The sequence below is a fragment of the Eleginops maclovinus genome, chromosome 21 (genome assembly GCF_036324505.1).
Source record: "Eleginops maclovinus isolate JMC-PN-2008 ecotype Puerto Natales chromosome 21, JC_Emac_rtc_rv5, whole genome shotgun sequence".
Lineage (NCBI taxonomy): Eukaryota > Metazoa > Chordata > Actinopteri > Perciformes > Eleginopidae > Eleginops > Eleginops maclovinus.
Genome location: NC_086369.1, coordinates 9,241,712 through 9,374,276, shown reverse-complemented (window position 1 = coordinate 9,374,276; position 132,565 = coordinate 9,241,712). Strand labels below are relative to the sequence as shown.

The 132,565-nt window shown below is 39.8% G+C and overlaps 4 protein-coding genes across 7 annotated transcripts; 3 read left to right on the top strand and 1 right to left on the bottom strand.

The window, feature by feature from the left end:
- Nucleotides 1-1,572: 1,572 nt before the first annotated feature.
- aoc1 (amine oxidase copper containing 1) lies at nucleotides 1,573-7,563 on the top strand. The gene is made up of 5 exons (XM_063912406.1): nucleotides 1,573-1,687; nucleotides 3,657-5,195; nucleotides 5,699-5,987; nucleotides 6,482-6,614; nucleotides 7,036-7,563. The coding sequence occupies exons 2-5, from the start codon at nucleotides 3,659-3,661 to the stop codon at nucleotides 7,303-7,305; spliced, it is 2,229 nt and encodes a 742-aa protein (XP_063768476.1). The 5' UTR covers nucleotides 1,573-1,687; nucleotides 3,657-3,658; the 3' UTR covers nucleotides 7,306-7,563.
- Nucleotides 7,564-11,435: 3,872 nt separating this feature from the next.
- zcchc2 (zinc finger, CCHC domain containing 2) lies at nucleotides 11,436-30,911 on the bottom strand. 4 transcript variants are annotated; one of them, XM_063912401.1, is made up of 14 exons: nucleotides 29,921-30,911; nucleotides 27,739-27,859; nucleotides 27,214-27,284; nucleotides 25,313-25,384; nucleotides 24,984-25,087; nucleotides 24,024-24,127; nucleotides 23,095-23,157; nucleotides 20,153-20,213; nucleotides 19,747-19,858; nucleotides 18,114-18,175; nucleotides 17,807-17,880; nucleotides 17,120-17,236; nucleotides 14,254-15,984; nucleotides 11,436-13,082 (listed from the first exon to the last, which is right to left on the bottom strand). In XM_063912401.1, exons 1-14 carry the CDS (start codon nucleotides 30,722-30,724, stop codon nucleotides 13,021-13,023), a joined length of 3,558 nt encoding a protein of 1,185 aa, XP_063768471.1. In that variant the 5' UTR covers nucleotides 30,725-30,911; the 3' UTR covers nucleotides 11,436-13,020. The 4 variants fall into 4 exon arrangements, with proteins under 4 accessions (XP_063768471.1, XP_063768473.1, XP_063768472.1 ...); XM_063912403.1 differs by having other exon boundaries at nucleotides 17,813-17,880; XM_063912402.1 differs by having other exon boundaries at nucleotides 24,984-25,084.
- A 3,515-nt stretch (nucleotides 30,912-34,426) lies between these two features.
- On the top strand, nucleotides 34,427-98,174 carry si:dkey-225n22.4 (collagen alpha-1(XXI) chain). The gene is made up of 32 exons (XM_063873976.1): nucleotides 34,427-34,508; nucleotides 41,010-41,118; nucleotides 41,303-41,439; nucleotides 41,604-41,723; nucleotides 42,488-42,604; nucleotides 42,932-43,118; nucleotides 44,341-44,506; nucleotides 44,612-44,834; nucleotides 46,242-46,415; nucleotides 48,792-48,869; nucleotides 48,973-48,984; nucleotides 49,522-49,611; nucleotides 50,898-50,951; nucleotides 51,067-51,120; nucleotides 52,942-52,995; nucleotides 53,081-53,134; nucleotides 53,607-53,660; nucleotides 53,940-53,993; nucleotides 67,983-68,027; nucleotides 73,961-74,005; nucleotides 74,106-74,159; nucleotides 77,389-77,442; nucleotides 80,366-80,419; nucleotides 82,100-82,171; nucleotides 83,018-83,053; nucleotides 84,434-84,478; nucleotides 90,522-90,554; nucleotides 91,614-91,769; nucleotides 92,054-92,108; nucleotides 93,064-93,258; nucleotides 94,886-94,963; nucleotides 95,415-98,174. The coding sequence occupies exons 2-32, from the start codon at nucleotides 41,049-41,051 to the stop codon at nucleotides 95,600-95,602; spliced, it is 2,808 nt and encodes a 935-aa protein (XP_063730046.1). The 5' UTR covers nucleotides 34,427-34,508; nucleotides 41,010-41,048; the 3' UTR covers nucleotides 95,603-98,174.
- A 9,697-nt stretch (nucleotides 98,175-107,871) lies between these two features.
- Nucleotides 107,872-110,693, top strand: LOC134858131 (C-C chemokine receptor type 3-like). Its single transcript, XM_063874036.1, has 3 exons — nucleotides 107,872-107,997; nucleotides 108,232-108,416; nucleotides 109,164-110,693. Exons 2-3 carry the CDS (start codon nucleotides 108,259-108,261, stop codon nucleotides 110,011-110,013), a joined length of 1,008 nt encoding a protein of 335 aa, XP_063730106.1. The 5' UTR covers nucleotides 107,872-107,997; nucleotides 108,232-108,258; the 3' UTR covers nucleotides 110,014-110,693.
- Nucleotides 110,694-132,565: the final 21,872 nt, after the last annotated feature.

The following is a 132,565-nucleotide window of genomic DNA, read 5'->3' as shown; positions in this document are numbered from 1 at the left end:
GAGGAGAGGAAGGAGAAGCTACTGATGTCACGAGGGTAGGATGTAATGGTATAACCAAAGCATAATTGATTTCCAGCAAAATCTTCACTTGAGCCTTGGCTACATTGTGTTATCTTTATAGGGATAGCAAAGAGCTGTGTCGTGTTGTTAGCTCACTATTTCATCACCATTTCTAAGAATCAGGGTGAGGATAGAGAAATGGAGGAAGCTTGGATGTACAGGTTTCAGTGGTATATTAACAAGTACTGTACTTAAGCACAATTTTGAGGGAGTTGTACTTTCTTTGATAATTTTTGCTTATTTGTACTTCTATCCTACTATAATTCAGAGGTTAATATTGTACCTTTTCTCCATTACATTGAGGTAGTACCTTTAGTTACTTTGCAGATATAGAATAATGATAAACAATATAGGATCAACACTTAAATCTGACTTTAGGTACACATGGATTAAACTACCCAGCAGTAAATAAAGACATTGAAATGAGTTCAACCTTTACTAGTTATGATAAACACATCAAACTTCAAACATTTTAATCACAACATATCAAATATAGGATCGTGAAATGGGCATAATGAGTACTTTTACCTTCGATACTTTAAGTATATTTTGATATCAATCAGTGCTTTTACATGAGTAACATTTTGAATGCAGGACTTTTCTTTGTAACAGAGTATTTCTACACTAGTACTTTTACTTTTACTTAAGAACAAGGTCTGAGTACTTCTCCCACCTCTGACGGGTTTTATTAACCTTACATCCATGACAACAAACAGGTTTCAGACTTCACGGCTGTGCTCGATGAGGCTTTACTCAGACGCAGATGTGCTTTCTTGCTAATGCAAACGAATTGATGCCAATTCTAATGCTAATACTGTTGGCTCATGCTCACAATGGACATGGTAATGTTGATCAGGTTCAATGTTTTCCATTTTCACCATCTTTTTTTTGTTTTTTATAACAAACTCCCAGTCAATCTGATATCTGTGCAAATGTGTATGGGTTATTCCACTGCACTAAAGCTGAATAATTCTGTTTCCTATTGATTTACAGTTTGAATACATCATATCCTTTATTTAGCTTGTTTCAAATCCTTTGTATATGTTTCTTTTTACATTTCAATGTGTTTCTATACTTAATTCTTTTCATTTTGCACTTTGAATTGCCTTTATGTTGAACGGTGCTATACTTTTTTTTCAATTTAGCAGTACATTACAATGTCTAGTAAGAATATTGACTTTGCATTCCTTGATACGAACAGACTCAAAACAGCTTGGCACTATTAACAGTAATGGATGTAACAGTCCTCATCTAGATCTAGACTTACCATTGTATCACCCACATTGAGACTTTCTTATTTTGTCATTTAATGAAAATTGTACAAACATTTCAGACATTAACCTGACATAGTGGTTCAGAGACAATGATAGGAATTATTATTATAGAAAATTACAATTAGTCCCACTTTTTCAAAGAAGTAAACTTGCCTTGCCTTCTGCACCTGTTCTTTCATCATATTTACAACCCACTGTCGACCAATCAGCCTGCGTCACTGCAAGGAAGGTGGTTAAAAGCAGCATTCCATTGATTCTGTTTTCATAACAGCCTTTTCTCCAAATGCTGAAACAGGAGACTGGACTGACCAACTTTGTTTTACACACCGCGTGAACCTTCAGGACAACTCAAGGTACCGTAGCTTAGTTTATTTCTTTGATTTTCATTCAGAAGTGTTTCTTGAGGAAGCATGGAACTACTCCAAAGTTCAAACATTATACACTGTATCAAAACATAATTACATAATACTGTGGGAAATAAAAGCTGCAGAATGTTTGCATAGAGACTTCTTAAATTGTGTGCAGTTAATCTATTTAGTGTGCAGCACAAACGGTGCAGGAATATAATCAGAGAGCAGAGATAAGGGCAGTGTTGACTCTGATTGTCGTCAGAGGCTGACAGATGTGGAGCTACTCCATAAACAAACTAAATATGTTTTGCAGATGCCCTATGAGCACAGTGTGGTTTGCAAATACAACACCATCTACAAACTAATGCATTTTGTTTTGCAAATAGGAAACGTATGTATCAAACAAACACATATTCTCTTAATAAATCATGTTTCAGAATCAATACAGCATAGGTCTTACAAGCAAACTAAATATTTTCAACGAGTACAAAAACCAAGAAATGCTGTGACTTTTGGCGTAAATATTCCGCCGTTGTTGTTGTGCTGATTTTCTTACATATGTCCTGAGTATTTTAGCCTTAGAGAAATGAACTTATGCTTTAAAGGGAAAGCCTGATACCTTTAATAAAATATGTGGGAAATTCTTACATATTTTGGCTATGAAGTAGATACAACTTTGTCAATTTATATGCAAGTGTTGGAGCTTACTTTTAATTTCATTTTCTTTTATAGATTCTAGGATTTTGGCCACTACAGCAAGATATGTGGTGTAACTTCTTGTCTACCAGATTTTTAACTTAACGTTGAAACCTTTTGAAATGTCACATGTCCATTTACATCATTTTCTGTAATTGATGTTGTTTTGAGTGGACACACTGTCAAAATCTGTGTATCATTGTAAATTTGCTATGTATTTATTTGTATTTCTTCTTTGGGGGAATGTACGTGTCTTTGGCTAAAAAAACAAACAAATGGCAACAAGTGTGTTTGTTGTTGTTTCTGGTGAAAAAGCAAATGTTGACTAAACTCTACTAGATAGATACAGTTTCACGAGTATAGGATGATATGTAGCAGACCAGGGGAGTTAGCTTACACCACTTATATATATATATATATATATCAATACATGTTGCTTTTAACCACCAGTGCTCAGCAGAGGAACAAGTGTTTTCACTGGGTATTTCTACTGAACCAAAATGAAAATTAGCCTAGCTTGGTATAAGCTAGCTCCTGCAGGCTGCTACATATCATTCTAGTCATTAACAGCAACTTAATTTAGTTAAGATTTGATTTTTCAGCAGAAACAACAACAAACTCTCATGTTGACCGCTCCAATTGGTAAATGTAGTCTGGTATCGCTAGAAAGAGTGCTGTCTTTTTTGGTGTACTTGAAAGATCCATGCTGTATTTGTTTCTGAAACATCATTTATTAGAACAATGTAATGTGTTTGTTTGATGGATACGTTTTTTATTTGCGAAACAAAAATGCATTTGTTTGTAGATGGTGTTTTGTATTTGCAAAACCATACTGTGTTTTTGAGGAATCATAGGGCATATGTAAAGCATGTTTAGTTTGTTTTGTTTTGGCAGGTAATTAGCTCCAGAGACACATACTGTTTGTTTTCTTGTGGAGAAGTAGAGAAAAGACTGATATAAAAATGGACGGAGCAATAATTGCTTATCCAGCTGTGAAGAGAACACGAATAGAACAGATGGCCCAAGTTTGTCTAACATTCTGCAGGAGATAAATCAATACATTCTATGTTATAATAGGGATAAAAACAGTGTGAAATAAATGTTGTATGTAGAAACAAGGCTTATCTTTTTGAATCCCTCTAATTCACATGGTTGAATACAAGATCTGTTGTCTTTCCAAAGTCAAACTCATCCATGAAATCATTCAACACATACATTTTCACCCCCTTCATTCACTCAATTCATGCTGGATTTTACTTTCTCATTTATATTTCAGCCATGAGACTTCTCTGTCTACTGCAGCTGGTCTGCTTGGCTGGTTGTAGTGCATCCAGATCAAGAGACTGGGCTTATCATGGTGCCCCCATGTTTGCTGACCTCACAGTGCGTGAGATGAAAGCTGTCCGGGCCTACCTGCACGGTATCCCAGAGCTGGAGCTCACTGATGCTCATAGCAAGACTCTGATGAAGAACAGCATCCTCCTGATCGAACTACATCTGCCAAGGAAGCATGAAGCCCTCAGAGCTCTGGACCGTGGACAGGCCAAACCCCAACGTCAGGCACGTGTGATTATCCAGTTCGGGAACAAGACCGAACCCAACATCACTGAGTACATTGTCAGTCCTCTGCCATCCCCTAAGACCCACGAAATCAAGACGTTCAAGGGTGCTAAGCCTATCCGCTTTGAGTCAAGGCCTATTTCTGCTGTAGAGTATAGTTGTATTGAGAATATACTTGGAAAGATTGCAAATAAAATTCACAAGCTTCTATTTGAGACCACTGGAGGGTTTTCCTTTACTAACTGCTCGGACCGCTGCCTGACGTTCTCAGATATAGCGCCCCGTGGGCTGGGTCCAGGTGAAAGGAGAAGCTGGATAATGTTGCAGAAATTTGTGGAGGGCTATTTCATCCACCCAATTGGGTTTGAGGTACTGATTAACCACCAGGACCTGGACCCAGAAAAGTGGAATGTCGAGAAGGTCTGGTACAACAGCATGTACTTTGACAGTGTTGAGGAACTGGTAGAAAAATATGAATCAGGCGACGTGGAGAAGATCAAACTGCCCGAACATGACGACAATGACCTGTACTCCACTTACATCCCCCGGGGTCACAGTAACACAGCCACCAATATCCATGGGCCAAAGCTTGTTGAGCCTCAGGGCCAGCGATATCACGTTGACCGCAACTTTGTTGAATATGCTGGATGGTCTTTCGCCTACCGAGTCCGATCATCGGCTGGGCTTCAAGTTTTTGACCTGCGTTTTAATGGGGAAAGGATTGCCTATGAGATCAGCATACAAGAAGCTATTGCCTTCTATTCTGGTGATACTCCTGCTGCCATGCAAACAAAGTACATTGATGCTGGCTGGGCAATGGGCAGCTCATCCTTCGAACTGGCACCAGGAATAGACTGTCCAGAAATTGCCACCTTTGTTGACCTGCACCACTACTATGACACAGATAAACCATTGCGCCACAAAAATGCACTCTGTATTTTTGAGATGACCACTGCTATGCCTTTGAGAAGGCATTTCAACTCCAACTTCAAGGGGGGATACAACTTCTTTGGAGGGTTGGATAACTCAGTGTTGGTGTTGCGTACAACCTCAACGGTTTACAACTATGATTATATCTGGGACTTCTTGTTCTACCAGAACGGAGTGGTGGAGGTAAAGGTCAGCGCTACCGGATACATCCATGCCACATTCTTTACAGCTAACGGACTTGAATATGGTGCCAAGGTGTATAACTATGTGCTTGGTAACCTGCACACGCACCTAATCCATTATAAGGTTGACCTGGATATTGCTGGTAAATATAACAATCAATTTGCTTTTTTAATAGTTATGTGGTGCAGAATATTCTAATTGTGATGTTCTTGATTGGCATTAGGATTGGGAGAACCCATTACACCATATTTTATCTATACATAAGAAGACTTAAGGTTACAAAGACACTCTAGACGCATTTTTCTTTTCACACCACTTTTTCAATGTTCATTTTGAAGCTTTGGCGTGTGATATGACGTCAAAGAAAGTGCAGACAGAAATGTAGTCTTTTATTGATGCCAGTCCAGATAAAACTGTTTTCTGGACTTTACCCTGTGGTAAAGCGTAGCTAGATTGTCGATTCTTTTGAAATGTGCCATCAAGGCTATCTGTGATAAAGGCTTTGGGCCATAAATAAGTCAAACAACTTAATGGAGACTTTTAATGCAAGAGTAAATGTACTGTAGACCAATATTGCCTCAACACAAGGCCTTTACCTTGATCTTGAACTTCTTCTGACAACTCTTTGCCTTCACTCTGACACAGGTCGAGAGAACAGCTTTGAGACGATTGATCTGAAATATGTCAACTTCACAAATCCCTGGAGTCCAAAGAACTTCATCGTCCAGTCCAAACTCCACAGGACAGAGCAAAAGACAGAGAGATCAGCTGCTTTCCGCTTTGGCAAAAAATTCCCCCGCTATGTGCACTTTTACAATCCCAATGAGAAAAATAAATGGGGACACCAGAAGGGTTATCGGATTCAGTATAACTCACATGCGCAAAGTGTGCTTCCAAGAGGCTGGAAGGAGGAAAACGGCATCAGTTGGTCAAGGTATTAAAATGTTTTCCCTTATGTTGTTAGAGAAAATACATTTAAAACCCTATATGCAATGTTATTATGGGTACTACAATTGCAGGTGTTTTGTTCATCTTATCTGCAAATTGAGTCATATATAGTGACCTTTCGAGCTTTGCATTCAAGAAATGTTTTGTATAAAATCAGTTTGTAATGATTGACCCAGAGAAGGATAAGTAGGGCTAAGGGGGTTAATCCCTGCACATGAAGTTTTGTTAGAATTCAGGTCAAAGTATGATTTGGCACTCAACAGAGGTGCAGCAGATAGTAAAACCCCACTTTGTTGGAAATCGTCTTTTGGATTGTCATCACCTTATAGTGAATGATAACACTTGGACTATAAATAGTTTGCACTTTAAAGCTGAAGAACAACAGGGGCCCACTTGTGAAATAGCGAAATGAAAGACTGGCTGGGGAGTTGTTATGAATTATTTGTCTCAAAGCTTCACGGAATGAACAAATCTCCACAGGTATCCTCTCGCTGTGACTCGTCATAAAGATAGTGAAGCCACCAGCAGCAGCATGTACACCCAGGGTGACCCTTGGGAACCCGTTGTGTCCTTTGAGGACTACATTCGCAACAATGAAGACATAGTAAATCAGGTACGATTTTTCCACAATGCACATAAAAGTCAAGATGGTTTAGATTAGATTATTATAAATGTTCTTATAAAAATACTTTAAAAAAATAAATCCCAAAATCAGTGGCGAGCCGTGACTTTTATGCCTAGGCCCTCTGATATTATACAAAGTAACTCCTTATTTACAAATTAAAAATACAAATAATCATATCATCACACAAGCTGTGTGTACTTCAGCGATATATTGAAACCACCGCCCGGGTTGCAAAATGCATGAATGAGAGATTAGTTCTTTCTTAAAGAATAGTTTTGCTCACTCGACATCATGGTAACTCATGAATGCTGATATTTACCTCTGTTTGTTCTTTTGAATGGATACAAAACACCTGTAATGTGTTCTTTTCTAAAATTGTCTAATGTATTATTTGCTCTCCTGTGTGAAGGACCTGGTAGCCTGGGTGACAGTAGGCTTCCTGCATGTGCCTCACTCAGAAGACATCCCCAACACGGCAACCCCTGGCAACGCAGTGGGCTTTTTCCTCCGACCGTTCAACTTCTTTGACGAAGATCCTTCGGTGGCGTCCAGGAGTACCGTCATTGTCCGCCAGGGAGAGGACGGCAAGCCCAAGGTCCAGAGGTGGACTCCTGAGGTCATAGGTCACTGCGTGTCAGACAAGCCCTTTTTTTACAATGGCACTTACGCAGGAGTCTAGGTGTTTTTCTTTTGTTTTTGTTTATTAGCTCAAACTTCCTTTTTCTCAGTTTTAGTAAATTACACAATGCGGATCTAAGATTAACAACAATCACTTGTAGTGCATATGGTCAGATATAAATGAGCCTGGTAACTAATGTTTTTATATAAATGTCTACAGTAAAACTTAATTCTGTCTCATTTTGAGTTAAAGTTATTAAATTGAATTTTTGCTAGTGAAACTGAACCCTCTGTCCCAATTAAAGAGTAACTACCAAGACAGTTGTAATGTTAATTTTAATGCTGAAGTTAATTTACCACACCCAATCAAACCGACATGTAACCCGGCAGAGGTAAAGGAAGGAAGACTGTGTGGGACATGGGGGCGGGGGGGGCTTTGAGAACTCCTTTAATCCCATGTTGGGTCTCCATGGCTGAGGCTTAGCAGGGGCGAGCATCCAGGATGCAGGATGCGCTGTATCCGCCCTGCTTGTGGTAAACCCTCAGCATGCTCCTCCAGCCCCCATGGTGGGAATGTTTTTTCTAGAAAGACAACAGGCCTTACAAAGCAAACAGCCTGATTCCGGATCCTTCCACGCAAACAGTCCAGGATACCACCTTGCTGCGCCCAGCGCCCCTGGAAACCTAACTTTACATACAGTATGACTCAATATCAAAAACAGCACATGAAACATCTGTGTCTGTTACACTCCAAAAATATGTAACCATACAGTTAAAAAACTAAAGATTTAATAAAGTTACAAAGAAACCATCCAACAGTTATATTGCAAGCACCTCTATTTAATATCAATCATAAACCCTTCTTTGTATTAGCCAAAAACACTGAATATAACTGCTGAAAAGGAGGTGGATATTGCAGAAGTTGCTTTGTTTGTAGGGTAAATAATGAGCGTTTTTGGAAAGAGGAAAAGGAATCCAGTCAGCAACTGGCGTCAGGACTTTCATCTAAGAACACTTTTATAAGTGTGTGCTGATGTTTTACAGTGCACATGGTAAAAGAGGGATAGTATGAGAGCTATGCACGCAAGGCTGAATGGCCAAAGTTAGAGGAGAGGACAAAAAAACAATGTGAATTGGGTAACAAGCATTCCTATAGCTATTCCCATGGCAATGATGGGCTTGACGTCACAAACTATAGAAAAGACGAGGAAAACACACTTTATTTCTTGTAAAGTGGCCTTATGTGACCGAAAACATGTAAAATAAACTGTGTGGAATTTTATTTCACTCATGCCGCAATGCTTTTAAATCATTCTCTTAGTTCACATTATGTTTCAGTATCATTCTGAGCAGTTTAAAATGGATGAAAACATACTGTTATAAGGTGCCAAACATGTCAAATATAATGCTGTCAAATACGTTCTTCAAAACAGCACAACATAGAACATTTCTTACAGAGTTATACATTTTACACTGTATAACGGGGTTTAGACGTAAAGATACCATTAAAGAAGGCTTCAAAAGACAATCTGCTCAAGATGAAATAAATATGACAGACTAAGTTTTGATATTTTTATCCAATACTCAACAAGAATTACTGTATTTCCACAGTAGATTGTAGAGAATAATAAAATACTACGAGGCTTCAATTAAGGTCTCGGAATGTAGGTAATGCTTTGATGCCACCTAGTGGATTCTTACATAATTGTTTTGTCTATTAACGTCAGTTGAAATATGGTATGTCATTAATGGGTCCTTTTTCATTATTATTCAGACATTAATACAGAATAGAATAGAATTACTTTATTGATCCCAATTTGGGAAATTTTTATGTTGCAGCAGCATAAAAACAAGGCAATATAGTTACAATACAAACAAATAAAAAAGAACACATTTTTGACCAAATTGTACAAAAAATATGAACAAAAACTAAATACAAAATATAAAAAACAAAATATAAAGCACAATGTTATATGTACAATACGTGTGTGAGGTGTAGAATATTATTAGAATAAGTATAGAATGTACACAGGCTCGGCCCTGAACAATGTGCTGCCCTCGTCAAGATTTTAGCTTGCGCCCCAATCATGCAGTCCGTTGAGAGTCCTCCTCTCCACCACAGCCTCAAAGTTGTCCAGTTTGATGCCGATGACAAACTAAGTGCACATTGTTTTTTAACAATCTTCCAGATGAATCATCGTTTTTGATCAATGCCAGATTGCAAAATACTTTTTGGGATGTTAGATAAAGAAAATATAGAACGTCATCGAACTGCACACTGTAGGGAGTTTAAAATGTGTCAAGTAGAAGTTGAAAAACAGACATTTCAATTTCTAAGTAGAAACGCTCCCAGTTAAAGGATCATTCCACCAATTGTAGACATGGTTATCACTTTATTCACTAAAGGAAGACTCTAAAATAGGTTGTATATCTAATGTCTTTTGAAGCTCTAGAGAGGGTTTATCAAGTCTGAGAAAATCCAATTTGCCATGTCAACGTTGTTAAATCCACTCATCAAGGCTTTGAGACACAGACTAGGTAGGAGGCATCTCAAGAAAGACCTCATTAAGTAGTATCCCAGTACAATGTATCTTTCTAGACACCTATCTAAATACAACTTGTGAGGATTATCACCTGTATATAAAGATGTAATGACAAAAGGAAAATATCCCGTTTGATATTTATTGCTTTTAATTACAGAAAAAACAATTTGCATAAAATCCAAATTCTGCTCTAGAAATATGTTTGACCTTTCAAGTACATAGATATCAAAGAGTACAGTAAACATTACAACTGAGGGGGGCAGCGGAGTGACCCCTTGCAGTACAGCATTTTTGCAAACCATCAACACACTCGGGTTCTTCGGTGCCTCCTCAGTATTTACACAGGACCGCCCTCTGACTTGTGCTGACTGAATCCAGAACTCTGCAGGATCGGACCCGCCTCCACTGAAAAGGAAGAACGTTCAAGGAAGCAGTTTTGGACACAAATAATGTTCAAAGTGGAACTGAAGACAATCAGATCTAACAGCAGTCAGTTTGAGGGTGTGCATCCTTTAAAAATGGACATCAAATATCTCTGAATCAGTCACTTTTTAGAATTCAGGAAAACAAGTGTTCACTTAAATTGAACTAATGCACTGACAGTAGGTGAAACAGGGATGGCAGACAAAAACAAGCATACACAAAGCCCTGAAAACACCTTAAGGGCAGAGACTTGCACACACCCAGAAACAACAACCAGGCGGGAAGCATTTAATACCACATTAATCTCGATAAAATTAGAAGAACTGGCATCCTTCGGTAAAATATATTTCTGTTGTCTTTAGAGAGACAGGCATATAAACACACATTGCTCGTAATGTACAAACACTATTAACAGTCCATGAGATGTTATCCCAGTACATTTTGTTGTATGATAACGGTTACCTCCTTACACACTTTCCCACACGGAACCTCAAATTGTTCAATATTAAATACATAAAAAATCCATTATGACAAAAATAAACATGATGAATTAAACATGTAAAATATATAAACCATCTACTTATAAAATTGAATTTTCATAATGGCCTTTTATTTTCAAAATGAGATACTTTTTATGTAGCTTCTCTTTGCCCGACTAACAGGCGCTAACTAACTAAACCAGGCTTAAGCAGTTGATTTTGCTAGTTTAATAGGCAGGGAGGCATCTGACTGGCTGAAAACTTGGAAGGTGGTGACAGGTCGGGTTAGAAAGGATCCGTCTTGTGTAAATGTGACGTCACGTTTTCGTTGTAATCGGAGCGTCTCGGAAGTGTTCGGAAAGGGTCGGGGTGGCTATTTTGGGACTTTTGTTCTGCGACAACGTTGCCTTTAAATAAAAAATAAACCATAGTGTTGGTGATCTACAGTGTTGTCATTCTTCTTTCAACAGCAAGAACGCTAACATCCTATTTTAACAATCACACTCCCTGAGTTTTTTTGTCGGACAATTTACGTAATTAATAGTTTAGCTACTCACAATCATTTGTCGTTGCCACCAATGTTAACGATCGTAACTGAAAGGGTGCTTGCCAAACGTAAACATTCAACCGCTTGACTTACAAACTCTCGCGAGCTTTACACAAGACGGATCCTTTCTACCGACAGGTCGGCTGTTATGAAAGCGGACATTACAAAACAAAACATTCAAGGAAAAATAACTATTAAATTACTTCAAGAACTATGTTCAATTTATTGTTTATTACTGTGCACACTTGGACATATTCTTACATCCTGCCTCAATTCATTTTTCTTAAATGTTTCCCAAAACACTTTTTGAAAACCTTCAAAGACCTGAAAGGGTTAAAGAGCTTCAACTCAAATTAGCATTACAGTAAAGGTGGCTTAGCTGACTGCCGTTTTCAGTTGTCAAATGTCACCAGGTTTGTCTGACATCTTGGGTTAGTTGACAACAGTTGTGTAAAAAGAAGAAAATACAATTAATTAAAAGATATATAGAAAAAGTCAGGTATTGCCCCCTCAGTTTTAGCTAGTTAACGATTACATTCCGCTCTTAAATAGGCTTAGAATGGAACTAGCTGTGTGCCATTAACTCTTAAAGAAGCAATCTGTCATACAAATACAAACAAATTGTATTCAGTTACCAACAGGGCAGGAAAGTGGTGCTTGTTATTTCTATATATAAAAGCATACATTTTTTAGTCTATACAACTAGAATTTCATTTTTTGTCCATCTACCCATTATAAATGAACAGTTTGACAATGGTTCCACTCACTGTCTGCGGAATTACACTCTGAAGACTGAATAAAAGAAACAGATGACATGTATGTACTTATTTGTCCTACATTTAAACAATGTAAGCTTATATATAAATCCTCTAGAGAACATTAGAGACCCAACACTACAAAAAAAAAAAAAGTACAGGTAGATATTAAGTGTCTTGCAAAGACGTCTTTACTCAACTGGATCAGGGTAGAATAATTGTCTTCTCTATTGTATTTAGACTCTTTTGTCATTTCCTTTAAATTCAGAAAGTGAAAATAAATAGATTCTAAAATCTGCTTAGTTGTGTTGCCGACTATTTAGTGCAGTTGTGTTCCTGCGCAGCAATAGTGCATTTCACCGAGTAAAACAAGTTTAACGAAAAAAAACAACATTAAAAAGCAGCTATTTCCTTCTAACCACAACATATCAAGTGGCAAAAAATGCATGAGATCCATACACTGACAGTCCAGAAAAATAAGTACATTCAGAAACAGCAAAGTTGAAAATGAGAAACATAAAATCCTTTTTTGCTAAAATTATTTTTTGATTTAATTTTTCAACAATGCTGAACAATTCTGTCCGGACAAGAACATCCTAGACGGACAGTAATAATGAGGACAAAGCTTAAATGTTACTTTTTTAGAAATAAGTGTATAATAACTTTTTTTCAGTTGAGACTAGTCTCCACTTGAATGTAAAAACAAACAAAAACATCTTCCTAGAAATTAAGTAATAAGTTAATTGTTTCCAACCATCAGTGCAAAAAATATTTTAAAAAACTTAAAAAGGTAAGGGACCGTTACTGTGCACGAGAAACTGATCATCTCTATGGGAACAAGGTTCTCTCAGGCACAAGTACTTAGGCTTTGTCCGCTGAGCCCTTGCAGGTCACCTTCTTTTTTAAATGTTTTTTTTTGTATCCTAATGTACGAGAGGCTTCAGTGCTGCTCACACAGTGCTTGGAGAAGAACAGCAGCCGTCACTGTGGACACCAGAGACCAGAGGAACTCTTCATTATCCTTTCTCTTCAGTCGGCATTGTCAAGTGCTTCTGAAATGTGGGAGGCTGCATACTTTAACCGGAAGCCACCTGCAATGTCACCACAAACACACAAGCAAACACATGCACACATACAGAGATGCATCCAAACACACAGAGGGTATAAAATCAGTGGACAGTTAAAAAAAAAAGGAAAAAAAAGAGATAATGATTTTCTAAATTCACCTAATTTAAATCAACTGAAACTATGATTGAACTGTCTTTTCAAAGAATATCATGTGTGCTATTTATGTTGTCAGCATTTAGTGAAGGATGGCCTGTCACTGATACTGCTTATTGATTCGATATCTTTACTATTTTTTTTATTAGTATTTTGTTTTTTTTAGGGAAAAACTAAACAAATTCGAAACAGAATTAACATTGCTTGAATTTATGTAAAACACATCAAATCTATGTTTTTTGTATGATCTTATGATGAAATTGCAAAGAAATGCAAATCAAGTACTGTACTTAAGTACAATTCTGACCCATCTACCCGTCCCTCGCACTAACACTGGTAGTGACAGGAGCTATGCTTCCCAAAGAAGCAACCCTTTGTAATACTATTCCAACGTTTCAAGCATTGCTGCAACTTGTGGCTGATGGGACTCAAAACCTTTACATTGGGGTTCCTGAGAGTTCAGTATTTAGCCCATTAACGTTTGGCAAACAAAAATAAGGCATAAAAAAAAAACTGTGAAATGACTATCAGAACAGTTTTTATACATTATATTTTCTTTGTTTCATGAGAAAAGATTTAAATGAACATAAAAGTGCAGTCCACTGCATTTACTTGAACATTTTCAAAAGGAACCCACTACTGTATAACTTCAACTATAAGTACAACTTTTTTCTTGTCTCTAATAAGCTAAGGGGGACAATGGGTGGTTGGGTGTCTGCTCTTTGCAATGCTATCCTTTTCTGGCAGTGATTCCAGGTACCAACACTCTGTTTCCTACCATAACTTATTACAGGTTTCCCTGTAGATAAATACACAAGTAATTTTAAGCATTTAAGTGCTGTTATTGCACTCAATTTGAATGTTTCATTGGCACTGCTTCTCTTCTGGCCAATAGGGTAAACCCGTCAGAACTGAAATTAAATCAGCTCAAAATATACTTTCTGAGCATGAGCCCTAATGTAGTCATGTTGTAGTGCTGGGGTTCTGGGGTAGTAAACTAAGGGGTTCTCTGTTTCTCCCTGTTCCGTGTAGCTGCACTACCTTGCTGTGTGGAGTCTATGGAGGGCTGGTTGCAGTCCTGAGCGTAGTGGCCACTCACACCACAGTTATAACAGGACACACTGCCGCTTTTCTTATTGACTCCACCTCCGCCCAGCGCTGTAGCAGGCAGCATCCCCAGGGGATTTGGGTACATGTGCTGGTATAAACGCTGGAAAAAAGCTGCTGTTGGAGCCATCTGCTGTTGGAGGTTGTAGTTTGCAGCAGCGGCGGTGCCCAGCATGTGTGATGGCACGTCTGCGTGGCTGTGGGAGTGAGTGTGCAAGGGACCGTATGGGGACGGGTGTGCAGGAGGTGGAGCGGTGGAGAAGAAGGGGGGCAGGGGGGTGGCACCGTTTGCTTGGTGGGGGGGCTGGGCCTGGGTGAGGTAACTGTTGCTGCACAGGCTTGTGAGCTGAAAGACAGGTGATGGGACGCTGAACACCTGTCGTGCTGCCGCCATCTGGTGGGGGAAGAATAGGGGTGCTTGGCAACCAGGGGGCATAGTGACACTGTTGTTGTTACTGAGGCTGCCTCGGCTACCGCAGTTGTTGTGACAGCCACAGGTCCCACAGCCCATTGCATGCTGCTGCTGCTGTTGATGTTGATGTTGATGTTGTTGTTGCTGATGTTGTTGTTGCTGTTGTTGTTGTTGGTGCTGCTGTTGTTGTTGGTGCTGCTGTTGTTGTTGCTGCTGCTGTTGTTGTTGCTGCTGCTGTTGAGGGGGGGATGGTTGATGGGGGGGCAACTGTTGCTGCTGGGCGTGCTGAAGAGTAATGGGGTTTCCAGGGGTAACAGAGGCACTCCCACAGGAAGCACTGTTGTAGCTGTAGGATGTACTGTCGCTGTGAGCCATGCTGAGAGTGAGCGCTGGGCTGGGACTCAGAGCGGGCCCAGGGGTGTGGGTGGGCACAGCTGGAGGAACAGCTTGTATGTGTCCAGAGGATGGAGCTATTCCAGGGGCTGCAGGTGCGGTAGGCATGACAGAGGTGGGGACAGGGGGCAGGGTGTAGGGAGAAGGCAGGCCAGAAGGTAAGGTTAAGCCGGGGAGCTTGGCATGTGAAGTGTCCACATGTGTCAGAGTGGAGGCCAGGCCGGGGCTGACACCGGCCGGGTCTTGGCAGAGCAGAGGCTGCTGCAGAGGGGAGGCAAAGGATGTTGGGCCAGGAGACATGACTCTAATGGCTCTTATAGGAGCCTGGTGTGAAGCAAGTGGGGCAGCAGGAGTAGAACAACTCCCTGTAGCTCCATCCGTGGCACCATGGCTGGGAAGCATAGCTGTTTTGAACCTCTGGACCAGAGGTTGCAGAGCAGGACCTCCTGAAGGGTGGAGGCCAATAGGGGTGATCCCAAAGGTTGGGAGCACGTCCCTCTTCTCTGGGTCTCCTACAATCCCAGGGCCTAGAACAGCTTGAGGCACTAGGGGCATCATCACAGTCCCAGACGTGGGAATCACATCAGGGACGATGCTTTGGCTGGGAGGAAGAGGGGCCAGTGGCTGTGCAGAGTCAGCAGCTCCATTAGGGATCACATAGGGCAGGGAACGCATGAAGGAGAAAGGGGGGATCTCTGTGCTGGTCTCTGGGCAGAGGGGCCCTGCCTGGGCCTGGTGGTTGTTGGAAGACAGAGGGTGGACAGAGGAGAGCTCCCCACCCACAGAGGGATCGGTCTGGAGGGTGAAGAACATGTCAGGGCCCGGCCCTTTGCTAGAGTCATCAGAGTGGCTGCCTGCATCTAAAAAGAGAAACAGGTTCATGTTAGACCAACATGCGACAATAAAGCCCGCTAACACATCATATTGGTGGGAAATCGTAGTATGTAGCATACTACAAGCTACATAACAACATCTTCAATTTCTCAAGTGTGTGTGTGTGTATGTGTTTGTGTGTGTGTGTGTCAGTGTTGTAGTCAAGTCACTATGCCTCGAGTCCAAGTCCAAGTCTCCAGTGTTCAAGTCCGAGTTGAGTCCAAGCCATTAAAAAAAAATCCAAGTCGAGTCCGAGTCGAGTCCATTACTCATCCAAGTCGAGTCCACTACTCATCCAAGTCAAGTCCGAGTCGAGTCCCTATTGATCGAGTCCGGGGGAGGGGGAGGGGGCACGATAGCAGAGCGAACAGGTACAGGAGGCGTAGAGCGAGGAGATCATTGTCCACTAGTTAATCGATCGCGGATGGCGTCGTGCTCGCGGAATGATTAAGAAGAAAAAAAAAACTAAAACTATAAATGGGTTATGAAATACACTTGGGCGACCGTTAATATACCTGGGCGGCCCAAGTAAAGTCTATGTGTGGGAAACCCTGTGTTATTAAAAACAGAATAGCTCATAGGCGTGTCCTAATGGCGGGCGCTATGAGCTTTCATATGGATTGAAAGGGCGAATAAGAGAGCTTAGCACTGCACAATATCATCCTAGTACTAGGATGGGTTAATGCAGAGGACCAATTTCACTGTGTGTGCTCTGCTGTGTGCACGTGCGTGACCAATAAAGAGGGTTTCATCCTCCGATTCTATCTATCTATTATTGCCCCCCTAGCTCCGGCTGTGAATCACGTAGGATCTCGCGGGGGAATGCATCGGAAAGAATTGAGTCTACCGATTCCGGCTACATTTCTACGCCGTATTATGGCATAAATATTAATAGAAACATATCGAAAACGCGCCGGCGCGTTCGTCGACCTCAGGGTTTTAATGACAAAGTCAAGTCATTTCGAGTCATCACGAGTCCGAATGCACGAGCCCAAGTCCGAGTTCAAGTCATTAGTGCTTAAGTCCAAGTCAAGTCAAGAGTCTCTAAATGTAGCTCACGAGTTGGACTCGAGTCCGAATCCCGGACTCGAATACTACAACACTGGTGTGTGTGTGTTTTACCTTTGATGTTGTCATCCTCACTATCCAGGCTCTCTGGTCCTCGGCGTTGAGGGCTGGATGGAGAGCTGTAACTTTCTGATGATGTTTCACCGAATGTATCTGGACCAGAACCTCCATCTGAAACAACATGTGTGTGTTAACCTAAAGAAATGTCCCCATGGTTACAGAGCCATCACTTAATGAATGCACCGGTATATGTGTAGTGCATTTGAGGGAAGGTACTGTTGTGCAAGCCCTATGGTTTAAAACAGTATGGAGCCCTGTGGAATTGGTTCTGACACTATTTAAAGCACGGGTGTGTTTAGTGTCAATGTTTATTAGCCAGTTACTTTAAATATCCAACAGACATGATTCTTGTACAATAAGAATGAAATGTCCCTTACACTCTGTGGATATGTTAAAAATAATGTTAAAACGATGTTGTATTTAGGTATTATTGTGTCTGTGTAAATGTATTACATTTTATATGCAAATCAACTTGGGTTAATAGTATGGCATTGTTATTGGATGCCACCAATACAATATATCTTTGTTCATTTTTACCATCTTGTTAACTAATCCTGCTTGTTGGAGGCGCAATTTCCCGAAGAGTGTTTTAGATTTTTTAACATAATGCAGATGATTTATTTTGACAGATGCAGCTTTCACATGGAACTTCTTTCAGGGATTACACAGCCATGCACTTACACACACCTTTCCTCTGAGCTGCTACCAATCTACCGTTGGCTACAAAGGTAGCTCCTTTTCCCTTCAGCTTATCCCTAAAAAGACAGAGATGGGACAGGGTAAGGAGCAATGTCAACAGAAAAACACAGCAACAAAGAAGTACAAACGTAGCAGCAGTGACATTACACACTCTCTCATTCCCATACAGAGTAGATGGGACTGCAAATAAAATTTTTTTTAAATCCATTGATGGCGATTATGCTACATTTTTAGATTTCTTTCAAAGCAGCTGATACCTACAAAGGCACCATGTCTGTTTTAAACCTACCTGTCTGCGGGCAGGCCTCTGGTCTTTGCTTTCGTCACTGGGTGGCTTCTCTTCTCGCTGTCCTGTTGCAGTGAGTCACAACAATGAGTCAGAACAGCTTGGCAAGTTTACACTGCAACACTTTACAACAGAGAAAACCACCAGGAGGCAGGTAACTCTTAACTTAATTGTCTTTATGAAGTTTGTCTTCTACGTACAATCATCCTGATAAAGCCGAACCCACAAATAAGGCCATTAAAGGGACCGTATCAATTAACTCACTACTCACTAGAGATGAGGTGTATTGGCTCATAAGTTAAGTTATAAGTTAGCAAAATCAATCAAATAAATTACATTTCCTTGATACTTGAATATGCTTTGAGAAATAAAACCCCGCTTCATCACAGCTCTCCATAGGGTTTTATTTATTTTGTTACAAAAAGCTCATTCCTTAAAACAGAAGCTTCAGATTGGTTATAATAAAGGGGAAATAGGAAGGGCATATTTCAAGCTTGTTATGTAAATACGGTTACTTGCCTTTAAGATTTTAATTAAGTTATTAATTGACTACATTTATTTGAAATGTGGGATTATTAACACATGAATACTACTGTGTAATATATGTTCTCATATATATTTAAGTACAATATAAGAAAAGCACAGGTTTTAGGTGTGGGCCATATTCCATACAAATAGAAAGAGGACGAAGACTGTCTTTCGAGGTCAAACTATTCACATTACACTGAACTTGTTACAATAAAACTGTATTATTGAAACCTAACATTTACTACTCCATGTAAGGAACATCATATTGATAAATATATTGATTAAGACTAGTGAATGTAAGGAGGGTTTAAAAAGGACACTGTTTGATTGTTTATCAGTATGGAAAAAGACAGACAAGTGTTCTTGTTGCACGCAATATTTTTAACACTGTTCATTTTGTGTTGCTTTTAAAAAGAGACAGAATACTTTAGTCTTCATTCAATAAATACCATTTCTGCATTTTCAAAAAACCCAAATAAGGGGATCTGTCCCTTTAGACATGTTATGGAAAGAAGACAAGACTTCAAGATGATTTGAAACAACAAAAATGTTGAGCAGCGCCAGCAGTACGGAAAGTCAATTGCAATGTATTAGAGAGAGGGGGTGGGGGTTGCCTGTCCTACACTCATGCAAAATTGTTGCCTTGACCTCAATCAGTAAGATTAGCAGTGAGTTCACGTGGCAGTGTGTGACATATCGACCCAAACACCCACACTCGCCCCTACACACACTGCTCTCCCAGTCGTACGAAGGAATGGCTGGGCTCCTGTAGGCCTTTGTGCGACTCCATCCTGTAATGATTAACTGGTGTTCAAGGAAATGTCCATAACTGAACTGTGCTGCTGCTTTCCAGTGCAGTTAATCATTAGACCGACACTGCATAATAACCATGCTGCTGTTACATGAGAGGAAAATAACACCTTTAACCCGACTAACTACAAATAAACATCAAGTTTGGAGCAAGTCCTCATTTAAAACACATTAGTTGGATTCAAGTAATGCCTTGTATTCTGAATTTCTTTGAGCTTATTGTTGTTAATATACTGGAAATTATAACTTTGAAGGACAGTAAATATGTAAACGCAAGGATTAGCCCTCAACCCCTCACCTGGTCGGCGTCCTGGCTGCTTCTCAGAGTGCAGCTCTTCCTCCTCTCTGATGGACCATTGAGCTCTGCAGCGTGGCCCCCCCTCCAACCATCCCCTTGAGGGCCCCGGCCGCTAGAGAGACACATATATTAGAGTTAGCCTTTGTGTGTTTCTGATCATGAAAACCTTTCAGGAATAAAAGGTAGTCCAAACATGATGAACTTATTAAGCCAACTCCTACCATCAATATTTTTTGCTATCAAATTAGACTTAACGCGTCCTGTTGCTACTATAACAAAACCCCTATGCATATTTAGCTACTGGAGAATATAGATAAGTTATATTATTATTTGCTAAAGTGGTATTGTGCTTTCACCAAAAAATGGAAGTATTTGCGAGGCCCAGATCAGGCCACAGTGTACTTACCCTGGACATGGACTTTTGGCCCCGTGCTTTTTCTTGTGTCCCTGAGCATACAATTCTAGATCTGAGGGAAAAATCAAAAGACACAATTGTAAATCACTTTTTTTTAATTTAACAATGACATATTTGAAGACATTGAATATATTAACTGACGCTTGAGGACATAGAGAAAGAAATCATGTGAAAAGAGAACCTAACCTTTAAAAAGTCAAGACATACAATACTGGACTTGTGTTTAAACGCTGTATATACAGTTGGGAGAACAAGTATTTGATACACTGCCGATTTTGCAGGTTTTCCCACTTACAAAGCATGTAAAGGTCTGTAATTTTTTATCATAAGTACTCTTCAACTTTGCGTGACGGAATGTAAAACAAAAATCCACAAAATCACATTGTATGATTTTTAAGTAATTAATTAGCATTTTACTGCATGACATAAGTATTTGATACATCAGAAACACAGAACTTAATATTTGGTACAGAAACCTTTGTTTGCAATTACAGAGAGCAGACATTTCCTATAGTTCTTGACCAGGTTTGCACACACTGCAGCAGGGATTTCGGCCCACTCCTCCACACAGATCTTCTCCAGGTCCATCAGGTTTCGGGGCTGTCACTGGGCAATACGGACTTTCAGCTCCCTCCAAAGATTTTCTATTGGGTTCAGGTCTGGAGACTGGCTAGGCCACTCCAGGACCTTGAGATGCTTTTTACAGAGCCACTCCTTAGTTGCCCTGGCTGTGTGTTTTGGGAGTTGTCATGCTGGAAGACCCAGCCACGACCCATCTTCAATGCTCTTACTGAGGGAAGGAGGATGTTGGCCAAGATCTCGCGATACATGGCCCCATCCATCCTCCCCTCAGTACGGTGCAGTCGTACTGTCCCCTTTGCAGAGAAGCATCACCAAAGAGTGACGTTTCCACCTCCATGCTTCACGGATGGGATGGTGTTCTTGGGGTTGTACTCATCGTTGTTCTTCCTCCAAACACGGCGAGTGGAGTTTAGACCAAAAAGCTCTATTTTGGTCTCATCAGACCACATGACCTTCTCTCATTCCTCCTCTGGATCATCCAGATGGCCATTGGCAAACTTCATGACGGGCCAGGACATGCGCTGGCTTGAGCAGGGGGACCTTGCATGCGCTGCAGGATTGTAATCCATGACGGCGTAGTGTGTTACTAATGGTTTTCTTTGAGACTGTGGTCCCAGCTCTCTTCAGGTCATTGACCAGGTCCTGCCGTGTAGTTCTGGGCTGATCCCTCACCTTCCTCATGATCATTGATGCCCCACGAGGTGAGATCTTGCATGGAGCCCCAGACCGAGGGAGATTGACTGTCATCTTGAACTTCTTCCATTTTCTAATTATTGCGCCAACAGTTGTTGCCTTCTCACCAAGCTGCTTGCCTTTTGTCCTGTAGCCCATCCCAGCCTTGTGCAGGTCTACAATTTTATCCCTGATGTCCTTACACAGCTCTCTGGTCTTGGCCATTGTGGAGAGGTTGGAGTCTGTTTGATTGAGTGTGTGGACAGGTATCTTTTATACAGGTAACAACTTCAAACAGGTGCAGTTAATACAGGTAATGAGTGGAGAACAGGAGGGCTTCTTAAAGAAAAACTAACAGGTCTGTGAGAGCTGGAATTCTTACTGGTTGGTAGGTGATCAAATACTTATGTCATGCAATAAAATGCAAATTAATTATTTAAAAATCATACAATGTGATTTTCTGGATTTTTGTTTTAGATTCCGTCTCTCACAGTTGAAGAGTACCTATGATAAAAACTACAGACCTCTACATGCTTTGTAGGTGGGAAAACCTGCAAAATCGGCAGTGTATCAAATACTTGTTCTCCCCACTGTAGATACTTAACATTTACTTAAAAATAAAAATGCATGTGAACGGTTAAGGAAAAAGAGATATATTTTCAAAGTAAGTCACAGAGGTCCTTCTGGTAGTACATTGTTGTTGTTGTTATTATTATTATTCTTGAAACCATCAGCATGGCATCGATTTACTGTCATATAGCTGCTGCTAGAGCACATTTCTTTTGACATGTAAAGCGTTGTTAAATTAACCTAAATAAAAGAACACTAGTACAGGTTATCATATAAAGACAGAAATGAATGTTTTGTTAGGCCTATTTAACTACTTTTCATGGGGCAATGTTAGCAGCTTACCGTCTATCATCCTTTGTGTTAAACTAAGCTATACATGGCACAGACCTCTCTCTAAACTGCACAAATACAAAATGAGTAAATCCTGAATTCCTAGGAAAGATACGATTTCTTATCATAGCATACTTCACATAATTTAAGCCTTTCTCTGTTGCCTCCAACTTTGTTCTTGGATGGTCATTACATCATAAGCTATTGAGAGATTTTTATATGTTGCCTTCCTTCTTTGTACTGTACATGGTCCGTTGCTTTGACTCTGCTCTTTCCCACTTCAAAAATGCACAAATTAAAATAAACAAGTTAGTTTTTTCTATTACACAATTGCACTAAGGTTAACTTAAGAATATCATAAATCTAACACACACACACACACAAGATTATCTAACAATAATAATTGCAGTGTGAGGCAGGTCAGCTCTGTGGTTACTGCTGCTCGAGCTGACCCCCAGCACGTGATCGGGCAAATATAGCCGTGAAATATGAGGATTTGAACCAGACTCAGCCTTCCCAAATGAGCTCCAAAAATAAACGCTAGTTAGTTTTTCATGTTTACTGTGTCGCTGCAGCTCCGACTGCAGACCCGGTTATTGGGCCATTCCTTTGTAAGTCTGTTCACTGATTATACATGCTCCTGTGCATTTCTTTTGTCCTCTCTGCTGCTCTCTGCATGCCGCTTCAACTCTCCGCAGAGAATAAACATTTGTCCGAAAACATCACTGAGAAATGACTGAAATGTTTAAATAAGCAAATGAATAAAAAGTTGCTCCCACCTTCCTCCTGACTGGAGGCATCAGAACAGTCTCCTTGGTAGGCCTTAGCCAACTGGCAGTTACCTAGGAATACAAAGATACATTGTTTAATATATATAAAAATAACAGCATTAGAAAAATGACTCTACTTCAGTTGAACTCAGTAACAAGTTCTCCCACAGTAACAGAGGAAACAGATCCTGGGCATACGTCCAGAACTATTTAGATACTGACGCAAGAGGATTTAATAATATTGCACAATAAACACAGAGACCCCAACACTCTGCCTTTGTTCCATATATCTGACTGTAACAAGAGGCAGAGTTTTTATTTAATCAACTGAAAATAATGCTAATAAAATTAAGGATCATATGAGTTAACATGGTATCCTTGTGAGGAGGTCAGGTCAGTGGGACATCTACGGAAGACTCACAACTGCTTAAATCTGCTGTAAAAAGCACAATGTTATAAAGGAGAGCTTATTTCCTTAGGCCTATTTCACGGAGTCTGCGGTCCTCGGGCAGTGTCGCATTGCAGATGATGTTATAGCAGTTTCACGCACATCGCTATCAGCTAAGAATCCGAAATATATTACCAATGTACTATCTGTAGTGAAAAAACAGTTCCACATACAGATATAATACAATACAATACATACAAATCTCAAAACGTGCCAAGGACCAAAATGGAGTTGAGTCGTGACACCCTCCCTGTGCACTCGGAATTTAAGCTTCTTCCTTCAGACCGGATGTTAGTTGTCCCAAAGTGTAGAACAAGCAGTATAAAAACAGCTTTGAGTGTTGTCTGTGTTGTTTTATGAATATGTGTCAGAAAGGATCCCTTGTCTTTTTATCTGCAAACTAAATCTACCTACGGGTACTATTAAATAACCTGGACCTGAGCTGGAGCTGTGTAATGCACTAAAAAGAAGGCATTAGTCCCGTACTCACATCTGCAGCAGGTAGGTTTTGTAGAGTAACTGGAGTCACAGTTGAAGAAGCTGCACACCTTCCTGGTCTGTCTGAAGACTGGAGGCGCAGACAGGAACTTTTCCCTGAAGGCAGACGCAGGGGAGGAGGCAGAGACAGAGACACTGATCGTTACGGTTTATTCAGGAGACATTAAACGTGATGCAGCGAAATACTTACAAGCATCTGAGTAAAGGTAAACTCATACCCTAAACCCATAGCATAAAAAAGGAGTTTTTTCATAAAATGTATATCTCCTTGTTACAAAAATTAGTAGGGTCTGAAAGAAATGTCAATATCTGAGAATTAAGGTACTTTTGAGTATAAAACAAAAACATTTACTATAAAAAAAAATGTGAAAAGATGACCAATACTACTATATATACACAATACTTGTCCTGAATTTACAAATAAGTGCTTAGGAAAATAAACTTGTAGAAGTCTCTTGTACTGTCAGCATATGGGAGAAAATTAATAAAGCATAAAGCTTCACGATAGAAAAGGTTAAGCCTAAACCCATACAACGTGACAGGATATCGGGAGAAAGGAACAAACAACAAAGATGATAACACTGCAGAAGGTTTGAGGGCAGGGCTACTGATGAAAAAGCTAGAGTTACAGTTGATAAGTTTCACTTTCCACTTCAGGGAAAATGAAACTGATGGACACAACTAGTTCAGTGTGTGTGTGTCTCTGTGTGTCTGTATTCTTTGGACTTGCAAATGCTGTTGTTCAAAGATATTGTGGACCTCACTAAAGAAAAGCAATGGACAAACACAGATACATCTTTTATGCACTGTCCCAAAAAATCACTAAAGGCACCTAAAAAAAAACAGAAAAAGTATATCTATTACTCATTAGTCAGACGTTGTTTGTGGTACCATTCTAGTAATCCCCCTTATTTGACAAATTAGGTTTCTATCTGGTTTTGATGTCGAGTACCTGAGGTTGTTCTCTACTTCTCTGCTCTCGTTCCGCTCCCCCTGGCTCAGAAGTCTCAGGATGCTTTTCTCAAAAGACTCAGTACTCTGATCCTTAGGGAGCTGCTGGGAGGAAACAATGCAGGATAAACAAGGAGTGTGTGCATTGGGCTACAAGTTAAACTGAAGGCAAAGTAGCAGGATGGAAAGAAAACGACATCATCATATATGAAATGTGTCTAGTGTGTCATTTTAAAGAGTAACATTAAATTAAATGTGACATCATTAAAACTGAGAAAAATGTATAACTGTACTGAATTTGTGAAAAATGACAAAAACTAAAATGGATACCTTGAGAAGGAAATTCTCCAGTTCCAGATGGGTTTTGGTCACACTACTAGAAGAAGAGTCAGACCACTTGACCTGAAACACATCAGAGGACAACCACAACACTGCAATGAGAAACCTCACAACACCAACAAGGAAATAAGGCCATGCACTCTGGCACTTCACAGTACAGTAAAAACTAAATACATACACCCAAACAGACAGCGTTACACCATATTGGTTTAAGGGATCTAGTTTAAGGATCATCTGTAGCAAAAACAGATATGTAAGACAACAGACATACAACTCACACACTAAAATCACTCTGATTTTAAAACACTAACAAAACAAAAAAAGTGCTACTACCCACCAACTACACAAACATGTGTCCTAATCTCCCTCTATAATCATGTAGATAGAGCAATAGTTACACCAACTCCAGAGCCACATGTGCTTTACTGTAGTTATGCGATGATTGAGACATACACCTGTACTTTCCCAGACATATTCTCATTTATTTAGGACTTTCCATTCCTGGTTTTCTACAAAAAGCATGCTTTTACACAGCATCGTATATGCAACAACTGCAGGAAAGCATTAGTTTTCATCCCTTAACGCTAGAATAATTCATAAAGATAACTGAGTGAGATGAGGCAGGCTGTGTTTATAACGAATGCATGCTAATACTTTAGCAGGCATACCATCTGCTATTGAAACTGGAATGGTTTTGCCTATTTATTTTGGGCCAAGTATTTAAATTCTTGGTTTTAAAAAAAATTAAACCCAACATTGAAAGTATAGATAACAATTGGACATGAGGCAAAAGGTGTAGCGTTTACAGTCTCTATTATATAGAGGTTCAATGATCAGGAACAGGAAATGGTTGGTGTCAGATTGGCCTGTTCGACTTGAATTAAGTTAGTAATTAGAATTGATAAAAAACACTTCAGACATGAAGATCCTTATAGCACCACGGAACAGTATTATTATCTATAGATCATCTAAACGACACTAATGAAAAGACACATGGTTTGTAAGGTCCCTGGTGCATTATAAATACATGTGTTACTATGTGTATCATGGTGTCTCCGTGGCAGCACAAACAGATGGAGTGAGAACGCTCTCTGTTGCGAGTGCAGTTGGCTTGACTGCCGCAGCTCAGTCAAGCCAACAAGATAGTCTCTCCATCTGTCATAGTGATTTCTTTTTCCTTTAATTGAGCAATAAATACTCCCATGAGTTAATGTGAATCTGTATTTGGATGGCATTAATTCTTGAATGGAAGGGCTCATTAGCAGTGATGAGCTGCCTCACTAGGGATTTGGAGTTCGGGATTAGTTTGATGCAAGGGGCAATAGCAATAAAAATAACAAATAATGTGCCCAAAATTGCCTAAATTCCTGGCAATGGGCACCAAAGGATGCCAGAGAACAAGAGTACCAGAACACCTTTCGTAAACCATAACAAGGATATGAATTGATTGTGTAATAAATGGGGATAATCCATGATTTTTATGCAGATCTGCTTGTGATTCAGCACTGGCACAAGTTGTTGTCTAACAGATTACCTATTACCATGCTTATAATTGCTACAAATCTATAGTATAGGAGGAGCAAACATGGAGCTTTCTATCTGTCTGTGCATACATTTGTTATAAAGAATGGCCTTTATGTGTATAGTTCTGAAGTGTAAGAACTTATTTGTTTGACCAAAAAAAACAAAACATGTGTGCGTCATGAGCTGAGAGCACACATGCAGGAAGGTGTTACGTAAGTGTGTATGCGTCTGTGGTGTCCAGCAGGTGACATAACTACAATCATGAGTGTCAGACTTGTTACAAATTTAAGATAACATGGATAAATACAGTATCACACAACAAAAAAAAAAAGAGCAGAGCAGTGTGTGCATGCAGTGTTGATACCTACTTCAAAGTTGTATTCCTTGTCTACTCTGGTCCGAGTGATGCCCCTGAGCACAATTCCCTCGATATGCACCGCTGCAAAACAGAGAGCAGGAATAAACCATTATGACTCACTCCGATAAGTTCACTAGGAGAGTAATAAGTTGGAGTAATGTAGCTATTAGGCCTTCAGAAATATCGACTTTACAAACACAATAGACCTATATAGATATCATTTACTAAAGCACTTACAGAACATCCATCAGTACTTTGTATGCAGCCAGACAATATACCTCGTGCAAAGCGATTTTTAAAAAATACAGAAAAAGAGAAGGGGCTGCATTCTTTACATAATAGAAAAACAAATACAGAAAAAACTACATTTAATGTGTCGAAAAATTCAAGTTTAAGTAAAAAAAAAGTTGCTGCTTGATTTAAGTAACCTGTGAGTTTCGAAGGTATGTGTTTCCATCACAATGTGAGTGAAAATCTGTGAAAATGCTGCCTCGTTCACTGTTGTACCTTGCAGCAAATTAATGATTATTATCACCTTCTCTTTGTGTTGCCCAGCGGCTGGAGCGACGGCTCTGGCAGGGAGGATGGGCAGCAGTACAATCCCCCAAACCCAGTGCTGGGGAAGGCAGGTAATCCACCTTCTGACTCGTCAGCTTCTGGAGACAAAAATACACCAAGTTCGTTTCTGGCTCTTACTGGTTTGTTACCATTTTAACCTTCAGTTAGAACATGACTGGTTATAATGCAGCTCTAAGGTTTCATATACATTTCATTAAAAAAAGCACCACCAAGATGAACCAAGTATTTGTTTTCCAGAGTTATAAATGGAAAGGAAATATCAAAAAAGCCCCAAACTTTTTTTTCTAACCATCCTCTCATTCATTGTTTTCCCTCCCTCTATCTTGTAAAAATAGTACAGCACTAAAAATGGCATGTGTGATTTTATTAAGGGCAGCTCATCTTCACCAGGCCTAGCTCTGACTCACCATGACTTCATGGATTCATTTAGAACAGCGACAGACCCGAAGTATTGTACCAGCTACATGCACGTCGAAGTCACTGTGATAGGTCAGCATTAAAAAAAATAGTGGGAAAGTGTAGCATGAGAGCTGGCATTTATTTATTTTCATTAAGAGCTACATTCAACTTTTCAATCATGTTTTCTGTTTGGATTATGACTAACTGTAATAGATACTGAATATCAATAATTTCCCAATTAGTTAAAGCATCCCTAATGTAAACTGACTTATGAAGAACTATATCACAATAAGGCGAACAGACACTCATACAAGTTAAAGTTATATTTCAGGTTGACTCTTAAGGGGAGGAGAGTTTAACTTGTGCTGGTTGGAAGCTCTGACACTTGAGTATGCTGCAGAACAGCTTTGCATTCCTAACATGACTTCAGATTAGGTAAGTGATTTTTCCGTGTTGACGTGCACATACATTTCACAAATGCCAAAACAACTTTTGTTAGATCCTTTTCTGGGACTAACCCTGGGTTCTCTGTCAAAATTCCATCAATACCTTTGAAACATACAGTGATGTGACGATATTTATATCTGTGTTTTAAAAGACTTAAGGCCAAAACTATTATGAGTCTATACACTGAGTAATAACCCCAACCTGAGGGAGGAACAGGTGTTATCTGTGAATAAAGCAGTTAATTAGTTGGGAACTAGATGGAATAAGAGCATGGTAACTCCATGGACAATGGTTCAATACTGATAGAGGAAAGAAGAGATTGGCAAGTGGAGACAAAAATAGGATAAGTGCTTAAGGGAGGAATACCATGGCTAAACAGTAACAGTTTTCGGGATGCCATTAGAAACCATTTCAAGAGATTAGCATCAAACTCTTAGTTTGAAGCTCAAACATAACTTCAATTTAAAATAGCTTATTTCAGTTTTTCATTTTTGTAATATATATATATATATGTTTCTGGCTTCAGTAAATGACAATAAATGCTATTAACTAAACCCACTCAAGGGACCTGTTCCACAAATAAGTTGTTTTTTACGAGGCAGGCCCCCTGAAATGCATGTCATATTTTCCACCAAACCCACTTTGCTTGACCATTTGGAATGAAAACATCCAGTGTCATAGCGCACGTGGTTAACCAGCCACAAGTGAATCATTACTTTATCAAACTCCTACTGCAGCAGTTACAGTATCCGCCTTCTAGAGCTGCAGGCTGGTTGATGGATGGATACAATACCTGAGAACAGGGCTTAGCATTTAATGGACGTAGCATTAATGGGGGCACCGCTTGGCAACCATTAACCTTGTTAATGTCTTTCTCTGCACAAAGCATGTAGACATAGGACGGTAGCCAATATAGATCCACAGAACTAAAGATGCAACTTAGAACATGGGAGTCAAAATGAGTGAAAATGGCTCTAAAGTCTTAACAGTTGAAACCACCTGCCTTACAATATGCTGGCAGATTAACTGACCAACATTAGCTTGATAGCTAACTCTGTTTAGCACGAGTGAGCTGTCCTGCCATGGACGACAGACCATGGTCGGAAAAATAAGTACATGGTACACTTGAGAATATGTAACATCACACTGAGTGCATTCATCAATTAACACGTGTACTTTTAGACAGGCATGCTATAGATATCTTCCTTAAGAACAGAAAGTGTAGTTGAGTACTTTTTTCACCTAGCTTAGCATTGAACGATGCTAGTGTTTTGTTTTTTCTTTCCAATTACCGTTATCTGGGAGTTTATTCTGAGCTGACTTTGACGTCTCTCCTCCTCGGCAATGGCGAGCTCTATTTTGTCAAGCTGGTCCCGGACGATCTCCCGTTGGTGGAAGTGGAACGCTGGATGGAGAGACGCCATGGCAAAAAGCAGCGCCAACTGCTCCAGAAGTCCTGCCGCTGTTTCATTAGTGGAGAATCCGCAGGTCTCCTCTGACCGCCCGTACACATTCCCATCCTGACACGGTGGATGGAACGAGTGATGGTTAGGGTCGGTGAAAGGAGGAAGGGAGTAGTCATATTTTTTGTATAACAGGGCCGGATCTACATGGCTCAGTATCCGAAAGAGTATTCCAGCGCATTCCCTGCTGTCAGACCCGAGGAGGGACAGGCATACTAGGAGTTTGGACCTAACGACTGGATCTATAACGTCTGTTAAAACTCCCAAGTCGCCTGGACTGTTAGCCCGAAACTCAAAGTCTCTTAAAACATGATAGTCTTTCTTTGCAAGATCCTCTAAGTAAGATCCCAAATAGCGGAGCTCCAGGGGTTGGCACATATGTAGCAGTCCGCACATGAACTCGATCCGCTTAGCAGGTTTTAGATGTAGGCCAAACCACTCAAAAACAGTCTCCTTGTCCAGCTGGAATGGATACACACTAGGTCTGGGCGACTCATCCAGACGGTCGGACACCGAAGACGGAGGTACCGCCCTGGGAATATGTTGGTGCTCCGATAGATCCAATGAATCGTCTTCGGCAGTTTCGTCGCCTCCTTCCTCGCCCGTTTTCATCGGTAGCTTCATTTTCAGCATTATCAGCGCAGCGAGAGAGGCTTCAAAATGTAAATAACGGACCAATATACATAACGGCCGACTTACGACTTAATGCTGAAAAGAGAGGTGGACCGTCAGTCTTTTAACAGTGTTTTTACTATTAGCTAATCATCTGACGCGGCGATAGTACTGTAGCTTTTTTCCCAACGTTACATTCTTCTTCTACTCCTCATTTCCGGTAGTACTGCTATGTACCATTAGCATACTGCTGCCACCTCAAGGCTGTTAGTGGACTAGTTCTAACTGAAGGCTTGAATATAAACTAGTCACTGTTATATTCAACTATTCAACTAAGATGGTTAAACTATTACAATTTAACCATCAAAATAATCATAAAGTGTAAAAAATAAATGGGGAAATGAACTATCCTGCAATATACCAGTAGCAGATTGGGAATAAATGTGCAAAAACATTCATAACACATCCAACTCAAACTACTGGAAAGAACACACATGGATGATTTTAATTCAAAGTGATTACAAACAAAACCTCACTTGGACTTGGAGAGAATGCAGTGAGCAGAACCATGCTCATATATTTTTGATCTTGTAACGTTTTCTGTGGCCTCTGGGAAACAGTTATAAGAAAAATGTCAAATATCTTTGGCATTTCTCTAAACAAGAACAGATCAACCCTATTACGGGCAAAACACAAGAGGCAAAATTCCTATTTCTTGTGATAAGAATAGCGATCATTAAACAAATTACAAGGAATTGGCTAAAAGGTAATAACGTAATCAACTAACAATGGAAGAACCTAGTAAATGAAATCTATAGAATGGTGAGAACAACTATGATAATTAAAAACCAAATTCACATCTTTGTTGAAAGATGGGGAAAATGGGTTGAGTAGGCCTATAGAACACTATAATGAGCTTTACAAGGAACATGAGGTTAGAATTGACAATAAATGTACACCTGGGTATTAATATTGTATCCCTTCTTTTATTTTTATTATTGTTATTCTTATTATTTCCTACCAGATTTGTCCACTGTGGGAACTTGATTAAAAAACAAACACTTTTTTAAATGTCTTTAACCAGATGTACGAAAAAGTAATGCCTGACTTGATATTTGATACTGACTTTAGTGTAGTCCAATTCAAGCAGAGTATATACTCTTTATATTTATAATGTAAAGAGTAAAAAAAAGACTGTCAAACATATCGATTTACCGAGTTTCATTTAGCCAACACCGCCCCCCAGAGGAAAACGTAACACTTACAAATAAAAGGACAGCAGAATGGGTCAATGTGGCTGCTTGGTACTGTACAGCTTCATGTCCTCTGTGTAGATTTGTAGGTTGTTGAAAATGGCTTGTATAGTCTGGATCTGATTGGGCAAAGAACAACAATTCCTGAAGCTCAACAAAAAACTACTCGGTCAGATATAAAGAGATAAGAAAAGGCACATGGTCCAGATAGAAACCCACTTGAACTGTCCCAGTGGAAAATAAATAAACTGTTCTCCATTTCAAACCAGTATAAGCCGGAAAAAACAAGTGGTCTTTGCTGATTGATTACAACACTCCCTTTAGTAATTGCCGAAAGAGGCAGCCTCGTACACACTCCTCTTAAAAAAGTAGTGAAGTCTATTCTAGTCAACTAATATTTTTATAATCCAGAGCTTTCTTTTATTCATTTCAGCTGAATTCCTGAAAACACTCCTCTCTTATTACAGCTTTTCATGCGTGTTGTCCAGCCTGATGTGGTCTGTTTGGTTAGGAAGTGAGGGCACATATTTAGAAAAACACATTTTTTTGTGCTATGTTTTTGCTTTCTTTTTTATATGTATTTATTTACAGAGCTCAGGCAGTCCCAGGCAAAAGGATAACTTTAAACTAGCACTGAGGCAAAAGGAAACCCTGATCATAAGGCTCTCTGAGGAAAAACTTAACTGTGCTGCTCCAACAGGGGGCAACAGCAGTTCAGAGTTCTTTATCGTTTTATGAACACAGTGCCCGAGAGTACAGGCAACTGGATTGTAGTGAAAATGTAAGGATGTCTTGAGTAATGAACTTATTTTAGGTACTTTACCTAAAATTGATTTTCCATTTTATGCTTCTTCATACTTCAAGTTCAGAGGACATTATTATGCAGTTTTAAACTAGCTCCACTTCAACCCACTAAATAGTTAAATATTGCAGACACATTAATACATCAGTAATAATTGTATACTCTTATTGCATACATAGTCCTGGCGTAACTTTTGAAGGAGGCTACCATTTGCTGGTAGTTTACTTTTAGCATGTTTTTGCTCTTTCTGAAAACTTCCTTCACCACAGGTTTTTGAGGTATCTGTTTTTATGCAACACATTTTCTTATTATGCGGGAAAAGGACCATTTATTTGTTCATGCATAACTGAGTTTAATATTGATGATTTGGAACAAGCCAGGATGTTTTTCATTTCTTCAAAGCTTACTCTAGCCAACATGTGCTGCAGCTGCAACCTGCAAGACATGCTGGCTCATGTAAAGGAAAAGGCGCCAAAGTGTTACTCTATATTCTTACAACTTTCAACCTTCATGATTCATCAAAACTATCACTGTGTACGTTTTCCATTAATGTGGTCACAAATACAGACTTCCAGTAACATTCCAAACGGCTAGACACTGCAGATTATCAGTGAATGATGCTCAAAAAGACTTACTATAGTATATGTGTTGGTTGGGACTATTTTCATTCGTGGATTAATACACATGTGTGCTTTAGTGTATATTTAGAAAAGCAGGACAGTGTGTGGGATTGAGTCAAAGGTGCATGATAATAACGGCACTAACAATGTTTCGCTCCTCAGATGTATTTCAAGATCTGGAGATGGAAATATTGTTATTAATGTGATTGACAGCATGCAGGAACAATGGAGCTCTAGCACAAAGGAAATATATATAACAGGCTTTGGATACACACACAAATACTTGTTAGTAAGACACATTCATTTTTGGTTTGGGTCTTTCCATGGTATTCTTTTTAAATGGACCCCACTACGAAATATTTAACAATATCCTTTAAGCCCTTTACAGTTAACTCAATGCAGTCACTTTTGTGGCCGCTTCTTTCATTTGAGGACAGAGATTTGTTATTTTGGATTCAAAATAAATGAATGCACTGAAAGTCTATTTTCAACAATGTATATTGATTAAGTCATTTTTAATACTTTTGAAAGAGTAGGGGCTTCCTCACAGGGAATCACAGAGTTCTGATGTGCTACAGTTGAGATGTCATCTCTTACCACAGAGTTTCTTTAACCTGTTATTTAATTAAACTCCTGCACCGCTGCCATAAAAAACATGCTTGCTGTTAAACCACAGCCTTCCTCCAGTTACTGCTAGCTACTGATCCTGATTTCCACTTTGCTCACATTATCCCTTAATCAAAAAATTAAGAAAGTGCTATATAATTAGCTGGAATAGTTTTACATATTTAAGTCATAAAACTTGGTTTAATACAAAATGATTCGCAGATGTTTGCAGTGATTTCATATGATTAAAAAATTAGACACATAAACAAGAATGGATTTTCCACCTTTGGTCAGTCCACACTTTGGATGTGTTTGTGTGTGTGTGTATATCCACATTGGTCTCCGTTGTTTCACATTTTGTGGTGAAGCTACAGCCACGATTTATAAAGTCTGTCCTGACACTCCCACCACTCCCTCTGCCAACCAGAGGGAGGACTGTCACTACCAATTCAGGACTTCACTCTCTTCACTTTCTCCGAGCAGAGTGGCATTCATCATTGCCTCCTAGCAGCTGAAAGAGAAAGGTAAGGCCCTGTTGTTACTTCTTTTTTACTGTGTGGGTTGAAATGTAAAGGGACTTTATATGATCTCAGCCGAACCAAAACAACTAGATGTTCGCGTTGAAGCTTTTTACTTTGGTTGTTGTTTAATTTATTCTGCAGTTGATAAATGACCATGCATGTACTGTATTATTACTGTTTTGGGTCGTTTTTCCCTAACCTGATGTAACCATGGCATGGGTTTGGTTTGGCCACAAGTGATTGGCCATCAGGACAAAGCTTGTCTTCTACAAGCTAAATATATAGTATAACTGCATACATCAACCTCTGTGATTATGGGTCAGCAAGTCTCTCCCTGTGTGTCTCTTGGCATTTCAAAGTTATGCTGTTAGTTAAGTCTGTAGTCTAAAATAACTTGGTCTTCCATTCTAATTACTGTACAGTATGTTGAATTGGAAAGGACGGAAAAGTGAGTTCTTAGGATAGTCAGAGGATATGGCAGCTATTTTCGGTTTGGGGTATATAGCTGCATAATGTAAAGATCCATTCATCGCTGAATGTTGGAAAACTATAGTCTTCAGATGGAGTCACCAATTACCTGCTATTTTCGCAGGTAATTGGTGGTTATTTTTGCTTTGAATAAGAGTTATTCTTGACATTGGATACCAATACTATGTATACTGAAAGAAGAATTAACACAACCTTGTTCTTCTTTAAAAGTAAACGACAATTCAATAGCAATAAAATAAACACTTTTGCTATACAGACACAAACTGCTATGACTAGTGACCTATTGTGGTAAATGGTGGCATAATGTCTCGATACAAAGGGCCATATCATTGTTTCTGATAACCATATTTAAAAGCAGACAACTAAACAACAATGAAAGGTTTACCCTAACATATTGTTCTTTTTGACAGACATCCGTGCAATCACAAACATACAATTTGAAGAACAATTTGCTCTCTAATTACATGTGAATGTTTCATTTGATGTTCCCCAATAACATCTGGGCAGACGGATATGCAAACAAAACCCACAATAAAAACAAAGTGGTGGACCTACACGTGGCTTTTTGCTTGATTTAAACCCGCTTGAAAGTTTGGATCCAAATATATTGCACATTAGAGTACATTGGTTGTTTTTTTTCTAGTCAAGTGCCATTTTGTCATTGCATAAGATTATAATTAGTTGTCATGATTATTAACATTATGTCAGAACGAAACGATTTCAGGGATACAGTAACTTTTAAGTAAGAGGCATTGAGGTCTTTCCATGTCAATACAGAAAAATGCCTAAAATCATCACAGAGAATCTCACATCCGAATTGTTATCGTCAGTTCTAGTTCCAATGCATTCAAATAAACTGAATGCCTTGTTAAAAAAAAGTTGATATGCCTCATTATGCAGAGATAATGAACATGACAAGAAAAATCAGGTAATGGCTTGTTTTTATGTATGTTTTAAATCAATGAAAAATTGGATTTCAGTCCATAGTATAATGAAAGGAAAGTAATGAGTAGTAGGTTGTAACACTACAATTTAAATGTAGATGATGTAAAACGGTGAGTTCTTAGATGTATATTACAATTATCAGGATTTCACATGCAAAACAATAGTCATTTAAGAAGGTATTTGATTATATTTCACCACATTGACAAAACAATATCGTGCCAGACCCTACATTTCACATCTCATGAGATCTTTATAAAAGTACAGTATATGCTGGTGTTAGCATTGCTCTCTGCAGTCTTATTTCTTTTAATAAACCGACCAAAGGCGCTAAGCAAACCCAACAACATCTGTGTACAAGGAATGTTCTGTGATGCTAGAGCTGGCAGGGCTGGTTGATGTGGTTATTGCAGTGAACTACGGGTTTTCAAAATCTAGAGTGAGGTTTGAAAGAATTCATGTTCACTACATACCTATCCACAGTGTGTGTTTATAATGACTAGTGTGCTATAACATGCAAGAGTGGAAGAGGTGATGTATAGATGGATCCAAGAAAGAGAAAAATGGAGGGTCTTTGAGAGGATCCAGTTGAGATACTTTTAGAAAGGGTGTACCATTTAAAGCATGCCGTCTCACTGTGTATTCACTGTGGCCTCACATTCGAGTTCTCTTTTACTGTAATTGATATGTTCTTAATCACACACTAGGAGGCACCAGACATTAATTAGTGGACACATTTTCAGGATTTTAGTTTCTTCATTTGATACCGTTAGAAGACATGGAGACTTGACTGGGCTTTTTATGATAATTATATAATTCAAAATGGATTTTGCTTGGAGCTCACATAGGCTTACCATTCCAGACCGTTGGCTAGAAAAAAAATGTCTTACCATTAGTCAGTTTTTTTCCCCAATTTAGAGCAACTATTAACTAGATTTCCAGCAACAACAACAAAAATCTATACAAGTTAACTGCTGTTTGCGGGACAACACAGTTTGTCAGTGTCTTCCAAAGCCATTACAGATCAAAATGATGTAAACATGTCCTGATCTGCAATAGATATGGTAAGATAGGTTTATACACACATTTTCAATGTCAAAGTCTTAAATCCAAAGACCTATTTCCCACTGCAGTATAGTTCACACTAGAGATCACAATTATTTTAATCAAGGCATTTGTACAGAGACTAGGGCCTCTTTTATTTCAAATATCAGTGGGCACACTTTTGAATGCATTTTCCTATAGTGCGGCTGATGGGGGTGATTGTGATCGAGCTGAGTGGGCACATTAAGCAAACAGTTTTAAGACCAATTTAAGAATAGCGAACCTGACTTCACACATTTGCATGTGCTTGAGATTCCAATACACCTTCCTCACAAGAGACATTTTGAGGGAAAAGCTAGTGTGCGCAATAGTTTTACTAGTAATAATAATAAAGCATATGTTCCACTTATGTGTGCCAGTAAATCAATAGAGTAAAACATGCAAGTGAGCCAGCATTGACCATGGTAGGGTTGTACACACCACTAATACTGCAGGAGAGCAATTTCTTTCCCCTGTATACTGAGACAAAATACGTTGTGCCTTGGACCTTGAAACAGGAAAAAAGAATGCAGCCAATGCAACTTGTAGCCTCCATAGTGGCATTGTACCCTTTTTAAATAGCATATTGTATATTTAATAGACCAGTTAACAATACAAAGTCTCCTTTTTCTTGTTGTCCTTAATGGTATCCTACACAGCGATCAGACTGACAAAAAGCTGTGGAATCCATTGTAAACTGTCAATTCTCTAAGGTCAGCTAAAGTACCCTTTTGGCAGAGGCCACCTTTCTTGGTGATTACACTTCTGCCCCGGTTGAAGAAGGGTGAAACGATAAAAATGATAGTGTTGTTAACCACACACAGTCTGAACTAACCCACAGGCCCTCAGGAGGGGACTTATCAGGCACAACAAGTGAAAATGTCTGTGGGGGTGAACCAAGGGCCTTAAACAAGAGAGAGAGAAAAGAAACGAAAACGACAAAGGAGGCAACAGTTCACCACAACAACAAGGAGAAATAGACATTTGTGTAACAGCAGAAGACATTGACAAATGGGCTTGTAGAAAGCAGTGAGGTTTTTTGTTTGGCAAACACAACATGTATTCAATAATAATCGTCGGTTAGCTGGATCAATTTAAAGAGCAAGCTTAATGCAACACAATTCAAATACATTGACCATATCACATCCATTTAAGCTCTATCGCAAAGACTAATCTCATCTCTGGCTTGCTGAAACTAATTTATGAGTAGTAGATGAGTGGATAAAATGTATATTACAGTTAGCTATTTGCTCACTTTGTATCAAGGGGCTGTGACAAGGGACAATTTCGTTTAACTTCCCCCAGTAGGGGACCATTCAATCATCCAATGGCAATGAACATGGTTATATGAGTCCCTTGTGGGGCACTTACGTTAGCTTATTATAAGCCCATGTTGCCAATATGTAATTCATATAGCACTTACATGCGCATATTGACTACTCATTTGGTGAATATGAGTACTTTATTGGTTTAAGATTCATTCTTCACCTGTTAGCAGTAATGCAATACATATTTGCTATGCCAGTTATACTGTATACATTATATTAAAATTACATAACATTTAATTTAGCCCAGGTTTTTGATTCGAAGGAACTTACATACACTTTAGACCCACAGTACTGAAATGTACTGTATGTAAGTTTCCTTTTGGAATTGTGGACGGATCTTGGGATCAAACCACTGACCCTATGTTTGGTGGATGCCCGATTCCCCCCTGAGCCACATCCTCCCTTGACATTGTTTTTCTACAATTACATTTATCATTTTGGTGTCAAAAACCCTGCAAACTCAATTGAACTCGGAATTGAAACTGCATTCGCGTTATATGGTTCTGTAATAGGAAGCCAGCCAAGAGGTAATGAAAAGAGAAAGGGAGTTACGGGAGCTGGAAGGAGACTTTAAGAAAGGTTGTGGTAGCTGTTCTCTCTCTCTCCTCTGACTGATCCTTCCCCTGTCTTTAAATCCTCTGCCAGCGCACTGCAGCCCTCTCTGCCATGTTCTGTTTTCCAATCTCAGCATAGTGCTCAGGTTGTTATTTTCTACGACCCAGCCTTGTGGTCGGTGGGTCCATGTTTGCGCTGCAAATTGAACGAGCTCCGCACAAAACATACTAGACCATATGTTGCATGTCACAACACGAAAAGTCGCAATGCATTTTACAGGAAAGAGGAGGAGGAGAGAATAAGTGGAGACTGTGGAGAGGAACAGAGAGATGTGGTGATTTCACAAGGCAGTCATATACAGTATGTGCCAACTCAACATTACAACGCAGCCTTTTCACTGGACATTTTATGGACTTTTTGAAAGAGTCCTTCTAATTTGTAAAAACACATATTGGTAGGGCCCCCTTGAAAACGAGATGTTTCATCTCAAGGGGTTCATCTTGAATAAATAAATGGCAGTTAATATGTAGTACTCAGTGGTAGGAAGTAACTAAGTACTTTTACTCAAGTACTGTATTCAAGCACAATTTTGAGACACTTGTACTTCCATTTTATGTTTTGTCGTTCTACTGCACTCAAATTCAGAGGTAAATGTTGTACTTTTACTCCACTACATTTATTTAAAGTTACTTTTCCAATTTGGATTAATTAAGTGAAATATAATCAATACTTAAAAAATACTTTAGTTCAACCTGGAGTAAATCCACAATATACCCTGCAGTATACAAAGTCAATAAAACTAGCTTTGATAAACACATGAATTATTATAATCAAAACAAATAATATATATTATTCAGAAATGGGCCAATCTGCATAATAATTAATTTTACTCTTGGTATTTTACATATATTTTGATGCTTATACTTGTGTACTTTTACCTGAGGAACATTTTATGTTTGCTACGATTATATTTATATATTTTGTGTGCACTGTGTGAACTGACACTGTTACAGGTGCAATTTTTTGGTTTTAGAGAACACAAATGCTACAGATTTGAAGATTTCAACAACAAAATATTGTTCAGCTTGATGTTAAATGACTCTACCAAGGCCCTTTTTGATCAAATACTTCATGGAACAAAACAGACTGCATAAAGTAGGAAGTATAATATAATGTTTGTCAAATTAGAATGTTATTAGAGTTTAACATTCTTCAAACTTTAATCAATTACCATACTACATTAAGATCGTGGTTTTAAATGCAGTCACGGTTTGTGAGTTACTGAAATGGTTCCTGTGTTGGAAACAGGATACAAATCTGAAGCCTCCCTACTGGCCTCCAGAGGACAACATGTGCATTACAACCAGGGATACTACTGTCCATGATTTTTGTACTTGTAGAGCCTCAATGGGGCTAAACGATTTCACAAGTGTGGCATATTGAGTAAGTGAAATAAAAAAGAAATCCTTGTGTAGACAAATGTTTTTAACTCAATTTATGTAATACTTTTAATGCAGTTAAAAAAAAAATGTCTTACTTTACGTGAGTATTTCCATTTTGTAGTACTTTGTACTTCACTCTGCTACGATTCAGAGGTAACACGTTTACTTTTACTTCACTACGTTCATTTAATACCTTTAGTTGCTTTGCAGATTTGGATTAATAATGTGAAATATGAACAAAACTTAAATAGGACTTTAGTTACACCTGGAGTAACATTTACAAGCTACCCTGCAGTATACAATGTCATTAAAACTAGCTGCACCTTTACAAGCTGTGATAAACACATTAATGCATCATCAATCCTATAAGCAAATAATAATCAGATTATTATCAAACATATAATATATTGTTCTGAAATGGGCCATCTGCATAATTTGTACTTTTAATATGCTAATACCTTTGTAGTTTTACGTGTAACAGAGTATTTTTACTCTCTGGTACTTCTACTTTTGCTTAAGTACAACATCTGCGTACTTCTCCTGCCTCTGCAATTCTTGTCATTAATCAACGATACTGTTAGTTGGAAACATTGGTCTGATGGGAGTGACAGAAAGGTTCTTGAGGTCATTGAAATCCTTGTTGTTTTCTGCACTAATTAATCCAGGCTGGACTGGACCTAGGTTGACCACTCTTCTAAGGAGCCATGCTGCTGTGGTCATTATGGAGTGCAATATTGCTAGTGGAGGCTGTGGAGGAGGAAGATGTGCGAGCAGGTAAAGTGCTCCTTGTGAAAACAAAACAAAGTAGCAACACTGACATTTTATGTGTAAGATATATTAATAACTGTAATGTAAAGCTGGAGAAGATACTGACCACTTGAGTCTGAAGTTTAGAGTTTCTGTTTATGTGTCTGTATTTGTCTTTAATATCTGCACATGTGTGCATTTTTGTGTTTAGGGTGCAGCACAGCTGTAAATGACCTTGTCTATATTGTTGATGGCTCGTGGAGTGTTGGCACCTCAGACTTTGAGACGGCCAAGCAGTGGCTTAACAACATCACCAGCCAATTTGATATCAGTTCCCACTACACACAGGTAATATAAACCACATTATATTGTTTGTGCTGAGAAGTGGTTGGGATTTCCATTCGTATTTATTGGCAATCTTTGAATTAAGCTTGTAGATTTTGCACTTGGACATTCCCATTGATTGACAGCTTTACTACTCCAAGATGAGATTTGTTTTATATCTGCTGTAGGTGGCTGTGATCCAGTACAGCGACACTCCTCGTCTGGAGATTCCTCTGGGGATACACCAGGGTGGAGCAGATCTCATTGAGGCCATACAAAGCATCGAGTACCTGGGAGGAAACACACAGGTAGGACAGCATGTTTTCTCTTTACAACTCTACCTTATAAGCATTCAGGTGTGATGAAAAAATAACAAAGATTTGGCTAGGTAGCAAATGTGGGTTGTGATAAAAGCCACTGAAATGAAAAGTAATGTCATGAAATATAAAGTGGCATTATAAAATGTAAAAGTTAAATCTTAAAACACACATTAAAACCCTAACCCTAAGAGAAATCCCTTAAAAAAGGGAATTTTCACAAATAAAATAATAAATAAAAGTATGTTTTTTATGTAAAGTCTTACTAATCAGCAAAATAAATGTGAGTATTATAGTATAGAATAAGTGTATTTATCTACTATCCAACACTTTGGGTTCTACGCATGACCTGGTTTCTTGGTAATGACCTACAATTAGGGCACCTAACCCATGCAGAAGAATGAAGGAGAAATGTAGGCTTCTCTGAAGCTCTTTACTTCTTCCAGTATTCCCATCAAAAAATATGAAAACTAATAAAATGGAGCAGGCTGGTTTTGGGGAGGCACAGGCCAGTCCAAGGGTACCAACATTCAGTCACTACAGGTGCATCTGCAGCAACGTGACCACAAAGCAACACCACAAACTCAGATTTATAGGATTCACATTTCCAATTGAGGTTTAAGAAAAGCTCTTTTATGGATTTATATGATTTAATTTGTACTCTGGTGTACTACAGCTGTCAACGGCTGGAAGCATCATTCCTCATGTTGTTTCTAATTCAACGCACCAGGTCTTTACTGTTTTCTGTCTTGCAGACTGGCAGGGCCATCAAGTTTGCTGTGGACCACGTTTTCTCCGCCTCCCAGAGGGCCAGCCAGGTCAAGAACCGCATCGCCGTGGTGGTGACAGATGGCAAATCTCAGGATGATGTGGTAAGTGTCACTTTGCCATTTTAGAGTGCTTGAGTGAAACAATCAGTAAAGTGCATTTGGGTGGCCCTAAATCATAGCGGCAGAGTTAAGGGGGCTTGAGATGTATCACAGTGTGAAAAGAAAGAATGACAGCACCTGCCCCGTCCATAGAACCATCAACGAGTAAACACTTTCTGGCACGGTGTGTCCACACTATGGCATGTAAAAACTGCAATATTGTTTATCGTATTATGGTTTTTACAGCATGAACTCTCTGTCAAGGGTTAAAATGAAAATCCTGTGTACAATGGAGGGCTCGCTTTCACCAGATGCCATGTGTTTCTTCAGGTGGATGCCAGTGTGGAGGCACGAGCACAGGGTATTACAGTATTCGCTGTTGGAGTTGGCAACGAGATCACCACGTCGGAGCTGGTATCCATTGCCAATCGACCATCAGCTGCCTATGTCCTGTATGCTGAAGATTACACCACCATTGACCGTATTCGAGACTCCATGGAGCAAAAGCTGTGTGAAGGTTGGGATATGTAGTTCATCTCTTTTAATGGCATGTTTATCCAGCATTTCTTCCAATTCTTTCTTCAAAGTTAACTGATTTGGGAAGTGCTTTTTCATATTCTGTGTTCTCATTTCAATTATTTCTTGACACAATGGCCTGAATGTTAGAAACACACTCTTAGTGATAACGCGATCCATAAAGGTTGATGGTTCTCCTTTCATTTTAATTGAAAAGAAATGTAACTTCTGGAACCAGAGTTGACTGAATATGGGACTGAGATGCAAAGGGCTCTTCAAGGGTTGAATACTAATTTAGCTCTGCTCACTATAAAAAACCTAATAGCAAAGATCTCCTCTCTCCCCAAAATGCAATAAAAATAGTTAATAAACCTTGCGAATGTTTTCAATTACCAGCATATAATTAAAAAAAATTAAACTTTAGGTCAACTAGATTTAATTTCTCAATGAAAATGGAAAGTAGCAGACCTTCTGGCATGTGATAGCCAATAACATAAAGGTGTTCTTTATAATATTAACAGGGGCTGCGCAATTTAGTTGTGCTTGCTGCAGTGACTGTTTAATTTTTACAATACCGAGCAGCAAACCCCAGTTCACAAAATCGGAAAAAGTGTATATATGTGCCTTAAAATGACACTTTTTCTAATGGCATTAGGGGGCCAATTGATCTGGTTGCAAGAAGGATTTTATCCGAAATTAATTCAACATTTCAGTTGCTTAAAAAAAATATTGCTCAACACGATTATACTTGTGTAACTGCCGGTTACAAAAACACAAGATGGATGCAACATAAATTCAACATTGGGAGCTTCACCAATAGCTGACTAGGTTCACTTTGTCTTGTTCTTATACTGTTGGATCTATATCTTGATTTATTATTATTTAATAGTACGTAAGATTGGCTTTCTGGTGCCCCAGCGGCAGTTTAGTTTGAGTTAACTTTTCCTGTTTTATTAATTTGATACGCCGTTACATATATGATAATCACTGTGAAGCTGAGCCTGCACTTGTGATTTTCCTCAGAACCTTCGATAAACTGTTTTGTTGTCTGAAATTCAGTGAACTATGCTTGCGCTTTTAAAATTCAACACCAAAAAATACATTAAATTGTTTTGTCCAGAGGGGAACGAAACAATACACTACCATATAACAGTTGTCCCCATTTGATTTAGTTATTTTTCCATGTCTATACATTTATAAATAAATAATACATTTCTTTCTAGAGTCTGTGTGTCCAACTCGAATCCCCGTGGCATCTCGGGATGAGAAAGGCTTTGAGCTGATGCTGGGCATGAACATTCATAAGAAGGCCAAGAAGATCCCTGGCTCTCTGGTTTCTGAGGCCGCCTATGCCCTTACTGCCTCCACAGACATTACTGAGAATACCAGGTAGAATGTTGTCATAACGTAATGATGGTCACTGGCAAATCTGTCACTTCACAATTTTAAAAATTCTGTCAATCAACTATCATTTCTATTTCATCCTTGCACTAGGGATATTTTCCCAGAGGGCCTTCCTCCATCCTATGTGTTTGTAGCAACCCTGCGTCTGAAAGGGTCTTCCAGCAAGCTGACATTCGACCTTTGGAGGGTGCTGTCTAAGGATAGGGAGATCCAGGCTGCAGTGACACTAAGTGGGAATGACAAAACTGTTACATTCACCACCCCAAGTAGGACAGGAAATTGGCAGAGAATCACCTTTAAAGCTGGCTTTGAGGTTGGTATAATCGAGTTTCATGGTTTTACCAGCTCAAAATTACTTTCGGCTGTCCTTTAATTTCCAAGTACCGGTACTAACAAATGCTCCTTTTTCTACATGAATAGGTGTCAAAATGCAATATATCTTTCCGTCAGCTGGTAAATCCGATTTAGTTGAAGACCAGTGTTTCTAGGTTTGCCTGTATACAAAGCTACAAAGGCTTTATCAGCCAGGTTATAGCATCACTGTTTATCACTGTATAAAGGTTTATAAATATTATAAACGCTTATAATTTAAAAGACATGGCCAAATGTAAACAAGAAAATACATATCTCTAAATTACACATTTTTACCATACTTTTTTTTTAAAACGGTATTTTTATAGATTTGTCACATTTTATAGAATACAAACGGGAAGAAAATCCAGGCTTTTTGCATTGACAATCACACTCATTTAATGCAGTTGCCTAAAAACGCACTGTAAAAATAACTTCACAAGTACAAAAAAACATTAATCATTATTTATATGAATAAGGGGAAAACATCAATGTCCCTTACTGTTATTTTCCTGCCCCTGAAAGAACACTTTGTGCTATAAGGATGTACCCTGTCTCTTCCAATCTTGGTTTTCCCTTTATGTTGGTGTTTGTGAATGAATCTGACCGGGATGGCTTGTGAAGAGCCAAACTAGCAATTATTTAAGAATCATCCCCTGTTCAGCTCAATACAGCGAAACATGTGAAGATGTTATGTGATGGAAGCCAACAAGAGGCTCAAAGAAAACGTTTCTTACTCTAAACCACATTCCCCAGTGGAAACTAGTCGGTGGATGTGTGGTTTTTGGAGCGCATGTGACTGCTTCCATGGCAGCGCAAGGTAATAGTACATCCTGGTGGACACGCCAGGTTGTTTTTTCCAAAAGGCACCCATCACCTTCCATCCTTACACACCTAAACTTCAGCGTAGAGGGCTGAACAGGGTTGTGCTTATGTTCAACTTGTGTTTGCACATGTTTGATTTGATGTGGTTTGATGTGGCTCAAGGTGGAAGCCTTTGATTTCTCTTTTGGAAATGACGGCTCCCAATGAAACAATAGCTGCTCTGTTTCTCTGTACTTCTCGATGGTGGGGGCATTTAAGAAACGTTGTGATGGAAAAGGGAACACATTTTTAGTCTCAAGTCAAAACTATTTGTAGAGCATTTATGGAACTGTCAAAATTAGATTAAATTAAATATATACAAATAAGTCTGCCAACAGAAATGGAAGGCTGCGTGGAAGGTTTGACAAGTTAATAATTGTTTTTACATTGCTTGAACAAAGACATGTTTCAGCCTCATAGCTGAACGAACTCTCAGTTCTTCATATTTGAGAAACCCCTTGAAAACCAACACTGTTTTTGTTTTCATTTTTGCACCTTCTTTCAGAATCTGTTTGACGGAAAGTGGCATCAACTTAAAGTCCTGGTGAGACAAAGCCAGGTCACAAGTTTCCTTGACGATCAACCAATTCAGGAAATGATGCTGGAACCAGTGGAGCCCATTTACATAAATGGAAAGACACAGGTGGCAAAGAGGCGAGGAGCAGACAACACTGTACCTGTGAGTAATAACATCACAACTGAGGGGGGAAATATAATAGATTATTAAAAAATAATTTGACACCAAATCCAGGTTATCCATCATCTGTTCAGGTCACGAAAAATACTAAAAAATACTAGTTTATTATAAAAAAAGACTACAATTTAGAAAGATAACAATAACATATAACTATTTACTTCCAGCAAGCTTTTATTGTAACCCTTATTAAAGAAAAGCAAATATATATGTGATATGCATCAAGCACATTAAAATAAGAACTAAATAAACATTTTAATAAAATATATTCAATCCCTTCCAACCTCAAAAAGTAGATCGTTATCCTGATATTCATTTATACAGAACATACTGAGATATCATAGCTTTTATTTTAAATAATCGCTTATATGTCGGGGTCGCGGAGGTAACAGCTCCAGCAGAGAGCCCCAAACTTCTCTTTCCCTGGCCACATCAGCCAGCTCTGACTGGGGGATTCCAAGGCACTCCCAGGCCAGCAAAGAGATATAATCCCTCCACCTGGTCCTAGGTCTATCCCTCGGTCTCTTCCCAGCTGGACGTGCCTGGAACACCTCCCTAGGGAGAATCCCAGGTGGCATCCTTACTAGGTGCCCGAACCACCTCAACTGGCTCCTTTCAACGCGAAGGAGCAGCGGTTCTACTCCGAGTCCCTCCCGATTGACTGAACTTCTCACCTTATCCCTAAGGGAGATGCCAGCCACCCTGCGAGGAAATCCCATTTTGGCCGCTTGTATCCGCGATCTCGTTCTTTCGATCATGACCCATCCTTCATGACCATAGGTGAGGGTAGGAACGAAGATGGCCCGTTAGACAGAGAGCTTTGCCATACCGGAGTGGTAAAGCGACTGCAGTACCACTCCCGCTGCTCCGATTCTCACGCTCCATTGTTCCCTCACTCGAGAACAACATCCCGAAATACTTGAACTTCTTCACTTGGGGTAAGGCCTCATTCCTTACCTGGAGTGGACAGTCCATCTGTTTCAAAAAGCAGAGGTGCAATCCTAGTCCACCGAACTGCAGACCCCCTCCCCCACGACTATGCCTCGAAATCCTGTCCATGAATATCACAAACAGGATTGGTGACAAAGCGCAGTCTTGGCGGAGGCCAACCCTCACTGGAAATCGGTCCGACGTGCTACCGAGAACCCGGACACAGGTCTCGCTTTGGGAGTGCAGAGATTGGATGGCCCTGAGTAGAGACCCCCTCACCCCATACTCCCGCAGCACCTCCCACAGTATCTCCCTGGAACCCGGTCATACGCCTTCTCCAAATTCACAAAGCACATGTAGACCGGATGAGCGTACTCCCAGGCCCCCTCCAGGATCCTTGCGAGTGTAAAAAGCTGGTCCGTCGTTCCACGACCAGGACGAAATCCGCATTGTTCCTCTTCAATCTGAGGTTCAACAATCGGCCAGACCCTCCTTTCCAGCACCTTAGACTAAACTTTCCCGGGGAGGCCTCTGTAATTGGCACACACCCTCTGATCCCTTTTTTTAAAAAGGGGGACCACCACCCCGGTCTGCCACTCCTTCGGTACTGTTTCCGACTTCCACGCAATGTTGATGAGACTTGTCAACCATGACAGTCCCTCAACACCCAGAGACTTCTGGGTGGATCTCATCCACCCCCAGGGCTTTGCCACCGTGGAGTAGTTTAACTACCTCAGTGATTTCATACTCCAGCTCCGCCTCTAACATAGAGGGCGGAGTTGTCGGGTTCAGGAGTTCCTCAAAGTGTTCCTTCCACCGCCTAACACCCTATCAGTTGAGGTAAACAGCGTCCCATCCTTACTGTACACAGCTTGGATGGTTCCCTGCTTCCCCCTCCTGAGTCGGACAGTTTTACAGAACAACTTTGATGCCGACCGAAAGTCCTTCTTCATGGCTTCTCCGAAATTTCTTCCAAGGCCGCTGCTTTGCCTCTGCCACGGCTGCTGCCCTTCGGGCCTGTCGATACCTTGCAACTGCGTCAGGAGTACCAAGGGATCACATATCCCGGAAGGCCTCCTTCTTCAGTCGGACGGCTTCCCTGACCCCCGGTGACAACCAGGAGGTTCGAGGGTTACCTCCCCTTGAGGCACCTAAGACCTTGAGACCACAGCTCCCCGCTGCAGCTTCAGCAATAGAGGCTTTGAACACCGCCCACTCTGGTTCAATGTCTCCAGCCTCCACAGGGATGCCTGAAAAGCTCCGCTGGAAATCAATGGAGATGTAACTTCATTTATTCAGTGATCACTTTTTCATTGTTCAGTCTTCCTTATTTTGGGATCTTGGTACATATTGAATAATTTCATTAATCATCTATTACTTTGTCCCAAACATTCCTCGCAACATTTACATTTTCTTTGTCTTTTTATTCAGGTAGAGATTCAGAAGTTGCGTCTGTACTGTGATCCCCATCAGAGTGAGAGAGAAACAGCTTGTGAGATTTACTCTGTGGTAAGACCTCAAATGTAGCCTGTATCTTTTTGAATCTGGAAAGGTCACAAAACAACAGGCCACAAAGTTAATAACTATAATTTTTTTCTTTTATGCTTCACAGGATGATGAAAGGGTAAGTGCATTTTCGATCTATTTTTCTGCTTGCATTGATCCACTGTAGTTCAAAGCTAATTATATAATTCCTGCTTAGATTAGCAATGATAAAATCTCCTCTAGGGACTGACGTTTGATCTATTAGAAGAAAGACATCTTATTTAAACAATAAGAAAACGTGGATGTAATAACTAACTAGGGCGGTGGTGGCGAAGTCCATAGGGGGTTGGCCTGGGAACTGGAAGGTCACCAGTTCAAGTCCCCGAAAGACCTAGTGCCACCGTGGTGTCCCTGAGCAAGACACTGGTTACCTACACTGCTCCCCGGGCGCCGTACATAATGGCAGCCCACTGCTCCTAACACTAGGATGGGTCAAATGCAGAGACCGCATTTCGTTGTCCTAGTACTTGTACTCTGTGCAATGACAATAAAGTTGAATCTTATAACTTTCTACATTCCTAAACCTGAGACTGGTTGGTATCCGCTTTATTGGGGAATGAGAAAGCTTTGAATGTGTTTTGTATCCACATGCATACATGTCTCTGTCTTTCCTTAGTGTCCTCTGAATCGAACAGCTACAGATGAGGAAGAAGACTGCAACTGTGTAGTTGGACCAAAAGGGCAGCCGGGCCTACCAGGACGCATGGTATCATTCACAAAATCACACACAGATGCAGGCACGCACACACACACACACACACACACACACACACACACACACACACACACACACACACACACACACACACACACACACACACACACACACACACACACACACACTGTTGTGTGCTATAACAATCAAAAGACGTTGTACTTCTAACTTGTCTGTTGCTAGACGTTCAAACATCATGGCCTTGAAGCCGCTTCAAGATACATCTTTTAGCATATTCTATATGGAGTTACACTGCCTGGCCAAAAAAAAGGTGACCTACTCTAATATTCGTTGGACCGTGTTTAACTTTGATTATGGCACGCAGTCGCTGTGGCATCGTTTCCACAAGCTTTTGCAATGTCACAACATTTATCTCGTCCAGAGTTGCATACATTTTTCGCCAAGATCTGGTATTGATGATTCAGACCACTGCGCAAAGTCTTCTCCAGCACATCCCAAAGATTCCCAATCGGGTTCAGGTCTGGACTCTGTGGTGGCCAATCCATGTGTGAAAATGAAGTCTCATGCTCCCTGAACCACTCTTTCACAATTTGAGCTCGATGGATCCTGGCATTGTCATCTTGGAACATGCCCATGGCATCAGGGAAGAAAAAATCCATTGATGGAATAACCTGGTCCTTCAGTATGTTCAATTATTCAGCTGACCTCATTCTTTGGGCACATAACGTTGTTGAACCTAGACCAGACCAACTGCAGCAACCCCAGATCATAGCACTGCCCCCACAGGCTGGTGACCTTTTTTTTGGCTGCGCAGTGTATAATGTAAGAAAAAAAAAAGTCTATAGGCACAGCAGTATCGAGCTAAAATATATCAGTAGTGTTGTAACAAAATTATACATAGTTGGAGGTGCTTATAATTTATAGGTAAACATTTTCACCAGGTTTACAATTTCAGTTTAGCATGTTAGCATGCTAGCATTTGCTAATTTGCTGAGCATTGGGCACTGACGGTGCAAGAAAAAAATCAGGCAGTTTACAAAATGATTATAACAGTAGGAACATTTCATGGCAATCTATCCGATCGAATGGAGACATTTCACCCAAAACTTAGCACTTAGGATCACCAAAGAACTTATGGACTGAATGGTTGACCCACTGACAAACAAACATTGCCCGCCATATAGAAACATAACTAACATGGCTTGGTTGTTTATTTATTTTTTAAAGACTGTGTACCTTAAATAACTATGTAGCAGTAGAATGCATTCAAAAGAATACAACTCTGTGTGTCATGATGCATTGTTTTAATGCTACAGGGTTTCCGAGGGGAGAAAGGGAGGGAAGGACCACCAGGACCTGATGGTAAACCTGTAAGTACTCATTGTTTTTCTATTACCATCTGTATTTTCACCATTCATTTTGTTACCAGTCTTCCTTCACTTGAACTGAACATAATACAATGTTCTTATGTGTCTTTGTCACCAGGGTAAAGATGGGAAAACTGGGGAAATTGGTCCTTCTGGATTTCCAGGGATGAAGGTAAGAAAAATCAATTGCATTAGACTTTAAAATCGCCACAGGCAAGTCCCCCGTTTCTACGTGGATCTTACTGCACTGCTAATACTCCAAATAGAGGAATATATTTGCCTCAATGGAATTAAAGTCATGTCCACTCCAGTCTTGACTGATCTTCATCTTTCCGTTTTCAAACTTCAGGTCCATAAGGATTTTCATTTCTAGGAAAAATCCTCATGTTTATAAAAAAAAGGTTTATGGTCAGGCGAAAGCAAGGCCAAAATCCCAAACTAAAAAATGTCTCTCAAATTAGCATTCAACTTTAGGGATCTGACAACAACTGAAAGACAAACAGAACTTATTTACCAGCAAGACTAATCACAAAGACAAGGCACAGGTGGGGAGGGAAGAAAAACACAGGAGCACCAGGTGAATACAATCAGGTAATCAGACAGGACGGAACACACAGAGGTTGCGGTCGAATAGTCAGTGGGTACTTCTCACTTCTGTCATTTGTCATTTCCTCGCTTCTCGGTCCTCGGTCTCACCGAAGTTGATTTGTGTGCGCCATCTTAAGGAGCGTCCCATGGCGCTTACTTTTGCCCGGAGGACCTAGGATCGAGGAGCGATAACCGATGAACCACCAGACCATCATCGGATGAAATCCTCAGCCACTCGCCCCGCCCCCTTACTGTGCATCGCTCACTGATTGGACGCTGCAGCTTGGCAGTGATCTGATGCTTCTTAACATGAGAGCAGTTTAAGAGTGGAGTGAAAACATCCACTCCTCAGTTTATACAGTGCTTTGTTTCAATGAATGTATCATATCTGAACAACAAAGTGGAAAAAATCAGTTTATTCATTTATTGGAAACACTTTTCATGATCTCCAATTCGAGTCAGGTGTGTGTGTGTGTGTGTGTGGGGGGGGGGGTGTTTGTGTGTGTGAATGAAACGGGGACAGAGCGGGCTGCTGTAAGACTGTCGAGCTGTACCGGCGTCATAACAAACGGACGTCGCTTCACGTGACGCTCCGAGGAAAGGAAGTCCCATTGCTCTTAAAGCTCATTTCCTTGCTTCCTCTCTCTTCGCATGGTTTCCTTGGGTCTCTCCATGCATCCCTGGTGGGAGGGACTAATGCGCAAGGAAAAGACGCAAGTGAGGGACGCAGGGATGCAAGTTCCTAACGGAGCGAAATGACCCGGAAGCACCTCAGTGGCAGCCATGATAAGAGCTGTTTGAATTCTCTAGAGATGATAGGAAAGGACCTTTGAAACTTCCTTTACTATCTCCTTTAGCTTAGGAAACACTGGACCTTCCTTTAGTAAAGGAAAGGAGAAAATGATGTCCCACAATGCCTTGTGACCACAACTTTTACCATGACACAACATTCGGCCGTTCACGGAAACAACCAATAGTAATGAGAAATGCGTATCATAAAAGTTGCGGTGCTTATTAAGCAATTTAAAACGTATGCCTTAACTTGCTAAAGTGCTTTGTTTTGAACTTTCAGCACTATATTAATTAAAAGGAGAAATATGAACGTTACTTTTTAACTGAAAGGATCAAATAAAGTCTTTATAGAAAACTAGTTTCCCCGCAGCAGACGCACAGTTATTACGTCCGCTGGCCGGCACATGTAATTCTCTTTTCCACTATTCCTTAACCCCGTGACGTTTCATGCAAAGATCAAGGAATAGTAGATAAGAATAGACGATAGGAGCTGATTTTTGGACAATTTGACCGTACCCCTTGACTTGACCAAAGAAAACAAAGGAAAACAGACAGATCGTTACACATATTTGCTCTGCATGCTCTTATCTACTATGTTCACTTTGCTTGGCAGGGTGAATATGGCCCAACAGGACTTGGAGGGGACCCTGGTCTACAAGGTCTCAAAGTAAGTCTTTAAAATAGCAGTGGCATCGAAGTGGTGGCTTTTTATAATCTTCTTGTCAGTACTGACAAAATGTGATTCTACCCAGGGAGACAGAGGCGAACCAGGCTTATCAGGAGAACCAGGACCTCCAGGACCCAAGGTCAGAATCTTCATACAACCATGATTAAAAAAAAAGTTGAACACCTTACTTTATAAACCACAACAACAAAATCAGACCAATAAACTGACCGTTTTTGCTATAAAGTTTTAGTTATAGCAAGGCACAATTTTAATTTGAGGGATCAGACGTCTCAGGTTTTCCCTGGTTGACCACAAAGCACAATAATAAAAAACATGAGTGAATATGAACCAGTGCATGCTACCATTTAACATGCCAAAGATAGGGCAGTACTCATTTGCACATGGACATAAGGAATTTGATATTATATCTTTATTAAATGTTAAGCATTACCACAGCGGATGTCCCAGCTTCGATTGATTTTAATGTGGGATATCATTCTAGGATTGCATTGCTGAGTTTTGACATCCTTCATAATTAAAACGGCGAAAAACCTACATAAATTACATAGCATATATATTGAATTTATTAAATGTTACTACAAATACTACAGGGTCTTCCTGGTGAGAAAGGTGAGCTGGGACCTTCAGGAGAAGCTGGACCAATGGTAAGATCCAATTATGTTGTCTAAAATATGCATTGAACCAGCATTACTGACAATTACAGGATCTTAAATTTGAGGTGTCAAATCAGGAAAATAAAAATGATGCCAGAACAACATCAAGCCAGATGCACAGTATAAAATCCCACAATAAGCATGTTTGGTTGTGTGGGATTTATTCCTGAGTGCACTGTTTGAATTTAGACCGACAATTACTGTAATCAGGTGGAATTTGGATGCCGCTGCTCTACTTTGCCTCTCAGAGTGTGTTTATCGTCCAATCAGGGGGAGCCTGGACTACCAGGTAGCGGAGGACAGCTTGGGCCACCAGGAGGAAAGGTCAGTGCAGACTTTGAGAGACCTTTGGGAAGACACACACACTAAACACATGTGTCATATTATGTGTCTGAACCTAGCTCCAGGATTTGTTCCCATTTACCCACAAGATGTTGGCTGATAAGGCCTGGCGGACAAAGCTAGACGCACACGTCTCAGACTACAGAACACACATTTTATAGCGGAATTCTTCTGTGTGGGTTTAGATGTATAATAAGAACTGGATACAGCGCAGGAGCGGGACCTCGTTCATTCATATGAGAGCTGCTCATTGGCTCATCAACACAAAATAGCCTGAGATTCTCGAAAGCGAAACGTCACAAATTACCCATCATGCCTGGTTGTCGAGTGCAAAGAGCATGTGCAGTTGAGTTTCCCCTTAAGCCCCCGATCTCCCGCTCTCGGCTCAGTAGAATGAATGGAGAGCATCTGGATCTGGATTCAGCTTTTAGCACATTTTACAACTTTAAGGACCTAATGTTTTTAATAAGGGCTATAAAAGGGTTCATACTGGGTAGTTTATTTGGTTTGAAAAAAAAAAAATCAACTGATTTACAGACGTCTCTTTCCCAATGGGGAAAAGTGTTTCTGGGCCCGGTGACGTCACGGACTGATACGGAAGTTGTAGTAACCGCTGTTTGGCCACTATGAATATTTTTCTTAAAGTCCCCGAGCACTGTCTGGGGGCTTGGTTTAATCGCTTAAATATAGAAAAACAATGGTACACATGTTAGCTGTAGTTAGCTATAGGAATGCATTATCTGTGTGTTTGTGACGATTGGCTGTTCGTATGCTTGTGTTGCAAACAGTGACTGATCTCAGAGCTCATCAGTTACTCTTCTCCTTTTCCCTCTAATCCCTCTATAATTATAAAGTGTGTAAGAACCTTTGATTAGTGGGCATTTCTTACTTTTTCAATTAATTCAACCACTGCATTAAACATCTACTTTCAGAGAGGGGAGATTTGCCTGAGATGACCTCACTCAAATAATGACATTTAGATCAAGTTCAAGTAAAAGAAGTTTAAAGATTGTCTGATCCTTATTTACTACATCGTCAGCAAGCACTATACCAGATCCAGTGAACTGGTTCGCCTAATAAGAGGCCGTCTTTTTAGGGTATATTTATAACTAAATTGTTATGTCACGTGACGTTTCTGCAATCATCTAAATGTGCTTCCTCAAGGAAACAATGATAGGCCTTGATGTAGTAACTTCACTGCCTCATTGTGTTACTATAATGCGTAAATATTTTTATGTAGCCACAAAAAGGGACCTTTTAGCCATGGGGATGCCACAAACAGAGTGCAGACTACAGAGTAATCAAGAAATACATTTTTTAAATTAAAAGTTATTCTACACACGAGTCGGTTCATGTTACTTATTTTATTGGGAGATTAATTTATGAGAGAACGTAGCCTACTTTTTAATAATAAACACCATACACATTTATGCCTTGATAATGTCTTCGATTGTTTTTGTGGCTCAATGAAACATTAACATTTCCGGGGATATTGAGCTCTCCCTGGACACGTAAACTGGCACCGATTGCTTTCGAACAAGAACGCGGGCTTGCGGTCTAGACAGAGGATTACATGCATCAATGTTAAGTCATACAGTAAAATTAAAAATCACTTTCCACTTCTGCCAGTTAATTAAATGAACACTACTGCTGGAGTGTAGCCCACATTCTTATTGTGTATGGGATGTCCCCTTGTGGTAACTTGAAAAGAACAAGTAGCTGAATGAAAGAGCACATGCACACATCTGCAAGCAAGTGAGCACGCCCACCAGCTCCGAGTGTGGGGTGCTATTTTGAGTCTTCCCTGAACTCCTTTGAGTGTTCTAGCAGTTTGCCTTGCAGCTATCCTGCTCAGTAATTTGGGACTCTTCTTGTTATCATAATAAACTACTTTCCCCCGAAAATCTGGAAGTGCTCTGCACCAACTGGAGGGTGCTGGTACACAGAGAGCTGAACAGTACACAGTTGGTGCCCATGTGTGGATGTCTGGGGGTTGGGGTGTGTGGTAAATGTGTTTAGGAAAAATAGTAAACTGCAGAGTTACCTTTGAAGTACACAACTTCATCCCAGTGCTGGCCAAACCCTAACAAGTGCGTTCCAACCAATCCTACTCATAACAATTTTGTATTCCCTAAAATCATTTTAGGAAAAACTTTATGGTGACTATATTCTTCCCTTTCAGGCAACATAACAACACAACTTTGTTTTAGACATATCTGCAGCATGTTCTGTCTGTGTTATTGACCTTTTTGTTGGTCTTATAATAACACAACAGCTTAAACTACTTGCCTGACGTAAGGAAAATATTTTTTTCATAAATCAAAGTCAACTGATTTCAAGAGTAATCCAGGACATCTACTGTCATACTCTTACTTAATACTAATACTTCCTGCTCTAATACCTGAGGGAAGAACTCTCCCTCCCAGGGTATTTAAAGAGACCATATGGACGTTGGCGTAAGAGATGGTAGTCAGAGCTCACCCGCCCTGAGCAATTATATTCAGACCCTTTATGTCTGCTGAAATAACTGAGTGAGTCTGAGGGCATAGGAACTTTTACTTCCACTAGAAGCACCTTAATGTCCTTTGAAGATAGTCATTGTTTGCTAGCATATTCTTCCAAAGCCTCTAACATGTGTTTTTGCAGTAGTATCACAGTACACAGCAATAGCCCTGGCAATCCCTGCTAATATTTCTAATCTCCTGAGGAAATAATGGTGCTCTCTAACTGCCAAATTCTCCATTACTATACTGTAGGTTTGCCAGCTAGACTCTCACTTGATCTGATTTCTGCTGGGCAGTGGGGTGTACCATCAGCTTAATCATAGTTTATATATTACTGTCACCTGCTGCTTCTAAGAACAGTTCTGTAGGGAACAATAAGAGTGAAGTAAAACAAAAAAGCTGTGGGCTGTAAAACCAAAAATAATGAGCTGAAAGGTGCTTAAACATTCTAGATAGCTGAAAGATGCTGTTGGTCTCTGTGACAAATAAATGGATACTTTCTTAGTAGAACAAATACAGATGATTGGAGCTTTAAACATTTTTGTTATAGTTGTCAAAAAGAAGCCACCATGACACTGTAAAATGAAATGTTTGTCTAGCATTTACACAGTACTATAAAGTATAAGCTGAAAAAAGGCGTGTATAACTCTGTGATAAACATTTGACCACCAACAATTTGGTTAAGTGATATAAACTTGTTTGGGATCTTTAGTGTTTCGAGATCATTGATGCAATAACACCTCCTTTTATCAATTCTTTCTGATAAGATTTAATACACAAGATTTGCCAGATGGTTAACTTATCACACATTCCTGGAACAATCTGTTCACAGATGCCACAATACCAACAAACAGACAGAATTTCCCCCCTGAATTCTCATGGAACATTGAACGTCTTAATGATTAACTGGAAACAGCCAGCTTTTTACAAAACGCAACTGTTGCTGTAAAGAGGACTAATTGCTTGTTGCAGTTTAAAGGTCGGAGTACAAAAGCGGATCTCGCCTGCATTGACTTTAGACTGAAGGTTTTTATCTGTGAAATGAAGTGTCTCTAATTGCCAGAGTTAAGATATTTCTGTGTTTATGTGTCCTAGTGTATTTTTATTGACATCTATTACATTTTAGAGTCACAGCAGCCTTTTCATACTATGTTGGACAAGACATTTGAAACAATGGATGTTGTCATTCTTTCATGACATATTGCAAATCAAATCACTTGAGATGTTTCTGATGAATCGTTTTCCCTTCTTTGACCAAACTGGTCAGGCTTGGATCTGTAAAGCAAATAAGAAGTATTTTGGGTGCACATGTTCTCTAATATTTGTTGAGGACTGACAAGGACATTTACTTTGGAGCACTCCGAATATAAGTACACCACAGGTGAGCTGAGAGCCTCACACGTAGCAAGGTTTCAATTCAGTTTTAACATAAACAATCATTTGAGCATTTTGATTTCCCAGTGAGATACGTTTTGAGTATTTTAGGCTTGATCAGAGGGTTGCCCTTTGATCGAGCCAATTAGTGGCGGTAATATACTTCATCTAACAGCATTGTTTATTGAGGTATTTTTTGTCAGGTTGTTATGCTGTCTGGCTGGGATCTGGCTTTACATGGATATGTCAGTATTGACTATGTAAGCATACTAGAAAACATTAATTCAGGAGTGTTTTGTCTCTGTTAATAATAAACAGAATAAATTCATTGCCTATTACAATGATTACTTGTTCCACAGAAAAAAAGGTAGCACTACTATAGTGTAAAAATACTCAGATACAATAAAAGTCCTTCATTCCAAATTGTATTTGAGTAAAAGTACAAAAGTATTAGCAACAAAATATACTATAAGGACCAAAAGTAGAAATACTCATTATGCAGAATGGCCCATGTAAGCAACATATATTCTAAATTATTCTGGGAATTTGTGGATTTGAATGACTTGAGGAGAATATAATCGTTATCATTTTTATTTTTATTTCATATCCTTGTGTGTATCTTTACTATTTTTTCTCTTCTCTATCTGTTGCTGCAATAACGCTTGAATTTCCCCAGGGGGATTAATAAAAGGTACGTCTTATCTTATCTTATTGTTTTAAAAATGAATGAGTATTTATGTTCATCCCTTCAATGCAATTAGTAAAGCTGGTGTTTATGACTTAACTGTATATACTACCGAGTAGCTGAACCAATAATATATTAAGATGTATTCGTTGATTTATATTTTGTATTAATAACCTCAATCTGCAAAGTAACTCAACAAATAAAATACATGTAGTTTAGTAAAGAGTGCAAAAGAAAAGTAGCATGATGTACCATGTTTTACTTAAGTACAGTACTTGAGTAGATGTACTTAATAGTTTCCACAGATTACAACTCATATATTTTTAAATGATCCAGCTTTCATTAAGTTTAGGGAACTTCAAGAGGCTTCTCTTATAAATATACTGTAACTCCAGCCCGTTATTAAGATTTAATGCATTTTGAGATTCAAGTCCCTCTAAAAGAAAAAGGGACTGTTAATGGTGTACACTACTTCCTAATCTACAACCTGTAATTTTGTGCCAGGAATATCGGGATTTTCCACCAGGAAGATATATGAAGTACATCACTTAAAATAATGTGATTGATTCAGAGATGTGTTTTTTGGTGTTTCAAATATTTTAAAGGAGAATCACAATGTTTTATAAAGTGTTATGAATATTATCTGTACAGAATTTCTACAAAATGTTACACTGCTGTGTATGCCCAACATTGTGGCAGTTCCAAAACAGCTAGCAAGAGTGAGTAAAAAACCAATCATAGTAAAGTAATAAAAAAAACATCCAGATGTTATCCTTGAACCAAATTAGCTTGCAGTGTGGTCGCCGCCTGAGGAAACATCTTCCATCAACTGTAAATCATTTCTGTCCACCCATCCATGACAGCTCCATTGAATGTTAATGAGGCCTATACTTGGATATACTGTTGAAGGCTTAAGGCTGTCTGCACGGCCTTTAATCACACTCTCCCACACATACTAATAAAAGTGCAGTCTTTCAACATGATACTTTACACAATCTTTCCATTTACATTTTGGATTTGATGTTTAACACTTAAGTGAAACAAATGAACCAATATTAAATGTGTGGAATGTGTAGGTCTCTTATTATGAATTTTCTACACCCAAAATTATGGATTTTCAAATGCAGCTTTGGAGGTTTCCATGTCAGGGAGAGATGCAGATAATGAATATCACAATCCTTCTCTATAATTACAAGTAGCACAACTGTTACCTGTTAGGAGAAAATATGTTTTACTGTTCAAAATGGGAATTTTATACAAATTAAATGCAAGCATCTGGGTTTTTAACTATGTGCTTGTAATTTAGTAGTAAGTTCGTAGACCTCACAACTACACGTTACAGTAGCTACAGCTTCTCCAGCCTCAGGGCTGTTATACCTCCAAATCATCAGTTGTTCAACATAATTTTAGATCTACGCAGTATTCTGGGGGTTACACTTTTGACACATATAGATATGAAGTTGTGACAAACATATCTAGTCGGAAACATGAAGCTTTTATTTAATATGCATTGACTGAAAATATTTGTATGATGAACTTCTAGATACACAAACCTCATCTTGAGCTTATAATTACTCATGCACACAACAAAATGTACCTTTAAATGTTAATTAAAGAACCAGATATGTCCTACAACATTCATGTATGTATTGTACTGTTGATTTAATCATAATTATATAATGTATATCCAAGCCTGAAGTTAAACTCAAATGTAAATTTAGCAAAATGTTCTGCTGCAATATACACATTTGCTTAGTAAATGAGCTCTCCTAGAGATAAAAATATCTATTTCATATCCTTTTGATTTTATAATGACTCCCAAAATGTATTCAATATTTGAAGGACAGCTTATTTCAATACAGTCAATCAAATCCTGAATAAAGCAATACTATCAGTGTGCTATTATTTTGCAGAGCAAATGATCAGAACCGAACAGCAGCTGCAGAATTTATGCAAAACACACTTTACTATCTTGTTTTTTTTTTCCTTTTTAACTAACTTGCAAACATGAACACTCGTCTTTTCAGCAGAGAAACATGCCCTGCTAACATTAGTTTTCAGGCAAGATAGCTAATTAGCTGCTCAGCTGCAGCACATTTAACAGCATGTTAAAGTACCTGCACGTCACTTGTGGCTGGTCAGATGCTTGTGTGGTCCTTATACCACTAATAGCAGAGTAAGGCTTTCCATAACATGTTGCCTAAATCACATTTCCTGGGGCTCAGCCTGCAAGCTTCTTTCAATTGAACATACACAAGAGCATGCCCCTCCAGGTGGCAGAAACAGAAGGTGCATTTGTTCTATTCAACCTTTTGAGTTTGTTTTAAATACAAAAACCATTACGACAAAACAACATTTTTGAGTACTGAAATGATGACTGAATTATTTTTTCATTAGGACCTTAATGTGACCTAACCGTCTTACATTGTCTATCCAGAAAATATATAGGCTTTTTACTTTGGTAACCCTGGATGCCCGAAATAAAATCGATTTCCAGGAACAATGCATCAAACTGAAGACATTTAAGAGCTGTACCATCACTCATTAAGTTTCTTAATTAGGTGATTAGTCATGGTGATTATGGAGGTGCTGTTTCACCCAAATTCTCAGAGTGAGGCAAATGAGGAGAATCCCTGACACTTACTGACCCCCGCCCCTTAACACACACAGGATACACAATTTATAATGGTTGAGGGAACAGACATGTTTTATTTGGTTCGAACATCATTTGGGGTTTGAATTATTCAACCTTGCTGAAAATCTGATTTTTCCTACTTTTTAACTTATGGAGGAGACACTCCGGTAGCAGCTGGAAGTTTTCTAAAGCTTCTATAAACAGTAAACAACAGTGTATGATAAGTATGGGGGTTAAATATGATCTATATTATTATTCTCTTTTAATTTCAATGGCAACGGCTGCTGATATTTGCCTAAAGTATTTGACTATTTAAAAAAATGGCATGGTTATTATACATATATACACATACTGCGGGGGCTTGAACTTGCAACCCTCCTGTTGCCAAGCCAAGCCACTCAGAAAGTGCCTCCCTCTATTTTCCTTTTATTGACACATGCACACAGCTCACACATTTAAAAGTCAACTCACTGGCAGCTACTATATTTAACAGTATTTTATTTGTGTTTACATTTTGCAACATTCTCTTGCACTATTTTATTTTGTATTCTGTTATTTCTTTCATAAATTTGATTGGTTTTATGTCCTTTATGTATTAATAATTTAATGTTGCATTGTTAAGATGGCCTGGGACTTTATATCTACACTGTAGCTCCTGTGCAAAGATGCTGTAGACTACAGTCAGAGTGGTTATAATATCCACCTTGTAGACTTGCATGAATATGATTGGATGTCACTAAATAGCTGGTAGTAGCTGATGATTAAGGGACTGAAGCTGGAGCATAATTGAAGCAGCTGTTTCCAATCAATGGACGTCTGCCCGTGTTCAGTGCCCTGCCTTAACTTCATTCATTTAGAATGATTATTATTCTTTCTGGTGCCATGAACTTGCTGTGCCAAAACGGTTTGACCTTCCATGAGTTGTTGAGATTTTAGATACGTGAGAGATTTACTAAGTGTGGCAACATTTGGGAATTTTGGTGCTTTTATACCGAGTACACAAACTCCAGACATGAACATCCGTATGTATGATGAGGGCACATACCTCCCAAGCCACATCATACACCTCCTCCAGGGGAATCCCAAGATGTTCCCATGTCAGATTGGTTAAGTAATCCCTAGTGAGCATGTTCTGGGTCTGCCTGGAGTCTCTTTTTCAGTCGGACGTGCCTGGAAACTGTGATGAGATGTATCCAGAATCTTGTCAGATGCCTGAACGAGCTCCACTGGATACTCTCTCACTTGGGGCAGTAACTGAACAAAAGACACGGTTTAGTGTGGCCCTTTGTTATAAAAGGATGTGGGCGGACACAGACTCTATTTGTTAATTGCAAGGTTCTGCTAGCTGTCTTTGTCTCTAATCAACCTTTCATTCAGATCCCCTATCAAAATTCATTGAGCTAGACTAAAAGACGTCAAGCATTCTTTACAATAACTTTAACAACATGTGGCAGTAGCAGGTTATTCAGCTCTCTGCTTAGCCCAGTCCCTGTGCACTTGTCTATTTTTCTTGTTCTACGCATCAAGAATTTATGTCATCTTGTCATTTATTGGGCCGCGGTGGGCGTCTTGGCTGTGTAATTATGAGGTCTGCTGCTCTTATGGGTTTATGTGCGTAGTGCGGCGAGACACTTCAAAAGAAAACAGACGCAGTGGAGAGCTAATTCAGTTGTTTCCTCACTGCCAACATACAGAGCGCTGCATTTAAAATATATGTTGGTGGGACTTGGTAATCTCTGTGTCTTGAGAGAGCTTGAACAGAAAGAAAGTCATTTCAATCCTTGGGTGTCATAACTTGACACGCTGCAGAGCACTGAACCAGGACTATAGTTAGAACATACCCGAGTTAAGTGGAAGAACAGCTTCAACAAGAGCAGGTCCTAAGGGGTGAACCCCAACCGCAGGTCACCTTCAATTACTCACAGGATTTATTTTAGATAACCAATTTAAATACATTTAAGCACCATACATTACAGGCAGACACAGACCGGCCTTAGTTATATTGTAGGCCTGTCTAAAAATGTTTGGACAGTATATTGATTTAGCCATATTTGATCATGTGAAGTATTTTCAGTAAACCATGTGGAAAACAAATATGTCTGTCATAATGTCTATTTTCAGTTTTTTCAGTTTGAATCTTAATAATCTTACTCAAGCACCAACTTTGTATTAATAACAAGGTAAAACATGTATAATTTACTGTATACTGTGAAAATAATGCAGTTTTAAAAAAAAAAAATATATATATTTGCGAGCCATTATAAAATAGTTATGCCTTGGAACCAATGGGCTTGAGACTTGAGTGCCAGCTAGTCTGAAAGTATTGACAGATTGATAAATTGTGAGTTTGTTTTCTCATGGGACTTCCTGACGAACAAAAAAAAAAGAATGGGTTTCAACCACTAGGTAATTGAATACTCTAAGATTTATATTTGTTATGTCTGATTCATTTACTGATCTGCAAAAAGCAACTAATCCAAACATGTTAAAGTGAGATACTTATTTTTTAAATGATTCCAATATGGTAAAAAGCAAGACAGACACAAAACATGTGACATTAACACAGAAGATGGATGACTTTTCATGTCCAGCAGTAGGGACTGGGATTGGGAACCGTAAGGTTGCATGGTCAAATCCCCGAACAGTCCTAAACATATGGAGTGTGGACTGTTACTTGGAGAGGTCCCAGTTCACTTCTTGAGCCCTGCTGTGGTGGCCTTGAGCAAGGTACCGGACACCCCAACCGATCCCCCACTCCCCAATGGTGTATAATAGCTGCCCACTGCTCATAGTACTAGGATGGGTTTAATGCAAATTTCACCGTGTGTGACAATTAAAGAGGCTTTCATTCTCCGATTCCAGATTTTGAAACAAAAGACAAAGACAAAATTAAAGGACATTTCAATAAAAAATCTCAAGGCCACAAAAGCCATAACTGCAATTGGTCTGTTTGTTGGGAAACTACAATATCAGGTTTGATATATGCAGAACGTATAATGTAGTTTAACAAATGAATGGCTTGGATACCAGAATACATTTTACAGCTTGTTCTACATTCAGTGTCAGTGCATCGCCGTAGTAACTGTGGAACATGTTCACATACCACTCGGGTTGTTATACATTCAACCAACATAGTTAAACTGTATAGAGTGGTCTGAGAAGAAACCAGGCAGCAGATTTTGGTGTGTTGCGGATGGTTAAAACTTGTGTTGTGGCTTCAAAATGTGTTTGTTTGCTGCCGTTCATTTTTATTTAACAAGCTCCCGCCTCTCTGCAAGATGTCTGACCACAGGACTCGCCTGCTGCTCGTACGTCAGTATCAGGGCCACAGATAAAGTCATGACACGCCATATCCTATGTGCACAAGACAAAAAAATAAAAATATTTAGCAATTAAATAAAAGTGCTACAAGCATTAAAGTGCATGTACTATGTGGTATAGAAAGGGGTACGACACATTTAAACACATTTTAACCCAAACTATGACCTTTTTCTCAATCTAACCAAGTAGTTATGCTGCTGATCATCTAAGTGATGCCAAAGGATCCTCTTTATCCCCTATGTGAAGAGTCAGTATTAGTAATGAGCATGGTTTGTAAATACAGTGAATTATATACAGCAGTACAACATTAACTATGATATGAACACTCTTTAGATCAAATATAGTTGGAATAAGAATAATAACACATTGAAAGTGTAACAACTGCAAGAATACACCAGATAAGACTACAGTATATGAAGAACTGTAAATGTCCAGAACTAGTGTAAAAGGGCTCAATTATGCTTTTTTCGGGTACATATTTGTATGTTGTGATGCTACATTGCACCCAGTCTGCTCTAATTGGTTAGCTGGCCATCTCTCTCTCTCTGATTGGTCAACATCTGAGCGATGTCCCGCCCTTTAGCCTAGCAGGTACAGTGTTTTGGAGCACTAGCCAATAGAAGCGTGTGAAGTATTACATTTTAGTGTCACTATGTCACCGAAGAAAGCAAAGGAGTACAATCAAGGTGTTTGGGAGAGAAACGCCGACTTTTGGATTTAAGCCTTTGCAGACCATTTACATGCACAAAAACCTATATTCAAGATTCAAAGATTCAAAAGGTTTAATGTCATCTCATTGGGAAGAGAATTGACAACAACATTTCCGTTGGATGTTTTCTGTCAATCAAACTGATATTAAAGCATCCATCACAAAGGGCTGGGAAAATATGACCGTTGAAAAAAAGATTTCTAGTGGCTTAACTGGCCCAGTTAAGGGGTAAGTTGATTCGCGTCAAGGGGTAAATTGTGCCATCTGGGGGTAAATTGAGTTTACAGCATTTCTTTGGAGTAATGCCATGGAACTGGTCAGCCGGTTTTTTTATATGGTTTGCAAGCTCTTTCTCTCTCCTGTGTGTGTCTACTGTACATTTACAGTTGCCTAGATAAAGTGGGTGAGACAACTTGTCCACTGGTTCAATTTACCCCAATCTCCCCTATGTTCTACAGCAGCGGTTCCCAAACTTTTTTTGCGGCACACCCCCTTCTACGTCCCAACCGGGTTGACGCACCCCCCAAAAAAACACAACAAAAAAGAAAACGAAACAAAGCTTTTGTTTTATCGCCATATAAATAACTTTGTCATGAGACGTTCCACTTGACAGTTTCCCTGATTTCAGCCAGTTAATTTGAAAGAATGAATGAAACGAGTTGGCGCGCATATATCCTAGCCTACAGTGAAACGTAGAAGAAGACAGCCGCTTCTTCTATCACAAAGGAAATGTTTATTGTTCCTGTTTTTTATTGTAGCCTATGGAAAATCCCACTTAAAAAACAACAGTGTAATATTTTTACACCGGACCACCATTACATGTTTCATCTTGCGCACCACACTTTGGGAATCCCTATTCTACAGTATATAAACAGTGGGGCAAAAAAGTATTTAGTCAGCCACCAATTGTGCAAGTTCTCCCATTTAAAAGGATGAGAGAGGCCTGTAATTTCATCATAGGTATACCTCAACTATGAGAGACAAAATGAGAAAAAAAAATCCAGGAAATCAAATTGTAGGATTTTTAATGAATTAATTGGTAAATTCCTCGGTAAAATAAGTATTTGGTCACCTACAAACAAGCAAGATTTCTGGCTCTCACAGACCTGTAACTTCTTCTTCTTCTTCTCGTTACCTGTATTAATGGCACCTTTTTGAACTCGTTATCAGTATAAAAGACACCTGTCCACAACCTCAAACAGTCATACTCCAAACTCCACTATGGCCAAGACCAAAGAGCTGTCAAAGGAGACCAGAGACAAAATTGTAGACCTGCACCAGGCTGGGAAAACTGAATCTGCAATAGGTAAGCAGCTTGGTGTGAAGAAATCAACTGTGGGAGCAATTATTAGAAAATGGAAGACATACAAGGCCACTGCTAATCTCCTTCGATCTGGGGCGCACCGCAAGATCTCACCCCGTGGGGTCAAAATGATCACAAGAACGGTGAGCAAAAATCCCAGAACCACACGGGGGGACCTAGTGAATGACGTGCAGAGAGCTGGGACCAAAGTAACAGAGGCTACCATCAGTAACACACTACGCCGCCAGGGACTTAAATTCTGCAGTTCCAGACGTGTCCCCCTGCTTAAGCCAGTACATGTCCAGGCCCGTCTGAAGTTTGCTAGAGGGCATTTGGATGATCCAGAAGAGGATTGGGAGAATGTCATATGGTCAGATGAAACCAAAATAGAACTTTTTGGTAAAAACTCAACTCGTCGTGTTTGGAGGAGAAAGAATGCAGAGTTGCATCCAAAGAACACCATACCTACTGTGAAGCATGGGGGTGGAAACATCATGCTTTGGGGCTGTTTTTCTGCAAAGGGACCAGGACGACTGATCCATGTAAAGTAAAGAATGAATGGGGCCATGTATCGTGAGATTTTGAGTGAAAACCTCCTTCCATCAGCAAGGGCACTGAAGATGAAGCGTGGCTGGGTCTTTCAGCATGACAATGATCCCAAACACACCGCCAGGGCAACGAAGGAGTGGCTTCGTAAGAAGCATTTCAAGGTCCTGGAGTGGCCTAGCCAGTCTCCAGATCTCAACCCTATAGAAAATCTTTGGAGGGAGTTGAAAGTCCGTGTTGCCCAGCGACAGCCCCAAAACATCACTGCTTTAGAGGAGATCTGCATGGAGGAATGGGCCAAAATACCAGCAACAGTGTGTGAAAACCTTGTGAAGACTTACAGAAAACGTTTGACCTCTGTCATTGCCAACAAAGGGTATATAACAAAGTATTGAGATGAACTTTTGTTATTGACCAAATACTTATTTTCCACAATAATTTGAAAACAAATTCTTTGAAAATCAGACAATGTGATTTTCTGGATTTTTTTTTCTCATTTTGTCTCTCATAGTTGAGGTATACCTATGATACAAATTACAGGCCTCTCTCATCTTTTTAAATGGGAGCACTTGCACAATTGGTGGCTGACTAAATACTTTTTTGCCCCACTGTATAACCCACAAGCCAGAATAATTTTTTGCTTTTGCTTGCAACAAACTGAGTTGTCAAATGAATTTGCAGTGCACCTTGTTTTTTCGCCTCTTCTTATTATATTCTGTATTCTTTTAACCGTATCCTCCGTCAGTGTCATTTCTCACAGGAATATGTGTGATATGAATATGGGATTGACTGATAATGCTTGGATACTACAGTATAAGGTTAATGTATCCTGCATAATTCTTTACAATACTACTTGCAGGATGAAAGGTTCTGACATTTCCGTTGTGTCCTCAGGGGGAGAGAGGAGACAGTGGTGCTGCTGGAGCTCCAGGCGAGGTGGTGAGTTGATTCTGATTTGATGTATAATAGAATACTGTATGAAATGTGATATCTGTCAAATGTTGCAGGGTGCCTTATGGATATTGAAGCTAAAGCACTACTCTGTCATTAATATGCAGCAATCAAAACACTGAACAAATGACAATGATGAATGTAGTATAATGCATCTTATGAAGAAAAGTGCTCAGTATTATAGCGTAGACTAATTACAAAACACAATTCCTGTTAACTCAGCATTCTGTAGATATAACAAGGGACTCTTTTTTAAATAGTCCCATAAAGGTTTGAAGGAAAGAGTAATCAGGGTATAAACACAAGACCTCCGATTTATTGCAGCTTTTACACACTGCTGTTCGCTAGTAAACTCACTGCCCACACGCACACACACACAAAACACCCACAGCAGAATGGGTAAAGCTGTCCTAAGCCTTTATGTCTGTCAAGCTTGATTAAATGCGGAAAGAAATTCATTAATCTGGCAGAAGATGTTCCATCTTTCAAACTAAGTTGCTGGCCTTTCCTTCTTATTAGCTCTTATTGACTATATTTCCGTTGGAACCACCCATAACAGAAACAGCATGTTAAAAAATACTCATCTGAATAGAGTGGCGCAGGAACCAGTCCTTAAACCTGGAAGTGAGTTAGCATTTCACCACTCCCGCTTCCCTCGTCTCAGAGTCAATGGGATTTCTCTGTAGGATATCGGAAAATAGCTCAAAATAAGTTCTGTGGTTGACACAAATTCAAGAGATGGATCACGTTTTGTTCTACGACATTAAATATCAACAGTGACCCCCCACTGGAGATTTTTGAAGAGTTTACGTGTCTGAAAACGGTGGTTGTTAACAAGTGACTGAGTAGGACTACAGAAGCTGTTGAGACCGTTGTACGTCATTACGCCAAACACGTAAACACTCCCGCTAAATGTGTTTGCCCCTGTTCTGCTTGAAAGCAAGTACCTGCGCTCTTGCAAACTCTTAAAACAAACGCTTCAACTTGTACAATTTTGAATCTGTATTTTCTTAAGTCGGTTGAAACGATCTCAAGTTGGCGTGACGTTGAAGTCGTGCGACCCTTCCGTACTCATCTGTAGTTGGTTTATAGCATAACGTTAGCATTTTGCTTCTGGCGATTAGGTTTATAATTCGAAAATGATAAAAGTAGGGTAAACGTGGAGATTATCCGGCTGAAAAAAAAAACCGTGCATTTATCAAATAGGTTTGTTTTCCACAGATCTTACTTTTTACAATATTCCAAAAGCCTATGGAGAAATCACTTTTTTGTCTAGGGAACCCATGTGCAGCTTACTTCCGGGTCGACCTACAAAAATACGTCATCCCTGCGCCACTCTACATCCCATGATGTTAATTAAAAAAAAAACATATAGTAACATTTGAAGGCCATTACAGGACATTGGAAACATCATCATATAAAAAGGGCTGTGCAAACGTCAAAGTCAATTAAATGTGACCCCATGTTTATGCACTTAATGTTCACACTTTAACATCTTGTGTCTGCACGTGTTGGACTGGTACACTCATCACTGTCACTCCACAACCACACATTCACACTTTAAAGGAGGCAGTGTGTAAAGCATCGCACACATACTGATTTGCACACTAAATATACACACACACACACACACACACACACACACACACACAAACTGCAGGGCTTGTTTTCCCTGTCATTGCTAGTTACACAGCTTTAAGTGCTGATATCCAGACTCTCAGTAGTGTCTGGACGTAGGTTGCACACGCTGCACAAAACACAGTTGAGAGCCAGGCAGACCTTGCGTGCAGAGCAGCTCCCCACTGCATCTTAAATCCAAACCTTCCCTTCCTATCAGGCACATTTTTACATGGAACACTGTAAAACAAAAACTGTAAAGGCCGATTTTTAATTCACCACACTGTCTAACTTGTTATTGCCCTATAACTGACACCGCATGAAACTGTCTTTATGTCAGTTTCAGGGTGTTTGAGTATCACACAAACACTGCTTGGATGTATTTCAGGAGAGACTTTTTTTGATGTAACAATATATAGTATTTATTGCCAAGATTGCACAGATTAAAGTAATGGTGTTTGGCGATTAGACCTTGTTGTGCGGGAGTATCATTAGACATCTAGACAATGGTGGTGGTGAAGGCATGAAGGGATTGATGGAGGTCGGTCTGAAGCGGAGTGACTTAAACTTGACGTGAACCCTGGATTCGGAGGAACGGTATGTGAGAGAGAGCAGATTTAAAGGTTTGACGGTGCGCTATGATTGGGTCGTGGGATTAGAGGCGAAAGTGGTAGGTTTATCTGGGGAGTGAACGCCCCCGATCGCTAATTGGAGGGGTGAGCGTAGTAAAATGGAAATATGTGAATGACAGTATATAAAGACTGTCTTCCTGATTGGACTTGCGCTGAGCTTCGTATGGTCTCAGATGCATCCCTGATTAGAGCGATTCCAAACATATCGGAACAAACTTTAAAATATAAAAAATTCTATGGATGGTTTGTCTCTACTTGATTGGTTAGAACAAATGTCAAAAGGGTGTCCAGACACATATAATGTCTATATGGACTATTATTTTAGCAGGGGATACACTGATCAGGAGTTATAATCAGAAACTGTCTAGAAACTGAGGCCCATCCGTAAGCTTCTACTCTTTCTGCAAAGCTAACATATTCCGGCCCTGTCTTTGTCCCTAATGCTCAGCGATGATACATCAATAGATGTCAGCTATAAGCTTATTCCTCCTTCAGTGTGCCAAGTGGAGGAAAGAACAATACAGCAATTTAAGTACAAGAGTCCCTGTACGCACCTGCCATGTCCAGATCACCTCAATCCATTTCCTTCAATCATAGAAATCCTCTGTGAGCAAACAAGGTATTTTGGATTGAAGCTTAGAGGTGTCACATTATACAAGGAAATTGATTTCGAATGGATGATCTGACTTGGGATTAGACGTCAGAGAGGTGTATTTATTTAAATGTCTGGCTAAAGGCTCAGACACCCCAGCATTAAAGCAGTTGCTGTGTTCAAAATCAGACACTGTATTCATTCTATCCAGGTGTTTTAAAGGGCACTTTTAAGTCTTAAAAAATCCTAAGGGGGTGACTTAATTGGATTGTTTAGATCGGAAAATCACCACTGAATAGACAGTTGGAAATTGGTATTTGGTACAAATTCAGGGCAAAGTCCGACACATTTGACAAACTAACACAGCATGTCGTCTTCACTACTATGAGCGAATCCACCATCTGCCATGAAATGCTATGAAAATGAAGGAAAACGTAAGAATGATCAATTTGGCACGCAATCATTATGGCAGAGATTGCTAGACATTACGCATTGAACAGAAAATAAGCTTATATAAAGTCCTCTTTACAAAAAAGATGATGCTCTGTTCTTCAATATGTTCTTGTCTGCCTAGCTACATCAGCTTAGTTGCTAACTACATTGTAAGTTAACACAGTTAATGTTTGAGTCATATTTGTATCAACTGCTGGGTTGAACAAAAGAACATTTAATATTTCTATCAGTCCACTCAATGCTCTGAGCTTGGTTGGGATCTTTGGAATTGTTTTAGACTTCATGGCATTTATTATAACTATTTAAAATGTTACAAAAGTCTGGAACTGATTCATAGTTTTTTGTTTAAAGCAAAGGTTTAAGTCATCTTACGGTAGGTATTTATTCCTCTCCCTGCCTTATCTGGCCCCACGTGTTGTCCTACCCTTTTCCTTTTCTGAGTCATACATCCAAATTCATCTGAATACTTTGCGGGTATGCTGACAAGATTAATGAGTAAGACAAATGTTATGATGCAGGGCCCAGTTTACTCTGATGTGTTTTGAAATGATTTGTTATCACCCTGATCGGTGCAAATATTTTCCTCCAAAAAACAAATGCGTCTCATATTTCAAATATCACGTCGAGACCTCTCCTTGATACCTTAAATGCCCCAGAACTTGAAAGAGTGTGACTAGTTTATTATTAATCGCAGTGAATAAACCCTGGAATCTAATAATAATTCCACATTTACTTCCTCCACTATCTGACAAACCATTTGGATTAATTCAGATTCGTCTTTGTGCTTCTCTCACGTTGAAATGTGACACCCTGTCAGGCAGTCTCACAGAGGAAGAAAGAGAGTACATATGGAGTCTTCTTGATGAAAAAGCCCTGATGTTGTCACTGAAGTAAAGCCACCGTGTCAGAACCCACTGATATCCGGATCAATCACACTTTTTTTTTTAAAGCCAGAGGATTACACTTAATGTATTTTATCACACATACACACACAGGAAGCTTATCTGTAGTGGAATCATCAGTGCAGGTTCACAAAGTCGGAATCAAAAGCACTTTGATCCTCCAGCATGAGTCCTTTGTATTAGCATGACAGGTAGGGAGTCTTAAACAGAGCCACTTTTCTAAAGCCTTTAACTATTCCTAGATCATAGTGTAACATTGGTTTGATATTCCATTACACGACACGATAAAGCCTAATGTAACCCCTATTCATATTAACTTAAATACACTTAGTCACAAAAAAAGTGACTTTTACATTGATGAACATATTTGATAATTCCATCAATCTGTTTGAGTGGGATTTAGAAAAAAAGAGCTTTGATCAATGAATAGCACATGCAATGAAGAGCATCAAAAGCATTTTTCAAATTTCAGATAAATTATTATATTGTGGAACCTGCTTTGCATCTATCTTATCCCGCAGTAAATTAAAAAAAACACGTTATGTTTCCATGAAAATATATATATCTGTCCACCAGCCTTGTTTTACAGCAACAAGTTCCTTTTTGTTTTCAGAAGTGTCAGCTCTGCAAGCATGTCTCAAAAAGAGGCATGTGCATAGAACTCAGAATCAGAATAAAAATCAGTTTTATTACCAAGGAGGATTAAACATTAGAGGAATTTGCTTTGGTTTAAGTGGTGTATACCGTGACACAGAAAGAAGAATACGTAGACAAATTTACACCAAATATTGTTATATAAGAAACCGAGTGCAGTTAAATGTAATAAAATATGACAATACTATATAATACTGTTCTAAGTGGGTAGTTCTGCTGATTTAGAAAATAATTAGTGGTCAGTTTGCTGGAAAATAGTAATTATAGTACAATAATTCTTACAATTACATGAATTGATTCTTGAAATCAGTTCAACAAGTTCTAAGCAGAATAGTGACATATTATCCCCTCATAAAGTTGATGTGTTAGGAAACAGTTTCCTATTTACCCATCCAGCAGATGCGGAACAACATCGGTAGTCATTTGCAGTCGTTATTCCAGCAACCTGGAAAGTGATATGTCCAACAAGTCCAACAGTGAGTCCTCAGGGAAATATCTGTCTCTTTAGCGGCTAAATGTTCACCAGCTTGTCTCTAACTGTGTCAGTCTGCTATTTGATGTTGGACAGGTAATGTAAAGTGGATTTAACAGCTGCAGTTGGAAATTACTTTAATTAGAGAATGACAGCTTATGTTTTACTTTGGAAATAGCCATTTACAAAGCAATCTCCATTCAAGGTCTACTAACTCTCTTGTTATTTAGCATTCAAAGCGGCCCTATTATATTTTTTAGGGGGGTTCCCTTTCCTGTAGTGTGTTATAAAGGTTTTTGTCCATGTAAATCGTCTGCTAGGGCTAAAATCACAAAATTTACACTAGAGGGAGTCTCTCCCCCACTTCCCCACTGCCTGAAACATTGAAAGTTCCAGAACAAGGAAGGTGGTCACTTCATCTGTGCATAGTAACCGTGACTAGACTTAGACGTGAACACACAATGCCATAGAGACCATGTTTTCTTTCTTCTGTCACTTTTGTATTTGTATAAAATATGTTGCATAAATCATATACAATTCATTAACTGGGCAGGAGACTTGATGTGACATCATATGAACCATCACTTTGTTGTCCACAGGGTGTCCAGGGACCTCTTGGCGAAGTGGGTCCAAAAGGACCTCAGGTAAAATGTGACCTTAAAGTAACTCAGACCCTTTGGTAATTTAAAGTACACTTCCATCAGTTCTTTATTCCCTGTGTTCTGTTCTTGAATGTATTTTTAGGGAGAAGAAGGCTTGCCTGGGCCAAGAGGACCACCAGGAATGAACGGAACAATGGTTTGTACAACTTCATCACTGTTTCAGCTGTCACCGACATGCTAAAATGAGTCAGTAAAGATGATTCACAGGATTGATACCCCTTTGTTTCAGCAAAAACTATTGCTGCAGGTGTTATTATCACTTCTTGCTGCTAGTTTCCATCTGCACAACTTTAGGGACAGCATGTACTTCCATCAGACAAAGAGCTTTTCAGGTCATCTAACAGCGTCTGAAATCCTCGTTCTGAATGAGGAAAGAAACTTTCTGAAATCGAAAATTATGCCCACTCAACGCAGCAATTGGCCAGGCAAGGGGGCAAGGGTTGCAATTTTCTTTCAACCCTCTATCTCAAAATAATTTCAATCTGCTCTTTCCTTCAATTTTGTAAACTAATGTAGACTTTGAAAGTCTTCAAACAAAGACTGTAAGAATGGGTTTGGAATTACCTCAAATTGCACAATTCTCTGTTAAGGACTTAAAGGACAGAATACTTATGGACTTACCTGACATGTGAACGTTTAGATATAAACATGCCCTTCAACGCCTAGTTTGTTGGAAGCAGATTGAGGCCTTTTTATTCACACAGATTTCTCCGCGATGACAATTATTGCAGAACATAGGGAATTAATATCCCAAATGGAGATTAAACAAAAAATAATACACTTCCCAAAGAAATTCTTAAATAATTGATGTTATTGATCTTTGCCACAATTGGAAAGTGAAGGAAAGACACATTTAACATTGTCCAAAGGTACCATACGGTGATCCTACATAGACTTGCTGCAAGGGATCATTATACAGACACTACTTCCAGTCCGTGCCTATTGGACCAATTGAATCCTTAGGGGATACACTAATTTAAAGCACATTTTTACCATCTATCCCATGTGTCTTTGAAAAAAAAAATACTCTATTATCTCCCAGACTACAATTCACATTACTGTCTCTGCAGTGAGCTCATAATGAGATCATTAATTTAGCCCAGGCACCATATGAGTCCGTTTGATTTACTTAGCAATGCCATTAAGGTGGTGAGTGGCTGTTCATTTAAAAACCTAAGTCAGATGAGTGTGTGTGTGTGTGTGTGTGTGTGTGTGTGTGTGTGTGTGTGTGTGTGTGTGTGTGTGTGCACACGCACGCGTGTTAGTTTACGGCTGAGCACACAGTCAGGGCACCCCCCTCTGGTAAACAAGATTACATGGCCAGATGCAATTAAAGCAGAGCATGGTGAATACGCCAGACCTCCGTGGTGATTATTGGACGGTATATTTTTAGCACTGCTGCTCCCTTCTGGTCAAAGTGAGACAGTACAGATAGAGAGAGGGAAGAGTTAATTGACAATGAATAGCATGGAGTTAATACACATAAGAAAGGACATATTTCCATCGTGGCAACCTTTTTTTTAGATGTGTTTTAAATGTACTTTATTTATCCTCATCCAATGTTCAATTCAAATTGATTTATAACAGGTTCTATCAATTTGAATTTGGACTTCTAAAAACTGCATTTGGCTTTTATCTGTTGCATAAATAATTAAAGCGGAAAGGTGGTGTAGCCCTGTTGCACCTTTTTTTGAACCAGAAGCTTCCTCTATTAGTCTTCATCTTCTTCTTTCTATTTCTGTCAGTAGAACAGCACACGGCTCTGACGCAATGCCTGCAGTGGGTCTGACTTATCTGACACACACACACACACACACACACACACACACACACACACACACACACACACACACACACACACACACACACACACACACACACACACACACACACACACACACACACACACACACACACAGAGTCAGAAGGAGGAAGTAGGGCAAGCCTCTCGCTGTATCCAGGCAACTACATATAATAACTATACATAAACGTCAGACTAATTGTCAGCTGACCCCGCCAACACCAATCAAAGTTGGCATTTCGAGTGCGCATAGTCCTCCTTTAGCTCCTTATTGATCGATAGAAAATGAAAGTGAATGATTCTTGTTTCTTGAAATTGTGTATCATGTTTCTATATTGTCACAATCACTGTTTAAGCAGCACATTTATCATTGGCTTGTGTTAACCTCTTACAAACAGAAAGGGCAAACATGTGGAGATGCAAATGTCAACATGAATCATTCAAACCCTTAAGCTTTGAAATCTTTAATTTCCTACTTGTGAAATTGTGTCATGAATTGTCATATTATTATGAAGGAAAAAAGGGTATGCACACTAAATGAATGCTCCCAAAAAATATTATATTCACGGTCAAAATAGATCGGATTCGACCCAGATGTGAATCCCTGGTAGAGTCCTACCATCAATAACGTCAACATGCACTTAAATTACCTTCAAAATATACAACCTAGAAGTCCATATTAATCCAATTACTTACATGGAATATCAATCAATAGGATGCAATATAATACCACAAAGAAACATGACCTGAATCGCCAAACATACATTTTTGTGCAATCATATTAAAGGAATGATAAGCATCTGTATTTTATGGCTTTTTATGAAAAGGAGGCTCAAATTCCCTTGCAGTCAATCAGATAACTTGACAGTATATGTGTGCGTGTGTGTGTGTGTGTGTGTGTGTGTGTGTGTGTGTGTGTGTGTGTGTGTGTGTGTGTGTGTGTGTGTGTGTGTGTGTGTGTGTGTGTGTGTGTGTGTGGGGGGGACTCTGTTAAAGGCAACTGGGAATATAGGGCTATTGATATAGCAGAATGCTTTGTTGAAAATGCAAACTGCTGTGTGTTTGTATGGAAGTGTGTGTCTGTGTGTGTTGGTTAGTGTGTGTGTGTGTGTGTGTGTGTGTGTGTGTGTGTGTGTGTGTGTGTGTGTGTGTGTGTGTGTGTGTGTGTGTGTGTGTGTGGGACTCTGTTAAAGGCAACTGGGAATATAGGGCTATTGATATAGCAGAATGCTTTGTTGAAAATGCAAACTGCTGTGTGTTTGTATGGAAGTGTGTGTCCGTGTGTGTTGGTTAGGGTGTGAGTGTGTGAGTGTGTGTGTGTGTGTGTGTGTGTGTGTGTGTGTGTGTGTGTGTGTGTGTGTGTGTGTGAGTGGACCTGAGCCATCTCATTTCTTCCTCAGTGCCTCCTGACTAAGCCGTCACGCACTCTGTCACATTCAGCCCAAAGCAGTGTGCCTGTCTCTTTCATCTCATTCTCTCTCTCCCTCTCAATCCCTTCCTCTCTTGTCACCCCTCAACCCTTCCCCTTCTCGTTCTCTGCCCCCAATATATTTTCTTCGTCCAGGGAATCCAAGGACCCCTGGGGCCGCCCGGGCAGGACGGCCACGATGGTCCCAAGGTCTGTGTGTTGAACGTTATAATTAGTTATTATGCTAATGGCCTGCTTCTCCCAAGCCGCTCAGCTATTCTCAGTCGGTTCTACGGCTGCACCCTCCCTCCCCGTTCTGTTGATGTTCCCGTAGAGAAAACTGCATTTTGCTGAGAGGGAGGCAAGCTGTTTGGAATCAAATTGAAGGTGTTTTTGCTGAATATGAAATAAATGCCATTCTGCCAGGGACAGTTCATTTGAGCTGTCGTGGTGTGTTGTATTTCTCGCCTTCAAAAAGCAATCTTAAAAAAATGTATACAAGTGAGGACTTTTTACAAGTGAGGTGATTTAATTATTTAATTTCATCAATTTAGGGGGATTGCATGAAGCAAATGACAATTAGAATGTTCAAAATCAGAGCAAGAGATCCAAAAAGCTGCAAAAATGAACCTAACCTTTATCTGTTATCTGTAAAGTGGAGTGCCCCGTTTCGAAAAGAACAAGAGGCCTTTCCATATTTCCATGACCTAGAAATGCACATTTCCTGTCCCCTTGGAGTTTGTATACTCAGTGCAACAAGCAGGACACAGAGATGGGAGGAGACTGAGTGAGGGATGGGAGTTTCATGCATCGGCAGGTGAACATTTGCCCACTGTGCAGAGAACAAGGAGCAGAATGGAAACTACTAATTGAATCAGTCAGTACACAAACACAAACAAAGATACACACACTACATAAATAAACACTTCTAATAATAAACACCCTGACACCTGTATGGGAACTTCCCTGTCAGCTGATAAACCCCCACAGCAGGCTGTTTTCAATCTGTAGTAAATAATTACAGATGGAACAAAGTTGGACAACAGCAGTACATGATCCCCTGGTTACATTAGATTAAACAGTGGCGAGCCGTGACTTTTATACCAGGCCCTCTGACCTCCCTTCCCTCGTGCCTTATCAATGCAACAGAGAGAGAAAGAGTAATTACAAAAAAACGATTTATTTGCAAATTAAAAATACAAATGATCATATCATCACACAGGCTGCTAGTACTTCAGCGATATATTGAAACAAGGGCCCGTGGTGCAAAATGCATGGATGCTTTTGCCTACCCTTGTCGATCCTGTCATCCAGTTGTATCGGGTAGAACTGCTGATATTAAAATGGTTCTCAAAACTCCTTTAAGATACAAAAATCCAAAGTTTTCTACATTTGTGAAACTTCAGAATTTGCATTTACCGCTGTTCAAATGACAGCGTTGTTTTGCCTCAAAATTGGGCAGAGCCGTAATTTCGTCCGGAGTTGATGCATGTGTTACGCTCATATAATTGACGTTAGCTCTGATGCTAACTAGCTACTTTTCCATTAGTTTGACACTAGGCGGAATTAGTCATAAAGTCCGCGATAATAAAGCCCTCTCATTTACAGAGAAGATATGATTGGGTAATTGTACTGTCATTTGACATTAGTCTCTCTTTGAGTTACTATAGCTGGACCACCAATCACCTCCTATCTTCCCAGTACCTCCAGAGATGGCCGAAGGAGCTTATTTAATTTAAACCTTCACACTCAAACAGAAACTGAATAGGCACAATCAAAGGATTTATTTCTTTGGAAATTATACTTTAAATACAATTAAATCAAGATATTTTGGTAAAACTAAAGACAAGTATAACTTTAAAAATATATCTTTTTATTACATTCTTTTTTTTTACATATATCTTTTTTAAATATTATTTTTCTAGAATATCTTAAGCCCTTAGAGAGTAGACTAGATGGCACTGGCGGCTCACCACTGATATTAAATAACGCATAACCAACATCTGGGTTTGGTATTAAATTGTTATGGTCCAGGTTTCCCTTGGTTATCTTCAGAAAGTGGACACACAGTTCCCTTTTTACTCTTTAAACTCATTTAAATACGCTCCATCATACATCATCAGCTCATCAGGATTTTAATACAGATGTGGCCTTTTTTACACCCATAATTATGAATGTAATAGATTGTATAGCTATACTTCAACATGACCATAATGAAGAACTGTTGATGTCACCAGATTATTAGCTGCTGAACATTGGCTGCATTACACTAAATTGCACTTTTCATTTACTCTTTAAATCTGTGATATACCCACCAAAAGGTGTATCCGTCTCATCAAATAACGAACTGTAACAGGAATGCTTATATATAAGAAGCTTATAAAATGATTAATGTATAGGTAAATCCACCCAGCAGCATATAAGTAGCCTTTACATATATAATCCTCCTCCTTTTTTGACAGTTTAATATGTCAGTAATAATAGCTCGTATAGTATAATAATACAATGCTCTGAATAGGGCCACTTTTATTCCGCGATACTTTAATCATTTTACTGAGACTCTGTAATTATATCCACATGAAAGAGGAAGATTTTTTTCTTTTAACACAGTATTTCCACATCGCAATTTCTACATCCTCTATGTTTCTTCCACTACCATCAAACAACATTTCCCCCATATTTTACCGCAGAGTCAACAACATGACAGAACCAGGCTGCACCAATGTACTTTAAAAGGCAGCAATCTCATCGCCTAATCCACACATTAGTAAAACGTTCTCTTCTAAACTTGTTAAGCCATTCTCGTAATGCACCACCTTCATATCTTGGGTGATTAGCACAGCTGTTAAAAAGTGTTCAGACCAATCATGTGGCTAGCTGAGAGGATAATGATTGATGACCACACATTGTGATTTATATTCCACTGCTAAAACCCCTTTGTTCATGCTGTGCTGAAACCACACTTTGAGATTCTTCAAACTTGTGCTGGTCTTTAGGTTTACAGTTTATTGTTAAAAATATTGTTAAAAAAGTAATAGGTTTAGGAATAATTGTAGTCAGGCTTATGTCCTCAGAAGAATGTTCAAACAAGTGTGTTGTGTTTTAAGTGTGTTTGTGTGTCTGCTTTATTTAGGGGAAGTGTGGCGATCCAGGTGTCATAGGTCCTGTTGGTCCTCCAGGCCCGAAGGTGAGTGGAGCAGCAGATTATTGGCTAGATATTGTTTCCTTTAACCTCTTTCTTAACTGCTTTCCAACACTGCATCCTTACCTCCTGTTTTTTTCTGTCTGCCTTTGAGTATTTTTTGTATCGCTTTTTTATTTATTCTCACATTAGATAATAACAGACATTACAGGGGGGAATGACTCGCTTGGCTCTGTCTAAAGCGGAAAATCTGTGAATGTGAGAAAGCACTGAATAACACATATTTCATTTGGACTTCATTTGTGGTTTTACCTTCTTGAGGGACAACAGTGTCTATTTCTGGGAAGCCTCTCCGGCTATAGGGTGGGCTGCCAGATACAGTTTCTGAGCACATGCTCTGTTTATGGTGTCTGTACAGGCATGGCGGTTCCAAACCTGGCAACCTCAACAACTAAACAATAAGTTTCATAATTCAACTTTGTACAAAGCCAAACTGTGCGCACTGTTTATGGTCATTATGCAAAGCTAATTACATCTGGTTCTAACTCAATAGCTGGTTTACAGATACGTGTTTTTTAAATTTTTTTATCTGTCTTAAAATCAAGTTTAAGAAGGAAACAGACACCATATGCACAGCTTGAACGATGACCCCTTTTTTGTGTGCCCTCATTTCCCCCTGAGATTGTACCTTGTGGCTGACAATTGCATAGCAGAAGCAGGTAACCTATCTAAATGTCAGTGGTGTCATTATTCTTTAGCCATTTAATTGTGTAATTAAAAAGTTAAAGCAGAAAGTCCCAAAAGGCTAAAATATTCAGAACCTGAAGTGTGGCCTTAAGTTTATCTTCTATACTGCACTGGACCCTCTTCATAAAGCATCTGTTTTCACTTGATAGTCACATAAGACCCTCTGGAATAACGCCAAACCAATGGTTAAGGTGTAGGGAGCAGCAGGTTTTTTCCCCCCCTCTCCTATCCCCTTGCCAAAAGCATGCACACTAAATGCACCTTTACGCCCCAGTCCTTGTTAGTTTTCTACTGCAGTGAGCTTTTGGAAATTCAACATGGCGGTCGGATTAGTGAGGGCACTAGTAATTCCTCCCTGAGGGATCAGGGTGACAGCTTTTGCCTTTTCTCTTAAAACCAACCTCATTCTCCTTCTGTTTCCTCTCAACCTGCTAGACAGTTCCTATTCCAACAGCCTGCAATTCGGATCTTGCTGACGAGTAACAGCTATTCTTTGTTTGTTCAGCGACATGTTTTCTTAGCAATTATGCCCATAAATGTCATCCATTGTGAGTATCTGAGTCTTGCTTTTGTGCTACTGAATTGCAGGTAAACTAAAAGAAATTGAAAATGGATGATGATTTTTTACTTTTAGCTTTTAGGAAATGAGTACTGAGTCGTACTGTATGGCAAGGAAAATGTTTCAATCAAACATCTTCAAAACCCATATTTAACCAGACTTGATTTTCTTTTACTGCAGGGAATTTGTCTCAGGGGATAGAATCAAAACTTTCATAAACATAAACAAACACACTTGGAACACTCTCACGTTTCATATTCCCTTTTATCTGCTCGCTTCACGGGTTTTGAAACAAAGACAGGCTATTGTTTTTCCGTCTATTTGGAAATAAATGGCCAGTTTGAGGAATGCCACAACATATGAACCTCACGACTGTTAGCCATTGATTTTAAAACATCGATAATCTTTGACTTTTCCAGGGCTCAACAGGGGACTCAGGTTTAACGGGTCTGCCGGGTGCCATGGGGCTGCCAGGGTTCAAAGGTCACAAGGTGAGAGTGCCTTCATATAATAACTTTTATGCAGTGAGCACTTTATTAGCTACATGGTATTCAATGAAACAGCTCTGCCATAATAACTCCTTGACGAAGTTTATAATGTTGAAATGTAGTTTGCATCGTCAGGAATGGGTACATTTAATTAATGACGTTTTAGTATGCAGCGCTGCTGTACTGGACTACATTACATTAAAATGTGTATACATAAGGGAGCCGAATGTAAGAGACACAACCCAATGCAAAATATACCGTGTAATTGACAGAATAAAAAAAAAAACTGCACATTATAAGCATCGTAAAAGTAAACTTTACGGCAGAACAGATGAAGTGGATGCTACTAGATTGTACAGGTGTACCCAATAAAGTGGCCACTGAGTGTACATGAACCAATTAAAATCAATGACCTGGTTGGTTTTGTTTAATGACTTAATGAAGTCTACAATTGGCAAGAGAGGCGGCACTTTATAAATGATTTATAGCTTTAGCTGTCAGGAGTACATTTACACGCTGTAGTGTAGAAATGTTGACAACTTAACATAATACTTGTTTATGTATTATTCATTTTTTGCTTAGATGACATGATTCATTTTAATGATGTTAAAGGTTGTCCTTCACACAGAAGAAGTACGCCCAGGCTCATAAATACAAGAAATTAATCAAGATCAGTATGATTCACATGCTACGTTTGGTTTTCTGTATGCTGTCAATCGGATACTAGTTTCATTTTCTTCTTTTATCCCTTAAACAGCATGTTATTATTTGGATCTCACTGTCAGTGTCAAAACAAAACAATGGTATGACTGTAAGTTGTACATGTTCTCATGTTCAGTGTATTTTTAGGGGGAGAGAGGAGACACTGCCACAAAAGGATGCCAGGTATACCTTCTTTACACGTCTACTGGAAAGCCATGTGCACATGTTAATTGCTCACTCCTGTATAACAAGATTGAATATGTCTGAAGCATAACCTGCACATAAATGGACTGTTTTTGTGATGATGTCTCATCCTGTCATTAAAAAAAGGAAGAGATCCTGTCTTAAAAAGCATGCTGTAAAAATAATTCTCTTACAGGATGAAAAATGTATTAGGAGCACTGTTAAGCAGTGAGTGACCTCTTTAGCAATTATCCACTCTTACCTTCAATGTAGGGTAACTGTAGAGTAAACCTGTAAAAACTCCTGTTGTAAAGCTCATTATGCATTTAAACTGCTGTTGCACAGCATGTAGCCTCATTATTGATGCCTCACAATGGAGATAACAGTGCACAGTTTGATTTTACAAGCCCAGTAACAAATCTGAAACCAATCAGTAACCAATCTGGACAAGGTGAAAATCTTCAGATTTACAAAAGTAACAGTACAGTCTTCAATCCAATCCAATCCAACTTCATAAAAAATAAATCATTAGCAACCTTTTTCAGCCACCTAATACAGTGTTTAGTCAGCAGACATTTGGAGACAAAAGCGTCTTTGAGCATTAGGAAAAGCGCCATTTAACTTGTGTGTATTATTTTTATTAGAAAGCCAAAACTCATCAAAAAAGCTTCATGGGCTTCAGTTTATATATGATTTTTTGTTTAAATTGAAACATCTGTTAGCTAGTTACACCAGTTTTTTCACTTTCACAAAGGGATGAGGCTTATTCCAGATATCAAAGCCTCAGTATCATAGCATGCCACCTTCTGCCACCTTGTTCTACTTCTACCATTGTGACCAGAGCGTCGGTCACACATTGAACACTCAAAGCTTGTGATGAATGCTCTGATTCAGTTGCTTCCCTTTACGTGCTCTAATGGAAAGTAGTATGAGAGCCCAGATGTATAAAATGAAGGAGAGAAGAAGTGTGTTACGGTGAAGCAGGAAGCAATTGGAAAGCCACACATAGGATAAAAAGTGTGTTTTGTTAAAGGTCACTACTAGCCAATTCCTATCCCCTCTCTCCCTTGGTTTCTCTTATTGGCTGCTAGTGGTAATCATGACCTTTTCTCCACACACACACACACACACACACACACACACACACACACACACACACACACACACACACACACACACACACACACACACACACACACACACACACACAATGAAGACATGGACCAGCACACAGTATTACACACAGCTAAATCAACACACTCTTTTGTGCACACATTCAATCTCACCCTTGCACACACGCACACACCACAGGAAGCCATACCAGCATGAATGTAAACACACACACAAACTTTCAGTTGATCATGATGTATCTCTTTGCAGGGGGAGCCAGGCAGAGATGGAGAACCAGGCACTCCTGGTGTAACTGTAAGTGTACAGTCATACTGCTTCCACTCGATGGCAGCAAGGCCTATATTTCTATGGGTTGGCCAGGGTTTCTGGGTTTAAATGTGTGTGTGTGTGTGTGTGTGTGTGTGTGTGTGTGTGTGTGTGTGTGTGTACGTGTGTGTATGTGTGTGTGTACATTTATGAGAACCAAATGTCCCAACAAGGTCACAAGGATAAGGAAGAATCTTGGCCAGCCCTCTCTTACAAGGAGCTAATTTGTGGTTAAAACTTGAGTTTTAATTTGTGGAGTCTGTCTGTATTTAATATCATAAATAGCCTGATACAAGTCCCGATAAAGACTTTATCACAGGATAAAAATGATCATCATAAACTCAATCAATACTAATATAGCACCTCTCTGAAAGTGATTTTACAGGGTGCTTTACAAGATTAAAATCTGACAGCAAATAAAAAAAACATAAAAAATGCAATAAAAGTCGAAACAGAATACAGTGCAGGAAAATAGCAGAGCAGAGTAGAATAGGACAGACTTAAACTGACTAAATGAGAAGGGACAAGACAAGAAAGAGAGTATGAAACTGCACGGAAGCTCCAGACAGTAATATAAAATCATAAAATCAAATAAAATGTACTGTTTTCTGAAAAGTAAACTTTCAGCAGGGACACAGAATTAGATAAATGACTAAACCGAGCTAATCTCTTTAGGGAGGTTGTTCCAGAGTCTCAGGGCCCTCATGGCACTGCCCGCCTTCCGTCTTTGGATTCATCCTCAGAACAACCGTGAGGATCACAGTGTCACAGCTTAGAGTCTTGGCAACAGTGAAAAGGACCCGATGACAGAAGCTCAGACAGGGAAGACTGAATTACAGGTGTTTAACTTAAAATCAATAGTCAGTTTACAGATTATAGGAGGCAATTTCAAGGCATTCTGAAACAGGCACACATATCAGAGACTGGCAGCAGTTGTGAAGAGAGACATTTTTTATTTAAAGCAATTGCCAATTTACTTTACAGAGTAGACTGCTTCACTAAAGAGAAGGAGAGATGTTGTTTGACACAAAGACACCAATACATCTTGTTAATAAACTAAAGGGATGACATGACAATTTGCGATTGAGCTAACACAGCTGCTATCTGATTGTGATTAATTTATAAATGGTGGCTTATGGTTAGAAATCTATCAAGTTCAGAGAGCTATTTTTCACAGCATACAGTTCGAATTGTCAAAAATTAAAGAAACAGTTTTCACTTATAACATTAACAAGGACTGTGTTCCATCTAGTGTCCTAGTAACATGATAGTCTGACAGTAAGTATAGGGTTTTTAAATCTTAAGTAGCAATAGGCGAAAAGAATCGAAGAAGCTTCTCGTCTTGATAATTACGTTTATTAATACAATGATATGATAAGATTAGTCTACAAGCGAAACACAGCTGTGATCCTTCCCCATGTCACTGACCACAGTCCACATTGAAGTAATTAATCTGTCTACAGCTGCATAGGAAAGGCCCCGCTCTCTTGTTTACAGCTGGTTTTCTACTCTCCCGCTTGGAGGTATGTTTGGAGGTATGGTTGTTGGTGCATAGGCGAGTCCACGCCCGTTAGCGCTTGCTGCTCCATTCAGATCTTCTGTCGACCTCTAGTGACGTACTCAAATAACATCCTTCCATCACATTATTTAGCTAGACAAATGACATAATTAAACACTTAGTAACAGTTGATTTTGTAGCATCGATGAGTGGGAGTTTGAGGCGGTGTGTTTAACTCCACGCGCCATTCTCCATATACTCTCAAACACAATATCCTATTAGCTACATGCACAACTGGAAACAGGAACTCCAAGGTGTCGCCCACCATCCACTCCGTGAGGCAACACTACAACATTGGCACAACAATTTTGATTTATTCTCACATAAGCCAGCAAATACCATGGCCCTGAGAAGGAAGCAGCTACATTATGGACTTAGAGTCCACCCGTGTTATTTTTCTACTGTAACATGTAAAATGTCTTCTGAATAAGTGTTGCAAGCATGTTTGCTTTTAGTGCGTTAGCTAGTAGCTCTCCAGCTACAGGGAATCAGTAATTGCACTGCACTTTGAGTAGTCCCTTTATCACCAAGCTTCTACCACTGGCTGATTCATCTTTGTTGGGCTTTTTACGGACAGCTCCAAAGGTCGCTGTTTTTTCCCCGTGTGTTTGTGCTTAGGAAGGGAGGTTTGGGTATCTGCCATCTGTCAGAGGCAGTGACTCACCTAGAGTCACAACTTTAATGTTTTTTAAGCTACAACTGAGGCCTATACATGGAAATTGGCTATGTGCTGGAATGCACATTCTATTTCCTTTGGAGAGAGAGCAGTGATCTTCCATCTAGTTGTTCAAAGATAAGCTACCAATCCTCATCAGTTATTGGTAATAAGCAAAAATAATTATATAATTTGATGTGCAATTTACAATTCCCCAAGCCAAGTTTTACAATTAATGTTCCAGTCGTAACGATACCAAATGGGTAGCATTTAGGAATTGATCAGTAAGTATTGATTACTGTGGCATCGACCTTCATCTTCCTGGATGGGACTTGGACAATTAATCCATCCAGAGGAGCTAGTGTGTGTGTGTGTGTGTGTGTGTGTGTGTGTGTGTGTGTGTGTGTGTGTGTGTGTGTGTGTGTGTGTGTGTGTGTGTGTGTGTGTGTTTGTGGTGCACAGCAGCAGCAGTTATATTGCATTATGTGGAGACAAAGTTGCATTGTCCTGTCTATGACACTTGAGACGGATAAAACGATTGAGGAATTACAGAGTGTGAACATTAAGCTGCATGCTGAGAAATACAGTGTAGAGAGCATCCCAGCCTCCATGTGACACACTCTCAAGGCTAAATGCATCAGCGGTGAATCACAAGTGTGTTGCTGCTGAGAAGAATATGACATATTTTTGTCTTCCAACTGACTTCCTAATACTTACTGGGTATAATAAATATGACTGCACTGCAGTTCGGTAGAGGCTGTGTTCTGTTTTCCTGGTTTACCTCCTTATCACCACTTGTCTTCTCCTGGGAAGTAATGTGGCATTCAGATTGCATAGTGCATAACTCCATTTTTCGTGAGGACCTGTACACTAGGGTTGTTTGGAGTTTATTTCAGATTGAAAAAGCCAATGTTTTGTTCGTCTGCAATACCATCCCAGCATATTGAGTTTGCTCAGTTGCAATGGAACTGAATGTAAAAATATTAAAAATGTTTTACTTTCTATGAATCCCTAGGATTTATATTCCATGTTGATTTTAAAGTCAAGTTTGACAGTTCATCCGAATGATATGTAAAGAATGTTATAGAAGGAAATTCAGAATCAGACCTACATAACTAGAGGTTTTGCCACAGGGTGGATTACAGCAGACAGACATTCTGTGTCGGCTGGTTGGCAGTCTGTCAGAGAAAAAGGATAACTTAAGAGTCTAACTTCTTGAAAATGGTAAAACAGAGCATCCAAAGAGATACGCTGTGTTCCAGACAACTCGAGGGTCGGTATTTTCCCACATGTGATTTTCAACCTCTGACCTCCAAGCGTTCCAAATGCACTGCCAAACATAAACAAAAACTAGGGCTGACTATGACAAACTTTCTTTGTTTGGAGGACACACAAACAACCCTCTGCAGTGCTGTCTCCAAAATGTTATGGCATTTTGAACACATCCTTGAAATACATTTATGCAGAGAAGATAGATTTGTTAGAGATTGTTAACCTTAAAGGTGCCATAGAATGGAAAACTGTATTTACCTTGGCATAGTTGAATAAGGAGAGTTTGGTACATTGAACTGACATACCGTGAACCTCAAACACCATTGTTTCCTCCTTCACGTACAAATCATGAATATTCATATCACAGCGGTAAAACGGGCAAATTACAACAATCCCTGTGTGTTACGTCACACACGGTAGTCCACCCGCCACATTTGCATACACCAGCTGCTGGAAACACTAACGCAACATTCACACGGTTCCGTTCTGTTAACGCTTGCCAGAAGGGGTTAACGCGACGGACAACAAATCACATTAATCTCCCTCCTGGCTCTGGACACTCAAAGCAAAAAGGCCCACTTTCTAGAGCTCGATTATTCCGAAAAATGGATTTATATGATGATTTATGGCGTTAATGTCTATGGCGCTATTTTATGCAACATGCCATGCTTAATATACTGGATATGCCTGCTAGCTGTCCATTCAATGTTAAAATGAAGTACACTGGATATAAATTCCCCAAACAGGGGAATACATACCAGTTCGCCGACGCGTGACGTCACCCCATTCAAAGTAAATGGGGAAGTCCGTCAAGCCTTAACGGAACGGAACCGTGTTGTACGGACCGTAACACTACTTACCACTCCGTAACGTTGCTCTCCAATCTCCGACCAACTGGCTGTTCTTCAAATTCATTGGTTTCCTCCTCCGATAAAGGCTCAAACATGTAAGGTTGGATGCCAATAGCCTCCATGGTTCATCTTTCACAGCTTCGCGAACTTCACTCACTTCTGTGGGCTCTGAGGCAGCCATGGATTGCGCCTTGTAAACCAGCCAATCAGAGCAGAGCTCGTCATAATTATCTATATGAGCCCCCAAATAAGGCAATTCAACTTGTTTCATTCTAGGACCAAATCATAGGGTTGTACATGGGCCTGTAAAACCGCATCTGGACATTGTTTGGATCAAGCAAAGTTATATACCTTCTTTGTAGACATCAGAGAACAATTTAAAATACCAGACAGATGCATTCTATGGCGCCTTTAAACTCCCACTCTACATATCGTGAAATACTAAAACTTTAGTTTTAAAATGTAAGCTTCTATTGTTTGTGTGACAAATAAATCAGGTTAGATGAATTTGCCCTTAATAGCAATTCTACATTTTAATAGTGTGTTGGTTTACCTTTTCTAAAATATGTTTTTTTTTAGGTCCGAGTTACAACAACAATGTTATGCAACATAAGGCTTTTGGGCTCACATGGGCACAGAAATTGGCCATTATTCTTAACAAGTGTGTATGTTCAGAATAGCAGTGTGATTAAATGTGACCAAAAGATGCAGGCGGTCTCATCACCCAAAGGTCTGAAGCCTGTAGCAGTGTTTATGTTTAGTCATTTAAATACTGATTCAAGTGCCATGCATGGTGTGATGTTGCCACTATAGTGGGGTTGCATTGTCCTTAGCATTCATGTCCTTGTAGCTTGTTCCAATGATATTATAAGGAACTTGGAGGCTGCTGCCTCTAGTTCCCTATAAATCCCTATTAAATAGCTTGTGTTTTTTGCTGCCCAAAAACACAAGCTATTTAACTACTTTTTGTTTAAAGTCATTTTGCTCAGATGAATGAAATAGAAAAAACGTAGTGCTTCTGATTCAGTATGGAATGACAATTGTCTGATTCAGTTGTTTTCAGGTTGTGACTGTGCAAGAGGACATTTGAACATGAAGCTGAACCAACTTCCTCATGTTGAGTCACTCTTATAGCTTATTTTATGGTTTGAGGTAGCGGGTTATTTCTGATTCTGATTCTATCATATCTCAGTTCATCAAAAATGTCATCCTGTTTGATCTCCAGCATTGTAATCTGTTTATGTGGCTGGGCCTTCATACAAAAAAAAACTACTGCCAATGAAAGTGAACATGTTTATCTTGTACTTCCTCAGCAAACTGATATGACACTGGTGTATTTGTTCCCTACAACATTAAGATGGCTGAAATACGTTACCAGAAAAGGAGAGCATGTGGGTGGAAAAGAAGAAGCCTTTTTAGGAAAGCAGAAAATATCCAGAGCCTTTTTTAGCACACAAAAAAACAAAACTTTAAAGAATGCATTTCAATAACCAATCTAAAATGTTTTGTAAGCCAGGGGTTTCGACAGAAAAGAGAATGGTTCTGCAACAGCAATGCAGAGCAGCAAGCATAGCTTTTCTGACATACTAACTCAGCCTTTGATATGTAAACTGAAGTTTCTAACTGTCTTTCTCTATTTCCCCCTCTTCTCTTTGCCTCCCCACCCTTCCTACTCTCTTTTCTTTCTTCCATCAGGGCGAAGTGGGACCCATGGGACGGAAAGGAGAGGTTTGTCGAATTAGACTTTGCTGTATTAGATATAATCCATTCTGTCTTATTCTGCACCACAGTGAGAAGCCTTGTCAAGCCTGTGCGGATGCTATAGAAGACTAACATAGGCAATACCTCCAGGCCTGGGGAAATCTGGCCCCCGGGCAAAATATACATCACAAAAGGCCTCTTTTCTAAAGGCGCATCAACTGAAATATCAAACACTTACAGTACTGTCTACAGAATCCCAATTGATGGAGATAAAGTCCCTCTGTTGCCCCTATTTCCTGTTAAACCTGTCAAGATTTCCATTCAGGCATGGTACATGTTTTCAAATAATCAGTTGGCAGATTTACTTTTATGTGTTATTTCTTGAAATATTTAGTCGTTTCGAAACAATGGGTGCATGAACCAGATGAAGGCAGCTTCTCTGAAAGAACAACTGCAAGTGTTATTATCTAGAAATACGCTAAGTTAGCTAACTGCTGTCTTCTAATCTTTTATCGTTTCCAGCTTAATCGTTTTAAAACAAGACTCCTCTAAAATGAGTTTTTAATATGCACTGATGCAGGGACTGTGCTAACAAAAGCTACATCTACATGTCATCATGAGACTGCAACACACAACTTAATCGTTCATTTAGCAGACCGTATGACCCTCCATGACAAAATTGTTCGTTACATTCTCCCTCGTAGTAACGCAAACAGTGACATCAAAACAACGTAACATCACTTTGCAGTAGTAAGCTAATTAGCATTAGCCAAGGTAATGGGTTACAACTTATATTGGAGCAAACAAACACTGTTCCAATCATTCCTTAAACATGTGCTTGTTTTAGGAATAATAACAAAAAGGCACAACAACATGAAGTATTTAAATGACTGACTTTTTTCTACAGCTAGACTTGAGCCACTTGCTTTTTTATGGTAGTTAAGCAATGCTGGAACAATGCCTTGCGACTGGGCTCAGCTTACTGATTATTGATCATTATTGTACTGCAATTATTACAAAATACAAAAATGTCTGCCTTTTTCCTTTTTAATTTGAGATTTAGTTTCCTCTCTCTTGATTATTCAGACAGGAGCCACAGGTGACGTAGGTCATAGGGGAGCTGAAGGGAAGAAAGGGGACATGGGCCACATGGGCCACATGGGTGCTGTTGGTCCCAGGGGATTTACTGCACAGGACGGGTTGCCGGGCCAACCAGGCCAACCAGGATATCCAGGAAAACCAGTGAGTAAAACTCCTCCCGACCGTCTCCTCTGCTGATAAACAACTAAAAAAGGAAAAGACAAGTGTACTGAAAGACACAGTCAGTGATTTTCTGCATGGACTGGGTGAGTTAGGTCTGGGAGTAATGGTAGCATTGCTGTCAGTATGTGTGGGCTCTGTGAAGACGGATAATGGAGCGTTGATAAGATCCTGTAGATCGGCAGGCACACTCAATCACAGGTTGAGCCTGTTTTCCCAGTCCCATAGTGGATTCGGCTGAATCAAAGTGTAATTGTGTGTTACAGGGCAAACCTCCCTCAGATGAACATCTTCTAAAGCTCTGCACTGATGTTCTGCGTAGTAAGTATCTGTTTGCTTTTAAATCATTTTGCTGAGATACAGAGTATAAAAGCCTGGGTCTGAAATTCCCTCCTAGCACACACCTAGTGCTGTAAACAGTAGAGTCACACATTTCAGACAATTTCATCTTTAATTTACGATTATAAGATAATAGGGTGCAAAAGGCTATCTGGTAAAACATTTAAGTAATTACTGGCTCTTTAAAGAGATGCACAATTTAAAATAACCCAACACAATAATGCATTTTTAAAGTCATTTAGCTTTTTTGACAATAATCTGAAATGTAATGGTAAATCAGACATTTAGAGATCAGCTAAATATGGGTGCTTTCAATTTTAACATGCCTTCCCGCTTCCCTCAGTTATTCAATGCATCTTCACTCCTCCCAAAAATAATGCAAAATGTAAAAATCCATAATATTAAAGATACAGCTAAGCGCTGCAGCTATTTGTGGCTGACAAATACTTGAATATCTCACTTCCTTTTATGTTCAAAGATGAACTTGATTATATAAACAGATATGATCATGTTTACTTCACTGCTCTCCCTACAGCTAGTTTGCACAATTTGCTGTGATGCTACGAATATGGACTGATATATTAATCAATTTCTGGTCCGAGCTCTAGTTGGCTCTTTCACTATGATGGTCGAGTTTGATCAATTTCAGGGTCATGGGATGGAGGAGCAATGATTGGAGGGAGCAATAATTTGCTGACTGGAAAGCACCCGATATCTCTGCAGCAAACATGATTGACTACCGATTGCAATATCATGGAAACTAACAGAGTCCTGGGAATCTCTAAATCCCCAGTATTTCTTAGAATAACAAACAGAAATTAGTATGTCAGTCATTACACCATTTTAGGATATATTCATACTCTGAATGTGCTTAGATGGCCAGCTATGAAAGCAATTTCAAATGGATAACTCAGCACATTTTGGCTGTGCCATGCAGATCATCTTCCAGCACTGCTCCAGACCTTGGCCCCCCCAGCCAAGTGTGAACCCTGCCACAGCGTGAAGGGACCCCCGGGTGAACCTGGAGCACAAGGAGCCAAAGGCTCAATGGGAACTCCAGGCTACCCTGGCAGGAGTGGGAATCCCGGGTACCCAGGGCCTCCTGGAATGCAGGGTTCTGCAGGTCTTAAAGGTATATCAACCATCATTGTTAAAAGTGAAAAATCCACATGGCTTGACCAGTTTAAGTTTCTGTTTTCAAGGCCCCATTTTGAGCCAATGGTTTTTGTTCCACTATCTGCAGCAATGACAGAAATATTTTAAAAACATTTGTACCCTAATTAAAAAACAATACTATAAACACAACTTTGTAGAAGAAGTACGACAAAATGTACTGCTGCTTTCATCAACGGTTAAAATCTAAACAGTGTCAACGACAAGCAAATTGGATATGTGATGTTCACTGTACCCCATAAAACAAGATCATTAAACAAGAGAACATCAGTGAAAGTCAGCAGAGCAAAAGACAACAACTGAATGCAAACACATCTCAGAGAGCTGTCTTTGATTTATAACCACTTCAAGACAGGGAGTGGCTAATCAGCCGTGAACCACACCGCTGCTGTGCTCCATGTACACTGGTAACTTCAGGGAAACAGCCACTTCAGAGGTATCAGCCTGGTTGAAAACGTGGAGGGAGGCGACTGAAAGCTACACTTGAAATGAGAGGTTTACTGAAAGTATCTTGGAAGCATTTTGAAGTTTGAAAGAGGTGGAAATGCACAGAGGGTCTACTAAAAGACACTATCATGTTGGATTGTGGACAGGGAAGGATCCAGCAATTGGAGCTTTTATAATGACACTAAGGAATAAACTGTACATGGAGGCTTTTTCTGCCATGCTGATGGTTTTTCTGTCAGTCCATGATTTTGGTCTTTAGTAAATCTCAACCACTTGCAATGATATTTATGGCGCCCAGAAGACAAATCCGATTTGTTGTGGTATATCCATGACTTTTCCTGACCAGCAAATCAAATGTATTTACCCAAAATATTTGTCGTTAATATACGTATAAACATCTACAACTGTATATATATTTTGTAGACATTCAGGGTTTCTGGATGATGAATTTGTTTGAGTTATTCACGTGTTCAGTTTTTATTGAAAGATCCCTTGCAATGTAATTTAGTAAAGATATTCATCTTACCTTCAGTATGAATTGCAATCATTATAGGAACACCATAACTGAACTTTGAATGTTTACAACACTTTGGTTTACAATCAAACACCTGCAAAATGAATAACATTCCTATCAGCCTCAGCTGCAGTTTGTGTGTACAACTAATTAGCAAATTACAGCATGATAACAAGCTAAATTGGGATCGTGGACATTTTAATCTGCTTAACATCATCATAATGGCTTTGACATTGTTAGCATTATATTCATATTTGTTTTAAAGCACTGTTATGGCTGTAGACTCTTTCCGTTACGTTATGTCCTGCAGAGAATTTTGAGCCAACCCTGATTTCACAAAAAAATATTTATCTGCAGCGAAGTCTTTTATGGATAACAATGTAAAACTGAACCTTCTTTGGAGGTATATGTAACCCAAAACATTCCTTTAGATGATAGGGTTGAATAAGTCCAAGTTAGTGAAATAAATTGCTGTAGTGTTACTTTGTAATGAAATCCTGCAGACTCTTCCACAGTGAAGGATTAGAAATAGCTGCTTTAGAGGGATAATAGCCTTTCGGTTTCTCAAAGCTAATTTTTTAAAGCTTTAATGTAAGGGTTTAAAGCATATATATTATTTCCCCAGGTGACATGGGACCAAGAGGGCTTAAAGGCGGCAAAGGTGAAGGTTACATTGGACCTCCAGGACCACCTGGACAGCCAGGTATGCAAAAAGCCCTTTTTCTTTTTTGTTTCCTAACATGTCTTCCCCCATTAAGCTATTTCTTCAACCTAACCACGGTGTTCTGACATTTGTCCGTTCCGATCTGTGGATATTCAACTCAAATGCATCAAGGCTGTTTGCTCTGTTACATTTTTAATGATTATGTGGGTGGATCCTGTTCTTACTTAAGTTTCTATGAGTACTTTAAGTGACAGCTCGGTAGGTGGGGTATGAAGGATGTGAGGGAAAGTTACAGACAGTGAGTGCTGAATTTCTCTGGAAGCTATAATAGCTTATTAATTCATGAGTAGATGTAATTTATGATCCAGCATGTGCTATTTTTAGTTCATAGAGCAAGAACTATGACCTAATTTAATGGAGCTCTCTTGCGATAAATGAGGCAGAAGTACCAGTTATAGCTGTGTTTTTTGTTCTTTCTTTATCATTGCAGGAATTCAGGGTCCACGTGGCTTTGATGGAATTGGCCATCCAGGAAGTGAGGGAATTCCTGGAAAACCAGGGCCTCCAGGAGATCTTGGTAAACGGGGCCATCCAGGACTTCCAGGGGTTTGTGATGTTTCCATGTGTTATCAAAACTACAACCTCAGGGAACATTACAGCAAAGGACCCAACATCTGATGATGAAGGAGCAGGGGAGAGGATGCTATTGAAAACAGAATGTTTCCAGAATGCGATTTACTGTATCACTGTTTTACAGAGATGTGTATGACTGTTGACTCCTTTATAACAACGTGTGTGTGTGGAGATCAGCTGCACTGGAGGCAGAAATAATCTCATTAGTTGAGTTAAAGTGAAATAGGCAGGGCATCAATTCTTGATTATGGAATTCATGATCAAAGACAGTCAGCACGCTAGCTACCTACAGTATCTGACTGAGATACCAGACTTACATGGCTAATTTATTCTTGCCAAGTTTGAAAAGCAGCTTACGAAAGTGGGGTTCATTCCAAATAAGTCAGGTAAGCACCAACATTTTTATTACCGAGCTGTTTTTTGTGTAAATAGCAAGACAAATAGGATTTGAAATAACTTTATGAATAGCTACCTCCTCTTTTACTCTTTGTTTAAGTCAATGTTTCCGAAGGTTTTGTTAATACATTGGATCAATCCCTCTTCTCATTTAATTTCAACGCAAACCATATGACACACTTCCTAAACAAAATATATAAAATAGAAAATTATTAAATAATTATGAAAGATCTGAGGCTGAAAAGACCATTTGCCCTCTTGTGTGAGGTAATGTGGCAAATCATAAGATGTATTCTACTCGGGACTCAGTAGAATAGCAGTAGGCAAAGTCTTCTTTAATTAATGAATGATTATTAATTTATTCCAGAATATGAGTCATATTACATCTGCATATAACCCTATACTATGAATAGAAGTAGATAACACTCATGCTGTGCTGTGGTTCCCATTAGCTTCATCAAAAGAGGTCCATATCAACCAGTGAGATATTATTCCTTCCTTCAGTGCAGATCTGACCAAGAGAAATGATTGTCTTCAAATGATGTTAAAAAGTACAGTACGCTCCCTAAAAATGTATGTGGATAAGTCACAACGAAAGAACAGGACACACTATTTTCACATGATTACTTTGCAAAAGGTGACCTAACCGTCAGGCATTTTGGTGAAAAAAAAGCAACCTTGAAGTTAATAAATAAATGAGGAATCACTTCAAATACAGCATTGTTATATTGCAGTACATTGTGACCTGTCAGCCTGCTTTTCAGTTCATCCAAACAGTAATAAATTCTGGTGGAAATAACATATTCTATGACCTATTGTTTATAGAGCACCGGGAGTTGTGTAATCCATCACTGTGAGACGAGGGGTTGTAAGAAACATGTCACTGTCTATCTTGTAGTTTCATATTTGTTTAGTTTTTAAGCCAATATTATAGACTTATATTTGCATCTGTGTGTGGATTACATTGAATTATCAAAATTATGATTTTAAAATTACATTTTTGCAGGCTTATCGTTTTTTTTTAAAATTACCTTCAACTTGGACAGTACTTTATGCTAACAATCCCAGAATGCAATGCATCACATTTTTATTTGCAAGAATTTTGGTTGTACAACTTTTAACATGTAATGATGATGATAAACTATGATGATTTGTAAGTGTCATAAATGTAAATTTGCTGCTTTATATTGAGTAAAGCATTGGGTATTTCGGACACCCCATATTTAAAGCTCGTCTGTTGCCTTTACTCTGTTACTGTAGCTGTGTGTGCTGGGATATGATTAGCTGCCTGGAAACTTGTACAGCTCCATGCTTGCTTGAAAATAGATTTCCTAGTTGTATTTTGTTCGTTCAACTGCTTTTGTGTTTTTCAGTACGATAGGACCCAATATGACTATTATCTGCATATGTTGAATTTTGTGAAGGTAGTGGGCTAACAATGTGACCAAACAGATTTATTTTTTGCAATTGTTATCAAATCATACTGAGTACATTTGACCTGTCTATGTTTTAATCTAGTCGAATGAAAACTATGGCCAATGGTCCATCCAAAGCCAATTTACAAAAGGAATTCAGTGAAGCTGTGTGTTGGCAAATGCCAAATAGCCAAACAGCTATTTCAATTCCATATTGCAATAATATGCTTCGACAGCGTCTCAGTACGTTTTGTTTTTTTACAGTCTGTTTACAAGGATAAAGACAACATATGTTTTGTTTATATTGACTGTTTTTCCATCTCCATTTATGGAAAGTGTTGGTGGTTATGTGCTAAATTGCTTTAGTGCCAGTTTCTCAAGAAAAGTGGCACTCCATGTATGTTGAGGACTGATAAGACTTACATGTCAAAGACTTGGAACTCTTCCAAAGGCCTTGTGGAGTAACAAACGGTTTAGCACCTCTCTCTAGGGTTCAGGCTTCAGAGTGGCATTTTCCAGACGCTTATTTGTTGCTCTCAAACTGTAAATTTGGACTGAAATAAGCTGCACAGGTTTAAGGTATCATCTCTGTTAGAGAAGCAAGCCATATCTTATGTTATCATTCAAGTCTTAAAAAGTAGGAAACAATCAGCCATGCATCAAGCAAATACAGTCCTGCTGAAAGAGTACTGATATAAGTGTGACAATCTCGCTGCTTATTGCTATTGCCATTTACATTTTTGAAAAAGATTAGACATGATTTTGTTGTATGATGATATTAAATGACTTTACCGTATGCTGCCAAATTATGTTTTTGCTTACTTTTCTGTTCAAATGTTTGCAACCATTATGTCAATTACATTTAACAGGTTTATAAAATAAATCTCAGGCTATATCTCAGGCATCACATGAATGAAATGCCATAGTTATAAATAGTTTGATGAAACATTCATGATTTTGCTGTACTTTCCAGTAATGTACATGTTCCCCGGATACTCCCATCAAGGCATTGGGTCATTAAAATGATCAAAGTCCATCCTTTGGGGACAATGAATGTGCTAATGAAATGAAATTGCAATATGTAGGATCTTGACCCGTACAAGAAGACACAATTTTGTCATCCATTTTTTGATCTGCCTGTTGTGAGTTCCTAAAAATTAAAGGAACCAGGGCTTTGTCTAAACCGGGTAACAGGGGCGCTGCAGCCTCTTACTTTCGGTGTGTGCCCTCATAGCAAAATACAGATTTTCTCTGTCAAATGTGAAAGTGATGACAGAGAACAATATTTCTGTTTGTCCAAAACAGCATATTTAGTCCAGAAATATGAAAATCGTGTCAAATAGATCGTCAGACGGCAGAGACAGCTTTGTTTTTACGGAGGTCCAACGTTGTGTTGTTGTTAACGTCCGTGCATTATCTTGTATACGGGCGCGAGAATTTATATATCTTATATACAAGATCAGCGCCACAGTATTGCCCTCTTTGGATAGAAAGACCCCTGGGAATACAATACCACATTTCTGGAGTACGCCTACACACATTTTACTACCCTAAAACTCACGTCACAGGGAACACATTTGTGCATACTAGATTGAGGTTAGGTGAACCCTGACTGTTGTTATCAAGACAGAACAAGTGTTTTCTACACCCAATCCCACGTTCTACATTTTTACCTAAGGCTTTTTGCAGTACCATATCAATTTGATGCTACATTCAACTTGGTTATCAGTCATCTTCTACATTTTGCAGATGGTGACCTTTTCACCTTTGGCATTTTGACCTAAATGTAAGTCATTTTAATTATTAAATATATTACACGGGTTAAGACATGCATGATGTTGTTCCTATGCATTATTCTCGGTAATTGTAATATATTCAAGAATACATCAATTCATATCCTTTTCAATGTTAAGATGTTAACACGAGAAAGGTCTGGAGGACTGGCCAAAAGAGCACAAAGAAGGTGGAGGGAGCCTGAGCCAGCCACACCATGGGCTGTAGGACCCAGAACTTCTCCCCCTTAACTAAAAGGCAGGTGTGTAACCTAAAATGATAAAACAACGCCACGAAAACTAGACTACCAGGTCCTCCAGGCAAAAGAGTCAAGACATAAAGAATGCAGCGCTAAGTCCTAACTACAGATAGAGGTCTGCAACGAGAGAGTGTCGGCCAGCGTCAGTCAGAGAGCCAATCTTTCTCCTCCATGCTTCCTTTTATACCGGTGATTAGCTGAATTTTGGAACACGTGGGCAAAGGCCGAGCCAGGGGCAGATTAAGTGCACCTGTGCACTAAGGAGAGAGCAAGTAACACCCCCACCCTAAGATAATGATATTTTTTGTTTATTCACGACGTGCTCACGACCACCATACTTCCTGGAGAAATGTGACACTGGGCACCCAACAGTCAGCAGCTTCCTGCAGCAGAACTGCTGAGAATCCTGTTTCTTTAAACTACGAAATCTCTGGCGATATGCCTCTAGCATAAACTCATAGGCTCTGCTAATCAGAACCTCAAACCTGTCCGCCATTAGTTTAAGTTGCTGTTTACCACGTGTCCAACTTCCCCCGATTTGGATCATCAACAAAGTCCTGTAGATGAAACTCCATAGTTTGAAGATGAAACTATGGAGTTTCATCTAGAGGACATGTTATTTCTAATATCCGTATTTAGTGGTGTAATGAAATGACCGCAATTGTATTTCTAAACATATTTTTGTATATTTTGCAAATGCATTGCTTTCAAAGTTTGGTTGTAATATGATTCTATATCAAAATAAACCTTAATTATGAAACACTGAGTTTTCACTGACTTCTTGATTGCAGTTTTGATGAATAATATTTCTGACAGTACGGGTTTTGGTTTAAAAATAGGCTACAGCCTAATTCAAAGGGAGCTTTCACACAAATCCACCCTTTGATTAATTATTGATCAGGAATATAACACACTAACGAACACACTGACTTTGGAATGTCTTCTTTGATCCTGTCAGCTTATACGCTTCATAAAGGTGAGATCTGTGCAGATTGAATCTGCTTTCAGATCGTAAAACTGACTCGGGGCTGATGTGAAGGTTGCCAATCAAACCTTGTGTCCTACCAACATGTGGTTTATTTCTGATCTTAAAAAGCAAACAACATTTCCTGAAAGTTGATCATCTGATTAACTTACCTATAAAGATAAACATCTATTAAAATCCTGTTGTGATGGCAATCTTATGATCAATAAAAGCAGTGTTCCTGCTTACAATGTGGTAACCATAGTAACAATGTGATTGCCAGCAGTGCACAATTAGAAAGCCAAACTCAAATAAAACGCTGGTCTGTTGTTCTGTATACTACTTTGTGCACTTAATAATGTATAGTATTTAATGCACTTCATCACATATCCTATTCTGTGCACTTCATTCTGTATACTTCACTATTTACTTCATCATATATCCTACTCTGAGCGCTTCATCCTACCCTGTACCCAAATGTGGACCCAAACCTGATATTCAGTAGTTTAATGTCACTTATTAGAATAACTAAAAGCAGCAGGACACATGAAGGGAAATTGTCTTTTTTAATATGCTGTTAGGCTCACGTGGAGCGGCGAGACTGAACCCACAATACAAACACTGAGACAGGGATTGAGTTTAGAACAGGCCGTTTAATTACAGGAGGTGTGCAGCGGGCAGAGCGAGGGCGACGAGAAAGACGGCTGGACAAAGCAGGCTGCCGGGTCAGCCGAGGATCTGACATAGAGAGAGATAATTAGTCGGGCGGAAATAAACAGAACTGTTCTCATACTAGGAGCTAAGTTAGCCAGGACGTTTGACCACGAGTGGAAATCTGACTAACTGGAAAAGACTGGAGATGATGACTGGGCTTTTAAGCAAGTGACGGTGAGTGGTGGCAATAAGGATGCATGAGCAACAGCTGCAGAGGTGCCATTCCAAATGTGGGTCAGTCACGCCCAGCCGGGGAGACAAACACCCACACAGACAGTGGCAATGTGGATCCTCACATATGCAAAACACAAGTATTTAAATGCATATAGATTGTTACTTTTGCAAATATCTTTATAATAATTTCAACCTAAAAAATGTATCTACAGTAGAAACCTAGTCTTATTCCTCAGCGTAGAGTTTCTAGAACCAGCAGGTAGCTATATTCACGCTGGTTCCCATCCCATGCTACCACTGCAGTCATTCTCTTCACGGTTTGCTCCCATCTCCCCACCCTTACTGACAGCCAGAATGCTACGAATGGCCGACAGGTATCATGACTGTTAGTAATCTCAGGATTGGAATAAAGTATAAAAATATTGATAAAATTCTGCAATGTTTTCACAGAATCCAAGCATTAGTCAACAAAAACTACTTGAAAAGGAGATACCTACAAAGTACACTGTTCTGAAAAAAAAGGAAGACAAAGGATTGCAAAAGATTCACATTCACACGAAACAAACGGTAATGTGCTAACCACATATTAAGGGACTGAAGACAGGCCACAATGGCCATGTCATTATAAATGTCTCATATAGTTGCAACACTGGTGAAGGAGGGACCTCTTTACAGCAAAGTGTGGAAAAGCCACTTTGGACTTTGACAAAAATCGATTGTGTCCTTTAAACAGCAAGTGGATGAAATATTTGGTAGCTCCGGATTGGAGAATGCACCAATGGACACCAATATTTCCACACCACTCCCTAGTAAAACTCTTTTCTGATACTCCGCTAACTCAGTTCAAATATGGAACAGCAATGTGATACTGTGGATCCGAGCCCTGGTCCTTCAACTGCCACTCACATCACAAAAAAAAGAAAACGCAACATATGACTGTCATGCCATGACACCTAAAGCAGCAGCAATAAAGGATTGAGTTACTTAAAGAGACACAATATAAAACATTTTGAAATGTTGAACATCTCGAGAATCTACAATATTGTATAAAAGGAGCAGTGGTTATCTGGTTTATCAGAATCTGTATCAGAAAATATTCACAACTGTGAAATGACTGCCTCTAGCGACCACTGGCACTCCTGAGATCTCCTGCTGATTTTACTTTGGGTCTTACCACCTGGTTGCCTTTGAGATTCAACAGAAGTCTTGATCATGAAGAGGCACCCTGATTAAAAGTGAATTAACTTAATTGCCTCAGAGCCTGAACAAATATTTAAGGGGATGTAGTTTCCATACTATATTGGGCATTTGACATGATTGGCCTTGAAAGAAAAGAGAACATTTTTTATAACTAGGATCTAAGAGTGAAGGTGTACCCTATCTTTACATGTGTCTGTCATCAGCAGTCTGGTTGCTGGGCTGTGGCAAGTGTTGATCGTGAATGACTCAGAGTTTATGGAGAATATGCTGGTCCTGTTTATCAATTTGGTAACCGGAATGGTATATTACGCAAATATAGAGCTGGAATTCATATGACCATTGTAAAATATGACACAGAGAGGGAACGGATGTAGAACTGGAGCACATAGGACCCTGCGAGAACTGAATAACAAAGGACCGTTGGAGAGCACATCTGGTGAACTGGAAATCATAGGAACATGAGAACTTGGGATCCTGAGAAGCCCATATGTAAAACTAGGGAGCATGGGACCCTGGGAATATTGAACCCCTTGCATTCTTACCATGATATGCTAAATAAATCTGGGGAACATGGGAACCATGGTAACATAGGAATGACTATTCAGGAAGTGGCTGCCGTACACCTGACTAACGCTTTTTGCTCAACACTGTTGGTGCCTTATCTCATCCACGTTCAAGGCAACGCACATTTATGTTGATGAGAGTGAGGTGATCGGGACTGTTTGGAAGGTCTGACAACACCGTGCTGGACAGGTAGAAAATGTCAAGTCTTGGGAATTAAAGGAACCATTTTTAGAATTAAATCCTTACTAAGTTTACTTTCCAACACACCAAAGTCTCCGAAGTACCAATTTCCCAACTTCAGTTTCAGAATTTGAGAAAATTTAAATGGAGTGTGCTGACATTATTTTATTGTTTCTTGTCAACATCTGATAAGACCCATCTCAATATAATATTTTTCTTATCAAGTAGGTATTTTGGACCTCATTACTTCCTAGTTTCATTTGCTTAGTTTTTTCGAGATGCATTTCAGGAACTAATGACCTTGAATTGGAGGGCTACAGGCAGGGAAGGGAATTCAAAAAGTGTTGAGAGAAGAAATGATAACATTGACTGTATAAAACATAGCGAATACCAGCCTTTTCCTGTTGGTTCGTCTTTCTCTTCCCTCAGCTAGTGTAATTTGCAGTATTCAGTGAGGTATCAACATGTGCTTGCTTGAGTTATTCCACCATTTGCAAGCTAATGTTCACCCTGAGCACAGTGTAGGAATGGAGGAGAAATGCTGTTTGTCCAAATCCCCTGACAGAGATCTGAGCAGGGTTTAAAGAGTGAGCATTGATCTGCATTCTCCCTCATTTAGTACTGTTAACGTGCCTTTGGAACGACGTTTATTGCTCAAATCCCCCATCGGCTCAGTTCGTGCAGCTGAACTCACTGAACCTGCTGTACACACTCGAACACATGTGTCCACTGGCTCGAGATATCAGGGTGTTGTTATGGAACCTGTAATGTTCATATTACTTGCTGTTGAGGCAGGTTTAATCTTATTTCTTTGTAGACATGATTGTACCATCTGTGGGGACAAATTACTATCATGCTGCTGTGTTTGACAACAAAACATATAGACTCTGTACAACAACAAAAGATGCTTCACTGCTAAGGCACAAATACATAGAGGCTGGGAGGCTGTGTGTGCCCTTGAGACGAAGAGCCAAAATAAATGTATGTTTTCCTTAAAAGAAACTCCCCATAGATAACTTGTTTTTGTGTATAATTGCCAAAACTATGAGTACTAAATGTGTGATATCCTTACATCACCAAACTGTTAAAAACACACTTTAAGCTCACAATTGAACAGATTCCCACAGTTTTTTGCACTTTTCGTTTCATAAAGTTGTATTTACAATCTCCTTTGACGTTTTTCTTGGCAGACACATTAACCTTAATAACAAAGGACGTAATATGCAACATTTCTAGGTAGGAAGCGGTTACAAATAGATGCAGAACTTGTTGTAACATTTTTTTTTAAATGTCACAATTCAATGTTGTTACCGCCGTTAAGGGAAATGTTAAGTTGTATTCATGGGGTTGGTGTGTTGACACCTGCATATGCAACACCCTCGATGTGAGCCAGTGAAAAAGTGACACTCAGGATGATATAGTTGACTATTACACAAAAGGGAGGATATGACTACCTATCGTTTAGGAGAAAATCCCTGACTGCAGCACAAATGTCTTCCTCTTTCTTTGGAATAACTCAAGATTGCACACTGCCCTACAAATCCAACATTTCCATTACTGCAGACAAACACAATATGTAGAATAAAGTAATCCGTAAGGACTATAAGAAGTTAGTTTACTGGTTTTAGGTCTCAAGCTTGGAATTTTTGTCATCTGCATAAGAAGTAACTCAAGAAGATTAAAGGTCCCCTATTATGCTACTTTGTCAGGTTCATATATGTATTTTGTTGCTCCACTAGAGCATGTTTTCAAGCTTTAATGTTGAAAAGGCGCTTTATTTTCCTCACATTGACTGTGCCATAAAGTATCACTTTTCACTCTGAAAATGCTCTGAAGAGCTCATACCCCCACCTCTGCAAAAGCGCACTCTGCTCTGATTGGTTAGCTGGCTAATCTGCTGTGATTAGAGATTTGTCAAATGTCCCGCCCCTGAAAAAAACTCTGAAAAAATGGCATCACTTGTTGTGCCGTACCAGTTTATTACAAATAAATAATGATGGATTATCAGTAATCATTTCAAAGTGACACAGAGACATTGTAGTAACCTTCAGCAGTGTTTTTATGCCCTTGAACACAACTTTTGAACACAAACAGCAAAGGTAAGACTGTTTGTAGTTATCGCTCTGTAAAGTGAAGCAGTTTTCTTGCTCTTTCTTGGCAGCTAGTTCAGTGAGTTTTGGTCGTACAGTGATGAGACTTATACCAATGGAATCTCTGGAATCTCAGCGGTACATTTGTGTAGTTTGTGCAGATAGCATGAAGTAAAAAAAAAATCACTGTAGCGCAATCGGTGCTATATAGAGTTAGCTCGTTTTCGTTCAGTGCTGATTTAGACGCTTGGTGTTGGAGTTGTGTTTCGTTTTGGTAATAATGGTTAATATTGTCTGGTAGCTGAGTTTCTTCCCATTAAGTGGGTATGCCACATCAATAGGTTATTAAATGTTAACATGCCCTGAGACGCTGTTTCTTACAAGTTTGTACGTATGTGAAATGTCGAGAACAAAACCATAACTTGGGGTTTTGCTCCGGGGTAATAGTGGTAAAAATAAATGCAAGCCACTTGTTCTTCACATCTTCTTCCTTAGGTATGGCAAACAAAGAAAGTTTTGGTTTGCAGCGAAAGTGGCAGCTTCTCCTCGCCATGGCTCCTCCACTCGGTTCGGCTTTAGTCTTGTTGAAGCTCGAGTGGCTCTCACTGCTATTGGCTGGAATTCAGTTCTGTATCAGGTGACGTCAGTTTGATACGGAACTGAACAATGAAGTAAAGAAAGGAATCCAATCGACGCGTTTCACGCAGGGGGGAGAGATATGGGAGAGAATCTCCCTCTAGCCTGAACTTTGGGGCTTTGGCTTTTGCAGACCTATTACATGCACAGACATACATAACACACTACAGGAAAGGGAAAACCCATAAAAGCATAATATGGCCCCTTTAAGCAAAGTACAACAATGCACTGAACCAACCATTTTTTAGTTGACCCATGAGCGATACTGCGGTCAAAGGTATTCCCAAAAAAAAGCAGCGAGGAGCTAAAGACGAGGACATTCATAATGACGTGCTCAAAGAAATTTGCTCCTTTACATTAGTTTTTCATTCCAAAAGCAGGCAAAAATATAACCCAATCCAAGCGAGTGGAAGTCTCATTGTGATTTCAATGGTGATCAAGGTCAACAGATAATGTCCCCTTCCGACTCACACCCGATCTCTATCCATGTGAGAACCCAAGTGAGCAGGTGAAAGCAGTCAGGACATGCCCACCACCAACAATGAGTTACATTTCCCACCTTACAGAGATCTAACATTTGGCTCCAAACTGTAAACACAATATGGAATGGTTTAAGTTCTGAAAAGAGAAACACAGGGACCACCCAAACCCTACAACAACATGGTAGGGACTTAACAATCTCAAAGGCGCACCATAAAGAATATTCTACTTTATTTTACTCTAGTCCCGTTTCGCTTTGAATGACATTTTCAGACTGGAAGTTGTTCCTTGGTGGAAATACCTCAGCAATGATGGTTGCGCTAATGATGGCTGTGCGTGTAGACGCACTGACCTCTCTCTGTCCCGATCGTGCAGTGTTTTGTTTGCTTAATAAGTGTTTGTCCGAAAGTTTTTTGTGTTCGTCTCGTCTGTCCACATCGGAACATAAGTACAGTCGACAGGCTCTGCTAGACATCAGCAAGAGCAAGTTTTACAACACTTTGGACACTACTATAGAAACACTTAAGGAGCTCAGATTACTCCGCTGGCCTGCAATCACACCGGACTCGACTGCTACCCCCCCCCCCCAAAAAAAGGACTATTTGCACTATTACAACTTGTAACCATACAGATTGCTGCTACTTTCTTACAGATACACTGTGAACTCTTGTTGTTTATTTAGCATTAGCAAATGTCTGCATCTGCTGTGCACGTTATTATTTATTGTTACTCAGTGTTAGGATATGTCTGTCTTATCTGTAGTGCCAGTGCACTTTACCTCTTCGCTGTGGGATAGAGAGAAACGTTTTTTCAATTCCTTTGTATCTCTGGTACATGTGGAGAGATTGACAATAAAGCTGACTTTGACTTTGAGATACAAAAAGGTAAACATCACTAAATGCAAATGGTATTATAAACACGATAGATGCAAGCCATTAATACAGTATATCCTTTAAAAAATAGGGTAAGAAAAGTGAATTTAGAATCCCAATATGTAACCACTTTATCAACAATAGCACCTGTTTGGAAATGGCTTGTTAAATTTCTTAAGATTCTGGCAGGTTAAGACTTGCACGACAATCAGTCATTAGATCTGTGTTGCTATATTGATATATTTACCTTGCTGGTGAATTCAGATTAATTGTATATAAAGTAAGACATTTGCAGTACATGCTAATTGAGCATGTACTGTATGTAGTATGCATTACATCGTTATACAATATTGAGAAAGGCACAATACTGAAATATCTTGTCACTATCAAACATGCGTGATGAGTCTGTGCTCAACCCTTTGCAATACTGTGTTTCTTTATGACATTGCAGTTAGTTAGACACACGTGACTTTACTGTATATTCACAAGCGATGTGCACAGAAGTAACAAAGCTTTAGAGTCTCAACTAAACAGTCCAGGGAGGAGCCTTGGAAGTTTTGGTTAAAGAAGCTGTGCTTTAGCCAGTCCCTCCCCTTCTCACACACTAACACACACTACTTTGATACTTCCTTCCCCTAACTGGCTGACCTATTATGGAGTGACTTGAACTCACTGTGTGTCAGACGGCTCTGCTCTGGGAAGTGGAACAACAAGCAAAAGAAGGTAAGTCAGCTTAGTCAAGCATGATATTCATTCTCCCCAACATCTGCTTTCAATTCTTCTTTCTCGTTGTTTCTCTTTTCTAGCAATTCTTATTTGCATGCCTTGCTAAATCTCACAAGTAGCATTTAATTCCCTTTTACACCTCAAAGAATTGATCATTTTATCATTTAAAATCCTTGCTAACCGTACCATCTGTGCATTTTCTGTTTGTGGCTGAATTTGTGTTTCTTGCAGATTTTCCCATCAACATTTGAGACAACAATGGAAACTACAAGCTATTATTCTGGAAACACGTTGACATTCAACCCTGATTATGAGGAGCCTAGAGTGTCTGTGGTGTCTTGGCTCGCTATCCTCTACCACTTTATGTTCCTTTTCAGTCTCTTTGGAAATGGGCTTGTCCTGGTCATCATTTATCAGTGAGTACATCAACAAAAACTCTTGGGAGCCTAAGTGAAAAACTGAGAACATAAGTCACCAAACAGATGGTGGATTGGGTGTGCCTTTTGAGAAGTTAGAAGTATTGCATTGTATTCCCCCCTTTTAAGGCCCTTTTTTAGAAATATATATTGACTAACCTCAATTATTATTAAAATAATTTAAATACTGTGGCAAATGCAATTTAAACAGTATACAAAATCATCTATTTTGTCAATTTAGTTGACAGGGGAACGCTCAAATCAAATTAAGAACAATTATTTAAGGTAACGCATAGTTTTAGAAATGACAATTTGAAGGTCAAATAACATATCAACATATCAACTTGCTTTTCAAGAATAGGTAACATTAGATTCCATCAGCACCATTGTTATTCTTTGGAGCATTGACCTCTGAGAGTAGGGGTCTCAATCAACTAAAGCCTGGCCTCCATCTCAGATCTTAGTGTTTTCAATGTTCGATAGGTCTCAAGAAAAAAAACATTTCACTTATGTAATTATAATCCACACTTATAATGCCCTTCAAGTTAACTCTAGACCTTACCCTGTAAAAGCTAAATTACCCAAAAGGAAGATGTAGTCGGAGTGAGCAGTGTGTGTGTATCGTTATTTTTAATAAATGTGGGCCGTTGCTTTAAGGTCTGTTGTAACTTCAGCAGTGTCAATAATGCTTGTGTGACCAATAAGCATTTATTTTTCTCTCCATCGGTTCAAATGACTATCTGCTAGGTTTGAGAAACTGACCACTGTGACCAACATCTTGCTGCTGAACATGGTGGTGTCCTCTCTGATCTTCATGAGCAGCCTTCCTTTCACGGCAGTCTACAAGCAGCTCACCGCCTGGATCTTCGGGGATGTCATGTGCAGGATCGTTGGTAGCCTCTACTATCTGGGCTTCTACAGTTCAGTCCTCTTTCTCACTCTTTTGACCTTCGACCGACACCTTGCAGTTGTGTACTCCTTGAACGCGATGCGAGTGAGGAATCAAAGATATGCCGTAATCTCATGCGCTGCAATTTGGGTGGTCAGCGGCTTGGCGTGCATCAGGCCAATGATTCTCTACAGAACTTTCACCTTTTTGAACCAAACCCTCTGTCAGGCGTACCCTTTGGAGGTAGACACTGTTGATGAAAAAATGTTGAGATTATCTGGATTTTACCTCCAGCTTTTGCTTTTCTTGATCCTTCCTCTGGCTGTTATTATCTATTGCTACGTTAGGATTGCTATCTCTGTCATCTCGACCAAAATAGTTACCAAGTTCAAAACTGTCAGGTTGATATTTTTCATTGTACTGCTTTTTTTTGCTTGCTGGACTCCATACAACATTGTCTGGTTGATGCATAATCAAGCCACCGAGGAGAATGAGGAGTTGCTCCATGGTTATCTTGAAATCACACGTACCATTGCTTACTTTTACTTTTGCATCAGTCCTATCTTTTACACATTTGTTGGGAAAAAGTTTCAGAACCATTTCAAAGTGCTGCTGGTGAAACGTTTTCCTGGTTTAAAGAGGCATGTTTCTGTCAGTCAACACAGCAGAACCAATATGTCTACAAAAAGTATGCGAAACGAGATTTAGCAATGGCAGAGCCTTTTGTTTCCCAGGATCAGGACCATATTTGGTTATCAATTATACTAAATTCACTGTTTTCAAGCTGTTGACATTTTTCTGTACAGTTGTGATCAATGGTCTAAAAAGAAGCTATTGCCATATATGTATTTGCTAATGATGGTAAAAAAAAAAAAAAAAAAAAAAAAACATAATTCACGCCCATCCTCCACAGCAAAAATGCACACTACACCCTCATTTAGTTCTGCTTTACTGGCCCTACAAATGCAGCAAATCCTGAGATGGATTTCTATCATCTCTGAGATGAGTTTCTCCTTTGAAAATGTAAATACACATTGAGGCTATGGCTATGCAGACATACCTCAAGGACAACTGTTTGGGCCATTTGTGTTTTCTCCATTTCCAGTAGAGATTAATAATAGTGAAGAGAACATTAAAAACATTGAACCATAACCATATATGGTTATGGTATGTTTCCATGAAGACTTTAGTGTTTTACTCCACAATAATGAATGAAGTGGGCCAAATCATTGTCCTTTAGAAATTAGTCAAATGGCTGTTTGTTCATACATTTTTATTGATTTTGTCCATATATCAATCTTATGTCTATTTGTATATTTGTTTAAGTTTACTCTTGCATTTGCCTGTGTAAACCCAAGCTGTTTAATCCAATAAACCCTTATAATCTAGGTTACATGTTTCTGTATTATTTAACATCCCTTCAACTTGTTTCCTGAGAACACACATTTTAGACAGCAGATTTGGTTTAGATGTTCAAATACATTTGTAATGTTCATTTACAGGTTGCAACACTGATCTGGACATTTCTCCTCATATAAACATGAATTTAGGTATAGATATAAAAATGTGTGTATTTTCCCAAAACACACTGCCTACAACATTTTCAGTTACTCAAAGTGTCAGCAGATAATTTTGATATTTACTAAAACTTAGGATATCCATCTGATATTTACCCCCTTTATATTTTGGGATTTAAATTTATAAAACAGCCTTAATTATGACTTAAAAGCTGCAAAATCATCAGCTATCAGCATTAGCTGTTTATTGCTAGTGAATGCTACATCTTTCCTGGTGACAGTATGTAGCAGTGCTGGGTTCTCTTTTAAGCTGTCATACTACTCTCCTGCACCTCATTTTCTCTGCAACTGCAACCTTAACATAGCCAGGCTAACATTTTAGCCCACATTGGAGGAGGGAAGAATTACAAAATATCTAGCCTGAATGTATTGGGCTCTTGCAGAAAAAGAAATCGGTCCAGATAAGAGATCTTTATCTACATTCTTTTCTGATATTGCACAGGTCAAGTTAAGGGAAAAGTTAAAAGAGTCTGACATTAATGCACTGAAGATTATAAGTCAGCATGTTTTGCAAACGGGAGTGAAGAGGAAGTGTTGTGTACTATGACTTTTGTAGAAGCTGAGTCATAAGCTTAAACACACCCATGTTGTAGTACTCCCCTGTACAACGCAGTATATTCACTGTAGTTTAAGATATCCAAAATGAAAGTTAAGCAACTGAGTGGGACCTGCATGTAAAAAAAAAAGCTACCAGTTCGCTGTTACTCTCACCAACTGTGTGGGAGGTCACTGATAAGATTAATGATATAAATCACACACACTCATTCGGGAGGGTCAGTGAATCAGCTACAGTAACTGCAGCGTAGGTCTGCATGTTTCACTATGCAAGTATAACAAAAAGACACACAAATGGTCCTTGGGAGAGTTATTGTTAGGATCTCAGTTTTTTGTATTTATAGTTTACTGTTGTATTATGAAATGAATCTTGTTTTGTCTTAGTTCCTGTCTTGTGTACTTTTCTTCCTGTCTTTAGTTTCCCTCCTGTCTGATTGTGCTCACCTGTTATCGTCGACTTTCCCGAGAGTCTGTTCCCTGTGGTGTGTCCTGATCTTCCCTCCCTTGTCCTCCTGTGTCCCTTGGTTTGTCATAGTTTTTATTTGTTACTTTTCAGTTTTTTTATACCTTGCCTTTTGTGTTTTGTTAACAGCTTTTATTTAATAGAGCGCACTTTTAGTTCAAACCCCCCCATACCTGCCTCCCCTTGTTTCGCTGCATTTGGGTCCTGCTCCCACAACCGTGACGAACCACAATGGACCCAGCAGTTTTTCTCTATTCACCAAGAGTTGTATGAGCCGACTCCAGCCTCGTCTGTCCTGCCGACTCCATCCCCACCTGTCCTGTTGGCGGCCCGGCTGACTCCATCCTCTCCTGTTTCGTCGTGGGTCACTTCGACTTCTGATCCTGTCCTGTCGAGGGTCCCGCGGGAAACCTGTTCTGCCGGGGGTTAAGCTGACATCAGGTCCTGCTCCATTGGGGGTCCCGCCAACATCTGCTCCTGTTCCGCTAGGGGTCCTGTCATCACCTGTTACGTTGGGAGTCCTGCCAACATCTGTTTCTGGTCCATTGGGGGTCCTGCTGTCACCTGTCCCGCCGGGGGTCCCGCCAACATCTTTCCCTGTGAGGTTGAGTGCCCCGCCGACAACAGTACCACCAGGGGTCCCGCCGACCCATGTCCCTGTCCAGTCGGGGGTCCATCCGACGCAACTCCCTGTCCCATCTGTGGTGTCATTATCATGTTGGAATACTTCCCTGAGGCCCAGTTTCCGAAGGGAGGGGGATCATGCTCTGCTTCAGTATGTCACAGTACATGTTGGCATTCATGATTCCCTCAATGAACTGTAGCTCCCCACAACCGGCAGCACTGATGCAGCCCCAAACCATCACACTCCCACCACCATGCTTGACTGTAGGCAAGACACACTTGTCTTCGTACTCCTCACCTGGTTGCCGCCACACACACTTGACACCATCTGAACCAAATAAGTTTATCTTGGTCTCATCAGACCACAGGACGTGGATCCAGTAATCCATGTCCTTAGTCTGCTTGTGTTCATCAAACTGTTTGCGAGCTTTCTCGTGCATCATCTTTAGAAGAGGCATCTTTCTGGGACGACAGCCATGCAGACCAATTTGACGCAGTGTACGGCGTATGGTCTGAGCACTGACAGACTGACCCCCCACCCTTTTAACCTCTGTAGCAATGCTGGCAGCAGTCATACGTCTATTTTCAAGAGACAACCTCTGGATATGACGCTGAGCACATTCACTCAACTTCTTTGGTCGACCATGGCGAGGCCTGTTTTGAGTGGAACCTGTCCTGTTAAACCGCTGTATGGTGTTGGCCACCGTGCGGCAGCTCAGTTTCAGGGTGTTGGCAATCTTCTTATAGCCTAGGCCATATTTATGTAGAGCAACAATTCTTTTCTTCAGATCCTCAGAGTTCTTTGCCATGAGGTGCCATGTTGAACTTCCAGTGACCAGTGTGAGAGCGATAACACCAAATTTAATACATCTGCTACCCATTTTTGTTGCCAGTGCTTTAAACATTAATGGCTGTGTGTTGAGTTATTTTGAGGGCACAGCAAATGTACACTGTTATACAAGCTGTACACTGACTACTTTACATTGTATCAAAGTGTCATATCTTCAGTGTTGTCCCATGAAAAGATATAATAAAATATTTACAAAAATGTGAGGGGTGTACTCACTTTTGTGAGATACTGTATATATTAAAGAAGTAAAATATAAGAAAAGCACAACTTTCAGGTGTGGGCCATATTCCATTATATTTTCTTAATGGGCTGAGCACCAATTCAAAATGTACAAAGGGCAGTTGGGCCCCGGGCCTTTCAAGACTAGCCAAACCTAGTGATAATCGCTCCATCGAGGTAACAGATAAATAACAAAAAAACACTCTTATGAGGAAAAGGTTACAGAGGTAGGTTAAAAAAAGCAAAAGGTTAAAGTATAAAACAAAACTTGGCTCTTAGCTCTTTGCAAATACGATAACAAGAGAAGAAAACATGGGACGAAACGTTCTCGGTCACAGCTACACACAACTGGAACTCCCTACCCACTCAAATCAAAGACATACATACATCAGCACCTTTACAGCTCACTTAAAAACACGGCCCACTGATAACTACAACTGCACACACTAGTCTGTTCTGGATTGGGCGTGTGTGTTACATGTTGTGTTCATGGATGTTGCCCCTTGTGTCTGTTATGTGATTTTGATGTGCTATATGTAACATGTATGTAGTAACATGTGTTGCTTGCATTTTATTGCTCTCTTTTATCCTTTCGCCTCTATTAACTTGTCTTTCGTCCTTTCTTTTTAACTAACCCTGTTGATGATTGTGATTTTTATTGTGATTTAAGGGTGTCTATTACCATTTGGCCGGGGACAGCAGCTGGAAATTAGCCATGTCGGCTAAAGCTGTCCCATTTACTGTTTTTTGTGACAGTTAAATTAATGGGGACTGTCCACGACATCATAAACTAATAAACTAAACTAAGCAAACTGGCACAAGACAAAGGGAGACAGGAACTATACATAGACAGGCTAAGGGGACACAGGTGCAGACAATTCGGGCGGCGTCGACAATCACAGTGAGAGGAAAACACACAAAGGGAAGGAGTGAGGTGATATGTAACGAGAAGGACAGGTTACTACAAAATAAAACAGGAAGTCACAAGACTGAACTAAAACATCAACTTAACAGATTTTACGAGACACAACAGGGCCGTAGTTTGGGTACCCCTGGGTTAGGCGATGCTTTGAGCTAAATGTTCCCAATTAAAATAATATCATGTTTGAACTAAGCAGCTACTGTTTTCTTTGTTCAACAACTTAGTTTAGCATGTTTGCAAGCAAATAGCAAAGCATTTGCTCATTGTTACACAAACCTGTGACTGACATGACTTATTAGCAGAGGTGGGAAGTAACTAAGTACATTTACTCCAGTACTATACATGTAATGTACTTTACTTGAGTGATTCCATTTCATGCCACTTTGTACTTGTACTCCGCTACAATTCTGAGGTAAATTGTGTATGTTTACTCCACTCACTATGGCACTAATCATTTATTTCCATTAACCTAATACAATTATGTGAAAGAAAAAAAAAAATGTATGTCAGAGAAAGTTCTTTTCAGTGCACTGAACACTGTAAGGATGGTTCATCACTATTTCACATGAGGATTGAGAGCGAGTTTCTTTCAGCGACTGCATGTTCTCCAGAGGAATCCATGCTTTGTGTCAGGGTTTGGGGAAACAGGACCCAAGTGCAGTAAAATGAACGGGAGGCAGGTATGGGTCCAAACAAAAGGCAAGCTTTATTTAAATTAAAGCTGTACTTTCAAAGAAAAAATAACTACACCAACACTAACCAGGGGATACAGGAACACTGGGAACAGGAGCAGACAGACGGACGGGCAGGAACAGGCAGGTAACATGTACAACATCAGGGAAGAAATGACGACGACCGAACAAGAGACAAAAGGGGAACCAAGACTAAATACACAAGGCTAATCACCAAACAACACACAGCTGGAGAGGGGAGGAGAAACACAGGGGCAACAGGTGAACACAATGACACTATCAGGGGAAGGAGGGAAACTAAAGACAGGGAGTGAAACTTAACCTGACACAAGAGGGAAAAACCTTTCAAAATAAAACACACAACACAAACACATGACAGACACGAAACCAGGATCATGACACTTTGAACAGGTTCTGCCATGCTTTAAAAAAAAGTGATGTACAATTGAAGAGAAAAATGTATAATGTTAGTTGTCACCTATTATTTAATTGAAAAACTAATCCAGTTGTAAAGACTATGAATTGTGTAATAACTATTTCTTGGACTCACCCAAAAAATCAAACTGACTTTAAGACATCAGAGTTATCGGTGTTAGGAAGTACTGCTTAATGCCTGAAAAAAAATGTGTCCATAAGAGTTTCAGTCTACTTTAGCTGCTCCAAGCACAACAAACCTCATGCAGTATTCTTTTAATTGTCCGTTATTGTAAATTCATTTTTATTCATTCTTTATTAATGTATCTCTGATATTATACGGGCTTAATGTGATGTTTTTCTTCAGAATCAAACAAACCAAGACCAATGTTTCTTTTAGTTGAAGGCAGACAAGTTGTCTTTTGCAATATCCTTCTAACCATTTCTTACTTCCACTTTGATCAGAGAAAGACCGCACAATAAGGTTGTAACCTAGATAAAAAGAATACTAGATAATTGCCACAAGCTTGACCGTTTTATAGATCACAAGGCAACATCATCTAACATTAGGCGTTACAGCAAAACAGGGAGCCGCACCGTTGACTTTTCTGACATTCTGTTAGCCAGCAGGCAACCCCCACAGCATGCAGTCAGTTAACCAGTCAGCTCCAGCTGTGGCCTGCTAGAAGCTTGTCAGACAGCAGACCAGTCAAACAGATTCTCCAGCAGCCTGTCAGAAGCTTACTCCTTTTTTTTGGAAATCCCTCATAATGAAGATAACCTTGTTAACTCCAAGACAAAAATAAAACAGCTCCTTGTTGGGTCTAAGAAAGAGCTAATGACAATTGGTTTCCCTTTTACATTGTTTCTTTTTATTAGACACTATATCTAGCCAGATACACTGCCCGGCCAAAAAAAAGGTCACACACTCTAATATTCGTTGGACCGCCTTTAGCTTTGATTATGGCACGCATTCGCTGTGGCATCGTTTCCACAAGCTTCTGCAACGTCACAACATTTATTTATATTTATTTATTTCTGCATTCATTTTTCGCCAAGATCCTGTATTGATGATGGGAGATTCGGACCACTGCGCAAAGTCTTCTCCAGCACATCCCAAAGATTCTCAATCGGGTTCAGGTCTGGATTCTGTGGTGGCCAATCCATGTGTGAAAATAATCTATCATGCTCCCTGAACCACTCTTTCACAATTTGAGCCCGTTGGATCCTGGTATTGCCATGTTGGAACATGCCCGTGCCATCAGGGAAGAGAAAATCCATTGATGGAATAACCTGGTCCTTCAGTATATTCAGGTAGTCAGCTGACGTCATTCTTTGGGCACATACCGTGCTGAACCAAGACCAGACCACCTGCAGCACCCCCGGATCATAGCACTGCCCCCCCCCCCACAGGCTTGTGATTAATTTCAAGAAGAATTGCTGAGTAACTTGCACAAAAGTCCATCATATTTCAAGTTAAATCTCTTTCTGGATAACTTTTGTTCTAAGACATCTACACATCTACAATGAAACAACATATTTAAAGTGGATTTTATTTATTTATCTGATTTCCAGTGTCACTTGGTGGGATTATAACTTGGAGCATATTTTAACCACTTCTTTGGACTTTTTCTGCATGTCTGCTGAACGTCAATGTGTGTGTGTGGTAATTGTTGTAGTACTGACTACAAGAACACATAGAAAACATGACTGCTGTTCGTCTGTGTGATTCTCCAACTGTACAAATTGTTTTGTGTTATGACTACCAGCTCACCCTCCAACCCGTTTTTCACATCAGAAGAGGGAGAAAGAAAAAAAAAAGAACATTTAACTATTTGCCAAAAATGTTGTAAAACTTTTCTCTCCGAGGAGATAGGCAGAAGAAAGAGATCTCTCTTGCTTCACCTTCATGCTGTGTTTCATTTTTACTTTTTAATAGAAGTGTCAAGATGCTCTCGGGGGTCCTCCACTTGTGGGGAATGAGAATTAATTGGAGGATTAGAGCTACATGCACCCTCTACCCTGTCTTGACTTATAGCATGGCTTTAGGGTCTGCAGTACTGCTTCTTCTGACTGTGTGTGTGTGTGTGTGTGTGTGTGTGTGCGTGTGTGTGTGTTTGACAGAGTATGTGAGAAAGATGGAAAGAGAGGAGGGAAGAGAGCATTCATTAGTCACTGCCATAGGTTGTATAAAAGCAGGGGGTAAACGTGCTACAGAGTAACATGTTACAGTAATCAGATTACATGTGTCTGTAACGCAGTAGTGTAATGTGCGACTGTTGATTCAGCAGTAAGTAAATTATAGTTAAAAGGCAGCAAAAAATGATTCTGGTACTTGTGTGACTTCAAGGTCTTCGATAATCTGCATATTGGGAGGACAGAAAAAATATCAAACGTCCCTTTCTGATAACGTTACACTGAATTCAAAGATGAGGACATAGAGCAAGGAAGTCAGAGTCACTAAGCAGAGATAAATCGTCAGTGGAATCCCCCTTTTTTCAGAAACAAATTCAGCAAGATACAGGTAACGGCGAGTGGCCACAATCAGACAGGACAAGTGCTGCAAGCTAGCTGGACTACTGTTATGATGGAAAACAGAGGTCTTCTATACAGTATCGTCCTTAAGATTAAGGATTAGTGCCAATCTTGGCATTTGATGGTAAAGAGTAATCCAAAACTAACGTAACTAGTAGTGTAACTATACTTTAAGCAGTGAGTAACTGAGTGAAGTAAGGCATTACTTTTTTTAAGGTAACTAATGTGTAATGCATTACTTTTTTGGAGTAACTACCCCAACACTGGTTGTGGACTACTAACTTGAAGCCTTTATGTTTGGCCTCTTTGCTGTTGCCATATTTTCATGTTGTAGCAAAAAGTTACTATCTTTGGACCAAGGGGTGAAAATAGAACACACGCAACATTAACACATAACGTTAGCATGTTAAAAAAAATAAGCCCCCCAAAATCTTCATGAACCAAGTGAGAAGTATGATCAGTTTCCCATCGACTTGTGTATAGTTTTTCAATGGAAACAGTGGAGTAGCTCACTGCTTGCCACTAAAAAGAATGTTACATGATTAATAATGTGGCCACTTCTGCGTAGAGCTTTGGTCTCTCTGGGTTCTCCAGTTATCTCCAACAATCAAAAAGTTGCTGGTTATCTTAATCGGTTATGTTAATTTGTTGACCGAATTTGAATTGCCTGTGTTGTATGTGAGCATAAAAGGGTATCTCTTTACGTGTTGGCCCTGTGCTGAACTCGCAACCTGTCAAGGGTGTAACCTGCATTTGCTGCATCCAGGATATCCTGTTTGATAAAACACTTTTCTTATGTCTTTGTCATCAATACGGCTATGATCATAGACAAGTGGAATAGACTGGTGTGAGTAAGGTCAGCTAAATGTTCAGTTCAGAAAAACACAACCATTGATTCCAGTGCCAAGATCTCTTCTTTAATTACACTACATTTACAATGACGAGGTCTTCAAGGCCAGTTTAGAAAGCATTGTATGCTCTTGTAGCCATGCACCATGGCCATGTTAGAAAACTGTAGATCATCTTAAAGGCTATTTTCCGTGATTAAGGGCCTCCTTTCAGACAAAGAGTAGAAAAAGATGCCTTCCTTCCTCCCGTTAGATTACTTGCTTGGTTTTCGAAATTCATGGAAGATCATCCTTTTATTGTTTGAGACTAACAATTGCTGTTTAATATAACTTTTGACTACAAGAACCACACTATAAAAAGGCATTTCGAAAGCCTTTTATTAGGTTATGGCTCTAGAAAACTGGGAAAGAAGAGAAAAAATCTCTTTAACCACATCACACACATTTAGGCTACAACATGTAATCATTTTGATAGCTAACACTGTTCCCCTTGGTGAGGCATTTTGAAAGCCTCAGTAATCACTACTGAAGATCCACGAAAAGTAGTTCTATGATTCATAGAGTCAGAAAATAATGACCCTGTCACCCTCTGTCCAGAGCAGGTTGTTAAACGACAACAGTTGAATGTGTCTGTTTGTGTTTGCACGCCTTTTTCCTTGTGTATCAGCCTCGCAGCAAAAAAGATTTTTCTTTTGAAATACGTTTCTGTTGACTTACTCCTCCACTTCCACTCTCGATGAATCAACTGCAGGCCTTCTCTCGTTTGTGTTGCATGAAAATGGAATTGAAAACACTGAATGTTCATTCTGAATTTATTTCAGGCCTTGCCAGTTCCTCTGTTTACTCGGTGAAGTAAATAGTCCCATTTCCTCACTTCCCTATTTTATGTAAGTTACCACGCAATACTCTTCTTTCTAATGATTGATTTCATAGAATATGGAAGGGTACATGTTAAACACTTGACTGGAACTTGAACAGAACCGTAAAACATTTGTCTTTATATAGCATCATAAAAAACAAGGGACCAAATAAATTCATTCTGTTTATCCCCCAGCTGCTGTTTGTTCCAGAGAAAATTCAAATGAAACTTTTCACATGTACAGTGGGGCCAAAAAGTATTTAGTCAGCCACCAATTGTGCAAGTTCTCCCATTTAAAAAGATGAGAGAGGCCTGTAATTTTTATCATAGGTATACCTCAACTATGAGAGACAGAATGAGAAAATAAAATCCAGAAAATCACATTGTAGGATTTTTAAAGAATTTATTTCAAATTATTGTGGAAAATAAGTATTTGGTCAATAACAAAAGTTCATCTCAATACTTTGTTATATACCCTTTGTTGGCAATGACAGAGGTCAAACGTTTTCTGTAAGTCTTCACAAGGTTTTCACACACTGTTGCTGGTATTTTGGCCCATTCCTCCATGCAGATCTCCTCTAAAGCAGTGATGTTTTGGGGCTGTCGCTGGGCAACACGGACTTTCAACTCCCTCCAAAGATTTTCTATGGGGTTGAGATCTGGAGACTGGCTAGGCCACTCCAGGACCTTGAAATGCTTCTTACGAAGCCACTCCTTCGTTGCCCTGGGGGTGTGTTTGGGATCATTGTCATGCTGAAAGACCTAGCCACGCTTCATCTTCAGTGCCCTTGCTGATGGAAGGAGGTTTTCACTCAAAATCTCACGATACATGGCCCCATTCATTCTTTCCTTTACACGGATCAGTCGTCCTGGTCCCTTTGCAGAAAAACAGCCCCAAAGCATGATGTTTCCACCCCCATGCTTCACAGTAGGTATGGTGTTCTTTGGATGCAACTCTGCATTCTTTCTCCTCCAAACACGACGAGTTGAGTTTTTACCAAAAAGTTCTATTTTGGTTTCATCTGACCATATGACATTCTCCCAATCCTCTTCTGGATCATCCAAATGCCCTCTAGCAAACTTCAGACGGGCCTGGACATGTACTGGCTTAAGCAGGGGGACACGTCTGGAACTGCAGGATTAAGTCCCTGGCGGCGTAGTGTGTTACTGATGGTAGCCTCTGTTACTTTGGTCCCAGCTCTCTGCAGGTCATTCACTAGGTCCCCCCGTGTGGTTCTGGGATTTTTGCTCACCGTTCTTGTGATCATTTTGACCCCACGGGGTGAGATCTTGCGTGGAGCCCCAGATCGAGGGAGATTAGCAGTGGTCTTGTATGTCTTCCATTTTCTAATAATTGCTCCCACAGTTGATTTCTTCACACCAAGCTGCTTATCTATTGCAGATTCAGTTTTCCCAGCCTGGTGCAGGTCTACAATTTTGTCTCTGGTCTCCTTTGACAGCTCTTTGGTCTTGGCCATAGTGGAGTTTGGAGTATGACTGTTTGAGGTTGTGGACAGGTGTCTTTTATACTGATAACGAGTTCAAAAAGGTGCCATTAATACAGGTAACGAGTGGAGGACAGAGGAGCCTCTTAAAGAAGAAGTTACAGGTCTGTGAGAGCCAGAAATCTTGCTTGTTTGTAGGTGACCAAATACTTATTTAACTGAGGAATTTACCAATTAATTCATTAAAAATCAGACAATGTGATTTCCTGGATTTGTTTTTCTCATTCTGTCTCTCATAGTTGAGGTATACCTATGATAAAAATGACAGGCCTCTCTCATCTTTTCAAATGGGAGAACTTGCACAATTGGTGGCTGACTTCCATATTCACAAGGAAGAATTACAAATTCTTGTGTACAGTAAGTGTTCCAGTGTTGTAATGAGGTGTCCATTCTTGCTGGTCATTGCAATTGTGAAATTAAGACCAATATATTATATATTTTTATATTTTGCACTCAGATTTCAAGGGTTTAACACAAGTCATAATATAATTTAATTATAAATCCTGAGGGTTTGACTAATACCTGGTAAAATGTTACCATTGCAAAAGGCACCTATGGAATAGACATTTCCATCAAATTGTCATATTCTTCAAATAGGTTAAAATATTTGTTAATCAGCTACATCTGTCATTCGATGTTGTAAATGTTAGCTTGATAATGTGTTGCAATACGTTACTATGGTTATTTTTGTAGATAAAGGGTCATAATATCATTCATCTCATTCATTTAAAACGACAACCTTACAGTCAATCAGAATTGAGTATCCACCAGGACCTTTGAAATGTATTACAAAATTGATTCAAAGTTTTGTTCAAAAGTTATAGTGCTTTAAATAAATCACATGTAAAAAAAGTATTGAAAAAATAATTCAGAAAATGTTTTCGTAATTTATAGAGATGTGTCTCTCAACATGTTTTCCAACTTAAAATCCCTTTGGAATATGTAGAGTAATACTACATAACACTACATGATTTCTTGAGGTGTGTCACCTGTGTGTTGAATATTTCATGATGCTTTGAGAACAGTGACGGTCGGAGGCTGACATGAGGTCAGGTTGAAAATCAATAACTCAAACGTGAACCTCATTGGACACATTTACATTATTTACTTTTTTTTTTTTAAACCCAGAGACAACAATACCCATTCCCTTTTTTTTATTGAGGTTTGAGTCAAATTTACCATAACAACATTATTTTTGAATATAATTACTCTGCCATGAGGTCAAAGACAAGGCTGGGTTTACACCTCACTAAAATGAACATATATTGAATTGTTTCTTATACATTAATTTAGTGAATGCAGTGTGCAATCGATAATTGGCTTTTTAGCAACTATAAATATTTGATATTATTATACAGGTGTACCAGATGATTGGATTGTCTCTGATTATTGCACCCTAACTATTTAAGAATGGTGAGGTCTTAAAGGGATTACCATTAATAGGACTTATACATCTCCACTGTTCCCATTTTTTCTAGAGCAAAAACCTGTCCACTAATTCAATTGCTAATTATCTGCTCAAATACAGTTTGCAGTCTTTAGACACTGATTCTTGAATTAAAATGTACTCTCAGTACCATAATTAGTTTTCTTTGTGTGTACACATGGCACATTAGCAATGGAGTTATAGGATATTATTGTCATGATCTGCACTGGTACTCTCAAAAGCCATCAGTCAGCTGAATACACTTACTGGTCTTGTTTGCCTTTTTTCTATTTACATTTTGTCTTGGGTCTTAAGGAAGTTGTGACACCTGAATGAAACACAGAGGGAGAACATGAACTCCCCACACAGAAGGCCGAGTGGCAGCGCTATCAACTACACCGGCAACACATTTATCAAATCCTAATGCCATTCTAATTAATGCCCTTACATAATTGTAGGGGAGGGTGTGGTGAGATGATCAACTGTTCATATTTGTTGTTATGTACCCTGAATTCAGGAAGCACCCATCAATTATATTTTGCTGTGATGGAGAGAAGCACATGGTAAATGTTTTTTTCTAGGGCTGCCGACTAAAGATTTTTTGAGTCGACTAATAGTTGTCAATTCAGGCAATTAGTCGATTAATCGTCACAGGATTATATGATTATGAAATTATATTTTTAAATTATATTATAAAATCATAATCAATTTTCTTTTTTCTTCTCCCAAAATGGTTTCAGTTTCAAAGGCTGACAAAGAACGTTATTATAACAGCATGGTATGTTGTGCTTTGCATGAAATATAAAATACAACTTGAATAATTAACTGTTGATATATAAATTAAACTGTACATGTAGAAAGCGCATGAGAGTCACAGAAGCACCGCACGGGCGGAGCGGTCCGCCCGTCAGCGGTAAAAACAGCAGAAGCTCCGGTAAGGATTCTTAATGTGTGTCGGACCAAGCAGCGAGGACACATACTGAGTATTTAATTCTAGTTTCTATAATTCAAATCTGAATATAAAAACCAAATAAATACTACACAGGAAATGGATAAAGCGCCAAATATGCTCGTCGGCCAAAATCCCTCTGCACATTATGCCCCAATCATAAAATGAAAGCTTGAATTTATCGTTTTCTGAGCTCAGAATGATTATATATTACAGGTTTATGTATGTTGATACAAAGCTAGGCTACTGCCTGACTCACTGCTGCTGTTTTCCTCCGAGTCTGAGTAAGGAGCACACGTTCTCGGGGATAATAAAGCTCCGTGTTATGTTATGATGGCGTGGATACGGAGGCAACTTTTTTCCAGCGGAGTTTGCATGTCACCTTTTGGGGCTTGTCCCTTACATGCTCAGAAGGATCCCACACTTTTGATAACCTGCCCGACAAAATTAACTCCAGGACCAGGACCAGGCACAGCTCTGAATGAAGTTAAGGGCTAACTCCAGGGCTAATTGGCTAATGAAAAATCAGTTGACGAATATTTTTTCGCTGACTAACGATTAGTCGACTAAACGAGTGCAGCCCTATTTTTTTCAAACCTTTTTAGTTTTGCTTGTCAAAGTACATTTTCAACATGTCAGATATAATTACTGTTATGTCAAAGCAAATGTATCCATATCTGAAAATATGTATCATGCATGTTGGCTATGTAGCAAGCTGTCAAACCATCGGATCAGAGATTAGCATCAATGACTTAGCTAGACAGTGTTTTTCAAATAAAGTGGATGAGGGTCAAAGTGAGCCAAACGCTTTGTGGTGAGTTGAGCCAATAATTCAACTTAACCCCCCATGAGGGACATACATATGGACAGATCAACTATGCGTAGCCTGACAGCAGAGGCAAAGAGGGGTTTCACACAGGAGAGAGTAGCTTGCAGACCATATAAAAAGAAACTGGCTGACCAGTTCCATGGTCTTACTCCAAAGATGATGCTTTGAACTGGCATTTGAATTAGCAGACCAAACAACATTCCTTTACCAAACAACTCAGGATTAAACTTGAAAAAGCCAATTGGTCAATTTACCCCAGAGGGCTCAAATTAACCCTTGTCACGGATAAACTTACCCCTAAGATTGGGCGGGTTAAGCCACTAGAAATCGTTTTTTTGAGAAGTCATATTTTCATGGCACTTTGTGATGGATGCATTATTATCAGTTTGATTGACAAAAGACATCCAAATGGAAAGGTTGTTGTTGTCATTTGACTTCTATCTCATTTTTCCTTCCAAAGAGGACAACATAGGTATAACTGGCTCATTTTAACCCTCTCTCCCCTACTTCCACTCCATTGTCAAGCCCAAGTAATGACTTTATTCATATGAATATTCATATTGTTTTTATTACAATTAATAATTCCTTATGACCAGACTTGCACACAGCATATCAAAACAACTGGACACTTACAAAAATGTATTTTAATACCATTTTTTGCCAAGTAATAGTCCATGGCAGCTAAGCTAACTGTCCTTTGCTCACCCTTTTTTTCGTTGTTGTTTTATTTTGTCCATATGAAATATTTAACATATATAAATATATAATATACTAATATCACATTACAACCTAATTCTCTATTTACTTTCACATCACTGAGCCAGGTGAATACAGGCCAATACATGTTCAATGTTAACAAAATAACTAACCCAAAAGAACCTCAATAAGAAAAAGAACTTGATGAGAAAAATTTGATAAAATCAAGCATGAAGACACCTTTCAGAAGAGCTGCAGTTTCCATAGTAACACTTTTGTCAAAGCAGTGCTATTCATTCATTTATCAGCAACAATAAAACAAACTATCAGAAAGAAGTACCATTCGGGTTTTGCACTTTAGGATTACACAAACAAAAAGGAAGAGGAATTTCTTCCCACCGTGGTTATATAACATTCCATAGATAGCAGAAATCACTGCAATTGAAAGCTGTTTATACAAAGATAGAGAGGTGGTGCACAAAAAGACAGTAAAAATAAAACCCAGTCCAAATTTACAATATGGATCTTGAGCAGTATGATTGAAGTAGAAGAGGAGGAATAGCAAACCTAAGAAATTAAGTGAAATGATCAAGCAGAAAACAATTTTACCAGCAGCAGTGACAGACCCACACAGAATGGTGCAGGACTGAGTCCTAAAACCCATCAAATGAGTTAATATTTTCGCACGATTACCGTAGATTTTATTTTCTGCAATTTTCCAAAATCTATTGGAAAAATCCCATTGTTTTTTAAATGAGAAAAATTGCTCTCACCCTACATAGTTTTGACTGCGGTTTTGCCGGGAGGAGAAGAGGAGAAACTTTAAGTTGCCAAGTTACAGACCAAGTGCTTCCCCTTCCCCAGCCAGCTGTGACTCCCAATGCTTGGATTTTCACTGGCCAAATCCTAGCCGCAAATGCCGTTAACTATAGCTCCAACATGCCTTCAACCCCACTAGTAAGCCACGTTTTTGGAATTCAACATTTCAAAACCCTCTTGTGATGGCCACTCGTTAAGTGGATTAAAGGTTCAAAAAGAAATAAAGCAGAAAATGTGAGCTCTTTTAACAGATACATCCATATAAATCTAGGAAACATTGCACTGGACAGAAACACTATAGTATAACACGATAAGATACATCCAAAGTTAAGCGTCAAGAATGCATTAATCTTTGCGTAAGATCTGGATTAAATAACTACTAAATATGCTTTAATTCTGTTTCAGCCAGTATGGAACATTCTGTTTATTTGACATGAAATATTATCTTCAGAGTGTCTCTGCCTGTCATGGTTTTGATCACACAATGGTAGTCGGTGGATTTATTACAGGAAGAGTGTAAGGAGAGGGTCCATTGACTTAAGCTCAGCAAGAGTTCATGAGGCTTCCCCCACCAAGACTAGAAAACCAAACAGAACACAGTTTGGTGTGTAAAATGTGTGAAAGCTGTCATTGTTGAACAGCAACACTACAGAGCATCTGAACAGCTCTGGCTTTGATGCTAAGAAGGGAGGCAGATTGACTCGATGAAGTCTTCTCAGGCTCTAGGTTTCTTTTTGGTTTAATGTTAATTGAGTCAGTCTCTGAGCCTGTTGAGAACCTTGCAAAGCCTCCAGCTGCCACGCAGTCAGGTGGGTGCAGCACATCCAGGATATGGGGATATTAAACATTCTGCGCACAAACAGAAATTCTGCTACCCTTTGGCAAGAGCTCTGACAGACACACGAGCACTTATAAGACAAATTAAGAAAGACAAATATAGCTTCATATTGCTTTGAGACAGCTGCATCCTTTTTCAGACAACTGTATTTTCAGACAAATGTTGCCCAAAATGATAAAAGTTTGAAGCAGACATTTTAGCTGTATGAGTTGCATAGAATTTACCCATGTCTTACTTTGACACTCAACTGAATGTCACACCAGAGTCACATCAGTGGTACAGCTATTGCAGTCTAGACCAAAGTAATAGACCAAGTAATGGACCACTGTTATGAAGGAATGTCTGGAGCCACAAAAGGAAGACGTCAATGCTTCATTATACTTTAAACAGATATATCACGTGAAAAACATTTCCCTTTTCAGTTCATTGGGGAACATGTTCCACTAGCTTGTTTAACAACTTATGCAGAATTTTATATATGTAATACATGAAGCATGCAGATCATGCATATACTTTATGGATATAACACGCATCAACATGCTATTTAGTCATTTCCATGTACTAAAACCTTTTTTGTGTGTCATTTTCTCCAGTAGACATTTTTATCCCTCAGAGGGGGGGATTAGAGTTTGAGGGGACTAAGCTCTTCAAATATTATCCACCCATGATCCAGTGCTGTGCTCCTGAGGTGTCACTTCTGGTTTAACATTTCAATATTTGTAATCACCTCTTTACAAAGTATAAGCTTTGATATCCAACCATTTTACTTCCTTCGTGAAGGCTGCAACATAAATGTGTATTAATTAGAACTGGCTCACAGTTACTGAAGCAAAAGGTTGCTGTCACTTCAATTCCATGCATACTGACCACCTAATATATGAGCTTCATCAGGGTCCACGGTAAAAATTAAAAGTATTCCTTTTTTACTTACACTTTTTAGACTTTCCAATTCCAATTATATATTAATCTCCAGAGAAAGAGACCAAAAACCCCTTTACACCATTTCATGTACTCTAGCTCCCCCTTACCCTACATATTTAGCATTGCAAGTGTATAACCTGTTTCACACATGATTGACAGTTAAGCAGCTACAAGTCGAATCAGCAGAGCCAGAAGTATTAAAAATCTTCTTCCTTGTCAAAAATCCAAATACAATCAACTATAAACAGTTTGCAAGGAGATACTGATGTGTTTTGAACGTAGCATCTATTGTGGCCTCAAGCTTCAAGCTTAGCTTCTTGGCTAGGCTGACTTCTTTCCATCTTCAAACCCTAGCATTTTTCTTAGTGTAAATCCTGTGGCCCTTTATTAAAATAGACACAAAGCAGAACAGTCAATGTAATATACAGATGGACGCAGTGGTCATTTTCTCACCTAGTGCAATGTTTTGTTAGGATTAAATCTATTTTGTGTGCCCATGGGCGTGTTTGTTTTAAAATAAAGCCAAAATGCACTTGTGTCCTTCTGTTAAAATAGGGCACAGCTGATGCTAACTCAAGTGACATCACTTTAATCTGACTGCACACAGCTCTCCTGACACACCTTCTTTACAACTTTTTGCATTTATGCAGCAGTATTCCCCAGCGCCTGTAAATACACTTTGTTGTTTAAAATTGGAGCTCCCCTTTATATGTTGTTAACTTTAGTAATGTTTAGTGCTTAACACAATTAATTGCAAGGGAAATTGATGGCGGCAGTTATAGCACATACTAGGGCTGCACGATTATGGCCAAAATGATAATCACAATTATTTTAATCAATATTGAGATCACGATTAATTATCACGATTATTTGTTAAACTTTACCAAAACATTTTTTATTGACACATAGGCTCATTATTACTGCTTTCACATCCAGGTGCTACATTCCTGCTAATGTACACATTTGTGCATCAAAATAAAATAGGTCTATATCTCGTCCACACTACTGCGTTTTCGTTTTAATCCGGAGTTTTAAAACGAAAACGTGACCATTCACTCATACTGGGCATGTGCGTGCCGGTTGCAGTTGCAGCATTATAAAATGCAGAATTTACCTGCACAACAACTGCTACCACAGACAACAAGGTAAACAGCGCTTTACTTCGTTATCCATGTTTACCACTGGTAGTCAAGGCTGATCCGACCCGATACCCAGCTGATCTGACCCGATACCCAGCTGATCCGACCCGATACCCAGCTGATCTGACCCGATACCCAGCTGATTTGAATTTTTCCAGGTAAGGAAGGGTCACATGGTAGGAGCGTGACGAATCAGAGAAGGATACTCGTGATCGATAAGACCCAATCAGAAAGCGCTCATGGGTGCCTATGTTAGCGTTTCCAAAAGTCTGCGTTTCTGGCTGTCCACACTAATCAGCAGCCCCGGGGCCAGCAGCATTTCCAAAAGCCTCCGTTTTAAAACGAAAACCCAGTATTGTGTATTGTATTGTATACGAGGTTTGTTTTCTCCATCACTCGCTAGAAGCGCTAGATTGGCTTTGGAAAAAAACGTTGATACTGAGTGTTCTATGAACCGAATGATATCGCTCGATCACGCGATTTTGATCGTGGGAAGCCAACATCGTGACCGTGATTAAAATTCGATTAATTGTGCAGCCCTAGCACATACCATCATTTACATCAAGTCCACACCCAAAAGAGTTAAGGACAATATCACCCCCCATGCAGGACTAATACAGGCACCACAGAATGACTATTTTCAAACTCAAAGCAGTTCTTGCTGACAGATGTGTCCAAACACTAGAATTGTTCTGCCTCCTTCCCTTCACACCTTCACTTCAATTTTCCCTTTTTTTGAAAGTACTGTGATCACAAACTTTCCCTCTATCCGTCCCTCATATCTCCCTGTACTGTACCACAGGGCTGTAGGCAGTCAGAACGGTGGAGCACCATTGGGGGCTGCAGAAACATCACCTCCTCAGGCACCGTAATTATTTGGCTCTTTTATTGTTGAATGCGCTGCTGACTGTCGGCCTGAGGGGAATCAAATATACTTTTTTGCCATAAATTTCTTCAAGGAGTCTCAACAGCTGCTAGCTGCTCTGAACACAGATTTCCAAAATTACCCGAGGTGCTGGAAAGAAGGACAGAGGCATTCAGAACATGTCAAACTCAAAGTTAGCTGCAAGTTTAGATACGTTTGCACCAAAGAGAGGGCTGGAAATCATCACATAACAGTTTGTATTTGTGTGAAGGTCCAGTGAATATGTAGGTTTTACATTTAGGGTCACATTTTCCTGACAACCTTTCCGAGAACCAGCACCTCATCGTGGAGGAGAGGTTTGTGTGCCCCGATGAACCTGGGGGCTGTGTTGTCTGGAACCGTTTGTTCCTGGTAGGGTCTCCCATGGCAAATTGGTCTCAGGTAAGGGGTAAGGTTGGTTCAAAAGACCTCATGACAAACACACATGAAAGCGAGGATACCCGGCCCGGACGAAGCCCGGGGTCCCCTTCTGGAGCCAGGCCCAGAAGGAGGACTCGTCGGGTGGCCGGGCTTGCCATGGAGCCCGGCCGGGCACAGCCCGAAAAAGCAACATGGGCAACACCTCCGCTTCTCCGTCGCGCGGGCCCACCACCTACGGGAAACAGTCGGTCAGATGCGCTGCCAGAAGGGTGGCAGTGAAAGCAGAGGGTCTCGACGGGCCAGACCCGGGCGGCAGAAGCTGGCTTTGGGGACGTGGAACGTCACCTCTCTGGGGGGGAAGGAGCCGGTGCGGGAGGTAGAGCATTACCAGTTGGATCTGGTGGGGCTCACCTCTACGCACAGCGTCGGCTCTGGAACCTTACTTCTTGATAGGGGTTGGACTCTATTCTTCTCCGGAGTTGCTCAAGGTGTGAGCTGCCGAGCGGGTGTGGGAACACTCACAAGCCCCCGGTTGAGTGCCGCTTTGTTGGGAGTTTACCCCAGTGGACGAGAGGGTCGCCTCCCTACGCCTGCGGGTTATGGGGGGGGGTGGGGGGGGGAAAACTTTGACTGTTGTGTGTGCTTATGCACCAAACAGCAGTTCAGAGTATTCGGCCTTCTTGGAGTACCTCAAAAGAGTCCTGTATGGGGCTCCCGAAGGGGACTCCTTAGTCTTGCTGGGAGACTTCAACTTACGCGTGGGCAATGATGGAGACACTTGGAGGGGCATGATTGGGAGGAACGGCCCCCCTGATCTGAACCGGAGTGGTGGTTTGTTACTGGACTTCGGTGCTAGTCATGGATTGGCCATAACAAACACCATGTTTCAACACAAGGATGGTCACAAGTGTACATGGTACCAGAGCACCCTAGGCAGAAGGTCCATGATCGATTTTGTTATTGTATCATCGGACCTGAGTCCGCATGTTTTGGACACTCGGGTGAAGAGAGGGGCGGAGTTGTCAACTGATCACCATCTGGTGAGTTAGGTCGAGTGGCGGGGGAAGCCTCTGGACAGACCTGGTAAGCCCAAACGTGTAGTGCGGGTAAACTGGGAACGTCTGGAGGAATCCCAAGTCCAGGAGGCCTTCAACTCACACCTCCGGCGGAGCTTTTCAGGCATCCCTGTGGAGGCTGGGGACATTGAACCAGAGTGGGTGGTGTTCAAAGCCTCGACTGCCGAAGCTGCGGTGGGGAGCTGTGGTCTCAAGATCTTAGGTGCCTCAAAGGGCGGTAACCATCGAACCTCCTGGTGGACACCGAGGGTCAGGGAAGCTGTCCGACTGAAGAAGGAGGCCTTCCGGGATATGTTATCCCTGGGTACTCCTGACGCAGTTGCAAGGTATCGACGGGCCCGAAGGGCAGCAGCCTCAGCCGTGGCCGAGGCAAAGTAGCGGGTGTGGAAGAAGTTCGGAGAAGCCATGGAGAAGGACTTTCGGTCGGCACCAAAGTTGTTCTGGAAAACCGTCCGACGCCTCAGGAGGGGGAATCAGGGAACCATCCAAGCTGTGTACAGTAAGGATGGGACGCTGTTGACCTCAACTGATAGGGTGTTAGGGCGGTGGAAGGAACACTTTGAGGAACTCCTGAATCCGACAACTCCGCCCTCTATGTTAGAGGCGGAGCTGGAGTATGAAGGGGGATCAATTCCAATCTCACGGGGGGGAAGTCACTGAGGTAGTTAAACAGCTCCACAGTGGCAAAGCCCCAGGGGTGGATGAGATCCGCCCAGAAATGCTAAAGGCTCTGGGTGTTGAGGGACTGTCATGGTTGACACGTCTCGTCAACATTGCGTGGAAGTCGGAAACAGTACCGAAGGAGTGGCAGACCGGGGTGGTGGTTCCTCTCTTTAAAAAGGGGGATCAGAGGGTGTGTGCCAATTATAGAGGCATCACATTACTCAGCCTCCCCGGGAAAGTTTACTCTAAGGTGCTGGAAAGGAGGGTCCGGCTGATTGTCGAACCTCAGATTGAAGAGGAACAATGCGGTTTTCGTCCAGGTCGTGGAACGACGGACCAGCTTTTCACTCTCGCAAGGATCCTGGAGGGGGCCTGGGAGTACGCTCATCCGGTCTACATGTGCTTTGTGGATTTGGAGAAGGCGTATGACCGGGTTCCCAGGGAGATACTGTGGGAGGTGCTGCGGGAGTATGGGGTGAGGGGGTCTTTGCTTAGGGCCATCCAATCTCTGTACTCCCAAAGCGAGAGCTGTGTCCGGGTCCTCGGCAGCACGTCG

What these genes read in the sequence shown, in the direction of transcription:
- LOC134858131 (XM_063874036.1), top strand. Translation starts at nt 108,259, where the DNA reads ATGGAAACTACAAGCTATTATTCTGGAAACACGTTGACATTCAACCCT. An exon ending in GTCCTGGTCATCATTTATCA is followed by an intron (nt 108,417 to 109,163) that starts GTGAGTACATCA and finishes ACTATCTGCTAG; the next exon opens with GTTTGAGAAACTGACCACTG.
- aoc1 (XM_063912406.1), top strand. Translation starts at nt 3,659, where the DNA reads ATGAGACTTCTCTGTCTACTGCAGCTGGTCTGCTTGGCTGGTTGTAGT. An exon ending in GGTTGACCTGGATATTGCTG is followed by an intron (nt 5,196 to 5,698) that starts GTAAATATAACA and finishes ACTCTGACACAG; the next exon opens with GTCGAGAGAACAGCTTTGAG. An exon ending in ATGAAGACATAGTAAATCAG is followed by an intron (nt 6,615 to 7,035) that starts GTACGATTTTTC and finishes TCCTGTGTGAAG; the next exon opens with GACCTGGTAGCCTGGGTGAC.
- si:dkey-225n22.4 (XM_063873976.1), top strand. Translation starts at nt 41,049, where the DNA reads ATGCTGCTGTGGTCATTATGGAGTGCAATATTGCTAGTGGAGGCTGTG. An exon ending in ACGGCCACGATGGTCCCAAG is followed by an intron (nt 77,443 to 80,365) that starts GTCTGTGTGTTG and finishes TGCTTTATTTAG; the next exon opens with GGGAAGTGTGGCGATCCAGG. An exon ending in AGGACCACCTGGACAGCCAG is followed by an intron (nt 94,964 to 95,414) that starts GTATGCAAAAAG and finishes TTATCATTGCAG; the next exon opens with GAATTCAGGGTCCACGTGGC.
- zcchc2 (XM_063912401.1), bottom strand. Translation starts at nt 30,724, where the DNA reads ATGCTGAAAATGAAGCTACCGATGAAAACGGGCGAGGAAGGAGGCGAC. An exon ending in GAAGTAGAGAACAACCTCAG is followed by an intron (nt 24,128 to 24,983) that starts GTACTCGACATC and finishes GTCTGCCTTCAG; the next exon opens with GGAAAAGTTCCTGTCTGCGC. An exon ending in TGCCTCCAGTCAGGAGGAAG is followed by an intron (nt 20,214 to 23,094) that starts GTGGGAGCAACT and finishes TTTTTCCCTCAG; the next exon opens with ATCTAGAATTGTATGCTCAG.